The sequence below is a fragment of the Ranitomeya variabilis genome, chromosome 2 (genome assembly GCF_051348905.1).
Source record: "Ranitomeya variabilis isolate aRanVar5 chromosome 2, aRanVar5.hap1, whole genome shotgun sequence".
In the NCBI taxonomy this organism is placed as follows: domain Eukaryota; kingdom Metazoa; phylum Chordata; class Amphibia; order Anura; family Dendrobatidae; genus Ranitomeya; species Ranitomeya variabilis.
The window spans coordinates 54,568,753-54,712,931 of record NC_135233.1 but is presented as its reverse complement, the minus strand read 5'-3'; the positions used below and the strand labels follow the sequence as shown (position 1 = coordinate 54,712,931).

Genomic DNA, 144,179 nt, shown 5'->3' with positions numbered 1-144,179 from the left:
TAATGCCCTGTGTGTGCCCTTTTGATAGTCACAGTAACCTGAGTTCCCTTATAACAATAAGTGCCCACTTTACATTTACCAATACCAATGTCCTGAGTCTCCCCTGTACAGCTCCCCTATACACAGTATGATGCTCTCTTATACATAACATGATGCCTCATCACTGTAATGTACCCCCGCACAATATGCTGACCCCTTAGTAGCCCCCAAAACTGCTTTATGGCCCCAACACTGTGTGATGGCCCTTTCACTGTAATCCCCATACCGTATGACGGCCCCCTAGATAGCCTCCATATAGTATAATGTGCCAGATAGTCCACAATATAGTATAATACCCATAGGCCTGTATAGTATAATGCACTCCCCATAGGCCTGTATAGAATAATGCACTCCCCATAGGCCTGTATAGTATAATGCACTCCTTATAGTCCTGTATAATATAATCCACTCCCCACAGGCCTGTATAGTATAATGCACTCCCTATAGGCCAGTATAGTATAATGCACTCCCTATAGGCCTGTATAGTATAATACACTCCCCATAGGCCTGTATAGTATAATGCACTCCCCATAGGCCTGTATAGTATAATGCACTCCTTATAGGCCTGTATAATATAATCCACTCCCCACAGGCCTGTATAGTATAATGCACTCCCTATAGGCCAGTATAGTATAATGCACTCCCCATAGGCCTGTATAGTATAATGCACTCCCCATAGGCCTGTATAGTATAATGCACTCCCCATAGGCCTGTATAGTATAATGCACTCCCCATAGGCCTGTATAGTATAATGCACTCCCCATAGGCCTGTATAGTATAATGTACTCCCCATAGGCCTGTATAGTATAATGCACTACCTATAGGCCTGTATAGTATAATGCACTCCCCATAGGCCTGTATAGTATAATGCACTCCCCATAGGCCTGTATAGTATAATGCACTCCCCATAGGCCTGTATAGTATAATGCACTCCCCATAGGCCTGTATAGTATAATGCACTCCCCATAGGCCTGTATAGTATAATGCACTCCCCATAGGCCTGTATAGTATAATGCACTCCCCATAGGCCTGTATAGTATAATGCACTCCCCATAGGCCTGTATAGTATAATACACTACCTATAGGCCTGTATAATATAATCCACTCCCCACATGCCTGTATAGTATGATGCACTCCCCATAGGCCTGTATAGTATAATGCACTCCCCATAGGCCTGTATAGTATAATACACTACCTATAGGCCTGTATAATATAATCCACTCCCCACAGGCCTGTATAGTATAATGCACTCCCCACAGGCCTGTATAATGCTCTCCCCATAGGCCTGTATAGTATAATGCACACCCCATAGGCCTGTATAGTATAATGCACTCCCCACAGGCCTGTATAGTATAATGCACTCCCCATAGGCCTGTATAGTATAATGCACTCCCCATAGGCCTGTATGGTATAGTGCACTCCTCATAGGCCTGTATAGTATAATGCACTCCCCATAGGCCTGTATAGTATAATACACTACCTATAGGCCTGTATAATATAATCCACTCCCCACAGGCCTGTATAGTATGATGCACTCCCTATAGGCCTGTATAGTATAATGCACTCCCCACAGGCCTGTATAGTATAATGCACTCCCTATAGGCCTGTATAGTATAATGCAGTCCCCACACGCCTGTATAGTATAATGCACTCCCCATAGGCCTGTATAGTATAATGCACTCCCCATAGGCCTGTATAGTATAATGCACTCCCCATAGGTCTGTATAGTATAATGCACTCCCCATAGGCCTGTATAGTATAATGCTCTCCCCATAGGCCTGTATAGTATAATACACTACCTATAGGCCTGTGTTATGGTCCTGGTGGTAGGAACACATGAACTGACCTGATAGGTAAACCAAAACATAGGACAAGCTCTGGGGATGTGGGAACTTTACTGACCGCAATTCTGATCCTATCAAAACACACTATAGGCAGCCGTGGAGCGTTCCTAACTCAGCCTAGACGCCTCTGCACAGCCTGAGAAACTAGCTACCCCTAGAGAGAAACAAAGCCTCACTTGCCTCAGAGAAATTTTCCCTAAAGTGAGAGCAGCCCCCACAAATAATAACGGTGAGTTAAGAGGAAAACACAAACATAGAAATGAAAACAGGTTTTAGCAAATGAGGCCCGCTAAAAACTAAATAGTCAGAAGATAGCAAGGAATCTGTGCGGTCAGTATAAAATACTACAAAAAATTATCCACACAGAGAATACAAAAAGACCCCCACACCGACTCACGATGTGAGGGGCGCAACTCCGCACCCCAGAGCTTCCAGCTAGCAATCAAATAGCATATAAGCAAGCTGGACTGAACTCATCATATACTGAGAAACATTTTCAAATAGCAGTGAGAAAAAATAGACTAGCATGAACTTAGCTTCCCACGAGGAGACAGGTCACAAGGGAAGTCCCAGAGAGATCTGAACCAGTACTGAATACAACGACAGCAGGCAACAAGTAAAGGTCCAAGTGGAGTTAAATAGGCAGCAAGCCTAGCAGGAAACGAGGCAGCTGGAGTCCAGCTACAGACCAGCCGTAACACTCAAAGCCACCAGAGGGAGCCCAAGAACAGAACTCACAAAGTACCACTCATGACCACAGAAGGGAGCCCGAGAACGGAATTCACAACAGTATCCCCCCCTTGAGGAGGGGTCACCGAACCCTCACCAGAGCCCCCAGGCCGATCAGGACGAGCCAAATGAAAGGCACGAACCAAATCGGCAGCATGGACATCAGAGGCAACAACCCAGGAATTATCCTCCTGACCATAGCCCTTCCATTTAACCAAGTACTGAAGCTTCCGTCTCGAAATACGAGAATCCAAGATCTTCTCCACCACTTACTCCAATTCTCCCTCGACCAACACCGGAGCAGGAGGATCAACAGAAGGAACCACAGGCACCACATACCTCCGCAACAAAGACCTATAGAACACATTATGAATGGCAAAAGATGCTGGGAGGTCCAAACGGAATGACACAGGATTGAGGATTTCTGAAATCTTATAAGGACCGATGAAACGAGGTTTAAACTTAGGAGAGGAAACCTTCATAGGAACGTAACGAGATGACAACCATACAAAATCCCCCACACGAAGTCGGGGACCCACACAGCGACGGCGATTAGCAAAGCGCTGAGCCTTCTCCTGTGACAACGTCAAATTGTCCACTACGTGGTTCCAAATCTGCTGCAACCTATCCACCACAGAATCCACCCCAGGACAGTCAGAAGGCTCAACCTGACCCGAGGAAAAACGGGGATGAAAACCAGAATTACAAAAAAAAGGCGAAACCAAAGTAGCAGAACTAGCCCGATTATTGAGGGCGAACTCAGCCAATGGCAAAAAAGTCACCCAATCATCCTGATCAGCAGAAACAAAACATCTCAGATAAGCCTCCAAGGTCTGATTAGTTCGTTCGGTTTGGCCATTTGTCTGAGGATGGAAGGCCGAAGAAAAAGACAAATCAATGCCCATCTTAGCACAAAAGGACCGCCAAAATCTGGACACAAACTGGGATCCTCTGTCAGACACAATGTTCTCCGGAATACCATGCAAATGAACCACATTCTGAAAAAACAGCGGACACAAATCAGAGGAGGAGGGCAACTTAGGCAAGGGCACCAAATGGACCATTTTAGAAAAACGATCACAAACCACCCAGATGACAGACATCCTCTGAGAGACTGGAAGATCCGAAATAAAATCCATGGAAATATGCGTCCAAGGCCTCTTCGGGACAGGCAAAGGCAAAAGCAATCCACTGGCACGAGAACAGCAAGGCTTGGCCCGAGCACAAATCCCACAGGACTGCACAAAGGAACGCACATCCCGCGACAAGGAAGGCCACCAAAAGGACCTGGCCACCAGATCCCTGGTACCAAAAATCCCAGGATGACCCGCCAACACAGAAGAATGAACCTCGGAAATAACTCTACTGGTCCATCTATCCGGGACAAACAGTCTCTCCGGTGTACAACGGTCAGGTCTATCGGCCTGAAATTCCTGCAGCACCCGCCGCAAATCAGGGGAGATGGCAGACAAAATCACCCCCTCTCTGAGGATACCAGCCGGCTCAGAAACTCCCGGAGAGTCAGGCACAAAACTCCTAGAAAGGGCATCAGCCTTCACATTCTTTGAGCCCGGAAGGTACGAAACCACGAAATCAAAACGGGAGAAAAACAGCGACCAACGAGCTTGTCTAGGATTTAACCACTTGGCAGACTCGAGATAAATCAAATTCTTGTGATCCGTCAAGACCACCACGCGATGCTTGGCTCCCTCAAGCCAATGTCGCCACTCCTCGAATGCCCACTTCATTGCCAACAACTCCCAATTACCAACATCATAATTCCGCTCGGCAGGCGAAAACTTTCTAGAAAAGAAAGCACATGGTCTCATCACCGAGCCATCAGAGCTTCTCTGTGACAAGACAGCCCCTGCTCCAATCTCAGAAGCATCAACCTCGACCTGAAAGGGAAGAGAGACATCAGGCTGACGCAAGACAGGAGCCGAAGAAAACCGACGTTTCAGCTCCTGAAAGGCCTCAACGGCCGCAGAAGACCAATTTGTCACATCAGCACCCTTTCTAGTCAAATCCGTCAAAGGTTTAACCACACTAGAAAAATTAGTGATGAAACGACGGTAAAAATTAGCAAAGCCCAAGAACTTCTGAAGACTCTTCACCGATGTAGTCAAAGTCCAGTCATAGATGGCCTGGACTTTAACTGGATCCATCTCGATAGTAGAAGGGGAAAAAATAAAGACCAAAAAGAAAACCTTCTGGACTCCAAAGAGACATTTAGAGCCCTTCACAAACAAGGCATTGGCACGCAGGACCTGAAACACCATCCTGACCTGCTTCACATGAGACTCCCAATCATCAGAAAAGACCAAAATATCATCCAGGTACACAATCATAAATCTATCCAGATACTCTCGGAAGATGTCGTGCATGAAGGACTGAAACACGGAAGGGGCATTAGAAAGCCCAAAAGGCATCACCAAGTACTCAAAATGACCTTCGGGCGTATTAAATGCTGTTTTCCATTCATCACCCTGCTTTATACGCACAAGATTATAAGCTCATCGAAGATCTATCTTGGTGAACCAACTAGCCCCCCTAATCCGAGCAAACAGATCGGACAGCAGAGGCAAAGGGTACTGAAATTTGACCGTGATTTTATTTAGAAGGCGATAATCTATACAGGGTCTCAGAGAACCATCCTTCTTGGCCACAAAAAAGAACCCTGCACCCAAAGGTGACAGGACGGACGAATATGCCCTTTCTCCAAAGACTCCTTTATATAAGTCCGCATAGCGGTATGTTCTGGTACAGATAAATTAAAAAGTCGACCCTTAGGGAACTTACTACCAGGAATCAAATTTATAGCACAATCACAATCCCTATGAGGAGGTAGGGCACTGGATTTGGGCCCATCGAATACATCCTGGTAATCCGACAAAAATTCAGGGACTTCAGAAGGAGTAGAAGAAGCAATTGACACCAAAGGAACATCGCCATGTACCCTGTTATGGTTCTCAATGGCAAGAGAACATAGCCCAGCAAACATAAGAACTAGCTCTTGGAAGGATGGAAACTAAACTGACCATGAACTAAACCTGTCGCACAACTAACAGTAGCCGGGTAGCGTAGCCTGCGTTTATCCCTAGACGCCCAGCGCCGGCCGGAGGACTAACTAATCCTGGCAGAGGAAAATATAGTCCTGGCTCACCTCTAGAGAAATTTCCCCGAAAGGCAGACAGAGGCCCCCACAAATATTGGCGGTGATTTTAGATGAAATGACAAACGTAGTATGAAAATAGGTTTAGCAAAATTGAGGTCCGCTTACTAGATAGCAGGAAGACAGAAAGGGCACTTTCATGGTCAGCTGAAAACCCTATCAAAATACCATCCTGAAATTACTTTAAGACTCTAGTATTAACTCATAACATCAGAGTGGCAATTTCAGATCACAAGAGCTTTCCAGACACAGAAACGAAACTACAGCTGTGAACTGGAACAAAATGCAAAAACAAACAAGGACTAAGTCCAACTTAGCTGGGAGTTGTCTAGCAGCAGGAACATGCACAGAAAGGCTTCTGATTACAATGTTGACCGGCATGGAAGTGACAGAGGAGCAAGGCTAAATAGCGACTCCCACATCCTGATGGAAACAGGTGAACAGAGAGGATGATGCACACCAGTTCAATTCCACCAGTGGCCACCGGGGGAGCCCAAAATCCAATTTCACAACAGTACCCCTTGACAACCCCAACTTGACACAGACATTGCTTTCCAATCCAGGACTGGATTATGAACCTGCAGCCATGGCAGACCCAACACGACAACATCATGCAAATTATGCAACACTAGAAAGCGAATAACCTCCTGATGTGTAGGAGTCATGCACATAGTCACTTGAGTCCAGTACTGAGGCTTATTCTTGGCCAATGGCGTAGCATCAATTCCCCTTAGTGGAATAGGGAATTGCAATGGCTCCAAGATAAAACCACAGCGCCTGGCAAATGACAAATCCATCAAATTCAGGGCAGCGCCTGAATCCACAAAAGCCATAACAGAGTAGGATGACAGAGAGCAAATCAAAGTAACAGACAAAATAAATTTAGGCTGTACAGTACCAATGGTGACAGACTTAGCGAACCTTTTTGTGCGCTTAGAACAGTCAGAGATAACATGAGTGGAGTCACCACAGTAAAAGCACAACCCATTCTGACGTCTGTGATTTTGCCGTTCAATTCTGGTCAGAATCCTGTCACATTGCATAGACTCAGGCTTCTGTTCAGAAAACACCGCCAGATGGTGCACAGGTTTGCGCTCCCGCAAACGCCGATCAATCTGAATGGCCAAAGACATTGACTCATTCAGACCCACAGGCGTGGGGAACCCCACCATAACATCCTTAAGGGCTTCAGAAAGACCCTTTCTGAAAATCGCTGCCAGGGCACACTCATTCCATTGAGTGAGCACAGACCACTTCCTAAACTTCTGACAGTAAACCTCTGCTTCATCCTGACCCTGAGAGAGAGCCAGCAAAATCTTTTCTGCCTGGTCCACTAGATTAGGTTCCTCATAAAGCAATCCAAGCGCCAGAAAAAATGCATCCACATTTAGCAATGCAGGATCTCCTGGCGCCAGGGAGAATGCCCAATCTTGAGGGTCACCACGTAACAAAGAAATAATAATTTTAACTTGCTGAGCAGGGTCACCAGAGGAACGAGGTTTCAGAGAAAGAAACAATTTGCAATTATTTTTGAAATTCAAAAACCTAGACCTATCTCCAGAGAACAGCTCAGGAATTGGTATTTTAGGTTCTAACATAGGACTGTGAATTACATAATCCTGAATGCTTTGTATCCTTGTAGCGAGCTGATCCACACAAGAGGACAGACCTTGCATGTCCATATCTGCAGCTGAGTCCTGAACCACCCAGAGATTAAGGGGAGGAGAGAGGCTAAACACACTGCAGAGGAAAAAAAAAAAACCTCAGAGCTTCTCTTATCCCTCTTTTGCGATGCATTAACACTTTACTGGCCTGCTGTACTGTTATGGTCCTGGTGGTAGGAACACATGAACTGACCTGATAGGTAAACCAAAACATAGGACAAGCTCTGGGGATGTGGGAACTTTACTGACCGCAATTCTGATCCTATCAAAACACACTATAGGCAGCCATGGAGCTTTCCTAACTCGGCCTAGACGCCTCTGCACAGCCTGAGAAACTAGCTACCCCTAGAGAGAAACAAAGCCTCACTTGCCTCTGAGAAATTTTCCCCAAAGTGAGAGCAGCCCCCACAAATAATAACGGTGAGTTAAGAGGAAAACACAAACATAAAAATGAAAACAGGTTTTAGCAAATGAGGCCCGCTAAAAACTAAATAGTCAGAAGATAGCAAGGAATCTGTACGGTCAGTATAAAATACTACAAAAAATTATCCACACAGAGAATACAAAAAGACCCCCACACCGACTCACGATGTGAGGGGCGCAACTCCGCACCCCAGAGCTTCCAGCTAGCAATCAAATAGCATATAAGCAAGCTGGACTGAACTCATCATATACTGAGAAACATTTTCAAATGGCAATGAGAAAAAATAGACTAGCATGAACTTAGCTTCTCCACGAGGAGACAGGTCACAAGGGAAGTCCCAGAGAGATCTGAACCAGTACTGAATACAACGACAGCAGGCAACAAGTAAAGGTCCAAGTGGAGTTAAATAGGCAGCAAGCCTAGCAGGAAACGAGGCAGCTGGAGTCCAGCTACAGACCAGCCGTAACACTCAAAGCCACCAGAGGGAGCCCAAGAACAGAACTCACAAAGTACCACTCATGACCACAGGAGGGAGCCCGAGAACGGAATTCACAACAGGCCTGTATAATATAATGCACTCCCCACCGGCCTGTATAATGCTTTCCCCATAGGCCTGTATAGTATAATGCACTCCCCATAGGCCTGTATAGTATAATGCACTCCCCACAGGCCCGTATAGTATAATGCACTCCCCACAGGCCTGTATAGTATAATGCACTCCCTATAGGCCTGTATGGTATAATGCACTCACCCAGGCCTGTATAGTATAATGCACTCCCTATAGGCGCATGTCTCTCGCATCAACACCCAGCACTGACGCCGGCACTTGGGACTGGAGTGTGCAGCTGCATGAATTTCTATGCAGCTGAATGCTCCGGTCCCGGGTGTCGGCGGCACTTCCAGGTATTGATGCGAGAGATTTGCACAAGTTTCTCGCATTGCACTCACAAGTGTGACCCCGGCCTTAGGTATGAAAAATCGGATCGATTCTCTCGGCCGAGAGTCTCACAAATGTTCTCCGTATGGTTTGCAATGCGATGATGAGATTTCCTTGCATCTATGTATCCGTATGACATGCGTATGGTTTTACATTTCTCAATGAATTTAATGGCTCAATGGGCTGAAATGAGGAAAATATGTGCGTATGTCTCACAAGTCACACTGATGGTCCGTGAGGTGTCTGATTTTTTCTCGCACCCATAGACTTGCATTGGGGAGACTCGGGCGATATACATGTAAAATTGCAGCGTGCTGTGATTTCAAAAGTACGTAGAATAAAACCGAGAAAAAAACGGTGATGTGAGTTTCCCCATAGATTAACACTGGTCCGAGTGCTATGCGATGTTTTCTCGCATAGCACTCGTTTGTATTCTACGCTAGTGCGACTCCGTCCTAACAAGCATTTCAAGGGCCTGGAGTGGCGTAGCTTGAGAAACTAAATGTTGCCCAGCAACAGCACCAAAACCTGAAAAATCTGGAGAAGATCTGTATGGAGGAGTGGGCCACAATCCCTGCTGCAGTGTGTGCAAACTTGGTCAAGATCTACAGGAAACGTCTGACCTCTGTAACTGTAAACAAAGGTTTCTGTACCAAAAATTCAGTTCTATGTTTCTATTTTATCATATGCTTATTATTTCTTGCAATAAAATGCATATTAATTATGTAACAATGTGATTTTCTGGATTTTTTTTTAGATTCTGTCTCTCACATTTGAAGTGTACCTACGATAAAAATTACAGACCTCTCCATTCTTTGTAGGTGGTAAAACTTGCAAAATCATCAGTGTATCAAATACTTATTTTCCCCACTGTAAAAGGTATTTATCACAAAATTAGAAAAAAAATAAGAGACACCAGACCCAACAATGCAGACGAGCTGAAGGCTGCTATCAAAGCAACCTGGGCTTCCATAACCCCTCAGCAGTGCCACAGGCTGATCGCCTCCATGCCACGCCGCATTGATGCAGTAATTGATGCAAAAGGAGCCCGACCAAGTATTGAGTGCATTTACTGAACATACATTTCAGTAGGCCGACATTTCAAGTTTTAAAATCATTTTTCAAGCTGGTGTTATAAAGTATTCTAATTTACTGTGATAATGACTTTTGGGTTTTCATTGGCTGTAAGCCATAATCATCAACATTAACAGAAATAAACACTTGAAATAGATCACTCTGTTTTCATCCAATATCCAGATTAATATTGGACATGTCTCTGTGATTTGACGCTATAGACCATACTAGGTGTGAGTGCTATCTGTGAAGAACACGGAGAGAACTTGTATGCGAAAAATATGAGCCCTAACCAGAAGGGAAAGACAAAACTAAGGATCAAAACAAAAATTTGGTCCGACAGGAAAGGATTATTGTCAGTTTTTTCAATTAGTAGATCCCAAATAGCGTGCACTCGCCTCAATTATACAGGGGAGTTTCTACTTCTTATTTTATACTCTACTCCTGCATTAATTGATCACTAATAGGCCTCTATTTTTGGGACTGTAGGGATTGACACATATTTTAAACAGTTTGGAGGGGAACCAATCCCCATGTTTGCAGTTTGCATTGTGAAATCTGGTGACAGATTTGCTCTAAGGCGATGCACCTGAATAATTAAATCTATAACATGTGTTCACCTGCAATCAGGGTGTAGATAAAATTGTGGCTATTTTTTTTTTTTTTTTTTGCTGTTAGCGGTTTCTGAAATCCAGTCTACAGTTGTGGCCAAAAGTTTTGAAACTGACACAAACTTTTATTTTTGCAAAGTTTGCCGCTTCAGTGTTTTTGTACCCGAAAAGTTTGTGGTTACTGAAGTCCAGTTATCAGCATTTCATACGTTTTACAATAATAGTAAATATTGAGCTTCTGCATAAACTTGATGTATTTATGAATAAAAGTTTAAAAACGTATGAAATACTTATAATTGTACTTCAGAAACCATAGAAACATCTCACTAAATGAGCACTAACAGCAGCAAACTTTGTGAAAACGAAAACTTTGTGTCAGTCTCAAAGCTTTTGACCATGACTTTACGTCTCTTTTTTTGTAATGATAGGCCACCTGGTGGTGCATTGTAGATACTGCAGCTGGCTATTTGAAGGGAACTTTGTAGATACTGACCCAGCTGCTCTCTCCTCCCTCCTGCCAGGGACTTTTGCAGTGATGACTCAAGAAGGGAAAATAGACCTCCTGTTTCTACATAGAGCTTAGAAGGATTCAGCTAGTCAGCTTTTAATTATGTGATGTCATAGACCTAATGGAAAAGAGAAGAATTAACTGGGTAGAAAGGCAAAATGAGCAATTGTAAGTTCACAGTGCTGTATAATATGATGACTGCAATGTATTAAGAGGAACACTTTGATGGGAGGAGAATGAGTGCTTCTTTGAGTAATTAGTAGTGATCAGCAATACGAGACATAAAGAAACTCATGGATGGTTTCATTTAAAAGGTTTTCTCCTGATAGAAGTGCACTACAAGTACTAACAGACTGGTAATTTACTGTGCATTGAGAGGACATTTGTCTCACCCAGGTCCTGCTTTATCTTTATGACTTTTACGATAAGAGGAGGTGTGAACTATAAATTCCTTTCTATCAGAGGAAGAACTTTGCTCTTTCACACAACTACAGAATTTACCTAAAATTACTCCCAATTTAATTAATGTATGACCAATAATATGTGTACTAGTGATGAGCGAGTATGCTCGTTGCTCGGGTGGTCTCCGAGTATTTGCTAGTGTTCGGAGATTTAGCTTTCCTTGCTGCAGCTGAATGATTTACAGCTACTAGCCAGCCTGAGTACATGTGGGGGTTGCCTGGTTGCTAGGGAATCCCCACATGTAATCAGGCTGGCTAGTAGCTGTAAATCATTCAGCTGCAGCAAGGAAAACTTAATCTCCGAGCAGTCACAAATACTCGGAGACCACCCGAGCAACGAGCATACTCGCTCATCACTAATGTGTACCGATATTTAGCCATAATCCACAGGCATTTTTATTTTTTTTTCCATATTGCCACTCCCAAACTATGGCTACTTGCTGCAATATATAAAAAAACAAAAACCTAAAGAAATTAACTAGGGTACAAGTTGGTGTGCATGCAGAATGTAAGCGCATGTTTACACTGGCCACTAAACAGACAAAACCCAAGATAGAGACATAATAAGCAAATACCCTGCAGTAAATAAATAAACAAACAGCAATATTGCATGAAAATAATATAGGGTACTTAGTTAACATAATTGTAATTAAAAAAAATGCACAAGCCATCCCACCACGTCAAGGTGACCCTAATCGGGACAGTCCTAACCTCAAATCTTTAAACCTTACCGTTTGTCAAGTGACATGCATGTGGATTAGGGCTGAGAAGGACTGAGCACGGCTAGTAGACACACAGCCATGGGGAACCACAATAATATAATGTCCAGCTCAAAGAAAACGCAGGCCACATATGTGCACAGGGTGCAAACAAACTGAACAAAATGTAAAGAAATAAACTAGGCGGTCACTTGACAAACGATAAGGTTTTAATATTTGAGGTTAGGACTGTCCCGATTAGAGTCACCGTGACGTGGTTGGATAGCTTTTGTATTTTTTTTTAGATCAAAATTATGTTGACCAAGTACCCTATATTATTTTCATGTACTATTGCTGTTTATTTACTGAAAGGTATTTGCTCGTTATGTTTCTATCTTGGGTTTTGTTGCAGTATAAGATTTGATTAAATGCAGGACTGGTTATATGTTCTATATGTACAGTACTGTGCAAAAGGCAGGCAGTAGTGATGAGCGAGCATGCTCGGGTAAGTTGTTATCCGAGTATGCTCGTTTGCTAACCGCGTGGCTTTGGCGTGCTCGGATAATTTGTTGTTTTGTGTCTCTTGGTCCACCATGTCCCCACCACTGATTGGCAGTTTTCTTCCTATGCACAGTGTACACAAGAGGCAGCCAATCAGTGGTGTGGGCAGGGTTATACAGAGCTCAGCCTTCTGAGCACTGCTAGATTTGCTGCAGAGAATACAGGGACATTAACAAGTCTGCACCAAGCAACCCAGTACCCAGTAAGTGTTATATATATACATATATATGTATAGCTGGAATCATGGTCTCTGCCCCTACATCATGCTGCTCTCAGATTACATAGCAAAAGCCATCTAACAGACTTCCTTTGACTACACTCTTCCATTCATACAACAATGAAAAATAGTAAAAGCTCATACTAAGCTATATAAGTTATTGTTTTTTTCACTATAAAGTCCTATCAGCTATGTCCTAAGAGTGGTTATGGCATCGCCTTACCTTGGCATTACATATTGTCCTGACATCTGCCGAGTGCTGCTCCTTGGAAATGTCTATGTTCAGCCTCATCTGTAGCTCAGCAGTGACATCTGCTGGTAGTATTGCAGAATGAAGATATTTGAAGCTGTTGATCTGTTGCAAATAAGGAAAGCATAGATAGTTTATGGACTATGTATTTCCTTAAGGGAATAGCTCCAGTTAAGGAAAACAATTGTCAAAGAGTTGAGTCCCACTTTAAACCCTCTTTTATGAGCCATAAAGGAGAACTGCTACTTGAGCTGCCATTTATCAGCCATGTATGGCTGCATCGTGTGATAATCACTACTATATGTTAGGTAGCCATGGAGCCCCAACCTAATACAGAATGTAATGTTTCATATGACTCCTAATATAATGTTGGAGCGCCCCATAGGGCCGTGGGGTACTCGGTACCGGGTCTGACGCAGTTCTTAAATGGGAAGGTCACGGCAGCAGTGACCCGGTCCGTGGCCCTGGGCACCCATAAATAAATTGTTGTTTTGTGGTATAAAGGTTATGGGGAAAATGTTCGTGATGCCACCCGTGGTGTTCGGCTATAATAGCTGACGCTGCAGTCAGATCCTCTGGGGCAATTGTGGTGCAGCAAAGATGGTAGAGCTAGCCACAGGGCAGATGAAGAGTTAAGTGTTAAGATGACGGTTGTGGTTGATCCAGGCAGGTGACACAGCAAAAACTAGAAGGACACAGCAAGGTGCAGTTTCCAGTTTTACTCACAGTTCTCCAGTCCACAAACGCCAGCCGGATGCTGTGTTCTCCAGGTCAGCGGCCCAGCAAACCTCCAGATAAATTGGGATGCACTTTTCCAGGACTCCTTTCTTTTGTCTTTCTCTGGTCTTCTCACTACGCTGGCTTCCACTTCTCCTGCCCAGCGTCTCACCCACAGTGTCCCAAGCCAGCAGCCATGAACCTGGTCGGGTGACATCCTCTGAGTCCCCTGGATTCTATCCGGCTGCCTTTTTTGCGAATTATGGGGAGATGTGGCTGTGACACTTAGAGATGCCACAGCCTCCGGTTTCTTAGCTGAACCTTGAAGATTTCCACTAAGTTGGGGCTGGACCCCTGACTGCAACGTGGTCAGCCTGGATGCGGGTCCCATGGGTGGCTTCTGCACTTCCCATGCTCCTAGGACCCCTTCTGTCCTCCAGGGATCTTCCTTCTGTCTCTCTCTCACTTCTCTCCTCAGCCACATTCTTCACTCCGCTCCCTTTGGTCTCCTCAGACCAACTGCTCTTGCACACTGTTTTCCCGCCTTCTAAGCTCCTCCCCTTTTCTTACCTACCCCACCCAGTCCTATCCAGCCTAGGATGAGGCCATCCTCCCTAAAGGTACGCCTAGGTGCCCTGACTGAACTGGTGTGTGTTGGGTGTGAGTGATAGAGTTCTGGGTAGTGTCCCCTCCTTACCTGAGAGTGGGATACGACACCTCTGGATGAGGTGCAGTACCTCTGTGTGCGACTGAATCCTCAGGGGCGCCACAATGTCATTACAAGAAATGCTCCCTAAATCTGGGAAAAGGGTCTTTAGATTTATAGTGAGCTTAAAGCGCACCTGTCCTTTCCCTCTACATCAAGTTAAAGAGGACCTATCAAAAATGTTCAGTTTTTGCTCTTACTTTATTCCTGCAGCTCCCCTGAGTTTTCCATTCTTTGTTCCTTTTTTAAATCCGCCATACGGTTCCAGAGATGTGGGCCTTCTTATTTAGTTCTAGTGCTTATGTCTTTACCAAAGGAGGCATGGCTCACAGGATCCTCTGGGGCGTTACTTAAGGCTGCTCTGCATAATTACCATATGAAACACACCCTCTTGTGAAGACCATAAATATTAGGACGAAATAACATGACAGATTTAAGAGAAACAAAAACTGGAGTACTCAAGGGAGCAGTGGGAATAAAACAAGAGCACAAACTTGACATTTTTCACCTGGTCACAGGTGTTCTTTAACCCCTTAATCCCATATGACGTACTATCCCGTCAAGGTGACCTGGGACTTAATTCCCAGTGACGGGATAGTACGTCATATGCGATCGGCCAGCTGACTATCGCAGCTGACATCCAGCACTATGTGCCAAGAGTGGTCACGGACCGCTCCCGGCACATTAACCCCCGGCACACTGCGATCAAACATGATCGCAGTGTTCCGGCGGTATAGGGAAGCATCGCGCAGGGAGGGGGCTCCCTGCGTGCTTCCCTAAGACCCTCGGAGCGATGTTATCGCGTTGATCCGAGCGTCTCTTACCTCCTCTCCCTGCAGGCCCCGGATCCAAAATGGCCGCGGGGCTGCATCCGGGTCCTGCAGGGAGGTGGCTTACCAAGCGCCTGCTCAGAGCGAACGCTGGTAAGCCTGCAGCGCTGTAAGTCAGATCGCCGATCTGACACAGTGTTGTGCAAACTGTCAGATCAGTGATCTGTGATGTCCCCCCCTGGGACAAAGTTAAAAAGTTTTAAAAAAAAAATTTCACATGTGTAAAAAAAGAAAAAATCCAAAATAAATATTATTCCCATAAATACATTTCTTTATCTAAATAAAAAAAACAATAAAAGTACACATATTTAGCATCGCTGCGTCCATAATGACCCGACCTATAAAACTGTCCCACTAGTTAACCCCTTCAGTGAACACCGTAAAAAAAAAAAAAAACGAGGCAAAAAACAAGATTTATTATCATACTGCCGAACAAAAAGTGGAATAACACGCGATCAAAAAGACAGATATAAATAACCATGGTACCGCTGAAAACGTCATCTTGTCCCGCAAAAACGAACTGCCATACAGCATGATCAGCAAAAAAAAAAAAAAGTTATAGCTCTCAGAATAAAGCTATGCCAGAATAATTATTTTTTCTATAAAATAGTTTTTATCGTATAAAAGCGCCAAAACATAAAAAAATGATAAAAATGAGGTATCGCTGTAATCGTACTGACCCAAAGAATAAAACTGCTTTATCAATTTTACCAAACGTGGACCGGTATAAACGCCCCCCCAAAAGAAATTCATGAATAGCTGGTTTTTGGTCATTCTGCCTCACAAAAATCAGAATAAAAAGCGATCAAAACATGTCACGTGCTCGAAAATGTTACCAATAAAAAAGACAACTCGTCCCGCAAAAAACAAGACCTCACATGACTCTGTGGACCAAAATATGGAAAAATTATAGGTCTCAAAATGTGGAGACGCAAAAACGTTTTTGCTATAAAAAGTGTCTTTTAGTGTGTGACAGCAGCCAATCATAAAAATCCGCTATAAAAAAACGCTACAAAAGTAAATCAAACCCCCCTTCATCACCTCCTTAGTTAGGAAAAAATAATAAATTTAAAAAAATGTTTTTTTTCCATTTTCCCGTTAGGGTTAGGGCTAGGGTTAGGGCTAGGGTTAGGGCTAGGAATAGAGCTAGTGTTAGGGCTAGGGTTAGGGTTAGGGCTAGGGTTAGAGCTATGGTTAGGGCTAGGGTAGGGTTAGGGTTGGGGCTAAAGTTAGGGATAGGGTTGGGGCTAAAGTTAGGGTTGGGGCTAAAGTTAGGGTTAGGGTTGGGGCTAAAGTTAGGGTTAGGGTTGGAGCTAAAGATAGGGTTAGGGTTTGGATTACATTTATGGTTGGGATTAGGGTTGGGATTAGAGTTAGGGGTGTGTCAGGGTTAGGGGTGTGGTTAGGGTTACCGCTGGGATTAGGGTTAGGAGCGTGTTTGGATTAGGGTTTCAGTTAGAATTGGGGAGTTTCCACTGTTTAGGCACATCAGGGGCTCTCCAAACGCGACATGGCATCCGATCTCAATTCCAGCCAATTCTGCGTTGAAAAAGTAAAACAGTGCTCCTTCCCTTCCGAGCTCTCCCGTGCGCCCAAACAGGGGTTTACCCCAACATATGGGGTATCAGTGTACTCAGGACAAATTGGACAACAACTTTTGGGGTCCAAGTTCTCTTGTTACCCTTGGGAAAATAAAAATTTTTTGTGGGAAAAAAAAGACTTTTTATTTTCAACGCTCTGCGTTGTAAACTGTAGTGAAACACTTGGGGGTTCACAGTTCTCACAACACATCTAGATAAGTTCCTTGGGAGGTCTAGTTTCCAATATGGGATCACTTATGGGGGTTTCTACTGTTTGGGTACATCAGGGGCTCTGCAAATGCAACGTGACACCTGCAGACCAATCCATCTATGTCTGCATTCAAAATGGCGCTCCTTCCCTTCCAAGCTCTGCCATGCGCCCAAACGGTGGTTACCCCCAACATATGGGGTATCAGCGTACTCAGGACAAATTGGACAACAACTTTTGGGGTCCAATTTATCCTGTTACCCTTGTGAAAATACAAAACTAGGGACTAAAAATGGTTTTTGTGAAAAAAATATGATTTTTTATTTTTACGGCTCTGCATTATAAACTTCTGTGAAGCACTTGGTGGTTCAAAGTGCTCACCACACATCTAGATAAGTTCCTTAGGGGGCCTACTTTCCAAAATAGTGTCACTTGTGGGGGGTTTCAATGTTTAGGCATATCAGGGGTTCTCCAAACGCAACATTGCGTCCCATCTCAATTCCAGTCAATTTTGCATTGAAAAGTCAAATGGCGCTCCTTCCCTTCCGAGCTCTACCATGCGCCCAAACAGTGGTTTACCCCCACATATGGGGTATCAGCGTACTCAGGACAAATTGCACAACAACTTTTGGGGTCCAATTCCTTCTCTTACCCTTGGAAAAATAAAAAAATGGGGGCGAAAAGATCATTTTTGTGAAAAATATGATTTTTTATTTTTACGGCTCTGCATTATAAACTTCTGTGAAGCACTTGGTGGGTCAAAGTGCTCACCACACATCTAGATAAGTTCCTTAGGGAGTTTACTTTCCAAAATGGTGTCACTTGTGGGGGGTTTCAATGTTTAGGCACATCAGGGGCTCTCCAAACGCAAAATGGCGTCCCATCTCAATTCCAGTCAATTTTGCATTGAAAAGGCAAATGGCGCTCCTTCCCTTCCGAGCTCTGCCATGCGCCCAAACAGTGGTTTACCCCCACATATGGGGTATCAGCGTACTCAGGACAAATTGTACAACTTTTGGGGTCCATTTTCTCCTGTTTCCCTTGGTAAAATAAAAAATTGGGGGTGAAAAGATCATTTTTGTGAAAAAATATGATTTTTTATTTTTACGGCTCTGCATTATAAACTTCTGTGAAGCACTTGGTGGGTCAAAGTGCTCACCACACATCTAGATAAGTTTCTTAGGGGGTTTACTTTCCAAAATGGTGTCACTTGTGGGGGGGTTTCAATGTTTAGGCACATCAGGGGCTCTCCAAACGCAACATGGCGTCCCATCTCAATTCCAGTCAATTTTGCATTGAAAAGTCAAATGGCGCTCCTTCCCTTCCGAGCTCTGCCATGCGCCCAAACAGTGGTTTACCCCCACATATGGGGTATCAGCGTACTCAGGACAAATTGTACAACAACTTTTGGGGTCCATTTTCTCCTGTTACCCTTAGTAAAATAAAACAAATTGGAGCTGAAATTAATTTTGTGTGAAAAAAAGTGAAATGTCCATTTTTATTTAAACATTACAAAAATTCCTGCGAAACACCTGAAGTTTAGGTTAATAAACTTCTTGAATGTGGTTTTGAGCACCTTGAGGGGTGCAGTTTTTAGAATGGTGTCACACCTGGGTATTTTCTATCATATAGACCCCTCAAAATGACTTCAAATGAGATGTGGTCCCTAAAATAATGGTGTTGTAAAAATGAGAAATTGCTGGTCAACTTTTAACCCTTATAAGTCCCTAACAAAAAAAAATGTTGGTTCCAAAATTGTGCTGATGTAAAGTAGACATGTGGCAAATATTACTTATTAAGTATTTTGTGTGAGATATCTCTGTGATTTAAGGGCATAAAAATTCAAAGTTGGAAAATTGTGAAATTTTCTAAATTTTCGCCAATTTTCCATTTTTTTCACAAATAAACGCAAGTTATATCGAATAAATTTTACCACTATCATGAAGTACAATACGTCACGAGAAAACAATGTCAGAATCGCCAAGATCCGTAGAAGCTTTCCAGAGTTATAACCTCATAAAGGGACAGTGGTCAGAATTGTAAAAATTGGCCCGGTCATTAACGTGCAAACCGCCCTCGGAGCTTAAGGGGTTAAAGTTGCCTTTGTTGCTCATACAAGTCTTATATGTCCAGGATGAGTTTCAATTGTCATTCTCTGTACCTCACCATCTGCCCTATTTAAATGTGAAGAGTCCCCCTATGTTAGCATTCTACCAGTATTATAGGTGCTAAAACTTACTTTTCATCACTTACCAACATGTATTGCATCTGCCTTTAACCAATGGATTGCCTGCTTTAAACTAAAGTCCCACCTCTGTGTTATGCAGTTTGGGAGACAGGTGAGAATGTGCAAAGGGGAAAAGACCTGTGCTCACTTCATGCATTCAGTCTCAGTGTCATGTTCACACTTCTCAGCATGTGACCTGAAGTGTGCCTGCAAGGGTTAATGTATCTCTTCTCACTCATTCCAGCTCTCAACCCCTGTTTTACTCTATAAAGTGAGCATAAATCACACCCAGTACATTCAGCATACCCTGATTACTTAAAGCTGCCATTACTCATCAAACACACAGGTTGATGAGTCCCCATGTTACTGCAAGACAATCAAAAGGTCACACATTCTCGTAAAGGCTATTGGATTCTTTTAGAGCATTGAAGGTTTAACTTATTAAAGATGAGGGAATACTTAGCTAATTTAAATGAATTTAAATATCTTGGTCCAGATTAATTACATCCTAGGGTACTGAATGAGTTAGCAGAGGAAATTACAGAACGCCAGAATGTTTGAAAAATCCTGAAGGACAGGAGAAGTCCCTGAAGATTAGAGAAGAACAAATGTTGTCTCTATCTTCAAAAAAGGAAAGAAGCCAGAGCCAGGAAATTACAGGCCAGTGAGCCTTACTTCTATACCAGGAAAGATGTTTGAACAAATTATTAAGCAGCGTGTATGTAAGTACTTGGATAAGAATACAGTAACTATAGCCAGCTTGGGTTTTTAGTAAACAAGTCATGCCAGACTAATGTAATTTCGTTCTATGATGGAATCACTGACTGGGTGGATCAGGGAAATGCCGTAGATATAGTATATCTTGACTCCAGCAAAACTTTTGAATAAGTATCTCATGCTATCCTTATTGAAAAAAATGACTAAGTATGGGATTGTCAAGGCTACGGTTAGGTGGATTCATAAGTGGCTCAGTGATCACACTCAAAGAGTGGTAATAAATGGTTGCACATTCAATTGGAAGAGTGTTTCAAGTGGAGTACCACAAGACTTTGTACTGGCCCCAGTGTGATTCAACATTGTTATAAATGATATAGATAAGGGATTGAAAGTAAACTAATTATATTTGCAGACGATGAAAAGCTAGAAGGGATAGCTAACACCAGAAAAGACAGAGAAAGGATTCAGAAGGATCTAGATAATCTTGAACAATGGGTAGCAACTTATAGAATGGTATTTAACAGGGAGAAATGCAAAATTCTACTTCTGGGCAAGAAAAATAAAAATTGCAGAATGGGAGGAATAAAACTAAGCAACTGCATGTGTGAAAAAGGCTTGGGTATACTAATAGATCATAGACTGCACATGAGTCAACAGTGTGATGCAGCGCAAAAAAGGCAAACACAGTTCCAGGCTGTATTAAGAGAAGTATAGTCTAGATAATGTGAATTAAATATTCCCCTCTACTCCTCCTTGGTCAGGCCTCATCTAGAATACTGTGTCCAGTCCTGGGCACCACATTTGAAAAAATTCATTGAAAAACTGGAGGAAGTTCAGAGAAGAGCTACCAGGATGGTAAGCAGACTGCAAAGTATGTCCTACAGGGAACGATTAAAGGATCAGGGAATGTTTAGCTTGCAAAAAAAAAAGGCAAAGAGGAGACTTAATAGCTGTCTACAAATATCTGAAGGGATGTCACAGTGTAGAGGGATCATCCTTATTCTCATTTGCACATGGAAACATGAAAAGCAATGATGAAACTGAAAGGGACAAGATACAGGTTAGATATTAGAAAAAAAATTGACAGTGAGGGTCATGAATGAGTGGAACAGGCTGCCATGAGAGGTGGTGAGCAGTGATGAGCGAATATACTCATTACTTGAGATTTCTCGAGCATGCTCGGGTGTTCTCCAAGTATTTTTTAGTGCTCGGAGTTTTAGTTTTTCTTGCCGCAGCTGAATGATTTACATCTGTTAGCCAGCATAAGTACATGTGGGGATTCCCTAGCAACCAGGCAACCCCCACATGTACTTATGCTGGCTAACAGATGTAAATCATTCAGCTGCAGCAAGAAAAACTAAAACTCTGAGCACTAAAAAATAGTCGGAGGACACCCGAGCGTGCTCAGGAAATCTCGAGTAACGAGTATATTCGCTCATCACTAGTGGTGAGTTCTCCTTCAATGGAAGTCTTCATACAGAGGCTGGATGGTTTAGAGAATCCTTCATTGAGCAGGGGGTTGGACACGATGACCCTTGATGTCCCTTACAACTCTTACATTCTATGATTCTATGATTTTAAGCTTTAATATAAAAAATACAATGCTTACAATAAATATATAAAAAAGTAAAAATAAAACTATAAACAAATATTTAAAACAGTTATAAAATAAAAAGGAAGAAATGCCTAAACGTTTCCGTCTACAGTTATTGTCTGTTTCCTGAGGGAAGACGTGATTCATGGATCGCATTAGCCCTTAGGCAGCGTCCACATGTGAAAACTTCTCTTTGTGTCACTCAGCTTTTTGTAGTTCTGATCATATTTCCAGGATGACTTAGATTGTCTCCTTCAAAGTTTGATGTATTTGAATGAACAATGAGCCAAGATGTGGAATTTCAAATACCCTGTGTCTTCCCCCCTTCCCTCCTCTCTGTATACAGACAATAGGAAATATTCCTTCTAGTTACAACCATCTGCTAGCTCTGTGAAGTTGCCATTTTTGACACCTTTACTTGCTCCCAGGAGATTCCTCCCTGCTGCCCTACATGCTATGTGCACACGTTGCAGATTTTGATGCGTTTCCGCAGCATTTTTGGACTCACGGAATTGCATCAAATCAGCAGTGTAACATAGTAACATAGTTAGCAAGGCCGAAAAAAGACATTTGTCCATCCAGTTCAGCCTATATTCTGTCAGAATAAATCCCCAGATCTACGTCCTTCCAAAGAACCTAATAACTGTAAGATACAATATTGTTACGCTCCAGGAAGACATCCAGGCCTCTCTTGAACCCCTCGACTGAGTTCACCATCACCACCTCCTCAGGCAAGCAATTCCAGATTCTCACTGCCCTAACAGTAAAGAATCCTCTTCTGTGTTGGTGGAAAAACCTTCTCTCCTCCAGACGCAGAGAATGCCCCCTTGTGAAAGTCATCTTCCTTGGCATAAACAGATCCTCGGAGAGATATTTGCATTGTCCCCTTATATACTTATACATGGTTATTAGATCGCCCCTCAGTTGTCTTTTTTCTAGACTAAATAATCCTAATTTTGCTAATCTCTCTGGGTATTGTAGTTCCCCCATCCCCTTTATTAATTAATTCCATTATATCTTTCCTGAGTACCAGTGTCCAAAACTGTACACAGTAATCCATGTGCGGTCTAACCAGGGATTTGTACAGAGGCAGTATAATGCTCTCATCATGTGTATCCAGACCTCTTTTAATGCACCCCATGATCCTATTTGCCTTGGCAGCCGCTGCCTGGCACTGGCTGCTCCAGGTAAGTTATCATTAACTAGGATCCCTAAGTCCTTCTCCCTGTCAGATTTACCCAGTGGTTTCCCGTTCAGTGTGTAATGGTGATATTGATTCCTTCTTCCCATGTGTATAACCTTACATAACCTTACAATTATCATTGTTAAACCGCATCTGCCACCTCTCGGCCCAAGTTTCCAACTTATCTAGATCCATCTGTAGTGCAGTGCACAACCAATGTTAGTCAATGGGAAATTGAGAATTGGTGTGCCCATGGATTTGCAGCGTTTTCCACAGCATGTCAATTCCTTTTGCGGAACTGAAGCATTTCTGCACCCATTAACTTAATTGAGTCAGGCAAATCCACAGCAAAACCGCAGGTTTAAAAAGATCTGCGGTTTTGCGGTGTAGTTGCGCGCGAGATACGCTGCAGATCGGGAGGAGGAAGAGTGTGTGGGCAGAGACTATGTGTGTGCAGTGAATATGTGCTGGTGTCTGTGTGTATCTGTGTGTATGTGCGGGTGTCTGCAGGGGTCTGTGGGGCTGTGTGTGTGTGCGGGTCTGTATGCAGGCAGGCATCGTCCGATGGGACTACTAGTCCCATCCGGCTATGCCAGCTACAGTGACAGCTAGCCAATGATGGGACAGTAGTACCATCATCCGGCTACTGTTTTCAAGTGTAAAAAAAACCACTAACAGTACACATACTCACCATACAGCTAATCCCCGACGCCCTCGATTACCTGTAAAAAAAATAAAATAATAAACCAACAGTATACTCCCTGTTCCGACATAATCCATTTAATAATGAGTGTCCCATGACGATCTCCCGTGTGTCAGCTGATGTGACAGCTCTATAGGGGAGATCATCGTGGAACAGTCGTTATTAGGGCTCCTTTTCACTTGCGAGAAATACGTGCGAGTCTCGCAGGTTAAAACCAAGCTCTGGCGCTGGCACTTGGGAGCAGAGCATGCGGCTTCATGCATTGCTATGCAGCCGCACGCTCCACTCTGGAGTGCCGGCGCCAGAGCTTGGTTTTAACTTGCGAGACTCACACATATTTCTCGCAAGTGAGAAGGAGCCCTTAAATGGATTACGTCGGAACAGGGAGTATTTGCGTTGGTTTATTATTTTATTTTTATTACAGGAGATCGAGGGCGTCGCATTGATTAGCTGCATAATAAAGATGGCAAACTGTGTAATGTTTTATTTCATTAAAATACTTTATTCTGGCTGTGTTTATTTAACCGCTTAACAACTATATGATAAGTAATGGATAGGTATCTTATTGACGCCTCTCCATTACTAAGTCGGCTTGATGTCACCTTACAATACAAAGGTGACATCAACCCCACAAATATTACCCCATATGCCACCACTACAGGGCAGTGGGAAGAGAGAGGCTAAGTGCCAGTATTAACCAGTAAAGGCTAAATATACAGCTGCAGGTTGATATTCATAGCCTGGGAAGATCCATGGGTATTAACCCCTTTCTAGGCTATAAACATCAGCCCCCAGTCACTGGCTTTCCCTCTCTGGCACAGAAAATTGTGGAGGAGTCCACTCCATTTTTTTTTTCATTTTTTTTTAATTAAACAGATATTGCGTTTAAGGCCTGGTTCACAGTTGTGAGAAACCCGCACGAGTCTCGCACCTCAGTACCCGGCACTGCCGTCGGCACTCGGGACCAGAGTGTGCGGCTGCATGTATTTCTATGCAGCTGAACGCTCTGGTCCGCGTGCCGGCGGCAGTGCCGGGTACTGACGTGCGAGACTCGTGCGAGTTTCTTGCAAGTGTGACCCCGGCTTAACACAGATTTTGTGTGTGCGCGTATTTATTTAACTCTTTATGTACCATTTTATTACGTTTATTACTAAACATCGGGCTTGGTAGGTATTATCTATCTATAGCTATATCTGTCTATCTATAGACCCATTTATCTATCTATCTATAGATCTATCTATAACAAGCCTACCACATCAACGACTCAGTAAACTAACTTTGCCCTGTTCCTTCCTTCCAAATATTATTCTGAATCTGCACCCTACTATTTATCTGTCTCCACACCCTCCATGCACACGATAACGGCACTTGATACTTGACTATTGCACTTAAACACACGGGCTGATGACCGGATCATGCAGCTTTATATGAAAATCCCTATGTATTATAATTGCCAGACCTGAAATAACAAGCACTTTTCACCTATTGTGTCCCACCATTTCCTTGTAGATTGTAAGCTTGCGAGCAAAGACCTCACTCCTAATGTCACTGTTTAAATTGTCTTAACTTGTATTGAATTTATCTGTATATGTCCACGCTTAATTGTAAAGTGCTGCGGAATATGTTGGCGCTATATAAATAAAAAATTAGTATTATAAAAAATTATTATCTGTCTATAGATCTATCTATCTGTGTGTGTGTAAACATTATTTTTTAATGGAGTATGTAAAAGAAGAAATTGGACAAGGAAATTACATTACAATTCTTTCCTTTTTAATTGTTAAATAATATATCTTTATGTAGCTTACAAAAACCCATACAAATCAGCATGAAAAAAACACATGAAAATCCGCATAAAAAACTTGCGGATTTTTAACTGCGTTTTCTGCCAAGAGATGCAGAATCTGAGCAGAAAATTCCACAGGCGAATCTGCAACATGTGCACATACCCTAAGAGCAGACAGATGCTATTTCCTTTGTGTGAAGGCAATATTGTGGATGCATATTAACCAGTTCTATTGACATTATAGCTTACCTTACAATTTCATACTTCCTTCAAACTCAGCTTTATTGCCGCAAGAGATGGATTACAGATGGATCACGCCCCCTGAAGAAGCGGACGAAACGCGCGTCGGGGTAGAGGGACCGGGCACTCTGTTCACACATTGTAAGTATTGCAGTGGGTTTTATTCATCTCCAACCTTGGCATTAAGAGACAAGTCTATCCCAGAGATTTATGAGGGCAAAATGACAATAAATGATATCCGATGCTGCGGTATTTAGGAGATTATTTGCAACTGGCCCGTGCAATAGGTGTTACACCTGGTTTATGCATTGATTGTGGGCTGATATAACGTTGTTATTGAGATACAAAAACTTTATATTTATTGTGATTGGATTTACTGCTTTAATACTATGTGAGGTGAAATTAGTAGCCTGTCGGTCCCTCACATCTGAGGTACTTAGGGAAAGATTGTTACTGTTATAAGTGTATATTTTAAATTGTTTAATAAAATATTATTTTTATGATATGTGAGGATTTTGTGCTATTTCTGTTACACTGCTTTTTGAGAGCTATAAGTGTTACGGACGGACCCCTATGCTGTTGACAGCACATAAATTATGATGGATCAGTAGGCTGATTTAATAAAGAGATGGATTACACCTGACAACAGGCAGGGGACAGCAAGTTATACAGAAGGGAGACACCTAGAGGCTGGCACTTTGCAGTTTTATTTTTTGGGGTTGGTAAGTCAATTAAATAGGAAAAAAATATTTGCAGATTGTCAGTTTATTACATTATTACATTATCTACACAATAAGAGCAAGTCATCTGAAAGTCCAATGACAGTCATAACTACTCGTGGTTCTCCTAAAGATCCACAGAAGACTATGATTCCTAATCATTGTTGTGTAATGTCCTACGAAGCAGCTCCAAAAATGAACCTACACTTTTGCGCTCCCTCTCTTTCTCCCAATATGTGATGTTAAGCGCTCTCGCTTTACTGTGAGAACCAGAAAACAAAGATGATATTGGAGTCGCGATGTCCTTAGGGACCCGGCTAGAATAACAATTATACAATAGGCTGGATTCTCAGATTTAAGGACATTCAGTATCGTAAATGACAATGAAACCTCCCTAAAAAGGTCACAAGACGGAGTCCCTCTCCAGTCTGGGATGAGACATGAACCCATTACAGACCCTCTGTCCTCCGCTGCCAAAAACGTTTCTCGACACTACGCTCAACTAAAGGAGAATGGTGAGTGGATTGGACTTATGTGATGTCTATTATTACAGCACCAGGAGAGGGTTTTATCCACAAGGTTAAGTAAATTACAACAAACAAAGTTCCCCCCCAAAAAATCTTTGGTTTATAAAGTCAGTTAGTAAAATTATACATTTTTTCCATTATCTAATACTTATAGGAAAAGGCTTGCAATTTTCTGATTGATGGAGACAATAAAAAGCTTGCTGTACAGATCAGTACAATCTGGAATTGGTCCTGGTTAGACTATGTACAGGCTAACTTTTTTGAGGGTTTTTTTAGCTGATCTACAAAAAAAATCATCTTTGTGTATGTGCACACAATGTCTTTTTCAAGCAAAAGAGCTATAGGATTTTTTGGTAATTCTCTGAGCGCTTTTTCAACGTTTTTGACCACTGGCAGTTTTTTTTTCCGTTTTCTCCAGCATTTTTGGGGCAACTAATGTGCCAGCGTTTTTCAAACTTTTTTTTACTTCATTCAACAATGACAAATTGCTAGCTGTTCTTAAGGAAAAAAATGCTGACAAAATGTTCCGAAAGACACTTGGGAATCTTCGAGCCTTTCTATTGACTTGTAGTCGAAAAATAAATCGGTCATTCTTTTAACCACTTTGCATCTTTGGAAACCTGACGCAGTAAAAAGACGTTCCAAAGGGTTTTTTAAATCTTTTTTACATAGACTTGAATGCGTCCAATCTTTTAACCATTTTTTTGCATTTTGTGCTTTTTGTGCTTTTTCAGGCAGGTTTCTGACGGGACCCCATTTAAACCCACATGAAAAAAATGTTGTGTGAACTAACCTTAAAAACACTTGAAAGACTTTTACTATTCATTTCAATGTTACTCCTCTAAGGGTATGTTTACACTGAGGGGTTTTTTTTGTTGTTTTTTTTTTTTAGAGTGAATCCTCTCCATAATCTTTAAAAACTACTTTAAATAGAAAACTCTTTTAATAGGTTTCTATGGGAAATCCACTTAGATATTCATATGAGGAATTTTTTTTAGCATTTTTTTCAATTGTGGTTTTGAAAAATGCTCAAAAAGCCACAGATAATAAAACGAACATGTGTTTTTACAGCTTTTATAAATGCACTAAATGCACATGTAATCTACACATGGCTATAAAATAACAGGAATATTAGAAAGTATCCAAAACAAAGTAGTTTTATTTATTTAAAGCATGGCAAAAATAAAACAGCTGAAAAAATGAGATAGAACTGCTTGTAAAAAAAAATGCACTCAAAAATACACCAAATACTTAACGTGGGAACCTAGTCTAAAAGATGCCACAGACTCATACCAAAATTCATACCAAAACTCCCCTAAAAAGAAAGTCTCCTGAAGATGTTTCGGCTTGAAAAACTCATTATTCTGTATGTGCAGCCAACAATCGGCAGGGATAAAGGAGTCTAGAAAAGCCAAATTTTTAATGAAACATAGTTTCAAAAACTATTTTTTCATGAAAAACATTTGCCTTTAAATTAAAAAAAAAGTCCTCAAAGATGTCCTTAGCCTTTATTAAGTCACGTGATTGGCACTGAGCGAGCAGAGGTAGCGCCGCTCACTGGCAAATATAAAAAAAGAATTTATTTGAAAAAAAAAATACTTATTTCCGAGGTTTAAATCGTTGTGCACAATATAGATTGTAGTGGAGCACCTCTTTAATTTCTCTTCCATTTGAAAGTTTATTATAAAGTTGTATCCAGAGTAAAAGAAAAAAATCGTTTGTGAGCTAAGCACCCAGGACTGCAGAGCGCACGCGTACGGCCATATTACAAGTTTTTTCGTTAATGTATGAGATTTTTTTTTTATGTATCTGGAACAGTATCACAAACTTATATTATTATTACACTAGGTCATTTAGTCTTGTTTACAACTTGATTACAACTTGGGAAGGGATATAGATCCTTTTAAAAAATGCAGCATTTAAAAAAACAAAACAAATCACAGATAATTTTAAACAGGACAAAAAAATTTCATTTTTCCTCTTCTAAACCCCAGCATAGGAAAAGGAACCCATTTTCAACCAGTATAAAACTTAATACCATTAACCCCTTTCTGCCATTGGACGTACTATTCCGTCCATGTGGGGTGGGCCCTAATTCCCAAGGATGGAATAGTACGTCCAGCGCGATCGGCCGCGCTCACGGGGGGAGCGCGGCCGATCGCGGCCGGGTGTCAGCTGCCTATCGCAGCTGACATCCGGCACAATGTGCCAGGAGCGGTCACGGACCGCCCCCGGCACATTAACCCCCGTCACACCGCGATCAAGCATGATTGCGGTGTGCCGGCGGTACAGGGAAGCATCGCGCAGGGAGGGGGCTCCCTGCGTGCTTCCCTGAGACCCCCGGAGCAACGCGATGTGATCGCGTTGCTGCGAGGGTCTCTTACCTCCTATCCCTGCAGGCCCCGGATCCAAAATGGCCGCGGGGCTGCATCCGGGTCCTGCAGGGATTACTTCCGGGTGCAGACCAGGCTCTGGTAAGTACTGTGCAAACTGTCAGATCGGCGATCTGTGATGTCCCCCCTGGGGCAAAGTAAAAAAGTTTAAAAAAAAATTTCCACATGTGTAAAAAAAAAAAAAAGAAAAAAAAAATTCCTAAATAAAGAAAAAAAATATATATTATTCCCATAAATACATTTCTTTATCTAAATAAAAAAAATCAAACAATAAAAGTACACATATTTAGTATCGCCGCGTCCGTAACGACCCCACCTATAAAACTATATCACTAGTTAACCCCTTCAGTGAACACCGTAAGAAAAAACAAGGCAAAAAACAACGCTTTATTCTCATACCGCCAAACAAAAAGTGGAATAACACGCGATCAAAAAGACGGATATAAATAACCATGGTACCGCTGAAAACGTCATCTTGTCCCGCAAAAAACGAGCTGCCATACAGCATCATCAGCGAAAAAATAAAAAAGTTATAGTCCTCAGAATAAAGCGATGCCAAAATAATTATTTTTTCTATAAAATAGTTTATATTGTATAAAAAAATTATATAAATGAGATATCGCTGTAATCGTACTGACCCGAAGAAGAAAACTGCTTTATCAATTTTACCAAACGCGGAACGGTATAAACGCCTCCCCCAAAAGAAATTCATGAATAGCTGGTTTTTGGTCATTCTGCCTCACAAAAATCGGAATAAAAAGCGATCAAAAAATCTCCCGTGCCTGTTATGATCTGGTGGCCTAAGAGCAGCATGAGACGTACTCTGGAGAAGGTGGTACCTGTACTGACCGCAGACCCTGAACCTAACACCGCAACTAGAAGTAGCCGTGGAATGTACCTAGCGCTCCCTGGACATCTCGACACAGCCGGAGGACTAATTACCCCTAAAGATAGAAAAGGGAAAACTATCTTGCCTCAGAGAAAATTCCCAAAGGATAGGCAGCCCCCCACAAATATTGACTGTGAGAGGAGAGGGAAAAAAAACATACACAGACTGAAATCAGAATTTAGCAAAGGAGGCCACTTCTAGCTAAATAGAAAGGATTGGACAGAGTACTATGCGGTCAGTATTAAAACACTAGAAAATATCCACCACAGAAAATACAAAAACTCCACAGCTAACTAAAGATATGGAGGGTATATCTGCATCTCCAGAGATACCAGCTTGGCTAAACAAATCTTTATACAGACCAAGCTGGACAAGACAAAAAAAACATGGAAAAGAACTGAACAATAAGGCCACAGCATGTGGACAGCAAAAAATCAAGGCCAGAACTTATCTTTGTTGAAAAGAACTGCAAAGCAGGAGAGACCAGGCAGAGATGTGAATCCTCCAGGAACAATGGACAACTGGCACTGACTAAAGGGTGAAGCAAGACTAAATAGCCCAGTCAGATTTGCAAAAAGTGAACACACCTGACAAATGCTGCGACTCAGAGACAGCAGCGCTACCACTTACAGCCACCGGAGGGAGCCCAAGAGCAGAATTCACAACAGTAACCCCCCCCCCTTGAGGAGGGGTCACCGAACCCTCACCAGAGCCCCCAGGCCGATCCGGACGAGCCAAATGAAAGGCACGAACCAAATCATCAGCATGAACATCAGAGGCAACAACCCAAGAATTATCCTCCTGGCCATAACCCTTCCATTTGACAAGATACTGAAGCTTCCGCCTCGAAAAACGAGAATCCAAAATCTTCTCAACCACATACTCCAACTCCCCATCAATCAACACCGGGGCAGGAGGATCAACAGAGGGAACAACGGGCACCACATATTTCCGCAACAAAGATCTATGAAAAACATTATGGATGGAAAAAGAGGCTGGAAGGGCCAAACGAAAGGACACTGGATTGATAATCTCAGAAATCCTATAAGGGCCAATAAACCGAGGTTTAAACTTAGGGGAAGAAACCTTCATAGGGACATGACGGGAAGACAACCAGACCAAATCCCCAACCCGAAGCCGGGAACCAACACACCGACGACGGTTAGCAAAACGCTGAGCCCTCTCCTGAGACGACACCAAATTGTCAACAACATGAGCCCAAATTTGCTGCAACCTGTCAACCACAGAGTCCACCCCAGGACAATCAGAAGGCTCAACCTGCCCCGAAGAACAACGAGGATGAAAACCAGAGTTACAAAAGAAGGGTGAAACCAAGGTAGCAGAACTAGCCCGATTATTAAGGGCAAACTCGGCCAATGGCAAGAAAGCCACCCAATCATCCTGATCAGCAGACACAAAGCATCTCAAATAAGTTTCCAAAGTCTGATTAGTTCGCTCGGTTTGGCCATTTGTCTGAGGATGAAATGCGGAAGAAAAAGACAAATCAATGCCCAGCCTAGCACAAAAGGCCCGCCAAAACCTATAAACAAACTGGGAACCTCTATCGGACACAATATTCTCCGGAATGCCATGCAAACGAACCACATGCTGAAAAAACAACGGAACCAAATCAGAAGAGGAAGGCAACTTAGGCAAAGGTACCAAATGAACCATCTTAGAAAACCGGTCACAAACCACCCAGATAACTGACATCCTCTGGGAAACCAGAAGATCCGAAATAAAATCCATAGAAATATGCGTCCAAGGCCTCTCAGGGACCGGCAAAGGCAAAAGCAACCCACTAGCGCGGGAACAGCAAGGCTTGGCCCGCGCACAAGTCCCACAGGACTGCACAAAAGAACGCACATCCCGTGCCAAAGAAGGCCACCAAAAGGACCTACCAACCAAATCTCTGGTACCAAAAATCCCCGGATGACCAGCTAACACAGAACAATGAACCTCCGAAATCACTTTACTAGTCCATCTGTCAGGAACAAACAATTTCCCCACTGGACAGCGGTCAGGTTTATCAGCCTGAAATTCCTGAAGAACCCGTCGTAAATCAGGGGAGATGGCAGAAAGAATCACCCCTTCCTTCAGAATACCGACCGGCTCAAGGACCCCAGGAGAATCAGGCAAAAAGCTCCTAGAGAGGGCATCAGCCTTAACATTCTTAGAACCCGGAAGATACGAGACCACAAAATCAAAACGGGAGAAAAACAGTGACCATCGGGCCTGTCTAGGATTCAGCCGTTTGGCAGACTCGAGATAAATCAGATTCTTATGATCGGTCAAGACCACAATACGGTGCTTGGCCCCCTCAAGCCAATGTCGCCACTCCTCAAATGCCCACTTCATAGCCAACAACTCACGATTGCCGACATCATAATTGCGTTCCACAGGCGAAAACTTTCGAGAAAAGAAGGCACACGGTTTCATCAAGGAACCATCAGAATTCCTCTGAGACAAAACGGCCCCTGCCCCAATCTCAGAAGCATCAACCTCAACCTGAAAAGGAAGAGAAACATCCGGCTGACGCAACACAGGGGCAGAAGTAAATCGGCGTTTAAGCTCCTGAAAGGCAGAAACAGCCGCAGAGGACCAATTCGTCAAATCAGCGCCTTTCTTCCTCAAATGGGTCAGGGGTTTAACCACACTGGAGAAGTTGGCAATGAAACGGCGATAAAAATTAGCAAAGCCCAAAAATTTCTGAAGGCTCTTCACGGATGTGGGCTGGATCCAATCATGAACGGCCTGAACCTTAACCGGATCCATTTCTATAGATGAGGGAGAAAAAATGAAGCCCAAAAAAGAAATCTTCTGTACTCCAAAGAGGCACTTAGACCCCTTCACAAACAAGGCATTATCACGAAGGATCTGAAATACCATCCTGACTTGTTTCACATGAGACTCCCAATCATCTGAAAAAATCAAAATATCATCCAAATATACAATCATGAATTTATCAAGATAATTCCGAAATATATCATGCATGAAGGACTGAAACACAGATGGAGCATTAGAGAGTCCGAATGGCAATCACAAGGTATTCAAAATGGCCTTCGGGCGTATTAAACGCAGTTTTCCATTCGTCACCCTGCTTAATACGAACAAGATTATATGCCCCTCGAAGGTCAATCTTAGTAAACCAACTAGCCCCCTTAATCCTAGCAAACAGATCAGAAAGCAAAGGCAAAGGGTATTGGAATTTGACCGTGATCTTATTCAAGAGGCGAGAATCAATACAGGGTCTCAAGGAGCCATCTTTTTTGGCAACAAAAAAAAACCTGCTCCCAATGGTGAAGAAGATGGCCGAATATGCCCCTTCTCCAAGGATTCCTTAACATAGCTCCGCATGGCGGTATGTTCTGGCACAGACAGGTTGAAAAGTCAGCCCTTAGGGAACTTACAGCCTGGAATCAAGTCAATAGCACAATCACAGTCCCTATGCGGTGGAAGGGAACTGGACTTGGGCTCATCGAATACATCCTGGAAATCTGACAAAAACTCAGGAATTTCAGAAGAGGGGGAGGAGGCAATTGACATCAAAGGAACGTCACCATGAACCCCCTGACAACCCCAACTAGTCACAGACATAGATTTCCAATCTAATACCGGATTATGCACCTGTAACCATGGGAAACCCAGCACAATAGCATCATGCAAATTATGCAACACCAGAAAACGACAATCTTCCTGATGGGCTGGCGCCATGCACATGGTCAGCTGTGTCCAAAACTGAGGTTTACTTTTAGCCAACGGTGTAGCATCAATGCCCCTCAAAGGAATAGGACTCTGCAAAGGCTGCAAGGGGAAACCACAACGTCTGGCAAATTCTAAGTCCATTAAGTTTAGAGCGGCGCCTGAATCCACAAATGCCATGACAGAAAATGACGATAATGAGCAGATCAGGGTCACAGATAACAGAAATTTAGGTTGTACAGTACTGATGGTAACAGAACTAGCGATTCTCTTGGTACGCTTAGGGCAATCAGAAATAACATGAGCAGAATCGCCGCAGTAAAAACACAACCTATTCTGACGTCTGAATCCTTGTCGTTCAGCTCTAGACACAATCCTATCACACTGCATAGGCTCAGGACTCCGCTCGGAAGACAATGCCATAGTGTGCACAACTCTGCGCTCGCGCAAGCGCCGATCAATCTGAATGGCCAGAGACATAGAATCACTCAGACCAGCAGGCGTGGGGAACCCCACCTTAACATCTTTAACGGATTCAGAAAGACCCTTTCTGAAGATTGCCGCCAAGGCATCCTCATTCCATTTAGTCAGTACAGACCATTTTCTAAACTTCTGGCAATATGATTCTGCCGCTTCTTGACCCTGAGACAGGGCCAACAAGGTCTTCTCAGCATGATCCACTGAATTAGGCTCGTCATACAATAACCCAAGCGCCTGAAAAAAGGTGTCTACATTAAGCAACGCCGGATTCCCAGGTTCCAGGGCAAATGCCCAATCCTGGGGGTCACCACGCAGCAGAGATATAACAATTTTAACCTGCTGGATGGGATCACCAGAGGAACGGGGTTTCAGAGCAAAAAACAGTTTACAGTTATTTTTCAAGCTCAGAAATTTGGACCTATTCCCAAAAAACAAATCAGGAGTTGGAATTCTAGGCTCTAAAACCGGAGTCTGAACAATATAATCGGAAATACCCTGTACTCTAGCAGCAAGTTGATCCACACGAGAAGCCAATCCCTGAACATCTATACCAGCGCTGAACTCCTGAGCCACCCAGAGGTAACGAGGGAAGAAAAAAAAACACAACAGACTACAGAAAAAAAAATGGCTCAGCACTTTCCTTCCCTTCTTCTGAGATGCGGTTAACTCATTGTGGGCCAGTTGTACTGTTATGATCTGGTGGCCTAAGAGCAGCATGAGATGTACTCTGGAGAAGGTGGTACCTGTACTGACCGCAGACCCTGAACCTAACACCGCAACTAGAAGTAGCCGTGGAATGTACCTAGCGCTCCCTGGACATCTCGACACAGCCGGAGTACTAATTACCCCTAAAGATAGAAAAGGGAAAACTATCTTGCCTCAGAGAAAATTCCCAAAGGATAGGCAGCCCCCCACAAATATTGACTGTGAGAGGAGAGGGAAAAAACATACACAGACTGAAATCAGAATTTAGCAAAGGAGGCCACTTCTAGCTAAATAGAAAGGATAGGACAGAGTACTATGCGGTCAGTATTAAAACACTAGAAAATATCCACCACAGAAAATACAAAAACTCCACAGCTAACTAAAGATATGGAGGGTATATCTGCATCTCCAGAGATACCAGCTTGGCTAAACAAATCTTTATACAGACCAAGCTGGACAAGACAAAAAAACATGGAAAATAACTGAACAATAAGGCCACAGCATGTGGACAGCAAAAAATCAAGGCCAGAACTAATCTTTGTTGAAAAGAACTGCAAAGCAGGAGAGACCAGGCAGAGATGTGAATCCTCCAGGAACAATGGACAACTGGCACTGACTAAAGGGTGAAGCAAGACTAAATAGCCCAGTCAGATTTGCAAAAAGTGAATACACCTGACAAATGCTGCGACTCAGAGACAGCAGCGCTACCACTTACAACCACCAGAGGGAGCCCAAGAGCAGAATTCACAACACGTTCCCGAACATGTTACCAATAAAAATGTCAACTCGTCCCGCAAAAAACAAGACCTCACATGACTCTGTGGACTCAAATATGGAAAAATTATAGCTCTCAAAATGTGGTAATGCAAAAATTATTTTTTGCAATAAAAAGCGTCTTTAACTGTGTGACGGCTGCCAATCATAAAAATCTGCTAAAAAACCCGCTATAAAAGTAAATCAAACCCCCCTTCATCACCCGCTTAGTTAGGGAAAAATTAAAAAATTTAAAAAATGTATTTATTTCCATTTTCCCATTAGGGTTAGTGCTAGGGTTAGGGTTATAATTAGGGCTAGGGTTAGGGCTAGGGTTAGGGCTAGGGTTAGGGTTGGGGCTAGGGTTGGGGCTAGGGTTAGGGCTAGGGTTAGGGTTGGGGCTAGGGTTAGGGCTAGGGTTGGGGCTAGGGTTAAGGCTACAGTTAGGGTTGGGGCTAAAGTTAGGGTTAGTATTGGGGCTAAAGTTTGGGTTAGGGTTTGGATTACATTTACGGTTGGGAATAGGGTTGGGATTAGGGTTAGGGGTGTGTCTGGGTTAGAGGTGTGGTTAGGGTTACCATTGGGATTAGGGTTAGGGCTGTGTTTGGATTAGGGTTTCAGTTATAATTGGGGGGTTTCCACTGTTTAGGCACATCAGGGGCTCTCCAAACGCGACATGGCGTCCGATCTCAATTCCAGCCAATTCTGTGTTGAAAAAGTAAAACAGTGCTCCTTCCATTCCGAGCTCTCCCGTGCTCCCAAACAGGGGTTTACCCCAACATATGGGGTATCAGCGTACTCGGAACACATTGGAGAACAACTTTTGGGGTCCAATGTCTCCTTTTACCCTTGAGAAAATACAAAACTGGGGGCTAAAAAATAATTTTTGTGGAAAAAAAATATTTATTATTTGCACGGCTCTGCGTTATAAACTGTAGTGAAACACTTGGGGGTTCAAAGCTCTCACAACACATCTAGATGAGTTCCTTAGGGTGTCTACTTTCCAAAATGGTGTCACTTGTGGGGGGTTTCTACTGTTTAGGTACATTAGGGGCTCTGCAAACGCAATGTGACGCCTGCAGACCATTCCATCTAAGTCTGCATTCCAAATGGCGCTCCTTCCCTTCCAAGCCCTCCCATGCGCCCAAACGGTGGTTCCCCCCCACATATGGGGTATCAGCGTACTCAAGAGAAATTGGACAACAACTTTTGGGGTCCAATTTCTCCTGTTACCCTCGGGAAAATACAAAACTGGGGGCTAAAAAATAATTTTTGTGGGAAAAAATTTTTGTTTTATTTTTACGGCTCTGCGTTATAAACTTCTGTGAAGCACTTGGTGGGTCAAAGTGCTCACCACAGATCTAGATACGTTCCTTAGGTGGTCTACTTTCCAAAATGGTGTCACTTGTGGGGGGGTTTCAATGTTTAGGCACATCAATCATCAATTTTCGCCAAATTTCCATTTTTTTCACAAATAAACACAGGTAATATCAAAGAAATTTTACCACTATCATGAAGTACAATATGTCACAAGAAAACATTGTCAGAATCACCAGGATCCGTTGAAGCGTTCCAGAGTTATAACCTCATAAAGGGACAGTGGTCAGAATTGTAAAAATTGGCCTGGCCATTAACGTGCAAACCACCCTTGGGGGTGAAGGGGTTAATAACAGATTTATAGAAGTGAGATATAACTGTGTTGCACCGTATGTAAATACATTCCCCCGGTTTTCCTAGCCGCTAATTATAAGTTTACACCACTGTTGATAAATGTGGGTCAGAATCTTTTATTTCAGGACAGAACGTTTGTCATATTTGAGTTCTGTCTCCAAACGATGTCTCTTAGGCTTAATTTACACATTAATTTTTTTTGTATACATAAAAAACAAAACAAGCAAAAAAAAAAAAAAGATTTTTATCAGTGTGCTGGACCTGGCTTTCATCCATTTTTAGTCGGTGTGTCTGATCCATCAATCTTCTTTCCCATGGAAAAGGCAAAGATGAGACATGGAAGATGAAAATGCACATATAGAACAAAACGATTGAAATTCGGATCTGGGATACTGATTAAATTTGTTCCATTTTTTTTGTTTATGGGAAATAAAAACTAGTGAAAAATAGCAAACAGATGCAACATGGACGGCATCCATGTGCCTTCTATTTTAACATAGACCCATTCAATTTAAAGAGCAAGTTTAAAGGGAATGTGCCAGTAGGATCAACCCTTCTAGGCCGTCTATCTGTGCATGTAGGTCATTGGAAACTGAATAAAATGATACATAAGTTTTGTTCCAGATAAATCCAAGTTTATCTTAATATGTAAATGAGCTGTAAAGATCCTTAGGCTGGACCCAAATCTCCCCGAGAATCTGCCTCCAGAGCATATTTTAAAAGTAAGAGACATGTAATGACTCCAGATCTCACTGCAGAGCTGTGTCTGATAATAACCAACACAGTACAGCAGAGTTGAACTTTTTCCAGCTGCAGTTGTCCTCTTATGGTGCTTCAGATTCCATCTCACAGAAAGCCAGTGTAGAGGGTGGGCAGCACAGAAAGGCAGACAAAAATGTAAGAGGACAATGGCTGCTGGAAATGTGTGAAATGTGTTTGTAATGAGACGAAGCTCATCTCTGCTGTACTGTGTTAGTTGTAATAACACACAGCTCTGCAGTGAGATAAGGAGAGCAGTCAGTCATTACATGTCTTACTCTGGCAATGCCATCTTTCACTTATAATGAGAGCTGGAGGCAGATTCTCAGGGAGATCTATGTCCAGCCCTTAGATATTAACAGTACATTTACATATTAAGAAAAATATGGATTTCTCTGGAATAAGACATCGAATCACATATATCAAGGTATCATTTTGTTTAACTTTTTATGACCTACATTCCCATATAGATGGCTTAGGAGGGTTGATCCTACTGGCAGATTCCCTTTAATTTGCAAATTCAACAGAAATTGGACAGTGCCTGTGAAAGAGCCCATTGACTATAAAAACCATGTATGTGAAAACTGGACATGTGAGTGAGGCCTTATCAGACACTAACAAAAAAAAATGAGCTGTGAGTCGCATGCCTCAATGGCTTAATATGAAATATCCACTCTTAAATATCCATGAGGATCAGCTGTTAGAGAGCAAGGAGCCCGTATATCGCTCTTGTACAGGGGATCCCTGCTGTCCATGTCCATCCCTGTGCTCCATATACCATAAAGCTGGTATGGAGCAGTAACACTGTCTTGTATATGAGCCCAAATAATGCAGAACTCCTGTCTGGTGCATAAACAGAGAAGGAGGCTGGCTTTGGCCTTGAAATGAGCCGCCAGTCAGCCCCTATCGCTTATTCCATTGGTCGAGTGTTGTTCTGGGTCAAGCACAGAACTCAGACACAGCAGGATCAGGGCACCCCAGCTAATAGGAAAATACGAATAAGTTATCTTACCATTAATTTGCTATATTTTTATAGGCTGGAAACCCTTTTAAACACATATAAAAGTACACAATATACAGGATTGAAAATACAAAAAAAAATCTATTCTTTCTCTTTTCTTGATAAATTACAGGTTTAGGGAGGATATTTAGCGCTCGACCCCTGGATAAATATTTCTTGAAACTTCTATAAAATCAAAAGTCTCATCAAGTTTTTATTGAAGCCAGGAGATCTTCCTCTAACACAGAACTAAAGCTGCCAGTTATTATTCCTGTCAAGCATGATGTGTTGGTAAGTCTGCCCTGGTGAAATATCTCCATGTGTGCTTTTTTATTTGGAGCATCTGTCATGGGTATCCTCAAGATCATCTTTACTGTCCGTTGCTCGGGATGACAGATGTGTATAATATTGGAAGCTCTTCAAAAGTGAAGTTTATCATTCGCCTTTTATTACCTGCCGGTTCCTTGTAGTTACAGATGGACGTAGGCAGCAAAACTTCATAAAACCTCTCTATAGAGGATCAGGCCATATCCTTCATAGATAGGTTCCCTATGAACATAAGGAAAGTCTGTAGCATACCCTGCTATCCATACTATTTATTCTTACCATGTTTCCGCATGGTGCTACCGAAATTTACCATGTACACCGATCAGCCACAACCTGAAACCACCTACCTAATACAGTGTAGATTTATCTTGTGATAGTAAAACAAGTCTGTCCAGTCTAGGCATGGACTCAACAAGACCTTAGAAGTGACGTGGTATCTGTCACCAACATGTTAGTAGCCGATCCTTTCACTTTACGTTCAAGTAACTTTTCAGAATAAGCTATCCTGTGTGAACGAACAGGAATAATCACACTTGCCATGACTTGTACCCCACACTTTTGCCAGTCTTTTGTCAGGCTCTAGCTCTAAATTTGCAGTTTTCTCTGAGCTGGTGGACGAGACTAGCTGCTGTGATGTCTCCCTTATATATCACACTGAGACATGAGAGATTCCTGCTCTTTATTCCTTAGCAAGCGAACAGTCAGAAGCAACAGCAACATAGATGAGATTATATAGGTGTTCTGAGCAGGGTAGATGTGAATCCAGTTCTGGGGTGAGAGAAAAGACTTTTCAACAATAGTAGTTCTGTCAGATCAGACCAGATGGACTAGCCTTCACTCCCCACAAAGAGCCTTGGGCATCTTGACCCAGTCGTTGGATCATCACTTGTCCTTCCTAGGACCACTATCTACTACTTTGGAGACGCTCTCACCCAGTCAGGAAGCCACAACACATTTTCTTTCAGATCCTTACATTTACCCATTTTCCTTGGCAACATAACAAATGTAATTCACTTTACCTGTCTTTGATTTTCTGTTTATAGCTGATTGGTATCCCATTTACTTCCAGATAATAATTGATGTAATTTCTGCTTCCAAATCAGCACTTTAGTTGTACCTGTTTATTATCGGTTTACATTTACTATTTATTGCCAAGTTTTTAGCATCCATTGTCTTATAGTATGTGGTAAAAAGCATGACCTACAGTGGGGAAAATAAATATTTCACACACTGCCGATTTTGCAAGTTTTCCCACTTACAAAGAATCGAGAGGTCTGAATTATTTATTGTAGATACACTTCAACTGTGAGACAGAATCTAAAAATAAAAAGCAGAAAATCTCATTGTATGATTTTTACATAATTAAAATGCATTTTATTGCATGAAATAAGTATTTGATCACCTACCAACCAGGAAGAAATCTGGCTCTCACACACCTGTTAGTTTTTCTATAAGAAGCCTCCTACTCTGCACTCATTGCCTGTATTAATTGCACCTGTTTGAACTTGTTACCTGTATAAAAGACCTGTCCACACACTCAATCACACTCCAACCTCTCCACCATGGCCAAGACCAAAGAGCTGTCTAAGAACACCAGGGGCAAAATTGTAGACCTGCACAAGGCTGGGATGGCTACAGGACAATAGGCGGGTGAGAAAACTTGCTAAATCGGCAGTGTATCAAATACCTATTTTCCCCACTGTATATAGCATATGATAAACCATGGCTCACTTGTATTATTATACACTATACATCGTCGCAGACAGAGGTGGGAATTCTCAAGACTGGCGTTTTTGTGCACTGGTCTTGATACAGGGTATGATGGAGTCGGATGGATTAAATTAATTTAGAGGAGAATATTTTAGTTGTCCACGTGTCAGAGTCAGAAATGTACTCCGCTAATGGACCGGAGCACATTTCTGATATAATTTCCTCCACTTTTGTGCTGTAAGTTATAAGGAATCTGTCCCACCTCTTCCGACAAGCCTACAACCTGCAGTAACCACCGATCGACCAAACCGCTGCATGACCAGCTCTATCCTCACCTACTGTATTCTCACCCATCCCTTGTAGATTGTGAGCCTTCGCGGGCAGGGTCCTCTCTCCTACTGTACCAGTTATGACTTGTATTGTTCAAGATTATTGTACTTGTTATTATGTATACCCCTCCTCACTTGTAAAGCGCCATGGAATAAATGGCGCTATAACAATAAATAATAATAATAATAATAATAATAATCTCTCAAGCTGTGCCAGCCACGTCCCTTTCTGCTTTGTCCCTTTTCAAAAAGTTTGCATAAAAACACCAACAAATTTTGTACAATGTGCAAAAATTTGATTACTGACTTAAATATGTTGATGAATTGGCCCCAGAATATGACCAAAAAACCTTGCTAAAAAACATATGGTGTCACATGTACAAAACCCTCCATTGAATAACTCCCTCAATTACGGCTTAGTACATACGTGTGACACCTAGACAATCAAAGCCTTTAGTGTTAGAAATATATATATCATGTAGATCTCACTTGCATGTATACTCCTCTATAATCAAATATATACTTATATACTCTTATACTCACAGCTAATATATACATTATAATCAATGGTTTAAAATGGCTGACAAACTGATATAAGCCAGACAGACTGTATGGGGTTTTTCCATCTTAAAAACAGGAATTCGGGTCAGATGTCTGAAATAATGCCTAGAATATAGCTGAATCTTGCTGAAACGGCAGACCAACAGTGTCACATGTCTCAACTTTGTCCTAGACACAGAACTCAAGTTTAGTTGCTTAATCCGCAGTCATATGAGCATTAATCACCATATTCCATATATGTTTAGATAACCAATGACAGACGAGCTAGACAATATGGTAATTAACTAACCACCCCTGACAACCCCTAACCACTCCTTTCTATGTGAAAATATAAAACTATGTATGTACAATAAAGTTTCAGTATTGATGGAATGTTATTGACACAGCATGGTGTGCAGTCTCATTCCTTGATGAGCGCTCAAAATACTCAGTCTAATTGGGAGCGGCCACAGCACACAGAGGGATATATTTATCCAACCCTAATATTTCCATAACAAATGGCCCCCAACAGCGAGGCACGGATGAACGCACGGGATCCTTCTCACCGGAGATACGGAGGTTGTGGGCGTGGCCTTGGCACAGGGGCAGGAGACTGCGCAGCTCCATAAGTAAGGTAAGAAAATGTTATCATCTTACCTGAAAGTCCCCTGTGCCCGGTCCTTGTCTATGCCTCTTGCCGGTCAGGTGTGGTCACAAATTCCCAGGTAGTGTAAAAAATCCGTAGCCACGAATCCACCCTGGGAGGTGTCTGCTGTGGACCGTGTATGTGTTTGTGTAAAATCCGAGAGAGGAAGGAAAAAGTGACTTTTGTTTGTGGTTGCTGAGAAACAGACCGCAGGAGGCCAAATCGCTCGATAAGTTATTGCAGGATTCCCGTGCATAGGAGAGACAGGAGGTCTCGGGACAGGTGGCTCCAGGTTCCAGGCACAGGTAGTGATAACTTAAGAGGGCTACTGCAGATTCCCGTAGTGCCGGCGATCCAGTCAGGACGTCCGGACCGGGGTGGTAGATTTCCCGCTTGTTGTGGTTCTCACGCAGGCGGCCCGGACGCAGGTGCGTGCCAGTGCGATTGGCAGTAGTCTGTTCCCAGCGCAACCTGCATGTGTCACACAATTTAAAAGGGCATCTCTCGGATTGTCTATCTCTATCTGTCTGTTTGTGTCATGTACTATTGCCGCTTTAAGAAGCAGAAATAGTTCTCTTGTCCGAACTTCCTCTTTCTCCGTGCTGTTTAGCAGAGAGATATGCATTGTAAATCAAACTGTCACATTTTTTTTTCCGGACTGTTTTCAGCTGCAGTGCTGGGTATGTGTAGTTTTTTTTGTGAAGAAGTGAAATTTAAATTGTATCTATCATTTTTGATGTGACATAAGTGTTTTCAGAAACGTGATTTTAGTGACATTTGATATTATTGCAATAGCATACGGTATATAAAAAGAGGAAGTATGTCTCTGACTGCATTTGAGCGCAGAGATTTTTACTCTCTTAAAGGGTCTTTTTCTTTTTGCGGCATTTTAAAGTTTTTTTAATTAAGTTTTCCTCAATCTTCAATCTCTTTACCTTTTTATTTTTTATTTATTTATTTTTGAAAAAAGTTTTTTTTACTCTTGTATCAAAGTTTTGAGTTTTTGGTTGTGAACTGAGTTTTTGACGGTTTTTCTTATCGTTTTGGGTTTTACTTAGTGTTTTATATACTCATTTTTAGAAGGTTTTTTTTAGTACTGTTTTCTTTTCTCATTTTTGTGTGTTTTTCATTTTCATTTTTTGCTTTTGCCATGGGGAATAGAGTGGCCGAGCAACAGGAAAGTCAGTAGATAGTGGCAGAACACGAAGGTGTTAAGTATGTGAAGATTTTTGGAAGGTATAAAGTACGTGAAATTCATTAGAATGGCAGACTTCAAGCTGCAGAGTGGCATGACGTAGAAAGGAAAATAAGGGAAGTTACAGTAGCTGATGTTAGATTGCTGAATACTAATACATGGTATGAAGTGGCAGCAGAGCTTACATCATTTAGGTGGTACAGAAAGTTATGTGAGCAAACCAGGAAGTGATTTTTGTGGGTATGAGACGGGAGAATCTGCACAGTCTGCTTTTAGCAGAATCCATGGTATAGGTAGTTATTTTTGCACAGTATGTGGTGCGTCTCTCCCTACAGGGAGAAGGCGTAATTGCTCCACTCTATTGTTCTCATTCTGTTGTCAGTCTTTTCTCTCTGCATTCTTCTCTCTCGCTCTCTTTTCCTTTCCTCTTCCTCCACATATTTCTCTTCTCTCTCTCTCTCTTCCCCTCTCTATCTCTCTCCTCCATACCCTCCATCTTCTCCTCCCATCTTCTCCACCCTCCTTCTCCACTCCTCTCTTCTCCTCACCCTCTCTCTCTCCTCCCTCTTTTCCTCACCCTCTCACTCCCCTCCTTCTCCACTCCTCTCTTCTCCTCCCTCTCTCTCTCCACATTCTCTCTCCCCTCCTACTATTCCTTTGTCTCACTCCTCAACCCCTCCCTTTTCTTCTTCCTCTTTTTTCCTCCTTGTTGCCGGCTGGGCCAACGCCCAATTCAAACAATATGGTGCTTACAGCACAAGGTTCCCCTTCAAGGTCCCTGGCACAGTCCAGCCATTGCCATTTGTGATATCGGGGAAAGAAGGTGAAAGCCCCCCCTACAGTGGGCAGCCCCAGACATATCAGGCAGCAGACAGCTCAGCCCTGGGTGCAGAGGGGGGAGGAATGATATCAGAACGAGCTCACTGACAGATCCTCCGTTACCTCATTTCACAGTCAAACAATATTGTAACCCTTAAGGTTTTACATGAACTTTGATATCACCATGTATTGATAATGTACAACTTCAGCACCGGTCAGAGCTGCCTACATTCACACCAACATAGAACTATAAGCCTAATCCATCATAGCTTCAGCAAGGGGGGAGACATCCTCACATAAAAAAGCAACTTCTAAGTCCAATATCAGTCAGTGTACGACCCCAGTACAAGCTATCACAACTATTCCTCTGATGAAGATGAAGAGGGAACATCATACATGCTGTCCAGTACTAGAAAAGAAACCCACAGGCACCAAGAATGCAAGGGCAGACAGAGGCACCACCATTACACTATGTGCACTGCACTTCAAGTCAGGTGACAATCTTCCAGACCCAGGGATGCATCCCATGCCATTTTACCGAAGAATGTAGCAGAAGCAGCAAACATATGCAGCCAGCTGGAATGATCTCTGGGCCATGAATGAAAATAGAAGCAGGTGATGCACTCTGGCCAATCATGAAGGAACAATTCAGACCTCCAGCAGAATCAGACATACACGCTTGGGAGTCAGGGCCACAGCTAATTGAACAACTCAGAGAGTGGGCCAAAGGCAGATTGGCAGGACAAGCCATGACATGAGCCAAGATAAGACAGAGTCTGTAAAGAAGTTTCATTGCAGAGTAATGCAAGTATTCCAAGACTTGGGCTTCACCATTCAAGACCAGATACACAGGCAAATGTTGGCACAGGTCTTTGTGCATGGACTGAGACAGCCAGTCAGGAAACCACTGATAGTGGCTAGGCCTAGGAACAGGTCAATAGCAGTGGACTGACCCAGAAAAATGTTTTATGTGCACCTAGGAGACTATTTATTGCCGATTGTCACCAAAACTGCCGCCATTATAGCACCACAAAGAGCGCAAAGAAGGAAAAGGGTGCCGTGCTGCTGAGAATGCCAGAAGGGAAGCCAGAGGTGAAGATGCTGCAAAGTGCCGACCAACACACCAGAAGAACCGCTGCAGACTCCAGAGAGGAGACACCGACCTCAATAAGGTTAGCAAAGGGGAGAAGCTATGTCAGACCAGGGGTAAGAAGTGACGGCAGATGCAGCCGCAGCCCCTGTAATGCCCCAAGACCTTGGGTTGGATGCAGCCGCCGGTCTCATGGCACCCCCGAGCCTCGCCACGAATGCACCTGCAGGCCCCGTCTTACCACCACAGCTTCAATCAGCAGGCCGGATCCCGCTGCCGCTACAGTACCCATCATGCCGTTGTCCACAGAAGCCAAAGGGATGGAGTCCCAACCAGGGGTGCAGAAGACAGCCCCTCTCATGATGACCACTGACCTGAAAGCGCAACCACCCTACAAAGACAGAAAAAGTGTCAAGTGTTACATCTGTGGCAAGTTTGGCCATTACCAGAACCAGTGCAAAGCACCCACGCCCCCGAAGAGACTGGACCCATGCAACTCGAGAGTTGGTCCAGAGAAACAGGTCAAGGAGGAAGTGCAGAAAGCAGTGAAGTACCCCGTCCATAGGACAGAGGCAAGCAAGCCAGGTCCGCAAGACACTACGCTCCTGACATGTAAAACTTCATCTGCAAGACCACTACCTCAAATTACCCTTAAAATGGATGGCGTTGTCAGATCCAACGTGGTGCAGCCAGAAGTGTGATGACACCTGTGGAACTTGCTGATCCCACCTGCCTATCAGAATCCTCTGTGTCTCGCATGGGCATTGATGGTCAAGTCAGACATTCTCAGCTTACAAAGCCACTGAGCGTGTGCACTCAGCCAGGACACTCTATCCTGTCCCAGTTTGTGGTGTGAAGGGACTGCCACTCAACCTGCTGGGAGCGAACCTACTGCAGAAGCTGAAGGCAACCACAGTGTTCCACGAAGATGGGACAGTGACACTTTCTTCATCCCTGACCCAAGAAGAGTCATGCTGGCGGCCCTACAAGAACATTAAGCAACCAATGAGGCCTACTCAAGGAGGTACTGGACGCAGTACCAGAAAGTCTATGGTCTAAGGGTCCCCAGCACATGAGAAAACCTCAAGTTGCCCCAGTACGGGTGTCACTCAAGCCATGTACCCCGTACTCTCGTAAGGCCCAGGCCAGGCCTAGAGTCAAGCTGCCTCTGACCAACTGAAGGTCTACCTGGAAATAGGAATCATTGTTCCTCGCACATCGCCTTGCAATACCCCGCTCTTCCCCGTCAAGAAAAAGACTGTAAAAGGAGAGCCAGCCAAGTTCAGAATGGTATATGACCTAAGAGCTGTAAATGACGCTACAGTATTTGAAACTCCAATTGTGCCGAATCCGCACACACTGCTCTCAAATGTGCCTTCCACAGCAACTGTGTTCACGGTGATCAACCTGGCTAATGTTTTCTTCAGTGTTCCCCCTCATCCGGAAGACCAGTTCCTGTTTGCCTTAATGCACCAGGGGGGACACCACACATGGACAGTGATGCCACAGTGGGCCCAGAACAGCCCTTCACAGTTCACCAAAGCAATGTCCACAGTTCTCACCAACTGAGTCACAGAACAAGCAGAAGTAACCCTGCTACAATACATGGACAATCTACTCCTTTGTGCAGTTGACTTTGACACATGTAAAGCCCTTTCCTTGTATCTCCTACTCTACCTGGCGGAGCAGCACTGCAAGATCTCAAAGAACAAAGTCCAGTGGTGTCAGGAAGCGAGTTACGTTCCAGAGACACTGTATTGCTCACCAGGTGAAATACCTGACAGATGACCGGAAGACCACAGTAGAGAAGATGGTACCTCCGACAACTCCAAAGGTGCTACAGGCCTTCCTTGGTCTAGTTTCATATTGCAGAGCCTGGATCCCTGATGCTTCCGTCCTAATGCAGCCTCTGTGTGAATACGTCAGTGTGACCCCGTTCCTCCAGACAGATGTGGCCTTCAGTTCGTTCAAGAAGTTAAAAGGCTCTGTAGTCTCAGCGCCAGCACTAGGCCTATCTGACTACAAGAAGCCATTCCGTCTCTACTTGATGAGAAGAGAAGGTCTTGCTACTGGAGTCCTGACACAGCTTCAGGGGGGAAACCAGAGACTTTCGGACTACTTTTCAGCTTGCCTGGATCCAGTTGCAATGGACGCCTCTTCCTCCCGCATGAGAGCAGCAGTTGCAGCACACGCCCTCCTGGACAGGACTACTGACATCAGTGGAAAAACCATTGGAAATCCTGGCTCTGCATGACATCTCAGCAATCCTCAGCCAAACCCAGCCAAAACATCTCTCCACCGCCAGGCATCTTCGCCTCCAGTGCTCTCTACTCCTGCCCAACAATGTCACCATCTCCAGATGCACAGTCCTCAACCCGTCCACTCTACTCCCACTCCCAAGGGGGGATACAGATATGGACCCTCAGATAAAAAGTCTGCATGGGATCTGAATTTGCTCCGGACGGATGACCATGATTGCTTCAGCATAATGCAACAGGAAACAGCAGGACTACCCAAGGTGGCAGAAGAGCCACTGACCAACCCAGGGTTGATCCTCTCTGTGGATGGCTCCAGATTTGCAGATGATGAAGGAAGATTCCACACGGGATGTGCAGTGACCAGCGATCAAGAGATCCTGTGGTCCAGAAGTCTGCCGCCCAGTCTGTCAGCCCAGGAAGCAGAACTGATAGCGCTGATGAAGGCCTACCAGATGGCAGAAGACAAGACTGAGAAAATGTATACCGATTCAAGGTACTTGCATGGCATAGCACACGACTTCGGACCCATCTGGGCTGCAAGGGACTTCATCACAGCAAGCGGAACAACCGTGAAGCATCAATGGAGCCATTAAGGACCTGCTGAACACACTTCAACTTCCAAAAGTGGTGACAATGCTAAAAGTCAAAGCGCATGGAAAACTGAACACAGTAGGGGCACGAGGCAACAACATGACGGATATGGCAGCCAAAGAAACAGTCAAGGGAAGACAATATGGACAAGTGGAAGAGGTCGTAGAGCCGGACGGCTACTACAGGACGGCTGAAGACAGGAAATCTGACAAGATGACGTCCTGTGATCTGCTCAAAAAAGCTGCAAGAGCAAGCCCCAGAGGACAAGAAGGAATGCTGGATGCAGAAGAGAGCAGCACATGAAGAATGAAGGGTATACTCAATGGACTACAAACCCTGTTTACCCCAAAGCATGTACCCTATGGTGGTCCAGTGGGCACATGGGCCCACACACAGATTAACGACACAGATGAATGATCCGATTGGTGCTTACTGGTTCGCTCCAGAAATCTCCACCCTAATAGCCAAGTTCATAAACAGCTGTCTGACCTGTGGCAAATGCAACCCTGGAAGAATGAAGAAAGTTCCCACTCATCGTCTTGCCAGACCACTGTACCCCTTCCAGAGGATCCAGATAGACCACATCCAGATGCCGCCAAGAGGAGGTTTCAAATATGCCCTTGTGGTCGTGGACGTGTTCTCAGGATGGCAGCCAGAAGCTTTCCCAGTGAAGAACCAGTCAGCAAAGACTACTGCAAAGAAGCTACTCTCAGAGACGAGATATGCAGCCATGGGGTCCCAGAAGTGATAGAGAGTGACCAGGGACCCGCATTCACAGCAAATCTCACACGAGAGATCTAGTCAGCAGTAGGGTCAGACTTAGGCCTACACACTCCCAATCACACTACTCAGTGTTAGGCACACTCCCAGAGGCCCAGAAGAGCTGTTACCATATGAAGTTTTGTTTGGGTCTAGTCCCAGATTAGGGGTACCCTTCCCTCAGCAGCTGATTATGTAATATGATACTTTGTCTGCTTATGTAATTGAAATCACCAAGAAACTTGCTAACATCCATTCTCGAGTTTTTTTCTTCATTGCCAGATCCAGATTCAGTGTCCGGTATGCACTCCTAGAAGCCAGGAGACTGGGTGTTGGTGAAAAAGCTTGAAAGGAGAACACCACTCGATCCCAGATTTGATGGTCCTGCTCAAGTGCTGCTGATGACACCAAACTCTGTGAAACTGGAGGGAAGACCCACTTGGATCCACTCATCGCATTGCAAGAAAGCTCCCCTACCAGAAGATGACACCCAAGCCAGAATGATGTTGTGGATGCCCTGCCTGACCGAAAAGATGACCTACCTGATAAAGACTACACATCGCTCACTACACATGCTATTGACTAAGAGACTGATTGCAACGAACCCCCGTTAGGGACAGATCTCCTGACCGCCCATTTGCGAAAAGTCTGTATGGAGTGGGGCACAGGCGTTAGGCTTGTGTCAGTTCGCCGACAGCACAAAAGAGTTGCAGCGCTTTGGGACAGGAGGCTAGGATTAGGGCAAGTGATATCTAAGGGGGGCTTGTGATAGAAATATATATATCATGTAGATCTCACTTGCATGTATACTCCTCTATAATCAAATATATACTTATATACTCTTATACTCACAGCTAATATATACATTATAATCAATGGTTTAAAATGGCTGACAAACTGATATAAGCCAGACAGACTGTATGGGGTTTTTCCATCTTAAAACCAGGAATTCGGGTCAGATGTCTGAAATAATGCCTAGAATATAGCTGAATCTTGCTGAAACGGCAGACCAACAGTGTCACATGTCTCAACTTTGTCCTAGACACAGAACTCAAGTTTAGTTGCTTAATCCGCAGTCATATGAGCATTAATCACCATATTCCATATATGTTTAGATAACCAATGACAGACGAGCTAGACAATATGGTAATTAACTAACCACCCCTGACAACCCCTAACCACTCCTTTCTATGTGAAAATATAAAACTATGTATGTACAATAAAGTTTCAGTATTGATGGAATGTTATTGACACAGCATGGTGTGCAGTCTCATTCCTTGATGAGCGCTCAAAATACTCAGTCTAATTGGGAGCGGCCACAGCACACACAGGGATATATTTATCCAACCCTAATATTTCCATAACATACATATTGGTAGCAATCCAAAAATCCTAAAAATCTGTCCAGAACCTAAAATGGTTTCTCCAGGACTATAAAAATAACGACCTATTCTTAGAATAGGCAAAATTTGGGGTCATCGTGAATTGGACAAAGACTTTTGCAGGACTCAGGTATAATTTTGCATTATTTCTTCTCCACTTGAGCAGTCCGGCTCTCTGCATTAAAACTCATTCCCGACCCTGATGGGGGCTTGACTAACTTTTCATTCAACTCTGTCATCAGAAAACTTATATTCAGCTTTGATGTCCTCCATTTCCAACTGCGCAGGGACAAGATACATTGGAGTCTATGGAGATTTTTAGTGATCTACCGTAGTTGTTTTTGTTGTCTTATGCCCTTGGCTACCTGTATGTATGCCCACCTTGTAGATGCCATTCTTAATCGTTATTCTTTTCTTTTTTTATGAGGGTTTCATTGCTCCTGCTGACTTGGACGTCAATGACTGGACATTATGTCTTAGCCGGTAAGAACAATATTAATTGCATTAGTCGTCATTTAGATATGATACATAAAATATCAGTTATTATGTACAGGCCATTTTATTATCTGGATCAATGTTTGCCAACCTGTTGATCTCCATCTATTGCAAAACTAACCCTCCCAACATGTCATTCTAGGAATTGTTTTATTGCAACAGGTGGAGAGACCACCGACCTTGATGATGCATGGGTCATTTCTAGGACTTTGGATAATGTAATATAATTGATTTGTATAAATACAGAACATGAAGTCCTTATACATTTACAGTGAACTGGTATTAACCATTATACCACAGACTACATGGGGAAGGTTTTTTTTATTTTCTTAGGAATGTAAAATGCAGCAATTATTGGATTTCATTCATTGTTTTAATATTTTTCATTGAATCCAGAACAGAATATTCAGACCAGTTGTACTAACTTTATGAGTGGGACAAAGGGTTGACAAAGTAGCAAACCAAGGGAAAGGACAAAATTAGTCACCATATTTCACAATACATTATTGAATAGTTCTCTTAACACCCAATGAGGCTGGTGTACTTACTTTGAAAATCGATATTAGAATGGTTGTATAATTCTTTTGCAATATTTAACTTAATCTTTAACCATCTAACCTGATTGACAGCTCCTCAGTGTCCTTCCTTCTTGCAGCTGTTCAATCTCTGCCCATCTAGCCTCATTGACAGTTCCTGAGTGTTCCTGATGCTGCTCAGATCTCACACTGCTCAGTACAAGCTGCAGCTATCAGTCAGGCTGGGTGGGCAGAAACTAAATACACCTTGACTCATGAGCTCTCTCCTTCTATAGCAGGACTAGATGTTCTATGAGATCCTTTTACTAACAGATGCAATGCGCAATCTGGTGACAGATCCTCTTAAAAAACAACTTAGATTGGTGAAAGATGGAGGGAGTCAGGAAAAAAGCAGCAAAAATGCAGCAGATCCCACTACAGATACATTACAGACTGGTCAGGTGGATCTGGATTGGGAACTGAACGTATGTGGATGGGATAGGAGTGGAGGGAATTCTGGGCTTTGTTTTAATTAGTTATTTAAGTATGTAATTAAGCAAATGACTCGGTATCCATCAAAAAGAAACCTTGAAGGTCATTTTGAAACCCAATCATTGGGCACCAAGAGAACTTGACCAAACCATGACCTTCTGTCTCTTCACCAATGTACTTTTCTCAGGAAACCATTGGTGGTCCAAGTTTATGAAATCCAACAATATGATCTATCACATATCAGAAGATCATTTTGACTGGATTTTAGAGATGAGCAAAATGATTGGAATTTGGATTGAGTCACAGAAATGAACACAGCCCTGATCCGGTTAACACGTAGAACCAGACTAGGACATGTGCCGGACGAGGGTAGTTCCACTCTTATTGTTCATCTCTACTGGATCTCCCCTTTGCTAAGTTATATAGACTTGCATGTATGATGATGACGACCCCTCTGTACATGATCTTATTTACTTCTCGCCTAAAGCAATTATTTTGCATTCTCTTCCAGCAAACGACCTGTGTTCGTCAAAGGGTCTTCAGTGTCACAAATATGCGGACTGCATGAGCACCATTAGTGGGGACTACTTTTGCGTTTGCAAAGATGGATATTCCGGTAATGGAGAAGCATGTACTGACATTAATGAATGCTCCACCTCACTTCACCAGTGCCACCTACAAGCCACGTGTACAAACACACTTGGAAGCTACTCGTGCCAATGCAAACCTGGCTATAATGGAAATGGTTTAAATTGCACAGACATTAATGAATGTGCCAGTGGTAATGGTGGGTGCCACCCTGATGCACTTTGTACTAACATACCTGGAGACAAGACTTGTCAATGCCGGACGGGATACACAGGGAATGGACTCAATTGTTCAGATATTGATGAGTGCAAGAAAGCCAATTTATGCCACTGGAATGCCACTTGTATCAACAGTCCAGGGTCATTCCTCTGCACTTGCAATTCTGGGTTCAAAGGCAATGGTAACTATCTGTGTTTGGATATAGATGAATGCACCGATACCCCTGGAGTTTGCGCTCGTGCTTTTGGATTCAGTGGGTGCAAAAACCTTCCTGGATCATACCAATGCACATGTTCAACTGGATATCAGAATACGGACAACAGGTGTGTGGACATCGACGAATGTGCCAACCGCATATGCAGTCCGTTCTCCACCTGTACCAATTCCCCGGGGTCTTATAGTTGCATTTGCCAGGAAGGTTTTAATGGAAATGGCTTGACTTGTGTAGACATTAATGAATGTGTGACGGGCAACAGATGCCACGCACAGGCCATCTGCAGCAATTTTCTGGGTAGCTATAACTGTACGTGCAGACAAGGCTTCTTTGGAAATGGAATTGCTTGCTCTGATATCAATGAATGTCTACAAGATAACACATGTCCTAGTGAATCCACCTGTCGCAACACAGAGGGATCGTTCCAGTGCGAATGTGCTTCAGGCTACATGATAAATCAGAGCCGGTGTGTTGATATAGACGAATGTAATATTGGGATCTGCAGTCCTGATGCTTCATGCCAAAATTTCCCAGGGAGCTTTAGATGTTCCTGCAAAAATGGTTTTACAGGAGACGGAAGAAGCTGTACAGATATAAATGAATGTGGGCAAAACAATGGAGGGTGCCATGCCAGTGCCAAGTGCACCAACCTCCCCGGATCTCTATCTTGCGCGTGCTTAAGTGGATTTTCTGGTGATGGCGTCAAACAATGCTTGGATATCGATGAATGTGCGTCGAACAATGGCAACTGCCTGTATGGAGCCGCATGCCTGAACTCACCCGGTTCGTACCGGTGTCTTTGTGCCACCGGTTTCCAAGCTGTTAACAATACGTCATGCCAAGACGTGGATGAATGCGGCACGGTGGCTGGGGCCTGCCAACTCAATGCACAGTGCTTTAACACCTTTGGGTCTTTCTACTGCGAATGCCGATCCGGATTTAGTAATAACAATGGACTTAGCTGCAATGACATCGATGAGTGTCTGAGCGGCCCCTGCCACGGACAGGCCACGTGTACCAACACGTTTGGTTCATATGACTGCAGATGCAATAATGGGTTTGAAGGAAATGGCTTAAACTGTTCGGATATTGATGAATGCAGGAACCAGTTGACCTGTCATGAAAACGCGTTGTGTTCCAACTTCCCGGGAAGTTATAGATGTCAGTGTTTACTGGGGTTCACTGGTGACGGATTTCTATGTAAAGACATCAATGAATGTTCATTAAGCAATCGTACCTGTATGGAAGGCGCCATATGCATCAACTCGGCGGGATCCTATGTTTGCTCGTGTCTGAATGGCACTCTGGTCCTTAATGGCAGCTGTTCTCAGCCGTCTACTGCCTGCAAGCCGCCTTGCCACCCTAAGGCTCTTTGTCATGGCACGGCCATTGGATACAAGTGCGTATGTGATGTAGGATTTCAAGGCAATGGTGTAGACTGTATAGACACCGATGAATGCCTAGAAGATGTGTGCAGAGATAACACAACCGTCTGCGTGAACACCGTGGGGTCATATATGTGCATCTGCAAGTCGGGCTTCAGGCTTAACGGCTCTCAGTGTTCAGGTAAGACTTAGTGACTTCCGGAGGAACAATTAAAGGCGGTTTCCACTATACAGATAGATAAACCTGTATAGATAAGTCTTCTATCTGCCATTTATTGTGATTTTTTTTCTAGTCGTTCTTAAAGGATCAGTCTCTTAAAGATACCCTCTGCTCCTATGTTCTATCAGGACTTATGTGTGGAGGGGTCTCTGCCTAGAATCATTTTTTATGATACTGAAGGGAGAGCACCTCTTATTCTTGTGCACCCAGATAATCCGTGCACTACATGGATGACTACACAGCAGCTTAGTTGATAGAAGGAGAAGCCAGTTGTGACAGCTCCTTAATTATACTGCACATATTAAAGTTGGGTTGTTTTACCACTATATTACACGTGGGCTTATGACTAGGGCTATCACTATAAGTTTTCAATTTGGCCACGAAATTCGACTTGCACTGAATCGATATCTACAAATAGCCTCCAATTGCCATAAAATACATGTATGTATGATGAATCACACTGATCAGACAAGGAATCACTACCAGCTATGTATCCCCCCATGATCCTCACAGACTCTCCTATCTTTCCCTATCAGTATCATTTTATCCTCTTTTCCTCCCATACTAATCTTCTTCACTGCTATACTGTCACCCTTTGGAGCCAATTATTAAAGGAGGATTCCTATCTCCAAGATCCTATTCAATATTAAGTAGGTGTAATAATATTGGTAAATACATCCAATTAGAAATGTAGTATAGTTTTTCTGATTCAATATGTCTTTCATCATGCGCAGGCATTGCAGGACTTTAGGTATCCATGGTTACGACCATTAGGAACTAGCTAACTGTCACTATATCAGTGTTCGTAACCATGGATACCTAAGGTCCTGCAATGTCTGTGCATGATGAAAGACATATTGACTCAGAAAAACTATACTACATTTCTAATTGGAGGTATTTGCTAATATTATTATTATTATTACACCCACTACATATTGAGATAGAATCTTGGAGATGGGAATACCCCTTTAAGACTCCAATAGCGCACGCTTGTGCTACTCCACTCTTGCTGCAGAACACAGTGCTAAATTCATTAAGAGGTGCATGCCATTTAATTAATTCTGTGCATCTTCTGATTGGCGTGCGCCTCAGTGCGCTGAGCTAGAAATGCTGCTGCTAATGCTGATGCGTTTCGGCCTTTTGGTACATAGGTTGCCATTGATTTTTCCAGTATGGATTGTGAACATGTGAAGGTAAAAGTAGACCTAACATGTATGGATTCTGTGCATTTCATATGTAAATATCACGTAACAGCCTGTTTTTCACTCTAATCTCACAGACATTGATGAATGCACCGCTAACCGCCACGACTGTCACACCATGGCCAACTGTTACAATACAATTGGTGGTTATGAATGCAAGTGTAAGATTGGATATCAAGGAAATGGAGTGAATTGTACAGGTGAGTTAATATACGAAGTCCTGAGTGTGTTGTATAAAATCAGTAATTAATGTTCATGTATATATTTTATAAGGGATTATACGTTTTGCCTAGACTTCATTATGATAAACTGTAAACCTAATTTTGGACCCCAAATGCCTATAAGGGATCCCATGGGCACTAGTAGCTAGTCAGTGAACTTTTACATTTACATACTTGACTTTTAATACATGTATATCATTTTATGGACTTTGTTTTGGAATTCTGGATCATTAAAAGTATGAAACAGGCTCCTTATGTTCAGTGGCAGGATTACAATGACAAGTAACAAAAATTTAGGAGATTTCACACCTGACCCTGCTTCCCCTTCTTTCACATTGACTTTTGCACACACTTGTTAGATGCTTCAATAGAAAAAGTCAGAGTCTGTTCATTGCTGCTAATGTACATGTGCATTTCCTGAAACAATAGGAAATTAGAGTCTAAAAAATCCCTAGTGGCCAATGTGAATATTGCAAGACTTCTCATTTTTATTTGAACAAAGATTGCTATATGTGGAAAAAATTATTGCCAAAATTTTTAAAAATTTTTAATTTAAAACAAGAAAACCTTACTTGATGTTAGGGTATACTATATATGCAGGGTATGTAAAAGAAGTTATATATCTGTATATATAACCTATATATCTGTACATATCTATATCCATCTATCTATCAATATACATATATATATACTGTATATATATATATATATATATGTATATTTCCTATGGTCTCTGGATCTACCTAGTGATGACAGTTTATCACTACCATAGACAATACTTGACTATATGTGAGCAAGGTGGGAAACAGTGCTCCACAATATATAATGTCACATTCATAGTGTAAATACAAAGCTAAAACAGATAAGTTATTGAGCAGTCTCTCAGTTGACTAATCAATTTCGTAAAGTATACAGTTGTGTGAAAAAGTGTTTGCCCCCTTCTTGATTTCCTATTCTTTTGCATGTTTGTCACACTTAAATGTTTCAGATTACCAAACAAATTTAAATATTAGCCAAAGATAACACAAGTAATCACAAAATGCATTTTTTATAGAAGGTCTTTATTATTAAGGGAAAAAGAAATCCAAACCTACAGGCCCCTGTATGAAAAAGTGATTGCCCCCTCCAAATAGTAAACCCATAAATGAACTGTGGTTCATCACATCTTTGGAAAGCGGAGTTTAAATTCCCTAGCCACACCCAGGCCTGTTACTGCCACACCTGTTCTCAATCAAGAAATCACTTAAATAGGTCCAACATGACAAAGTGAAGTAGACCAAAATATCCTCAAAAGCTAGACATCATGCTGCGATCCAAAAAAAATCTGAGACAAATGAGAAACAAAGTAATTGAGATCTATCAATCTGGAAAAAGTTATAAAACCATTTCTCAAGCTTTGCAATGCCAGCGAACCACAGTGACAGCCTTTATCCACAAATGGCGAAAACAGGGAACAGTGGTGAGCCTTCCCAGGAGTGGCCGGCCGACCAAATTTACCCTAAGAGTACAGTGACTACTTATCCAAGAGGTCACAAAAGACCCCACAACAACATCCAAAGAACTGCAGGCCTCACTTCTATCAGTTAAGTTCAGTGTACATGACTCCTTCATAGGAAACAGACTGAGCAAAAATGCATGGCAGAGCTCCAAGATGAAAACCATTTCTGAGCAATATGAACATAATCTTCTAAGTTTTGCCAGAAAACACCTTGATGATCCCCAAGACTTTTAGGAGAATACTCTATGGACTGACGAGACAAAAGTTTAATTTTTTGGAGGGTGTATGTCCCATTACATCTGGTGTAGAAGTAACACAGCATTTCAGAAAAGTAACATCATACCAAAAGTAAAATATAGTGGTGGTAGTGTGATGGTCTGGTGCTGAATTGCTGCTTCAGGACCTGGAAGACTTACTGTGGTAAATGTAATCATGAATTCTGCTGTCTACCAAAAAATCCTGAAGGCCAATATCCGGCCATCTGTGCGTGACCTCAAGCTGAAGCTCACTAGGGTTACGAAGCATGACAATGACCCAAAACACTCCAGCAAGTCCACCTCTTAATGGCTTAAGAAAAACAAAATTAAGACTTTGGAGTGGCCTAGTCAGAGTCCTAACCTTAATCCAATTGACATGCTATGGCAAGTCGTTAGAAAGGTGGTTCATGCCCGGAAATGCTCCAATGTGGCTGAATAACAACCATACTGCAAAGATGAGTGGGACAAAATTTCTCCAGAGCGTTGTAAAAAACTAATTGCCAGTTGTTGCAAACACTTGATTGCAGTTGTTGCTGCTAAGGAAGGCCTAACCAGTTATTAGGTTTATCATGCAATCACTTTTTCCCACAGGGCCCTGTAGGTTTGGATTTCTTTTTCTCTTAATAATAAAGACCTTCATTTAAAAATTGCATTTTATTTTTACTTGTGTTATCTTTGTCTAATATTTAAATTTATTTGGTGGTTTGAAACATTTAAATGTGACAAACATGCAAAAGAATAGGAAATCAGGAAGGGGGCAAACAATTTTTCACACAACTGCACAACTGCAGTCCAGGAGCAGCAAAAATGCAAAGTATATAGTTCACCCTCCTCACACAATGTTGCACTATACTTACAATAAGATGTCAGGAACCACTAAGATCCACTATCCAGTTGATCTGTCATATCCATCATGCATAATGCTAGTGAGAACAGGACCAAACATATTCTCCATATTTTGCTAAATGGGATCTATTTTGATGTGTTCTCCTATGGGTCATCTAAACACTGGAGTTTTACAAGAACCTTTCTATATGCTTTATTCATTCACTCCCATGATTATATATTGGATCTGTTATAATGATTTCCTGGTTTGGAATATCCTTAGAGGCATACTAAATATATGCTCTTATTAATGACATCGTATTATTGCTACATCTGATATTTCACTGTTATTGCCTAATGAATAAGAGACTGCCAGTACAGTGCTTAATGCTATAATATGATTAGGGTACTATACCGTGCCCATTGCAGTACCTAATGGTTTGAACATCACACAGAGCTATTCCAGTTACTAATATGTCCTAAAATCTACCTAATAACATAAGTTAGTCATTTGCATTGTCTTTTCTGTGTTAGTTTCTTCCAATTCATCACTTAATTAATGATCAGTATATATTCATAAGGAGAATGTCACCATGTCCTGACACTTATTTTGATAACAAATTATAGACATTGATGAATGCCAGACACATAATGGAGGATGTCACCAGAAAGCTACCTGCACAAATACGCCTGGAGGCTACAACTGCTCATGTCTAAAAGGTTTCATGGGCGATGGCAAGGAATGCTGGGACATTGATGAATGCCAGGACTATAGGAACGTCTGCAGTAATTATTCACGCTGTGCCAACACCGCAGGTTCTTACCACTGTGCCTGTATGCAAGGATTTCAGGGGGATGGCCTCACCTGCACTGATATAAATGAATGTTTAAATGGACATGTTTGTGGTAACAACTCGGACTGCGAGAACACCTTTGGATCTTATATATGCAGTTGTCAAGAAGGATTTGCACCTGCAAGTGGCATCTGTGTAGATGTGGACGAGTGCCTCAACCAGACTGTCTGCCATGAAAATGCCAGTTGCATTAATATCCATGGTTCATTTCTATGCAGGTGCAGATCAGGTTTTATGGGAGATGGTGCAACCTGTGACGATATCAATGAGTGTGTCTTAGAACCCTCTTTCTGTCCACAGACATCGACTTGCTTTAACAGTGCTGGCTCCTATCATTGTGCATGCTGGGAAGGCTATGAAATCAATGGAAGTGCCTGCAATGATATCGATGAATGCTTAAACGCTACCAGTTGCCCACCTTATAGTCTGTGTATCAATATTCCTGGCTCATATTCCTGTCTTTGCATTGATGGCTACACTGGAAATGGCTCATATTGCGAAGATGTAGACGAGTGCATGCAGGAGAATCTAACGGGCATATGTCACAATAGTTCTCAGTGCATTAACACAATAGGCTCATACATATGTCAATGCGATGTAGGTTTTCACTATAGTGATGATATCTGTATAGACATTGACGAATGTGCTCTGGGTATATCGAGTTGCAGTATACATTTCATTTGCGTTAATACTGTTGGGTCTTACATTTGCCAGTGTGAAGAAGGCTTCATCAATGATGGTGAAAGTTGTATAGACATTGATGAATGTCTGTCCAACCATACTGTATGTCATAACTTGGCCTCCTGTACCAACACACTGGGATCATATAGTTGTGCGTGTCATCCCGGATTCTTTGGGAATGGTGAGATATGTGATGACATTGACGAATGTTTTAATAGCTCAGCTTGTCGCCATCATATGGTCTGCCGTAACTCACCAGGTTCGTTCTATTGTCTTTGTGACAAAGGATACACATCCCAAGGCGATTCCTGTGTGGATATCAATGAATGCCTAAACAAAACGGCCTATTGTGACTCTTCAGCCATTTGTGTAAATGTTCCCGGATCATATTATTGTACCTGTCCCCCAGGGTACATTCAAAAGGCCAACACATGCCATGACCTAGATGAGTGTACCACGGCATCAAGCATTTGTCCCAGGCAAGCTCTCTGCGTGAACACCCCAGGATCCTACTTCTGTAGATGTGCCGAAGGTTTTGCATCCATTGGAAGCATCTGCACAGATATTAACGAATGCATGTTGGCCAACGGTGGTTGCCATCTAAACGCTGTTTGCAAAAACACTGTTGGAAATTTTACTTGTAAATGCAAACCTGGATTTCGTGGTAAAGGACAGACTTGTGAAGATATTAATGAATGTGGTGTTTCTGATGTTTGCGGGGAAAAGTCGTCATGTATCAACCTTCCGGGATCATATGAGTGCAGATGTCAAAGCAGCAGCTGTCTGAACAGTATAAACAACGGTGTGTGCTTCAGATTTAACCTATGTAATGGGACCCTGTGATGTGGCCCGTGGCGTCCGACCTGCAGGCAGGACGAGCTGAGCTAAATTAAATATAGTTTGGGGGAAAAGAATCAAAATAACTCACAACTTTGGCTTATGGAATGCAGTGGGTAGTCCTCATCAGGGACTGATAGATATTGCTGTATGCACAGTGAGTGAGACCACCCACAGGACTTCTAACCATAGAAAAAGAATGGATTTAAAGGGAACCAGCCATCAGTTATTTCAGGGAGGGACCAATGGCAATAATGTATAAGATTTAATATTGTCTCACTATATTGCTTCATTGCAGAAAAATTCATACTTTTAGTAATATGTAAATTAGATTGCAAGTGTATGGTATGTTGAAAGTGCACTTGCAGTCCAACCCTCCCCTCCTGGTGCTGATTGATTGGCAGTGGAGACAGAGGCTGCTGTGTATGACAATGTCTACAGACAACAGTCTCTGTCTCTACTATCAAACAAGCATCATAAGGCAGAGAGAAATGAAGGGGAAGCTGTGGACTGCAAGTGCACTTGCAACACTCAGTGAACTTGCAGTCTAAATTCACCTATACATTAAAAGACAGATTTATTTTCAATGAAGCAACAGATCGTAACAATCTAGCTATTATTTTAATTGTTAAACACTGACCTATACTTTACCACCCTTTGTTGCCACCCTAAAAGCTGCTGACAGGTTCTCTTTAAATGAATAAAAGAAAAAAATGTAACTGAAAATTTCTCAGCTCATCGTGCTTTATAATATAGTGAATATAAATTGTATAGCGTGTTTGCACTTTGAATCCATTGTAAGAAAAACGCAATATAATATGACAAGTTTGCTTTAAAAAATTGGGATTAAGGTCTTAGGTATTCACAATTTCACAAAATATCTGTAGCTAAATATTCTTTACTGGAAAAAACCTTATTCCCACAAATTCTAAATCATTGACCTTTTTAAAGAATTCTGCATTAATAACTGTGGTCCCCTATTCAGGACTCTCATAGAGAGTAGGTAAGGAGTGCTTCTATCTCTGGAGGACTCAGCATATATATGCATTACACATGCAGCACAATGGATACATGAGCTCAGTGTAATACTTCTGTTCTCCTGTTGGAGTGCTGCAGGGAAGTTAAATATTTCCTGGCAAATTGCTGGGAGTTCCAACTGCACAAAAAAACCCAGTGAACAACTTATCTTAAGGAGACCATTGTAAGCAAAAGGATTATGTTCATTTGAGGGATAAGAAGTGGTTTGTATGGGGGGAAGGTAGCAAAAAAGTACAAATGTGAGGACGTTAGTAGATAACAATGATGGCCTAATAACTAGAGATGAGAAAACACATTCGTAGGACCCTGATCCAATAGTCAGGTCAATATTTCATGGTGGCCCGATGGGAAACATGCAGTTCTCAAGACTCCCATCCTGCCGACACGGAGTACTGACCTGGCTGGTAGACCGAGTCCCGCAAAAAAAGAATAGCTCATCTCTACTAACAAAAAATCAGTTCTGTTATAAAATGCCTTAAATATTTTGTACAATGTGTTCTTGAGAGATTTTTATAAAGAATATTAGGGACTGGCCAAGAATATTTCAAAGGAGCATTTCAAATCAGTAACGTTTAGAGAAGCTCTCCATCTATTTTCACATATTCTATGAGATATTTAGCAAAAGGGGTTGTCAAGTAAGAAAATGTTTACAAAAAAAGTAGAAGGAGTGTAATACCTTGCAAATCTCCTGCCACTGTCATGCCGATGCTTCCCTGGTCCTCCATTGGGCTTCAGAGATGATGTTGTGTGTTACTGTGAACGCATACCCAACGTAACCAGTCATTGGTTGTATCTGTAGCTTGATAGTGCCTTGTTCCAGCAGTCCGATATTGTGCTTTCATTCCATCACTAGAGTCAGGCAACACAAGACTGTGGGGGACAAGGAAAGTGGTGGTACTGGAGCAGTAGATGTGTGACTTTAGTACTTCCTGACCCCTAGATAAGGTTCCAGCTGATAGACTGATTGGTTACTATGGACGTGCTGCCTGTCAACCATGTAAGAGGTTGTAGTTCTTAGGAAGTGTAGATTTAGAAACCAGACTTCTCAAATTCAAAAAGTAATATTTAGAAACCTTATAAAAGCCAGATGACACAGGTTCTATGGGTTTAGTGACAGTGGGTGTGCTTTCAGGAGGAGCTTGTTACTTCTGACCCACAACATCAGTCCACACATACACTCGGGACAGTTTTGATTTCTCTCAAGAGTATTTATTTTCCAGATAATGAAAAAGTAGCTTAGCAAAGTTTTGAGTTAAGAAGCTTCATCAGGCATCAGCTACATGCAGTTACGTAAAAGACGTACATTACAATAAGAATCAGAGGTGGTTTCCCGTCAAGACCCTCAACTACGCGAAGTGATGCATGTGGCCCTCATTGCACCTGACCCTACTGTGCTTTGACCTTTACTTTTTTATATGAATGCATTTAGCTAAAGCCTGATGAAGGGTCTAAACCTGAAACGTTGCTAAGCTACTATACAAGGACATGTGATGATTTTGGAAGTGAAAAAAAATTCACTTGAAATGGAACCTATCATGATTTAGCATGTCAAAATAAAGTTATGGCTATAGTGGCGCTGTTATACTGATTTAATAGATATCTGTAGGGAAGAAATCCACATCCTGGTTCTTGTTTAAATCACGTAAGAAGTTTTGGTGCGATACCCTTTTCATGCTTTAGGACGCAACAGTAGAGTGGGACCATGGGTAGAGTTGACGGCTCTGCAGTGGCCTCTCTGCATTTATACGAACCTCTTTTTTTTAAGTTTTTGCTTGCACACCTTCATTTCCCAGCGGTATTCAGCAAAATAATGCCGATGGTCGCGCATGCGCAGATTCAGACATCGGCTTAATTATGAGCCAAGACCTCAATTTGCATTGCAATTTTGCTGAAGTCCTCTCCCCTCTGTACCAGTCTGTCACTGTAAACCTGTTTACTGTAAACAATATCTATAACCCTGTATGTAACCCCTTCTCATGTACAGCACCATGGAATTAATGGTGCTATATAAATAAATAATAATAATAATAAAAGACCATCGGATGTCAATCTGCGCATGCGCTGCCACTGGCGCCATTTTGGTGAAGACCGCGTAGAGATGAATGTGCGCAAGCACCATCTGCAGCAAGGGCGGCACTGGCATGAATTTTAAAAAAGGAGGCTCATACAAATGCAGAGCGGCCATGGCAGAGCCGAAAACCCTACTTACAGTGCCACCTCAATGCACTAAAAGGATATTGCACCAAAACTTCTAATGTGAATTACACAAGAACAATTTAACAGATTTCTTCCCTACAGGTTTCTATTAAATCAGTATAACCGTGCCATTATGGCCATACCTTTAAACCATATTGTGATGACTGGTTGCTTTTATACCAGGAATGTCGGAGTGTTGATTATTGTGTTCTGGTCAGATGTGGCACAGTGCTGAAAGGAGGTAAAAGCAACACAGAAGCAATCAAGCCACATAACTTTCCATTTTGGCTCTTGTGACTGAAGGGGTGGCCTAAACAAAATTAACCCTTTTAACATCAGAACATCAGGTCTTCCTCCTAGATACATCTAAATTATTCAGCTGTACTACTAGATTTATTAGTAAAATCTTCAAAACAGGTTCTCTTTAAAGGACTCCCCTTGGATTTTTATCCACAAAGATCAACAATTTGGTCCACAGGCCATGCCAAGTACTGCAGTCTTCACTTAAAGGGAATCTGTCACCTCATTTTTTGCATATAAGCTGCGGCCACCGCCATTAGGGGTTTATCTACAGCATTCTGTAATGCTGTAGATATACCACCCCCTGATGTAACCTGAAAGATAAGAAAAACAAGTTAGATTATACTCACCCAGGGGCGGTCCGGTCCGGGTCCGATGGGCGTCACAGGTCCGGGTCCGGCGCCTCCCATCTTTATGGAATGACGTCCATGGAATGCTGTAGATAAGCCCCTAATGGCGGTGGCCTTAGCTTATAGGCCAAAAATGAGGTGACAGATTCCCTTTAAATGGGACTGAGCTGCAACACAAATCACAACCTACGAGCAAGAGTTGAAAAACACTCATCTCAGACCGATTGAGCCCTTTATAAGCCATGTTTTACGTTTTATCTTTTTTTATTTTCATTTTTTTTTCAACAGAAATGTTACTATATCCATTTGGAAGTGAAGTGGGTGACAAAAAGGTTGTTGCAATCGGCAAAGATGTGAATTCTCCATACATCACCCCATCTATGGGATTCCCCTTTCTTGGACAGACATATAACAAAATCTATGTAAGTATCATGAATATATACTGGTATAGAATGCTATAAATGCTCTCACTACAAGGCCACGTTCACACGTTCTGTATTTTACACCAGTATTTCTAAGTCAAAATCAGGAGAGGAAAAGTATCATAGAAACCTATGCACCACTTCTGTATTTATCACCCACTCCTGGTTTTGGCTTACAAATACTGATGTGAAATACTGACCAAATACTGAACGTGTGAACATGGGCTAAGTTTTTAAATTGTAAAGCTGTGAAATGGAAAAATTACTAAAAATGTTCTCGAATTTGTAATTATTTCCTTATCATTTCCGATTTCTTACCTAAGTAATGGTGCCTCCACGTGCTTTGACAAGTCGTACAATTCTTCTAATTTTGGTAGTCAATTTATAATTGTCTTAAAGAGAATGTCAAACTGTTTAATTAAGGTTTTTATATTACATTTTTGTTTTTTTGGATATATTCTTTATTTAGAAAATGTAAATGATATACAGGAAAGGAAAAAAGGGTAAATAAGGGTAAATATTTAGGTATTATTTATTTTAATTTTTCATATCTGTATTAAAACATATGGAAATATTGCAATTTTCACATTGACAATTGAGACTATTCTTGACCTGTTCTTTCTGCAAATCCACATGTATATTAGCAATTATTAGAAATATATCTTGTAATCTAATGAGCATGAACAAAAGTAATTGTGAAAAGAGCAGGAGCAGGGGGAGCTGTGATATCAACTATTGTGACTGATGTATCTTGTGTTATTAGCTATGTACAGAAATATTGCCTGTCGTAATCCTGCCTGTGATGATAATGAGACTTCTGAAAAGTCTTTTGTGAAGAACAAAAAATGTGAGTCTTAAATAAAAAGCCTCAGTGGAAAATGTGAAGATTGCAAGATTTTAATTTTATTTCAAGATATCGTTACAGGAAAAAAATAAATTGCCAATTTTGCAAAAATAAAGAATGAAAAATAGATACAAAAATTGGCAATGTATGCAGTGAGCTCCCCCTAGTGGCAGCTGCAGATAAATAGAATTTTATTGTGAAGAGAAGCAGCAGGACCGACTCAGTGTTCGTCAAGGACCCTACGATGCAGCGGTCTATAATTTTCGGATCTACCACTGTTCTTCACTTTATAAAAGCTGTAGGGTTTGCTAGATATGAATATACCATGGGAACAAAAATTTGCCCTTTACGCTGCATATTTATGATCTTAAAATTAACTGTAATATGAGAAAAAGGGAACGTAAGTAAGAAAATAATACAAAGTAATTCAACACTCATATAATACATATAAAAAAGCGACTGTTCCCTTAAGCCCTATATAACTAGTTGTACCACTTTTAGGAATTCCAGCCATAGACAGTCCCTGAGGCTCCGAGACCTAAGATACTACTATGAATTTAGTGGACAGAGGAGCTCTTATAAATCAACAATGAACAAAGAAGTATTCTCAAATTTGGAAGTTACCGACTGCTGGGGGGCTGACCTCTGAGTCCCCCCATCGATCCCAATAACCAAGGCTCCAAAAAGACCCCTGTGAATGGAGCTGCGGCCGATCATGCACACTGCACACATCGCACCATTCACAAAGGGACTCTAAAAGCCCCATGTTCTATGGATCGGTGGCGGTCCTAGTAGTCGGACCCCCAGCAATTGGGTAGTATGAAGCAGTGAAAATGGGGATGCTTATGTTTATCAAAGTATGCAGGACCAGTAGTCAGCTGATCAATGAATCAATCTGCATTACCCAAGAATGGCCACTACACAGTGTGCGGCACTGTACTTTCTACAGCCATGGGAGCTGATCAATGGGGGTGATCGGTGCTGGACCCCACAAAGCTGATCCTTATCAATATCTTATTCCTAAAAAAAGCCTTTAAGACGTAAGTCCCGGTCCCTTTAAGTGAATTAACATGGCAAAAAGTTCATGTTTGATAATAATTTGCCAGTCTAATTGGATTTTACCTCTTAATTCCATTACTGCTGTTTTCTAGTTCCATTTACTTCTTGGTTCTGTGCAATTAGCCTAATGGGGAAAAGATCTGCTCTTATGAATGCAGCTATTATGTATTAAACTATTTAAATTATACAAAAACGCCAAATTGGAGAAGATGAAATCTCTGGAAAGAGTTTTCATCATAGGAAAAATATCAATACCAGATGATTAGAGGCGATTTAGTGAAGGTTGCAATTTTTCTCAGAGTTAAGTAGCGTGTATTAGTGACTATGACATTATTGCCATACTGCTAATGCGCTCTGTAATGGATGGAAATATGTTGAGAACTGCCGGCATTTCTTTCAGTATGTATTATGGCTCAGTAATGGACGGGATGGTGCACGTGCTGTATTCTTCCTATCTGATAAGATTAAGTGCAGAGCAACCTAAGAAAACTGCTGTCTACATGAGTGGAAATGTGCTGTATTGTGCAAATGGCTAATTGTCAAAGATGAGCTAATCGATTCGATGCAAATCGAATTTGTGTCAAATTTACTATTCTATTTCCAATCACCTGAAATGGTCACCACCATTTTGCATCAGTCAAAAAAGGCTATGACCTGGAACAGAAGCGTCAGAAACACTCGCTCCTGTGATAAAACAGGCAGGTATTTCTGTTCCCTGAGAAAGAAGCTGCTGTGATCGCTGTATACTCACTAAGGCCACATTCAAATGACATTTTTGTAAGTCACAACTAAGAGAGGAACAATCAGAGGAAAAGTATAATAGAAACACGTCACTACTTGTAACAACTCTGCTGGCATCACGGCATGGCCTCTCATCTCTCACACACCATATTACCCACTGCTCCAGGTCATGTTGAGGTCTCTGTCTGCTGCCGACTCCATGCTCTGTGTCTCTTGCTTTCTGCCTGTTTCCTGCATGCTTCCTGGCTGTGTGCATAGGGGGGCAGCACCAGAACTCTCTGGTTCTTATAGAATCAGGGCGCACCTGTCTAATGTGTTCCTGACCAATATCCAAGAGGCCTCCAGTATTTAGGGCAGCTCCACCCTGTGGACTGGGCCTGTGCAATGTCTAAACTTAGTTAGTGTCTAGCTTTTGAGCTGCCAGTTCCTCCTTCTCTGGAGGTTCTACTCCTAGCTTTGCCTTGATCTTGTCTGTCTGCCCTACAGGAGGCTGTATATCCTGGTCTCAGTGTTTCTCTTCTAGCCTTGCCTTGATCTTGTTGTCCCCCTCCAGGAGGCAGAATTTCCTGGTCCCTGTGTCTTTGTTCTTCTACCTTGTCTTGTTCCATTACCTTGTCTGAACTTTGCCCTACCTCTGTCCCTGTGTCTCTGGCGTTTCTGCCAGCCCTGTGTCTCTGCCGTTCCTGCCAGCCCTGTGTCTCTGCCGTACCTGCCAGCCCTGTGTCTCTGCCCTACCTGCCAGCCCCGTGTCTCTGCCGTACTTGCCAGCCCTGTGTCTCTGCCGTACCTGCCAGCTATGTCTCTGCCGCACCTGTCGGCCGTGTCTCTGCCGCACCTGCCAGCCCTGTGTCTCTGCCGCTCCTGCCAGCCCGTGTCTCTGCCGCACTTGCCAGCCCTGTGTCTCTGCCGCACCTGCCAGCCCTGTGTCTCTGCCGCACCTGCCAGCCCTGTGTCTCTGCTGCACCTGCCAGCCCTGTGTCTCTGCCGCACCTGCCAGCCCTGTGTCTCTGCCGTACCTGCCAGCCCTGTGTCTCTGCCACACCTGCCAGCCCTGTGTCTCTGCCGCACCTGCCTACTCGTCTGAGTTTCAGCCGTGCTCTTCTGCCAGTCCTGCCTGATGCCCGCACCTGTCCTAGTGTTCCTTTTCTCCAAGTGGGATCAGCAGCCACAGCCAGACACCACCCTGGAGTAGCACCTGGCAGCTGCCTGCCGCACAAGTCTGACCTCACCATCAGAGGTTCCAGAGAAGACCAAGGCAGCTGTCATAGTCACGGCCCTTCCAGGGTAGTTTGGTTCGTGGCACAGTGGGGCCACAAACCCCCTGGCTCACGCCCTCCAGTCAGGGCATGAGCGTGACACCACTTTTGCACTTTTTACCCACTCCTGGTTTTGGCTTAAAAATTCTGATGTAAAATACTGACCAAATACTGAATGTGTGAAAGTGGCTTTATTGTAAGTAACTTTTGCTTCTTTCCCCAATGGCCAGGAGATGTGGTATGTGCTGACCAAGAACTGGAGCAGCTCTGCATGGTTGGACACCGCAAGTAACACAGTACACAGCAGGGAACATTTATAAGATTATTCAGCACAGGAATATTTTTTTTCGAACACATCCAATTGTGGAACTTACTATTATTGCAAAATCTGTTAATTAAAATGTACTTTCTTTGTGGGGAAAACTCTTTAAGGAGATCAAAACCATAGTATCCCGTCTCCCATACGTGTTTTGTCTTTCCTTGGTTTTGTCGATGTTGATGCTTTTACGCTGAGCATTTGGACATTATGTGAGAAAAGATAAACACTGTTACATAGGTTGAAAAAATACACAGGTCCATCAAGTTCAACTTTTCACCACCAATTATACATTCTCTATTGATAGATTATAGCGCACAATGCCATTTGTTGTGAGAAAAGCATCCAGCTCTTTTTTTAAAAGCCGTTATAGTGTCTGCCATTATCACTTCTTGTGGTCGGGCATTCCACAGTCTGACTGCTCTTACTGTAAAGAACCCTTTCCTATTTAGCCAAAAATTAGAGTGGCAGAAGGAAAAACACTGCATATAATATGGGCATTTTTATTACGTTTTATTTGCATTCTCATGTGCGTTTTTGCAGCGTTTTACTTGTGTATTCATTTGAAAAGGGCTGAAAAATTGCATCTTGGTAAAAATGCAGTAGGGTTCATAATACACCTGGAAAAAAATGCAGAGCGTGCATGAGAATTCAGAAATCTAATTGATTGTGCTAGTGCTGTAAAATGCTGCATGTTTTATGCCCCAAATTCGCTATGAAAATATACACCAAAAATGCTGCCAAAATACCACGTCTATCCTTAGGCTATGTTCACACGCTGTGGTTTTTGCTGCGGATCCGCAGCGGATTTGCAGCTGTGGATCCGCAGACGTTTTCCATGCAGGGTACAGTACAATGTTACCCTATGGAAAACCAAATCCGCTGTTCCCACGTTCCTTTTTTCCGCTGGAAAATCCGCGCTGATTTTCTGCGGAAAAAAAGAAGTAGCATGTCACTTCTTTCTGCGGATTCCGCAACTGTTTTCCACCTGCACCAATAGGAAAGTGCAGTTGGAAAACCGCAGTGGAATCTGCAGGAGAAACCGCACAAAAAACCGCAGGGAAATCCACCGCGGTTTAGCACTGCGGGATTTCCAAATCAGGACCAGAAAAATCCGCAGAAAAAAAAGGATGGTGTGAACAAGCCCTTAAAGTTCCCTTTCCTTACCCTGAAGGACATTAGTAGGCTATATACTCGGCTTACAGCAGCATGTATTCTGTGAATGAAGTTTTTGGGTCACTGGCACTTTTGGGTAAATTAACCCTTAAAAATTCCATTGCTATCATTCTGTTATTTAGTAGAGTGGTAGAAGAAAAAAACTATCATCAATAATTATTTTCATATAAATCAATAAAGTCAGAGAAAAGAAACTACTAAATAATTGTGAACCTGTTTTTCTCCAGTTTTCAGACAATGGATGGGTCCAGTTTCAGCCTGGGAACATCAATGAGAAATATTTGTTCCCCAATCCCTTTGAAAAGAGATTTCGAGGAGATGAGAAGGTGGCCATGCTCGCTATCTTTTGGGATGATGCTGACCTCACACTGGGAAACGGGGCCCTGTGGTACCAGGTTTGCTACAACTTTTGTCTTTAAGCTTAGCTTACCCTGTTAAACTGTGGCTACATGGCAACTTTCGGCTCAACCAAATATCACCAGAGGCTGCTGCTGAGACATCACAGCATACTGCAAAAGAACAGGGCAGCAATGCGACCCACAAGGTACTGCGACAATTTTCTCATAGAAAAATGTATTCACACAGGCACAGTGCTATCCAAATCCAGGGCTGTGGAGTCGGTATGACAAACCAATGACTCCGACTCTGACTTCTCATTGTCTCCGTCTCCACAACTTCGACCCCACAGCACTGGTCACTCCTGATCATGTACATAAAGTGCAGCACAGATTAATCTCATCTACCACCCCACAGCACTGGTCACTACTGAGCATGTACATAAAGTGCAGCACAGATTCATCTCATCTACAGCCCCACAGCACTGGTCACTACTGAGCATGTACATAAAGTGCAGCACAGATTCATCTCATCTACAACCCCACAGCACTGGTCACTACTGAGCATGTACATAAAGTGCAGCACAGATTCATCTCATCTACAACCCCACAGCACTGGTCACTACTGAGCCTGTAATTCATCTCATCTACAACCCCACAGCACTGGTCACTACTGAGCGTGTACATAAAGTGCAGCACAGATTCATCTCATCTACAGCCCCACAGCACTGGTCACTACTGAGCATGTACATAAAGTGCAGCACAGATTCATCTCATCTACAACCCCACAGCACTGGTCACTACTGAGCATGTACATAAAGTGCAGCACAGATTCATCTCATCTACAACCCCACAGCACTGGTCACTACTGAGCCTATACATAAAGTGCAGCACAGATTCATCTCATCTACAACCCCACAGCACTGGTCACTACTGAGCCTGTACGTAAAGTGCAGCACAGATTCATCTCATCTACACTGCACAGCACTGGTCACTACTGAGCATGTGCATAAAGTGCAGCACAGATTCATCTCATCTACAACCCCACAGCACTGGTCACTACTGAGCCTGTACATAAAGTGCAGCACAGATTCATCTCATCTACAACCCCACAGCACTGGTCACTACTGAGCCTGTAATTCATCTCATCTACAATCCCACAGCACTGGTCACTACTGAGCGTGTACATAAAGTGCAGCACAGATTCATCTCATCTACAGCCCCACAGCACTGGTCACTACTGAGCATGTACATAAAGTGCAGCACATATTCATCTCATCTACAACCCCACAGCACTGGTCACTACTGAGCATGTACATAAAGTGCAGCACAGATTCATCTCATCTACAGGCCCACAGCACTGGTCACTACTGAGCATGTACATAAAGTGCAGCACAGATTCATCTCATCTACAACCCCACAGCACTGGTCACTACTGAGCATGTACATAAAGTGAAGCACAGATTCATCTCATCTACAACCCCACAGCACTGGTCACTACTGAGCCTGTAATTCATCTCATCTACAACCCCACAGCACTGGTCACTACTGAGCGTGTACATAAAGTGCAGCACAGATTCATCTCATCTACAGCCCCACAGCACTGGTCACTACTGAGCATGTACATAAAGTGCAGCACATATTCATCTCATCTACAACCCCACAGCACTGGTCACTACTGAGCATGTACATAAAGTGCAGCACAGATTCATCTCATCTACAACCCCACAGCACTGGTCACTACTGAGCCTGTACGTAAAGTGCAGCACAGATTAATCTCATCTACAACCGCACAGCACTGGTCACTACTGAGCATGTGCATAAAGTACAGCACAGATTTATCTCATCTACAACCCCACAGCACTGGTCACTACTGAGCCTGTACATAAAGTGCAGCACAGATTCATCTAATCTACAACCCCACAGCACTGGTCACTACTGAGCCTGTAATTCATCTCATCTACAACCCCACAGCACTGGTCACTACTGAGCATGTACATAAAGTGCAGCACAGATTCATCTCTTCTACAGCCCCACAGCACTGGTCACTACTGAGCATGTACATAAAGTGCAGCACATACTCATCTCATCTACAACCCCACAGCACTGGTCACTACTGAGCATGTACATAAAGTGCAGCACAGATTCATCTCATCTACAACCCCACAGCACTGGTCACTACTGAGCCTGTACATAAAGTGCAGCACAGATTCATCTCATCTACAACCCCACAGCACTGGTCACTACTGAGCCTGTACGTAAAGTGCAGCACAGATTAATCTCATCTACAACCGCACAGCACTGGTCACTACTGAGCATGTGCATAAAGTGCAGCACAGATTAATCTCATCTACAACCCCACAGCACTGGTCACTACTGAGCCTGTACATAAAGTGCAGCACAGATTCATCTCATCTACAACCCCACAGCACTGGTCACTACTGAGCTTGTAATTCATCTCATCTACAACCCCACAGCACTGGTCACTACTTAGCGTGTACATAAAGTGCAGCACAGATTCATCTCATCTACAGCCCCACAGCACTGGTCACTACTGAGCCTGTACATAAAGTGCAGCACAGATTCATCTCATCTACAACCCCACAGCACTGGTCACTACTTAGCGTGTACATAAAGTGCAGCACAGATTCATCTCATCTACAGCCCCACAGCACTGGTCACTACTGAGCATGTACATAAAGTGCAGCACAGATTCATCTCATCTACAACCCCACAGCACTGGTCACTACTGAGCCTGTACATAAAGTGCAGCACAGATTCATCTCATCTACAACCCCACAGCACTGGTCACTACTGAGCCTGTACGTAAAGTGCAGCACAGATTAATCTCATCTACAACCGCACAGCACTGGTCACTACTGAGCATGTGCATAAAGTGCAGCACAGATTCATCTCATCTACAACCCCACAGCACTGGTCACTACTGAGCCTGTACATAAAGTGCAGCACAGATTCATCTCATCTACAACCCCACAGCACTGGTCACTACTGAGCTTGTAATTCATCTCATCTATAACCCCACAGCACTGGTCACTACTTAGCGTGTACATAAAGTGCAGCACAGATTCATCTCATCTACAGCCCCACAGCACTGGTCACTACTGAGCATGTACATAAAGTGCAGCACATATTCATCTCATCTACAACCCCATAGCACTGGTCACTACTGAGCATGTACATAAAGTGAAGCACAGATTCATCTCATCTCCTACTCCATAGCACTGGTCACTACTGAGCATGTACATAAAGTGAAGCACAGATTCATCTCATCTCCTACTCCATAGCACTGGTCACTACTGAGCATGTACATAAAGTGCAGCACAGATTAATCTCAACTAAAAGCCCAGATCCTTAGATGAGGAACAGAACAGACATTTATAGGATATTTCATACCTTTCCCAAATTATTATGAAACTTATGAAAACATTTACAGCACATCCTGCATTGTACTACTATACCCAATGTATCATATATTTTAGGAGTCGGAGTCGGTTCATTTTATACCGACTCCAACTCCGACGCCACCAAAAATGGACACCATCTCTGACTCTATGACTCCGACTCCACAGCCCTGTCTCAATCAAGGCAGTTCTTTATTCTTATCTTGCAGCAAGTGGACAAGGCATTGGTCATAAGCGTTGTCTGACCTTTCATACATCGTCAGACCTTTTATATTCTTAGAATACAATCGAGTCACTCAGATATACTCATCCATTTCTTATTGGTCAACATCTACTTGCAGAATTAACTTGTTGGAATGTTAGTCATCATATACAAGATACTTGAAGAGACGACGCTGTCTTGAATGTCTCCCCAAGTAGGCCTGGTTGTCTGGGGGGGGCATGTATGTCTTTATAGGATTTAGAACTTTATGAGTACCTATACATCTGACCAGCTTGCAGGTTTGCTCCAGGGCTTATCATTCTTCAGTTATGCCACTGCAGTTCACCTTAACATCTTAAATGTCCCATCCATCAGTGTGAAGAAAAAAGAGAAGATGCTCATATCTACATGTTGTTATTTGGATAGGAGAGTGCTTAAATTATGCCATCAACAGCCCATTATATCACATTTAATTTCTTTTATATAAAGGTTAATTCTGAGGATAATCAGAAAGATTTCTACTCACAAATCGTATTTAACCGAACCAACGATGAAGTGAACAATTATTACAGGAAAAATCTTACTGCCAACTTTACATCAAAATGGATCCTGAAGATAACGTGGGATCAAGTGTTGCCAGTGTCGTTCCAAAACATCAACTTTAACGAGGTAACGGTTTATAATTAGTTCGATGCACCTAAAATAATACAAATGTAGCAACTCTGCAAATAGCCGTGATTAAAAATAGTTGTAGAATTCTGTGTATGCAGCTCCTGTGCAGACCTATGTATCATGGCTACAATCTGCAAATACCCAGGCACTCTCGCTGCTGACGGATTTGTAACATTTTTGCAAATCACTCATCTAGATAAAGGACGCAGAACTCATTCGGATCAGACGTCCGATGTTCTCGTACGAGTACTATCCGTTGTTTTCGCCGATAGCACTTGTGCCTGTGTTAATTTATTAAGCCATTGACATGTCCGTGATTTTCCGTGGACCGAGCAGTCTGTGGAAAATTGCGGAGACATGCCGATTTTGATGCGAGTTTGTACCAAAATCGGCAATACAAGTCTCTAGGTCCGTGAAAAAAATCAATCCGCACTCGGATGACATCTGACTGCTGTCCGATTTTATAGAGAGGAGATGGTAGAGAAACTTTTTTTTTTCTCAATTTACGAGTAAAACTGATGACACTTGGACCATACTCTGATCAAAGTCTGATAAAAATAATTGGTCAGTTTTTCTCGTAAGAGAACAATATCTGTATGATATCTATCCTTTACAGACACTCTGCTACATCAACATTTTTAAAAGGCAAATGAACAGCAAAAAAAAAATGTTGTGCAAAGGTGTGAGCAGCCTCTACTTCATTCATTGTCTATGGGACTGTTGGAGAAATCCTGGTACAGTCCCATAGACAATGATTCGAGCACAGTTTGATCATGCGCCTATCCATTCCATAACCTCATATTTGGCTTGCTGAGAGTGCCAGTGGTCAGAACTCCAACAATCTGCAATTCATTCCCTCTGCATTTTTGGAGGAACAACCCTTTAAAAAAGTTTTCCATTAAGGTAAGCCCTGTCCATATGCTCAATCACCAAGGTTTTCAGCTGCCTGTCTGACAGCAATTAGCTGACCGACAGTGGGTCCTAATTTACAAAAGGGGTTGTCCATATCTCTGAGATTTTCATGTTACTGATAAATTTGCAATTTAAAAAAAATAGTGTTGCAAGTATATCCATATTTCTACTGTATTCTTGCTAATATTGCTAATTTGTGTCTTTTCTTAAACATATTGTCCTTGTAGACTAATACGTTCCAGTGCGTGCTGACCACTGATGGGACATTGTCTTTCGCATTGATAAAATATTACAACATGTCCTGGGGTCCGGCACAAAGAGTGTATCACAGGGCATTGATCGGATACACCAATGGAGAAGGCATCTACTTCAATGATCCCCAGGCACTGAAGAACAATACTTACAAGTCAGGAGGGATATATCGTCCTCACAACGTTCTAGGAAACACAAATAAAACTGGTGTTTGGGCTTATTGGTTGGATACCCCGGCCAATGTCAGCACAACCAACTACCACAGCAAGTGCTGGAGTTGGTATTATTCAGAAGCGGACAGTTCTTCCTGGGATGCTGGGATACCATCGTGTCCGTGCCTTAAATCCCAAGCTGCTAAAGATTGCACATTTATTCCTGAGGTCCTTCCATCCAGCAGCAGTGACCTAGTCGTCACATTACGGAGATTGCAGAGTAATGGTACAGGATTTCAATCTACCCTACCCAATCAGTACGCCGCTGGCCGGAGGTGCGTGTACAATGCAGATGGCTACCTGATAAGGGGCTTCACGGATCGTTACTTCATACATAACTCCTATGCTAATGGCATCCAAGAACACATAAGTAAGTTTGTGGTATATGAGCTCTTCAATTGATGTTATAGTATGTTAGATAGATAGATAGATAGATAGATAGATAGATAGATAGATAGATAGATAGATAGATAGATAGATAGATAGATAGAGTAAAAAAGCAGGTGATAAGTATTGGATGGGAGGCAGGTACGGACTGGGGCTGAAATTCAGCCCTGGCATGTGAAATCACACAGGCCCATGTTATCCCCATCCCCTTGAATCAGATGGGATATATTACTAATATTACGCTGGATGGAGGAAAGTAAGATTTTCTACAAGACCAATATTTCTAATGATACCCGTGGGCTACTGGGGTAAGTGATGGAGTCATCAACTTTGTGCTCCATCACAACTCTTAACAGTATGGGTGTCTTGAGAACGCTGATTCTGTTATCAACGTAATAGACAAGGCAGCCCATTACCAGACAGGCCCTTCTGGCATTTGCCAGAGTTGCCAGATGGCCAGTCCGGCCCTGATGGGAGGTACGTGTCCCTGAGATGACTAGACTTGGTCATGTAAGTCCTGAAGATGAGGTTCCAGCAACAGTAGGTTGCTTAGAAGTTTTTAATTGGACTGGATTTTGGGTCCGGGTTTCAGGAATGACCAGAAGAGCCTGGGTGGGAATGGTCGCTCCCATATCTCCAGTCCTGGCTTTACAGGTGCTTTATAAGGCAGCTGAGCAGACTCAGCTGTTTGTGTGTGGGAGGAGAAAAGGACCTTGTTGTGTTAGTCAGTTTCTACCAATGGGGGAGAGAGTGGACTTTATTCTTAACGGATGAGCCCGTATCTATATGTGAACTGTTTTGTTTATTTTGTCACACCTTTCTACAGAGAAAAGGCTTTTTTAATTTGTAAGCTGTGATCGTTTATGGACTTTTAATAAACCGCTCACTCTTTGGACACAAGAACTGGATCCCTGTGTGTACACTACCGGCTGCCAAAGAGCGTGAATCTCTGAATCTCTACAATAGATAGGTAGATAGGTAGGTAGACAGATAGATAGATAGATAATACTGTAGACAGAGTAGATACAGTAGATAGATAGATTCCTGAGTATAGTGGATAGCTAGACAGATATTGCCCCATGTGTTTCTGTATTTTGTGCATCTTTGGTGTCTGATAAATGTCTTCCTGTCATTACAGATAGAGATCTGCGGCCTTTCTTGTGGTGTTGCAGTAAATCTCCTCTGTGCCATCTGTATTATAAGAGACGGCCTCTGGATACCTGCGCCGGGTATTCTTCTCCAGGACTGGGTGAGGCATTCCTCCTCTGACATGAAAGATAATCATCAGATTAACATGAGAGCTTTTGGTGGCACCAAACCAGAATTCTGGGGTATTAGATTGTAGTCTCCTGGTCATGATCCTCATCTCTTGGAAAGAATGAAGGGCAGGTTATAATGAGGATTCATCTTGTCTTGATTTACACACACAATTCTGACATGGGTTTTCAAAGGATGTACACCAGCTTCAACAGGTCCATAGGTTAATAATGTACACAGTTTGAATTCTGACATTTGGGCCCAGATCCAATTTTGAGTGTCCAAAAGCTTCGCCAGTAATCGTAGCGGCCAGTGCAGCGGAGACGGTGCAGGCACTTGTTTTTAGTATACAGAAGGGAGACAATTACTTCAGCATGAATCTGGTATGGGGACAATTGTCCGTCTACAACTTTCTTGGCTCTGCATTTGGCCATAAAATGGCTCTTTGTTCTACTTTCTGGATCACTTAATTTTCCATTTGTCACGTGTTTAATGTTCTTCATCCCACAACAGGCCTGGTGTATGGAACATTACATTTCTCCATGTTTGATGGACAAGAATATACATTTAAAGGTCTGGGAGAGTTCGTCATCGTCAGGCTGTCATCAATCATGGGAGCCAATGTTTTCACTCTTCAGGGTCAGACTGAGAGACTGCAAACAGAAAATGGAGCTGCTAATGGCACTGCCCTTGTCCGAGTTGCGGCATTCCACCAGGGCACCTTAAAGGTATACAGCAGACAGAAAAGATTGCATAAAGTTACTCGTGCCAGTAAAGGGGGGTCCACTACCGTTTATTCATTTAAAAATGAATGGTGGTCCTAACATGAAATAGAAAAAAAAGACAGAAATAGCCAGCTCACCGATGAATGAAAGAGGCACGGAACTCCGTCCTGATGAGGCGTGATAGGGATCCAAGAAAAAAGTAGAATGTTCCAGCTTCTTAATAAAATATAAACTTTAATCCAACATATTAAAATGGAAAAGACTCTTGGGCAACACCAAAGCACATGTGAAGCGAGCGACGCGTTTCGACACAACGGTCTTTATCACAGCCCTAACATGAAATAGACCCAAACTAACTTACTGGACGCCACTGCTCCTCTCTACTGCTGCCAGCGTCCATCGCCAGTCTCCAAGATTCCTTTTCCAGCAGTGGATTCAGGTGACCACTGCAGCCAATTAGTAGCCGCTGATTAGTTGCAATGGTCATGTTCTGCCTAAGCTGGAAGAACAGCCTCCAAGTTCTTTCTTTTGGCTCAAACGGAACGTGACCACGGCAGCTGTCAACAGGTAAGCAGATGTAACAGCACAGAAAATTAATTCTCAAAGTTTTGTGTTAACTAATGTAGCAAACGATATTTATACTAATACCTTAGTCCATGGTATGTCAAAGTCCGTGTGGTAGTCATCACCGTCGTCACCTAAACATTAAGTCTGTCGTGGTAGTCACTGTAACAAGCCTCAACGGGAGTCAGCTCCATTTCTCCATTAGGCCACAAGTCTATTGCCATAGTGTACTTATGAGTGATGTCACCAACATGTCGTGTCGACTGCCTCCTTCTCCTAGAGTGCAGCCCAGGTCCTCTCTGTATTGTCACCTGGGTCTCCGGGCTTCAGCTCACCGGGTCACCTGACTCTTCAACCGCTCACTGGATTGTCCATATCGCTTTAAGAAGGCTTCCTGCACTTTGTGCTCGCACAGCCGTCCCTTTAAAAAGGCTTCTGGCACTTCCCACTAACACAACCATCCTTTTACGAAGGCTTCCTGAAGTTCACGCTCACACGACGTACCTATAAGAAGACCTCCTGCCGGTCACAAGATCGTCCGTTCCTTTAAGTAGGCTTTCTGCCTTTACCCGGGCTATCACTGCACGTCTGACCTGACACAGGTCCAGGCGATGACCCCTCCTCTGCCCTGGCTTCAGAGACTTTTATATTTTCTAACTGCAACACAGCTTGTTACATGACCTTGTCCCCCCTTGCTTCTTCGTCCTACCAGCAACACATATTCACTTCCCAGTTCCTGTTGCTTGCTTTTCATTTCTCTTCTTATAGTTTCTGGCCACTACATGATTGTGTTCCTTTACTTTAGGTTCACTTAGTTACAAAAGTCTCCTATTTCCGTACACAGCCAATCAGTGGCCGCTGATGGGCTCTAGAAGTCACCTGTTGTCTCCCTCTGGTAGAGAAAGCCAGAAGATCAGTGAAGGACATTACCAGCAGTATAAAGGAAAGGCAGTAATCCTGTAGATGAGTGTCTTTGTTTATTTTTTTGTAAATGGTAAAATGAATACATTTATCCCACCAACTTGCTGATTTCTGGTTTGACAATGAAGAACCCTAGCGATCCCAAGTTCATGGCTCTAGAACCTCGAGAATGAGGTTCTGTAGCCCCATCCTGCAGAGCACAGCTGCGCATGCCTGACCTCCATTCATTGTCTACAAGACAGCCAATCACCATAAACCGCTATCTTCAGCCCGATTGACAATGAATGGAGCAAAGCCAAGCACTCCTCTCCATTCCATTCATGGCTTCAAAGCCTCGTTCTCAGTAATCCAGAACCCCAATATTGGGATCATTGGGGATGCCAGTCATCAGACTCCCAGAAATCAGCAAATTATAATTTTTTTTTGGGGAGAATAACCCTTCAATTCTTCTGTTCCATCTCCTTGTAGGTACAATGGACAATATCGGACAATAGGAAAGATATAAATGTCCTTGTGGATGAAAAACTGGTTGAATTCCAGAAAGGTAAAATACAGAATTGTGAAAAGTAAGAATATTCATGAGGTTATGACCTATAATCAGAAGTCAATTGCTGAGATTGCGACTCCCACACTGCGGCCACCCAACTTCTGCTTGAGCAGGAAATCTGAACAATGGATGTGTTCACCCTTAGCTTTTCTTCAATTTGGTTAAGCATTTCAATTTATCACAGTACAAATATAGTCACATTATAGAAAAACCCCAGCAAATCTCACGATAGGCTGCAATTCACACCACAAGCACTGCATGACTCCAAATAGATATACAGGGCTTACTCATCGCAGCTTTTTCACCCAGCTCTGACAAAGTGGATGAAGCTGGGGTGGGATGGGGGCGCGGTGGCTGTCGCTCAGCAAATTCTTGCCCGGCAGCATTCGCTATCCCCAAATCTTACGCAGGTATATGCCTCTTCATGAGTCTGGAGGGTCTAACTCCATTACGCCCCTCATCAAGATCGGCACGATCAACGCCAGTCTAGATGAAATGGGCCCATACAGCGCATAGCTAAATCATATTTATTTTTTCAAAGTTGGTCATCTCGTGCCACCTATCTTGGGTTATGTTCAGTAACAGGGATTGCATCATCTTTCTTGCCGTTTTCCCAGGAGGGTTACACTCCTGAAGATTGACAGTGTAGACTGGCGGCATGATGATAGCAGAGGCAGCGCTTCTCTTGCAGCATTGGATGAGCACAGGGCCAGAGAAGCTGAAGGATGACGTCATCTGGCCAGCTTTAGAGCAGCGCTTACAAGCTTTATTGGATAGAACTTGTAAGCGCTGCGCTCCTCGTGTCATTGAGAACACCGAGGATTTTTCATAAGAGGCAAATTACAAAATGATTGTTTTTTTACAAGCACTTTGCAATGTGTGTGAATCCACCAGCAGACCGGTGAGTCCGCACACACGGAGGGAAGAAATCCAGCCCATATAATCTTGTTTGGCACATATGCCATGTATTATATTGATACAATGCGGTAAATAATATATCTCGCGTGTTTTGCAGACATAATGTACTTCAGCCAAAATAACTTTGCTGTACTGAAGCTGGAAGACAGGCGGATCTCCGCCGTGTACAGCTGTGGTCTGCAGGTGTCCGTGGCCTTGGGTGAAGGTGCCATATTACAAGTCCTGGTCAATGTACCGCAGACATTCCTGTACAAGACTCTGGGCCTTCTGGGACTATGGAGCACCAAGAAATCAGATGACTTTCCACAATCAAATGGCTATGCCTTGTATTACCAGGAGGGCAGCGAGCCAGCGGAAGAAATCCTGTACAATTTTGGCTTGTCTTGTAAGTTTTTGTGAACGATTTCTGGGTAACCAGGCTGCAGGGGGGCATTAGAGTAACTGTCAGCTGGTGGAATTCATCGCCAATTATTGTGTAAAAATAAAATTAGTAGATAGGTGGGAAGATGCACCTAATTGTTTGGCCACTACAAGACAGCACGAAGTGCTTGTGCAAGGTTTGAACAGTCATTTTCTGCCGTGAGGGTATGTGCACACAGACAGCGGCGTACCGGCATCGTTTTATAAGCAGAAGACGGATCAGGAAATGCTGGCGGTGTTTCTTTAAGTCTGGGGTCATACTTGCGAGTGCAATGCGAGAGACTCGCAGGAGTCTCTATACCCGACACTGCCGCCTGCATGTATTTCTATGCAGCTGAACGCTCCGGCCCCGAGTGCCGGCGGCAGTGCCAGGTATTGCACTCTCAAGTGTGACCCCGGCCTAAAGTGTCCTTTCTGACATCTGGTTGAACATCTTTTGCAGTGATTTTGCTGCCAGCGGTTTTTTTTTAAATTTTCCATATATAACATCGTGGCAGCTTGGAAGCAGAACACTCCAGAAGAATGGACCGGACACTTCTTTTATTCTTTTGATGGCTTTCAAAGTCTGAAAAAGTTGAAAAAAAACAGCGATAAAAGACAGAACATGTGCACAGCAATGCCTTTTTGACATTGCTGTGCACATGTATATTCATTTTGGTAGGCTTTTTTTGTGCTTTTTCAAGCATGTTCCAGGCGGAATCTGTCTGAAAAAGGTGTGTGCACAAACCATAACTCCCTTTAATCAATTGGGCATGTGTCTGCACATTCTAGGAGTACGATCCTTCTGTCGATGAAGAGTGAGGGGGTTTAGGAGGAAAACTGCTGTTTACCTGCAAAAATTTGCAGCTGTCACATATTGATGTGAAAATCTGGCTAAACAGCGTGGTAGTGGCGCGATGCTTGGGTGCATCATAGACCTATGTGAGGCCATGCCATAAAGCGTTCTGCTCACACTGCAGCTCTCCGAGGCCAATAAATGCAGTAGACGATTTTAAAGGTAAGATCGTCATTTTCCTTCACAATTGCGCACCCAGAAGTTACACGGGTGAGCCTATTTTCAGACATAAACTGCATTGTGAAATCTCGGCCTCGAGGTTCTTGGGGTACTGGACTCAGCAAACTATGGACAGATCTTGGCGCAAGTGACGGATGGAATATGTGGTGTTAGTCTAATATCTCCACAGACACAACGCGTTTCGGGGCTTAGAGGCTCCTTTACCAAGTGGCAGAGACAGATCTATAAAGCAGTTAGTTAGGATCGGTAGACTCGAAGTCAGGCTAAGATATGCAGCCAGAATTTAGATGATAAAATGCACCAACATTATGGCCGCCTGAATAAGGATTATGGTGGACCCAAGGTGGGCGAGAATTACAGTGGCCAGGAGTCGGCCATTAAACAATATTTTGATTTCACATGTTGATCATCTGTTCAATAAAACTGTAGGGCTGACGGCCCAGTACCTGACCATCGGTCTTAATTGCCTTGTGCTGGTTGTGACTCATAGGGGGTGCGACCGAATTCTGCAGGAAATTGTATCCTCTCTGTCCTGCAGAGATTTGCCTCCCCAGCCTCTCAGCTGCCAGCTGGTGATATATCAGGCGACGCCAGCCCCCATTCCTCGCCTGAACGTTGGTGCTTAGTCTGCTAATACCTGGTTCATTCGTACCCTTGTATTCTGTTTTCCGTTATCGACCCGGCCAGTTCACCCGCTTTGTTTGACATTTCCATTCCTGACTCCGGCTTTGTATAGTGCACCCGTGCTGCCTGTCCCAACCTCAGACCGCCTGACCACGCTTCATTCTCGCCCTCCTGTACCTCATACTCACATTTCTGACCCTCCAATCAGCTGCTATAGTCCCAGGGACTGCCCTGGAGTGGTACCTGGTGTCTCCGGCAGCCCAGGCCATCCTTACCATCAGAGGCACTTGCGAAGACGCGGTAGACACTTAGTCACGCCACTCCCAGATTTTTACTACCCCATCTGAAAGAAACTTGATGTAAGGTAGATACTGTGTTTTCAGCAATGTGCCACTTACTGGGCTCCATGATTTAATAAAATCTCAGTTTTATCTGCTGCAGATCTGTCAGTTCTCTGAATGTAGAGCTCAGTATCACCCCGCCCACAACCCCGATTGGCTGCTTTCTGTAAATGCTATTCACTGGCAGAAAGCAGCCAACCAGTGGTGAGGGTGTGGTTGGACTACCTAGCAGCAACTTTACTAGTCCACTAGTGATAATCTCCTGCTGATAAGATTATAGCAAACAGCCCAGTAAGTGACACATCGCTGAAATCAGGGTCTCTGTCTCTACATTTTGCTGCTCTCAGATTAGGTGGCACAAACCTAGTGATAGATTCCCTTAAACAATTTGAAAACCATGTTAATTTTCAGTAAAACCACATGATGATCCCATGGCTGTATCATTGTCAGTTTATTTTGTCTGCAGTCTGAAAGTTGTAAAATATTTGCATTTTTCTCGCTCTATTTGCAGGGATTGTACCGTCTCCAGAAAGTCTTTTTGGATCCAGACAAAGTGTGGATACTTGGAAGGCATTTATACCGACCTTCACTTCAGCCTTAATGACCTCGGTGTCACAAACAATTCTACTTGCAGCGAACGAGACCTGTGCGGGGTTACTGCAGTGTGTGCACGACTACCTCCTGTCCAATAGCAGCGCTGTGGGACGCCAGACCAGAAAAGACTATAATGACTTTAAACAGTTAGTCACCCTGTATGGTAAGACATGTCACAGTTCACCTCCTCCCCCTCCTGTACAATAACCGGTTAACACTTCTATATACAGAGATAACACAGGATACAGGATTCACAATAGTTGATGTCACAGCTCACCTCCTTCCCCCTCCTGTTCAATGACACTGCTATATACAGTAGATAACACCAGATCCAAATGATAAAATAGGTAATGTCACAGATCACCCGATGACTGATAAAACATCTTTATAAATTAGATAACACTGGATCCACCTTTCACAATGAACAATTTCACAGCTCACCTCCTCTTCCTTCTGTAAAATGACTGATGCAACATCTATATACAGTAGATAACACAGGGTACGTCATAGGTGATGTCACACTATGGCTCGCCTCCTCTTCCTGTACAATGACTTATAACATATCTATATACAGTAGAGAACACAGGCTCCACCATTCACAATAGGCAATGTCACAGCTCACCTCCTCTTCCCCTTTTCTTCACAATGACATTTGCTCGGATCAGAGCATGCTCAGAAAATCCTTCTATACGAGTCAATAGGGTCAGAGACAGACTATTACTGCTTATGTCCATGTGGCTGCTCACAAGAACAGGACATTTGAGTGTATTAGAAGGAATAAGACTAGTGGTCAGTGAGAAAATTGCAAGATTTCAATTTTTTTATTTGGCATTGAAGGGGTTGTTCACTAAGGCTCCCAATCAGCTCTGGCATCACTGTCCGTGCCTTCAAACATATAGAATATCAACAGGAAGACAGAGGATGATGAAGTCCCTAATCCTACTTTTGCCTAAAAATCCGTGCTTTTTTGCTCTCACAGCTTTCCAAATGTGAGTGGAAAAGTGATCATGGTCAACTTTGCAAATAGGTCTAAGCAAGATGCATGAATTGTGAACTTTTAAAAAGTTGGAAAAAAAAGGTGCAATTCTCTCTCCAATGGAGGAGCTCTAAAATAACATGTTTAAAGTTACACCAAATTTATCAAACATTGTGCAATACTTTGATAAATTCGGGGCAAATATAATCATAACAGCCTCAAGAAAAACTGAAGAAGATCTCTTACCAAATAAAAAGTTGCCAGTTTTGCTCTCATTTTATTCCCTCTGCTCCTCCGAGTGCTCCAGGTTTTTTTTTTTTTTTTTAAATCCACCATATAGTTCCAGATATATGGACCTTTTTATTTAGTTCTAATTTCCATGGTCTTTACCAATGGGGGCGTGGCTCACAAGGTAATTATGCAGAGCAGCCTAAAGACACGCCCCCAAGGAATCCTTTGAGCCACACCTCCTTGATAAAGACTATAACATTTAATACTAACAAATAAAAACACCCATATCTCTGAAATTGTATGGCGGATTTAAAAAAAAAAAGAAAAACAGCATGGTCAGGGAAGCAGAGGGAATGAAATAAGATTAAAAACATACCATTTTTCACTTAGCGATAGTTAAAAAAATTCCCTTCGTGATAAATCACTCCCCAACTCCAATATTTTTCTCTTGAACAGAACAATCTCTTTAGATATTTGTTTTTCTTTTTTTTTTTTCATGCAGGAAATGGCGCCCCACGATTGCTGGGACCGGTGGTTCTACAACTGAAAGTAAACACAACCTTCAAGGCTACATTTGAGGCAACTGATCCGAATAATGACACCATTTCTTTTTCCCTTGTGAAGCCGATTCCAGCAGGAGCCTTCATTACACTAAGTAAGTCGTCGATATACCGAGCGCTGTCTATAAGGAGAAAGGAAGGTGCTGATTGAAATGTAAAGAAGTTAATGTAGAGAAGCTATAAAAAATGTGAAAAATGTCATAATTCCATCACTCTGAATTGATCATAGACTTCTGCTGCATACAGAAAGCAGCAAGATATTAATATCCCATTCTGATATTCATTTCTACATTTTTTTCATATGTCAGAACATAGAGGTTGAACTGTCTGACAATAAAATCTCATCACTGGGATCACCCTGATCTGGAGATCGGGGCTCTGAAATGCCCTTTGGAGTGGAGCGTTGGCCATACTTACTGGTCACCACCCTTTATGGGCCTGTTGGAGACAGCAGGGTAGAGCGCTCGGCTAGCTTTTGCCATAGAAAATAAATGAAATGATGGCTCACATACATGGCCAAAGCTTTATATCGACATGACATTTCAGAGCCACATTCTCGGGATCAGTCGATGATCTTGTGGTTGGACCACCACCAATTCAAAAGATATTATCTAACCAGTGGTGAGAGTATAATATTTATTGATGGGAATAACCCTTTAGGCTACATTCCCTCAAAGTATTTGGTGAGCTTTTGATGATGCAAATGTTGCAAATTTTCTGCACCTAATTTACCGACATCTCCTTGGGGGCTGCAAAGTACTCACCGGCCCACACAACAGCTGCCCGACAGTCCATGGGCACAGTCCAATCTCTTCAACCCAGTTTGGACATTGGATAGTCTATTTTTTCTCATGGATCCGCATGACCTTAGTCCCACTGATTTGGGCAACAACAAGGAGTATCCAAGTACTTTTAACTAGAAGCCCAAGGGTTTCCTTGGCCTCGTGCACTACTGTCCACGATCTTGGGTCTGTCTGCGGTCTCCATCTTCATTTTCACAAGTATCTTCCCCGCATTTGTGAAGTCTCCCTGATGCATGATTTGATCCTGCCAACTACGCCAAACGTAAAGTGACCGAGGGTGGTAACCGTGGATGAGCTGCTGCTCCATAACACCTTGGCATGTTACAGGAAAATTGTGTCCCAGTCCCAATGTGCTGTCTAGTGTGGTGTCCATCACACTAACTTATAGGCCGCAGGCCTCCATCCTCTTGAGCCGCTGCACAGAACTCAGGGGACAACCAGTTCATTGTCACAAGCAAACGTTTACTGGACAGTTCAAGTTGATCAGATTGTGACAAGCAGTATTGGGCACAACACTTCTTATTCCATGTTTTCTTAGTCCAGTATGTTTCCAGCATTGCTATCTGCTCCTCCTGGGCTATCCCCGTGTTTATTGGTTCTTTCACTCCCAGGGATTTCCTGTCCAGTCCTGCAGTGCACTCTGGATCCCTTACGATCTCTTAACGTGATTCCACTTCCAACTTCCTCTGTACGCCAGAGGATAAGGCACTCTCTGTAGTCCACAAGAGATTCTAGAAAGGCTTCCCACTGCATTGAATGATAGCTGCTCGCCCACTGCAACTTGAACTTGTCCTTGGTTACTGTACTTCCACATCTGACTATCAGGAAGTAGTGCTCTTTTACTACTAATGTTGCCTCCCACAATGGGCTAGTCCCAAACACGAACTGTATCTTACCCCACTGTCATACTTTACGCAGTCCTAATTGTATCGTGGTCCTAAGCACTATACTAAGTCTAACCCTGTGCTTACCATATATCCTACTCACATTAATTCTTTACAATATGCATTACCCTAACACAATACTTGGCAATTCACATCATATCACAAACTACACATGCCACCACATATCCATATATAAAAACACAGTTCACATTAGTGATTGTTGTCTTCAGGACCAAGAACACGACAGTACAGTCCACACCCTTACACATTAAAAACAAGTTTTCTACTATACTCTATATAGATAACTTGCTGATTGGTGGGAGTCGGTCAGATGAAACCCAGACAAATCTGCAGAGCAAGGTATCTTAATCCCTGATGGGGCACTTTTACCTCCGTTACAAAATGAAGTGGCAGGTTGGATGACTTATCGCTGCTCCATTCATTCTCTTTGGGGCTGCTGGAAAAAGTTGAGAACAGCGCTTGGCATCCCCATATAGAATGAATGGAGCGGCAGTCGATCATGCGCTCCTGCACTCTATTCTACCTGAGATAAAGATACCCTGTCCTGACAATCAGTGCAGATTCCAGCAGATGGACCCCAATCTTTTCCTTTTAACTTCTCCAGGTTATGGTTCTTTGCATTGTTCCAGTGAAGCATGGAGTAAAGGACATTAGGTAATACTGTAATGTTCTATCAACAGATGGTCAGTTTACATGGACTGTCCAGGATGGTGGTCCTATGCCGCTGATACTACAAGTGAATGATCAGCTCTCTGGCTCCATATTTATCCCAATGCTGCAAGTCTGCAAATGTGCAAATGGTGGAACATGTGATAACAGCGTCATCATTGAAAGCTATTCTGAAAGCAAATATCAGGTACAAATATCATCACTGGAATAAGACTGCCTATAGTGAGCTGGTCATATGCTATTCAGGAGAAATGCCACTACATATAATATATATAGTGGCCTGATAGCATAAAGTACACATTATATAATATACCACAACTACTGGTAATAATATTGAAGGTAGGTAGAAAAATATTCCTATTCCTATCAAAGAATTAGTGAAGCACCTACAATATCTCACCAAAGTTGGAGTAGAAATAACTAACTGAGCTTCATATAAATATTTGTAATTGATATGCCATTGCGTTATTTCTTCTGGAACTTGCAGTGGGCGGCAGTTTCTCTGCTGCCAGTGACATGCATGCTGCTGCACAGTGACAGTGCACAGCTCTGTTGCGTTTCTCCAAGGTCTTCCTTTCTCCAATATCCTGCTCACAATTTATAATGACCTATGTGACCATAGCTTCTGATGTGGTTCTTCTCTGGTAGGTGGAATGATTTCTTATGACTACTAGAACTTTATAGCGAAAATAGAAAATCTCAAACATGCACTAATTAAACATAGTTAATTCTCTTACAGAAAAGCTAAAATATATTCTCCGTTCAGGTCGTTGGTTGTATATGTCCGGACGGCTTCTCAGGACCATTTTGCTTGAATCGGTCAAAACCATGTCAAGGACAACCGTGCTTCCCGAATGTGGCTTGCCTAAATCAAAACACAGGACCCCAATATGTGTGTAGTGCGTGCCCAGCTGCAACCGTCGCCAATGGTATAGATGGAGAGAAGTGCTTCCTATATGGTACATGTTTTATGCATCTATCTATCTATTAATCTATCTATTATCTATCTATCATCTATCTATTATCTATCTATCATCTATCTATTATCTATCATCTATCTATTATCTATTTATCTATTATATATTATCTATTATCTATCATCTATCTATTATCTATCTATCTATTATCTATCTATTATCTATCTATCTATCTATCTATCTATTATATATCTATTATCTATCTATTATCTATTTATCTATCTATCTATCTATCATCTAGCTATCTACCTATCTATCATCTATCTACCTATCTATTATATATTATCTATTATCTGTCTATCTATTATATATTATCCATTATCTATCTATTATCTATTATCTATCTATCTATCTCATAGATTAACTATATTCCTAACCATCCATTATTACTCATAGGGTGCATGCATTTACAAGCATTGATCGGTCTTTTGTTGCTTGCAGATCTTTGTTTGCCTCCTTATCCTTTCCCTTGTCATGAAAGTGCTGACTGCGTCAGATCCAACAATTCATACTCGTGCCGTTGCAAGCTAGGATTTTCTGGAGATGGCAAAAATTGCTCAGGTACACGAAATGATCAACCACATATGCAATATTAGTGAAGCACAAATGTGAAAACCAGATCAAAATAGTATCGCCATTTTAACACCACTGTTCTGGTGATCCCAGGAGGGATTGTCACTCTTTGGTGAGTCCATAAAAGCTGTTTGCATTTGGGAGACCTAAAGGATCAAAAGAACGTCAGCCCAATAGATAACAGAAGGGATCGAAACAGCTGACTCCAGTTTATTACCTACCTTTACACTAAAAAGGATTGTCAAGAGACAGCCACTCGCTTTATATGTATGTTAACTATGAATTCTCTTAAAGCGGATGGATCTGTCACCAGATTTCACAGCACAAGCTGCATACACTATTACATAGATCTCTTAGACGTAATAAGACTGGTGGACTTACTTTGAAAATCCATGTTAGGATGTCTGTATAATTCTGAAATTAAAGGTCCAGTTTTAGTCTACTCTATGTGACTGCGGACTTGGATTCTCTGAAGCAGTTGGTATGTAATTGCAAGTTTGCGACTTGCATACATGCGCTCATATGCCAACTAGACTTGCTCAATGCAAGCGTATTGAGCAACACCAGACAAGTCTAGTCGGAATGTGGCTGAATGCATGCAGCCAGCGCTGTCATTGGAGAATCCTCACAGCATGCAGTGTGAAGATTCACAGAGTGACTGCAGACTTAGTAGCCTGAGAACCTTTTAACCCCTTCCGACATGTGCTGTATATGTGCAGCACTGCTGGAGCTGCTTTCACGCAAACCGGCGTACATATACTTTTTCATGATCGAGCGGGCTAACGTTGAGCAGTACTGCGATCAAATGTGGGTGTCAGCTCTATATGACCGCTGACACCCTGCAACACCGCCCATGATCGGTGCTGCTCAGAGCAGGAGCTGACATGCCTCCTCCCAGTCTGTGAGACCCAGAGCTAATGCCCTGCAATGCAAAAGCATTGCGGAGTATGACATCAGCGATCAGGGCAGGGAAAGCCTGCCTCATCCTGGGACAATGTAAAAAAGTTTTTAAAAAAGTTATTAAAAAAATTGTAAAAATATTTTACAAAATCACAAAATAAAGAACAAAAAAAATTAATGTTAATCCAATAAATACATTTATTTATGTAAAAACAAACATACACAAAAAAAGTACACATATTTGATATTGCTACATCCAGAACGACCCAACATATAAAACTGTCCTGCTAGTTAACCCCTTAAGTGAACGCAGCAAAAAAATAATAATAAAAAACTAGGCAAAAAGCAATGCTTTATCATCATACTGCCCAACAAAAAGTGGAATAAATTGCGATAAAAAAAGACAAATATAAATGAAAATGGTATCTCTGAAAATGTCATCATGTTCTGCAAAAAACAAGCTGCCATACAGCTCCGTCAGCGAAAAAAAAGAAAAGTTATAGCTTTCAAAATAAAGCGATGCAAAAATATATATTTTTTCCATAAAATAGTTTTTATTGTGCAAAAGCGCCGAAACATAAAAAACTATATAAGTGTGGTATCACTGTAATCATACTTACCCAAGGAGTAAAGCTGCCTTATCAATTTTTACCATATATGGAATGGCTTAAAAAAACAACCCAAAAACTATTGCTGAATTGCTGGTTTTTGTTAGTTCTTCCTCCCAATAATCGGAATAGAAAGAGATCAAAAATGTAATTTGCCCAAAAATGGTAACAATGAAAACAGGTCAACTCGTCCTGCAAAAAACAAGCCTTCACATGACTCTGTACGCCAAAGTATGGAAAAATTATAGCCATCTAAGTATGTGGATGCAAAAACTTGTTTTTGCAATAAACTACTGTACATCTTTTAGTGTGTGACAGCAGCCAATCATAAAAAAGCAATATAAATCTGGTATTGTTGTAATCGCACCGACCCGAAGAATAAGGTAGTCTAATCACTTATACTGCATGAGGGACGGCATAAAAAAATAAATAAAACCAATTCTTCACTTGCTGTTGATTTTTTCATTCTGCCTTCCAAAGATCGCAGTAAGGTTTGGCTCACATTTATCTTGCGCTCTACGCTGAGCGCTTACACCGTGGTTTCCGTGTAAATCTCTGAAATACGTGATTCAAACAGACCTTCTGGCAGAAGATTCCCTATAATGAGGCAAATGGAGGCAATGTGGATGATGTCTGACCTGTGATCCAGCAGTGTCTTTCTTTTTAGGCGTGCATAAAAGTGCGATGAAAAGAAGTATAATGTAGAACAGTGGCCTAACGGAGTCCAGATTAACTCTGATTCTAATGAGTGGCTCCCTCTTTGGTTTCATCTGAATCACGTCACTTGGAGATTTATATTGAAATCCTTATATAAGTGCTCATCAATAAAATCTGCAACGCAATGCTCAAAAAAATCAAGTCTCCACTCAGGTCCATAATTTTTTAACCGAAATATAGGGGGCTTCCACTTTACTGGCAGTACAATTGCTCTAGAAAAGCTCTATAGCTCCTTGTTCCCCAAAAGAAATTCAGCAAATTTTGCACTCCCAAATACAAATGCCCATCTCCCTTCTGAGCCTCAGTGTGCCTAAACCACATTAAAGGTACCATCACACTAAACGATATCGCTAGCGATCCGTGACGTTGCAGCGTCCTGGATAGCGATATCGTTGTGTTTGACACGCAGCAGCGATCAGGATCCTGCTGTGATATCGTTCAAAGTTCAAAGTTCAGAACTTTGTTTGGTCGTCAGATCGGCGTGTATCGTTGTGTTTGACATCAAAAGCAACGATACCAGCGATGTTTTACAATGGTAACCAGGGTAAATATCGGGTTACTAAGCGCAGGGCCGTGCTTAGTAACCCGATGTTTACCCTGGTTACCAGTGTAAAATGTAAAAAAACAAACAGTACATACTCACCTTCGTGTCCCCCGCCGTCCGCTTCCTGCACTGACTGAGCGCCGGCCGTAAAGTGAAAGCACAGCACAGCGGTGACGTCACCGCTCTGCTGTTAGGGCCGGCACTCAGTCAGTGCAGGAAGCGGACGCCGGGGGACGCGAAGGTGAGTATGTACTGTTTGTTTTTTTACATTTTACACTGGTAACCAGAGTAAACATCGGGTTACTAAGCGCGGCCCTGCGCTTAGCAACCCGATGTTTACCCTGGTTACCCAGGGACCTCGGCATCGTTGGTCGCTGGAGAGTGGTCTGTGTGACAGCTCTCCAGCGACCAAACAGCGACGCTGCAGCGATCGGCATCGTTGTCTGTATCGCTGCAGCGTCGTTTAGTGTGAAGGTACCTTTAGTGTCCACATATTTTGCATTTCTATAGCAATGACGGCTCACCTAATTTGCAGGTGCATGTCTTCAGAAGCACAAGCGGGTCACTACAATGTACTGTTCACTAAAATGTACTGGTCACTACAACAGCAGTTTGAAACTTTCACTCAGCAACACCCACTACTGATTGTTTCTGGAAAACACCTATGGAGTCAAAATTGTCACAACACCTGTAGATAAATTCCCAAAGGGTTATAATTTCCAAAATGGGGTCATTTGAGGGGCTCTGTATATGGAGTCCACAAACCATTCTAGAAAATCTGCGCTCCAGGAGGCAAATAGGTCAGCATTTTAATTCATATGGAAATGTAGTGTTAAGTGCTTTGGGTGTGACAGAGAACTTCCCTAACCTCTGCCTCACAAGGTTGTTTCCCGGTCCAGCAGCAGCCTCTCTAGCTTAATTCAGCTGCAGCTTCATGAAATGACATAACCTGAAATGGTGGATGCTTAATGAATGTGGTGAGAAAACCCCATGTGAACTGTAAGGCAGCAGTGAAATGGTAGTGACTCAAACAAGTTAAAACCAAAAAGAGTTTAATGTGCAAAAACTCACACAGTGCACAGCATGCTGTATCCTCTGGATCGCAGTCGGGAAAACAAAAGACAGTCCGAGACGCAGGGTGTCAGCCCCTTTGTGTTATGACCTGGTGGGTACGGAGCGGTACTGAGATGACCTGGTGGGCAAAACCAATCATGGACTCACTACGGAGCAACACTGAAATGACCTGGTGGGTAAAACAAAAATAGGACTAGCTCTGAGGAGGTGGTAACTTTACTGACCGCAATCCCTACTCCTAACACCAACACTAGAAATAGCCGTGGAGCGTACCTAACTCTGCCTAGACGCCTCTGCACAGCCTAAGAACTAGCTACCCCTAAAGATGGAAACGGAAAGCTATCTCGCCTCAGAGAAACCCCCAAAGGAAGATAGCCCCCCACAAATATTGACGGTGAGTGGAGAGGGAAATGACAAACTCAGAAATGAAACTAGATTTTTTAGCAAAGGAGGCCAATACTATCTAAATAGACAGAGATAGGATAGGTTGCTGTGCGGTCAGTATAAAAACTAAAAGTCCACGCAGAGTTTACAAAAATAACCACCACACCGACTCACGGTGTGGAGGGGCAAATCTGTGACCCCAGAGCTTCCAACTAGCCGGAATATTTCATAATGACAAGCTGGACAAACGAGACATAAATTGAACTGAACAGAAGGTCATAAGCAGGGAAACACCCAAAAAGTAGCAGACTTATCTTAAGCTGAAAATGGACTGGCCAACAGAGAACTTCAGGGAAAGGACTGAATCCACAGGAAATACATTGACAGCTGGCATCCACTAAAGCCAAAAGCCCAGTTAAATAACAAGGCCAGGAAACCGATTAGTGAACGCAGCTGCTACGTTCCACTTGAAACCACCAGAGGGAGCCCAAGAGCAGAACTCCCAAAAATACCATTCGCAACCACAGGATGGAGCCCAAGAACGGAATTCACAACAGTACCCCCCCCTTGAGGAGGGGTCACCGAACCCTCACCAGAGCCCCCAGGCCGATCGGGACGAGCCAAATGAAAAGCACGTACCAAATCGGCAGCATGGACATCGGAGGCAAAAACCCAAGAGTTATCCTCCTGGCCATAACCCTTCCACTTGACCAAATACTGAAGTTTCCACCTTGAAAGACGAGAATCCAAAATCTTCTCCACCACATATTCCAGCTCCCCCTCAACCAACACCGGAGCAGGAGGGTCAACGGAGGGAACCATGGGCACCACATATCTCCGCAACAAAGATCTATGGAACACATTATGAATGGAAAACGAAGCTGGAAGGGCCAAACGAAAAGACACCGGATTGACAATTTCCGAAATCCTATAAGGACCAATAAAACGAGGTTTGAACTTAGGGGAAGAGACCTTCATAGGAATATGACGAGAAGACAACCAGACCAAATCCCCAACCCGAAGCCGGGGACCAACGCACCGACGGCGGTTAGCAAAACGTTGAGCCTTTTCCTGAGACAATGTTAAATTGTCCACCACATGAGTCCAAATCCGCTGCAACCTGTCCACCACAGAATCCACCCCAGGACAGTCCGAAGACTCAACCTGCCCTGAAGAAAAACGAGGATGAAAACCGAAATTGCAAAAAAAAGGCGAAACCAAAGTAGCCGAACTAGCCCGATTATTAAGGGCAAACTCGGCCAACGGCAAGAAGGTAACCCAATCATCCTGATCAGCAGACACAAAGCATCTCAAGTAGGTTTGCAAGGTCTGATTGGTTCGATCCGTCTGTCCATTTGTCTGAGGGTGAAATGCCGAAGAAAAAGACAAATTAATGCCCATTCTACCACAAAAGGACCGCCAAAACCTAGAAGCAAACTGGGTACCTCTGTCAGACACAATATTCTCCGGAATACCATGCAAACGAACCACATGCTGGAAAAACAAAGGAACCAAATCAGAGGAGGAAGGCAACTTAGGCAAAGGTACCAAATGGACCATTTTAGAAAACCGGTCACAAACCACCCAGATGACAGACATCTTCTGAGACACAGGAAGATCGGAAATAAAATCCATGGAAATATGCGTCCAGGGCCTCTCAGGGATAGGCAAGGGCAAAAGCAACCCACTAGCACGAGAACAGCAGGGCTTAGCCCGAGCACAAATTCCACAGGACTGCACGAAGGAACGCACATCCCGTGACAAAGAAGGCCACCAAAAGGACCTGGCAACCAAATCTCTGGTTCCAAAGATCCCAGGATGACCAGCCAACACCGATAAATGGATCTCAGAAATCACCTTATTAGTCCATCTATCAGGAACAAACAATTTCCCCACAGGACAGCGGTCGGGTCTATCAGCCTGAAACTCCTGAAGCACCCGCCGCAAATTAGGGGAGATAGCAGAAAGAATCACCCCCTCTTTGAGAATACCAGCCGGCTCACGGACTCCAGGAGAATCAGGCAAAAAACTCCTAGACAAGGCATCAGCTTTCACATTCTTAGATCCTGGAAGATACGAGACCACAAAATCAAAACGGGAGAAAAACAAAGACCACCGAGCCTGTCTAGGATTCAAGCGCTTGGCCGACTCAAGGTAAATCAGATTCTTATGGTTGGTCAAGACCACAACACGATGCTTGGCTCCCTCAAGCCAATGTCGCCACTCCTCGAATGCCCACTTCATAGCCAACAACTCCCGATTGCCGACATCATAATTACGCTCAGCAGGCAAAACTTTCTGGAGAAAAAAGCACACGGCTTCAACACAGAGCCATCAGAGCTTCTTTGAGACAGAAAAGCTCCTGCCCCTATCTCAGAAGCGTCAACCTCAACCTGAAAAGGGAGAGAAACATCTGGCTGACGCAAACAGGGGCAGAAGTAAAACGACGCTTAAGCTCCTGAAAGGCCTCCACAGCCGCAGAGGACCAATTCACCACATCTGCACCTTTCTTGGTCAAATCGGTCAGAGGTTTAACCACAGTAGAAAAATTAGCAATGAAGCGGCAATAAAAATTAGCAAAGCCCAAAAATTTCTGAAGGCTCTTCACAGATGTGGGCTGAGTCCAATCATAAATAGCCTGGACCTTAACAGGGTCCATTTCAATAGCCGAGGGAGAAAAAATGAACCCCAGAAAATAAACCTTCTGAACTCCAAAAAGGCACTTAGACCCCTTCACAAACAGTGTATTAGCACGAAGAATCTGAAATACCATCCTGACCTGCTTCACATGAGTCTCCCAATCATCGGAAAAAAACAAAATATCATCCAAATATACAATCATAAATTTATCCAAATACTCCCGGAAAATATCATGCATAAAGGACTGAAACACAGATGGAGCATTAGAGAGCCCGAAAGGCATCACAAGATATTCAAAATGGCCTTCGGGAGTATTAAATGCTGTTTTCCATTCATCACCCTGTTTGATGCGAACCAGATTATACGCCCCTCGAAGGTCAATCTTGGTAAACCAGCTAGCCCCTTTGATCCGAGCAAACAAATCAGAAAGCAAAGGCAAACGGTACTGGAATTTGACCGTGATCTTATTGAGAAGGCGATAATCTATAAAGGGCCTCAAGGAGCCATTCTTCTTGGCAACAAAAAAGAACCCCGCTCTCAACGGTGACGAAGACGGGCGAATATGCCCCTTCTCCAAGGACTCTTTTACATAAGTCCGCATAGCGGTATGCTCTAGCACAGACAGATTGAAAAGTCGACCCTTAGGGAACTTACAGCCAGGAATCAAATTAATAGCGCAATCACAGTCCCTATGAGGAGGCAGAGGACTGGATTTAGGCTCCTCAAATATATCCTGGAAATCTGACAAAAACTCAGGAACCTCAGAAGAAGGGGACGAGGAAATTGACATCAGAGGAATGTCACTATGTATCCCCTGACAACCCCAACTAGTCACAGACATGGATTTCCAATCCAGCACTGGATTATGTACCTGTAACCATGGAAACCCCAGCACAACCACATCATGCAAATTATGCAACACCAAAAAGCGGATATTTTCCTGATGTGCTGGAGCCATGTGTAACTGTGTCCAGTACTGAGGTTTATTCTTGGCCAATGGCGTAGCATCAATCCCCCTCAAGGGAATAGGACTCTGCAACGGCTCCAAGGAAAAACCACAGCGCTTGGCAAATTCCAGGTCCATTAAGTTCAGGGCAGCGCCAGAATCCACAAATGCCATTACAGAAAAGGACGACAATGAGCAAATCAGGGTAACAGACAAGAGAAATTTAGGCTGTAAAGTACTGATGGTAACCGACCTAGCAACCCTCTTAGTTAGCTTCGGGCAGTCAGAGATAGCATGAGTAGCGTCACCACAGTAAAAACACAGCCCATTCTGACGTCTGAACTCCTGCCGTTCTGCTCTCGTCAAAACTCTATCGCATTGCATAGGCTCAGAACTCTTCCCAGAGGACACCGCCATATGGTGCACGTCCTTACGTTCACGTAAGCGCCGATCAATCTGAATGGCCAGAGACATTGATTCGTTCAAACCAGCAGGCGTGGGAAACCCCACCATAACATCTTTAAGAGCTTCAGAAAGACCCTTTCTGAAAATAGCCGCCAGGGCATCCTCATTCCATTTTGTAAGCACAGACCACTTTCTAAATTTCTGACAATATATCTCTACTGCTTCCTGACCCTGACACAGAGCCAGCAAAATTTTTTCTGCCTGATCCACAGAATTGGGTTCGTCATAAAGCAGTCCAAGTGCTTGAAAAAACGAATCTATATTGAGCAATGCAGGATTCCCTGGCTCAAGGGAGAATGCCCAGTCCTGCGGGTCGCCACGCAACAGAGAAATAACAATCTTCACCTGCTGAATGGGGTCACCAGAGGAACGGGGTCTCAGAGCAAAAAATAATCTGCAATTATTTTTAAAATTCAAAAACCTAGATCTATCCCCAGAAAACAAATCAGGAATAGGAATTCTAGGCTCAGAAACAGGAGTTTGAACAACATAGTCTTGGATACTCTGTACCCTTGCAGCGAGATGATCAACACGCGCAGACAGACCCTGAACCTCCATATCAGCACCAAGCTCCTGCACCATCCAAAAATCAAGGGGAAAAAAAAAGGACAAAACAAGCAACACAAAAAAAAAAATAACTCAGAACTTTCTCTTCCCTCTTTTGAGATGCATTTAACACATTGTGGGCCAGCTGTACTGTTATGACCTGGTGGGTACGGAGCGGTACTGAGATGACCTGGTGGGCAAAACCAATCATGGACTCACTACGGAGCAACACTGAAATGACCTGGTGGGTAAAACAAAAATAGGACTAGCTCTGAGGAGGTGGTAACTTTACTGACCGCAATCCCTACTCCTAACACCAACACTAGAAATAGCCATGGAGCGTACCTAACTCTGCCTAGACGCCTCTGCACAGCCTAAGAACTAGCTACCCCTAAAGATGGAAACGGAAAGCTATCTCGCCTCAGAGAAACCCCCAAAGGAAGATAGCCCCCCACAAATATTGACGGTGAGTGGAGAGGGAAATGACAAACTCAGAAATGAAACTAGATTTTTTAGCAAAGGAGGCCAATACTATCTAAATAGACAGAGATAGGATAGGTTGCTGTGCGGTCAGTATAAAAACTAAAAGTCCACCCAGAGTTTACAAAAATAACCACCACACCGACTCACGGTGTGGAGGGGCAAATCTGTGACCCCAGAGCTTCCAACTAGCCGGAATATTTCATAATGACAAGCTGGACAAACGAGACATAAATTGAACTGAACAGAAGGTCATAAGTAGGGAAACACCCAAAAAGTAGCAGACTGATCTTAAGCTGAAAATGGACTGGCCAACAGAGAACTTCAGGGAAAGGACTGAATCCACAGGAAATATATTGACAGCTGGCATCCACTAAAGCCAAAAGCCCAGTTAAATAACAAGGCCAGGAAACCGATTAGTGAACACAGCTGCTAAGTTCCACTTGAAACCACCAGAGGGAGCCCAAGAGCAGAACTCCCAAAAATACCATTTGCAACCACAGGATGGAGCCCAAGAACGGAATTCACAACACCTTTGGCTCCACATGCCCCTGTGTTGCCTCACACAGGGAGTGCTCTGCAGACAATTGCTCTGTCTGCTTCCAAGACCAACACTGACACACCCCTCCCTATACTACAGGGCTTTTAATCAGTCACTGCTTCACCATTTGTAATCACAGCTACACCTATGACTGCAATACCCCCTCATGGCCTCACTACGCCTCCGTGCGCATTCTGGAGAGAACAAACAGCGTCCCCTAGCTGTAACAGGGATTACTGCCTCACAGAACATTTTAGGGATTGTCTAAGCAGTGTCATAACTAGAGTTCCATGGGCCCCACTGAAAAATTTGGACCTTGTTCCCATCTTAATGTTGGTCAAATGTCAGGGCCTTTATAGTGTTTTTGATCCTATAGCAATTTAAGTGTAATAGTGTCCATGGCACCTTCCTGTAATAATATCCTTTCCTCTTTCTGAAATAATGTCAACAGTCCTGGCTTCTTTCTGTAATAATGTCCCCCACCCTGTTATAATGTCTCTTATCCTAGTTCCTGTCCTGTTATAATATCTCCTTTCCTGGGCCTCTTCCTGTTTTAATGTTAACCATACTAAGCCGCTTCCTGGTATAATGTCCCCCATCCTGGGCCCCTTACTATAGTAATGTCCTCCTTTCAGGCTCTTGCCTGTAACAATGTCCCCGTTCCTGGCATAATGTCTGGTATAATGTCTCCCATCCTAAAATAATGTCCCTCCTTCCTGGTATAATGACATGCACCAGCATGATGTCACTGCCATGCGGTGCTTATGACTGGCACGCCAACGTCAGTTGCTGGCCTCCAAGGACACACGTCCAGCTGAAGAAGCTGCTGGCATTGGCAGGTCCCCCCTCCACATGGGCCTGGTCACACTCTATGATCAATATGCCCCTGGGTCTGGGAAAGGGTAACACCGAGCTCAGCTCTGTCCCCAACATCCCTTGGCTATAATTTTGTATATCTAATAGGAATTGTAATAACATGCATATTTATATATAGTTTTTCACTTTCTTGTATGTTTGTTTAACTCTTAATTCTAGATATTAATGAGTGCCAGAGTTTGCACGCATGTCCAAATGCCAAATTTGAATGCATCAATGCTCTCGGCTCGTACAGATGCTCATGCCTCTACAAAGGTGTTGAAGACTCACAATGTGGTAAGTTATGATGAGGGTTAAAAAACATCTATGCGGAGAATCCCAGCATGGTCATCTAAACCAGCCTATACAAAGTGGATGGAAATAGAAAAACTCTGGCTTGCACCTGCACATCCTAACTCTCTTACATGGAATGTACCTTATGACCCCCCATCAAATGAACTACTAGGCCCAATGAACCTCACCATCTTGAGGACTTGCTCTAAAAAATTAAAATTGTCATCTACAAGTTTTCCATCTTACATCCTTCTTATTTCATCCAAACTTTCCTGATAACTTGACTTCATCTTTAACAAGCATATGGGCCCTTACTGGTCTATTTAATTTTGTAGACATAACTAATCGAGTAACAAGGAATCTGCTCACATATGATGGGATGAAATCTAAACTATTTGTACACAAACTCTCATTATTTCAATACATAAAGATTAGGCATTTGGGGTCATCCTTGTTTCACACCTTATAGGTTTCCAGTCCAACCCCCTTTGAACGTCGGTATAGTATTGGCCCCTCAATGAAGGGTCTAATCTCTGGTTTATGTGGTATTTTACCTACGGTACGATGATATTCTGTTGATAAGGCATACATACAAGCCTAAATGCGAAAATTACTTGGGTAGAATTTTTAGTGATGTTGATTGGAGACTTTTCTGGTCAAGAGAAGCTATTATGGCATCATGTATAAGTAAGAAAGAAAATCAATACAAAATCCTGCATTTCATACACCAGAACTCCTATATAAACTAGACTCATCTATTTCTCTCTTGTGTTGGAGCTGTGCTTTCACGAGGAGATCTGCCTTCCACCTATTTTGGGATTGTTGCCTTATAATTCCCTTTTGGACTAATGTTCAAATTTTTGGTTTCGCCCTGTCACTAGACCCTCAGATCGTCTTCCTTAATATTTTTCCACAGAATAAATCCAGGAGGATTATTAGACTCCTATTGCATATATTTACAGCAGAAAGATGTTTAAAAACATCCCATTGGAAGCAAATCTCTCCCCCCCGTCTGTACTAGACCTATACACTAGGATCAAAGACATTACAAATTATTAATATGGAACTGCTATGAACGAAAATAGGGTTGGAAAATTTAATCTCATCTGGTCCCCTTGGGATATTTTCTGGATATCCCTGAATATTTGAAAATTACCTCTACCTACTTACTCGTCCCCCTAACCCTCACCCTTACATCCCAGTACCTACATTTTTCTGTCCCCTTTCTGTCTATTATAAGTCTTATATGTATTCCCCTTTTCTCAGATTGTTAAAAATCTAAATTTCTGAATAGTGTCATAATCCAATGCATTTATACTACAGGGTGGGCCATTTATATGGATACACCTGGGTGGGCCAGGTATAAGGATACACCTCAATAAAATGGGAATGGTTGGTGATATCAACTTCCTGTTTGTGGCACATTAGTACAGTATATGGGAGGGGGAAAACTTTTCAAGATGGGTGGTGACCATGGTGGCCATTTTGAAGTCGGCCATTGTGGATCCAACTTTATAAATGGCCCACCCAGGTGTATCCATATAAATGGCCCACTCAGGTGTATCCATATAAATGGCCCACCCAGGTGTATCCATATAAATGGCCCACTCAGGTGTATCCATATAAATGGCCCACCCAGGTGTATCCATATAAATGGCTGATCCTGTGTACAACTGGTTTTATCTGTTTTCATTGAAATCTGTCATGTTCATATACTTGCCTTTTTATTTTTCTTAAAATGTATATTTTGTGAAGCATGAAAATTTACAATTGAAAAAAAAAAAAATTCTAAATGTCACAACTAGACTACAAAGTAGTCACCATTTTATGATCAAAGTCCCAAGGAACAGAAGTAAATTGTCCATCCCTGTTAGGGTATGCTCACACTGTGCAGATTCCTGGAAGAGTTGGAAAAAATTATGGATTTCTCAGAAATCTCAGGGAAACTCCAATAGTATAGCACTCCCTGATGGATTCCTGAGCATGACTCCTGGATGCTTCATTTCAAAGACCAGGGGCAAAGATGGGTCGGGGGTGGGAAGAGGTGTAGGTGGAAAGGATGTGTCTTGTACAAAGAGGGGTAGTTATGTAAAATAAATGACTATGTAAAACACTCTGCTATTGCTCCTAAGACCATTTTAAAAGATTATATAGTGTGCACAATCATCCTGAGAATCTATAGGAAGAATCTTGGACTATTGCTTTCCACAACACCTAGGTCCAGAATTCTTACTGGGCCAATTGTCTGTGGTTTGCCAGGTCCTGTAAGTAAAGGTACTTTCTGGCTTCCTGATTATGTTGTCTTCTTTTCTACACTCCTTTCACCTTTTTTTATTGACCCTTGGAGATTCAACTAACCATAGCTAGGCCATCTCAGCATGTGCTAGCCATCTCTCCAGTTAGCTTGTAGCCAAAAATTAAAATTATTAATTGCTATAACGCAGAATAAACCCACTAATAAGTCTGAAACCCTCCATTGCCACTCTCCATGACCATCCATTATGACCCACCAGCCATTCCATTACCACCCATCATCCTCCTCTATCACTATCCATCATTTTCCATCACCAACTATCACTCTCCATTACCCACCCTACCTCCACCATTCTCAATCACCCTCCATCACCACCCATCATCCTTAGACACTATTCACCCTTCATCATCACCTTCAAATCCTCCATCACCACCTACTATCCTCCATCTCCACCATTCACTCTCCATCACCACTCACTATTGTCAATTGCCACCGTTCATCCTCTATCACTCTCTATCACCACCGTCCGCTCTCCATCTCCATTGATTAACCTTTAATCACCAACCATCACCCTTCAACACCAATGACCCTCCATCTCCACTGATCAATCTTTAATTACCAGCTATCAACCTCCATCATCACCAATCACTCTCCATCTCCACGGATCAACCTTCAATTACCACCCATCACCCTCCATCACCATCGACCACCCTCCATCTCCACTGATTAACCTTCAATAACCACGCATCATCCTCCATCACCACCGATCATCCTTCATCACCAGCCGTCATTCTCTAGCACCTTGGCTGTTAGTGCTTCTTTTCCATCTTTGCAGTACACTATTTTGCTGCAGGACTTAGAAACACATAAGTAATGATCTCGGTGCTGATTGAGCTCCCAATTGTCATTTACTCTTCACATTAAGGTCTATTTAACAAGCAAAGCGACAGGTAATGTATTCGGAGCTCGGGGCTGGGTGTACTACGCAAGGCTCATTAAATATTGCTAAATTGTTCCAACGTGTCACTCACAGAGATCGTTCCCGCAATATGTGGCTTATGCTTGCTGTCATTACTGGTTTTAATTCATGCCGTGAGGGTTCCTGTATAGAGTGCCATATAGAAAGAGATTTTTCGGACGCATTGCCTTTATCACAGTGTGAATACACCAGCACTGAAAGTCGCTGTTCTGCTATTTAAAGCACAGTAATGGCAGTCTTTAGTGACATTTATGTAACTTTCTGTTTACATACTGAGTAGATGGAACCAGCTAAGGGTTAGGATGGGTACGACTCACAGACACGTGGGTTCTGCATGGAACGCGTCTAAAGGGATCATATACAATCTGTATCTGAAGAGTTTACTGGTCATAGTCTATTCTTCTTCTTTTCTTTGAAAACACAAACAGGCCCAGTGTTCATGTCAATGGGGGAAAACGGACATTTGGCGGACAGATCTCCGTGTATGGCCAGGAACAGTCTCTCAGATGAGTTTTCTTCCCCTTCCAATGAATGAGCCTCTTCACCACTTCTGCTCATGTATTGAGTTACTTGCACAACTAATATATATATATATATATATATATATATATATATATATATTTATATATATATATATATATATATATATATATATATATATATATATATATATATATATACTATATATATATATATATATATATATATATATATATATATATATATATATATATATATATATACACACATATATATATATATATATATATAACTCCAGTATATGCATATACATATATGGAATTCCTCAAGAAATATATGGAATTTCTCAATGACAAGCGCCCACCAGTGGGTTACCCAAGTCTAGTACAACCCTCCACTTCGCCACCTCATAGGTCTCATAGTTACTTTGAACTCATATATTAATCTTAATATCTGGATATAATCCTAACATTGACGTCTTTTTCTTTTTTTCTAGGTAACTCAGGGAATCCACCAGGTATGAATGGAAATTATTTTGATTTTTCAAACTGGTTTTACATATATGTTGGCATGAGATTTAGCAATGAGAATGAGAGAAGAACAATCACTAAGGGCATGCTTAGATGTTGCGTATTTGCTGTGAGTTTAGGTTCTGAAAGTTCTTTAGCTGTCCCATTTATCCGAGAAAAAAAATCAGATGAATGGAGACTATTTTCAGCCTCAGAAATTTCTGCAACAACTTCCACAGCAAAGACGCAATGTGTGAACACATCATAAAATATCGAAATGAGACAGATATGAGAAATAAAGAAAAAGGGAAGAATGAAAAGGTATATATGATAGATAATAGATAGATGATAGATAGATAGATAGATAGATAGATAGATAGATAGATAGAGCAAGGAGTGGATGGATAGATGTGAGGTTATCTAGGTCTCAAGGCCATGGATATTAGATTGGTGGAGGTCCAGCTCTCGGCACCCCCGCCCCGCTGATCAGCTATTTGACGGGACCACGATGCTACGACTAGGGTTGAGTGAAACGGATCGGACAATTTCAAAAGTCGCCAACTTTTGGCAAAGTCGGGTTTTGTGAAACCCGACCCGATGCCACTGTGAGATCGGCCATGCGGTCGGCGATCTTCGCGCCAAAGTCGCGTTTCGTATGACGCTTTAACCGCCATTTTTTCAGCCAATGAAGGAGTGTGAGCAGCGTGATGACATAGGTCTTGTCTTGCTTTCTGCGGCGTCACAGGGGGTGGGGGTAGAAACGCCATCTTACCGTTTTGGATGTAGCGATTTACACAGTCCGAGGAATGTACTGATTTACACTCTGTCTGAGGAGAGAGAGAGAGGGAGGGGGAGAGAGAGGGAGGGAGAGAGAGAGAGAGAGAGAGAGAGAAAAGGAAGAGAAAAAAAAAATTCCCCATTGACTTGCATTGGGTTTCGTGTTTCGGTCGGCCACCCGACTTTTCACAATAATCGGCCGATTTCACACGATCCGACTTTCGAGAAAGTCGGGTTTCACGAAACCCGACTCGATCCTAAAAAAGCAAAAGTTGCTCAACCCTAGCTACGACTTCTTCATTGTTTCAACCTTCCATACTGCACAATCCCATATTTATCATATTGCTTGTGCTGATTGCAGATTTGCGCCATTCATGTAAACCTTTATTTGCTGGACGTGATAGTCCGTACAGTATATAATTGTTGGGGAATTTTGTTTTAATAGGCTGGAATATATTTAATTGCACTGTGAATTGGCGAAACACAATTTCATTGCAAGAATTTTCCAAACAGCAAGAAAAAATGGTAAGTGTTTTTTTATTATTGTAGCGCCCCCACTGCCGCAGGGCCGAGGGGTACCCGGTACCGGGCCTCTGAGTCTCTGTTCTGGGGTTGTCACGGTGGCTAGACCCGGTCCGTGACCCTGCTGGGGGGGGCGTACAATGAAGGTGGAGGTATGGTGATGATGTTATGATGTGGGCCGCAGTAAATAACGAGGACACCAGGTTGCAGTCTCTTTACCTCTTTACTGAAGGCTTCAGGATCCTCTGTCCGGAATACGGTTAACCGGGCTGCGCAAGTCCGGCCGGTCCGATGGCACCTCCAGAGTTCCCTTTGCAGGTGGAAATCTGTGCCTACCTTCTAGCGCTTGTGTGTTGTGGTCCTCCCCTGCTGTGCTTACGGGATAGTCCCCACAACTGTTGTGTCTGTTTCTGAAGTTCCCTCACAACTCGATTATGATGTTCTGCTTCGTCCCCCAGATCATATGGCTAGGACGCACCCGTATGACGGGTAGGCTCGAAGCTCTTCCGGGACCCTAGTGTCGCCCCTCTCTAAATGTTGCCCCCTATGTCTTCTTAGGTGATTTGAGTGAGACAGCCCGCCTATAACTGACTGTCCTGCCGTAGGTTTGAAGTTAGGCCTGGAGCTCTATACTTCCTCGGCGTTCCGGCCACCGGCTGCGTGCCTCAGTAGGATGTTGCCTCGGTCTTACAGCACGACTCCTACTGGCGTTTCTCCTTGTTGCGTTGATCTCGTTTCTCACTCAGCACAATAAACCTCGCTTCTTGTCCTTTCTTAGGGTACCGCCGCGATCAGGTGCAGGCACGGTCCCGTAACGTTCTCTCTGGTTCGCTAGGTCTCTGCCAGGATCCCACTCCTGACAAGGACCCCCCTGAGTCTCTCCCCGCAACACCCTCTGCCACAGGATGTTGCCTGTTCGATCCCCAGTCAGCTTTCTGTCTAACTTCCTGTCTAACCCCCAGTTTTACCAGATTGTGAGGAGTGGCCTAATACATAGCACCCTTAGCTCCCCCTGGAGGCCAGACTGTGAAGTGTATTGGTGTCTGTGATACCTGGTCAGGTGAACTCCTTCAGTGCCATCACACATACCATAGCCCCCCTTAGCGGCAGAGCATCAGTACTGCAACGACCAGGACTCTGGGGTGCTGCATTATTATGGTTTACTTTTATCTTTTTTAAGCAGCTCAAACTTTTAAGAACACAAGAAAGAGTATGATCCACCTCACCCAAGTATAAAAAAAACATTCCTGCTCGGTGGTAGCAAACAAAATAGAATATAGAGAGTATCCAGCTTTTTTGGGAGGGCTAAAAAATGCGCCAAAAAATTATTGTAAATTCAGATTAAACAGGACATTCCCCCCAGGACTAGAAGAAAAATATGTGAGCTTTTCCTACGCGCTTTGGACTAAAACATGCACACATCTGTGCAGCAGGTAATATAGATGACCTGGGTTCATTGCACGGAGAATCCATTGGGCCAATTCGAGATTTCACATAGTTTCTGGATCAAAATACAAAATCTATAAGAGTCGTCCACATACTACCTGTCATGTCTAATTGTGTCCCATTATATGAAGAGAAACCTTTGTTCCCCACAGGGATGTGACTGCTACCTCCACACCCTATAGTTACTGACATCATGAGGGTGGTCATAAGGCACTAAGATTTGGTGCAGAATCTTAGCTGATATTTGTGTCCAATCTGTAGTGTATGAGAAGACGCTAAAGATGGCTATGATAACGCTGATACGTTAAAGTTGGCATAGTAGAAAAAATCCATCTAGTACAACCTACCAGTGCTCTTCTTGGTGAGGTCTAGAACCCAACCAAAAATTAGTTCTCCTGGACAGAACAGTTATGGCTCGGGTGGGTTACGTAACTCTCCAGATTCTGTTAATGAATACTATCGTCAATGTAATTTCCAGCAAGTAAATTCAAAATTTCATCAATATCTTTGAAGCAATCAGCTGCCCACGAGCCACCGAGTTGATATTTCCAGATAAAGAGATCAATTGCTTTCAAATTGGCAATAGCACAAGCTAATACTGAGCACGATGTGGAGGATTACTTGAACGCAAGAAGGGGATGTTTAGGAATTTTAAACTCTTGTGCAGGAAATGTCAATGAAGGGCATTCCCGGACAAATACTGAGCTAAGCTCCAGATATTTCACTGTATTACTTTATGTACAAGTTCAAGTTTGCAATAAACCATAATATGGAGGCCATAGAAATGTATATACCTCCCAAATTTGAAAAAACGGAAAGATGGACATACTGTATATTGTTAGCAAAAAGTTTTACGCTAAGCCTAACCACTAATTTTTATGTACAAACACAGAAATAGTGCCCCTACTGAAGCCCTTTAGTGTTCCCACATAATTCAATAAGCCTTTCATGGCACGCACACAATATGCTGCCTCCCCACGGTGTGATAGCTCCAAAAATGCCCCCTACAACACACAGTGCCCCTACATAACTACACTGACAGTAGGATGCACCTGTAGAGCAACCCACAGATTCATGCCCTCACTGTGCCCCTTACGCAGTAAGATGCTTTTACAGTACATTCCTGCATAATTATTCCCCCATGTACAGTATGATGCCCTAAGAGCCCCTAACACAATATGATGTCCTCACAGTATGATGCCCTCACAATGTCTTGCCAAATACACAGTATGATGCCCCATCGACCACTCACACACAGTAAGATGCTCAAAAACTTCCCAACCCCCTTCGATATGGTGCCTCACCTAGCCAGTGTTGCTGCGCGCAGAAGGCACCATATAATGATGTAATTGCACCCATTGGGCTGAGCATTAAAAAGTGCATAAGCTAAATGGTGGAGCAAGGAGCTGAAGGCTCCCTACTCCATCATCGTATTCCATTGTATTTGCGTCCCCCTGGGCCAACAGTGCAGCTCCTTAATTGCATCTCTAACTGTTGGGAAGTATGTGTATGAGGAAATTCGGTTCCATAATATTAAAATTATCAAAGAAATATTCCAAGACCATCCCTACTTTTCTTTGTTTTCTTCCTGTATATGTCTCTCCATTCCTTTGATGTTTCATTCATTTCATTTATTGTCTCCCTGTATATCATGTACACATTGAGAAAAAGATGAGATTCAATTGCGTGAAAATGATATTCGATGACTCACACAATTCTTTTCTGATCTCTTCCTTAAAAAGCTGAAGGACCTTTTGTCGCTCGGGTTTGAGAACAAGTTCTACAATTTACAGTTCAAGAATTTAACGAAAGGAGGTTTATATGAATACAGGATCAATGTCTCCAGCGACACACCACATTGGTTTCTAAAGGATTACTTAACTCGGGTGCAGACCTACTACCAGTTCAATTTGTCATCAGTAGAAGGTAAATTCTTATGATGTTTTGCTGATATTTGTGTGATAATATGTTTATATTATAGACATCCAGTATTTGAAAGCTGCATTAAAAAGTCATCTTGGTGATTATCTGATGCCCTGTTATTACTATATTTTTTATGCCTTAAAGGGAATCTGTCACCTACTTTTTCGTAATAAGTTGCGGCCACCTCCATCCGGGGCTTATCTACAGCATTCTGTAATGCTGCAGATAAGCCCCCAATGTAACCTGAAAGATAAGAAAAACAGTCGGTCCTGGTGCGGTCCAGTCCGACGGGCATCTCGGTCTGGGTCTGGCGCCTCCCATCTTCATGCGACGAGGTCCTCTTCCTTGCTTCCTGTCGCAGCTCCTGCGCAGGCGTACTGATCTGCCCTGTTGAGGGTAGAGCACAGTACTGCAGTGCGCAGGCACTGGGAAAGGTCAGAGAGGCCCAGCGCCTGTGCACTGCAGTACTTTGCGCAGGAGCTAAGGTGATTGGTTAGAAGGCAACAACTGTTGGCACAAATATTAGAAAATGGAAGAAACACAAGATGACCTTCAATCTTCCTCTGTCTGGGGCTCCATGCAAGATCTCTCATGCTGTAAAGATGATTTAAAGAAAGGTCAGGAATCAGCCCAGAACTACGTGGGACGACCTGATCAATGACCTGAAGAGAGCTAAGACCACAGTGTCAAACATTACCTTTAATAACACACTATACCATCATGGACTAAAATCCTGCAGGGCACACAAGGTTCCCCTGCTCACAACAGCACATGTCCAGGCCTGTATTAAAGGGAACCTGTCACCCCGTTTTTTCGGTATGAGATAAAAATACTGTTAAATAGGGCCTGAGCTGTGCATTACAATAGTGTAGTTTGTGGACCCCGATTCCCCACCTATGCTGCCGAAATACGTTACCAAAGTAGTCGTTTTCGCCTGTCAATCAGGCTGGTCAGGTCGGATGGGCGTGGTGTCTTCCCCCAGATCTTGCGTAGTTTTCCGTTGGTGGCGTAGTGGTGTGCGCATGTCCAAGGTCCCGAATCCTGCACAGGGGTGTGAAAATAGCAGCGATGTCCGTTATTCCATTGGTGGTCGGTGGGCGCGGCCATCTTGCTTTGGCCGCGCGTGCGCAGAAGCGGCGCTCTGCTGGCCGCGGCTTCAGGAAAATGGCCGCGGGCATCCGCGCGTGCGCAGATGGCTATCGCGGCGGCCATTTTCGTGAAGCAGAGTTCGCATCTCGGCTTCACGAAAATGGCCGCCGCGATAGCCATCTGCGCACGCGCGGATGCCCGCGGCCATTTTCCTGAAGCCGCGGCCAGCAGAGCGCCGCTTCTGCGCACGCGCGGCCAAAGCAAGATGGCCGCGCCCACCGATCACCAATGGAATAACGGACATCGCTGCTATTTTCACACCCCTGTACAGCTGGGGCAACTAAGGAGTGGCTCGGTAAGAAGCATTTCAAGGTCCTGGAGTCTCCAGACCTGAACCCAATAGAAAATCTTTGGAGGGAGCTGAAATTCAATGTTGCCCAGCGACAGCCCCGAAACCTGAAAGGTCTGGAGAATATCTGTATGGGGGAGTGGGCCGAAATCCCTGCTGCAGTGTGTGCAAACTTGGTCAAGAACTAAAAGAAATTTATGAACTCTGTAATTGAAAACTAAGGTTTCTGTACCAAATATTAAGTTCTGTTTTTCTATTGTATCAAGTTCTTATTGCATGCAATAAAATGCAAATGAATTATGTAAAAATATTTAGATATAACCCTTTTGTGTAAAGCTGTTTTTTGCCACTGTTTTTCAACTTTTATTAAAAAAGTCTACATTTTTAGAACTATTTGCTGAGGTAACAACTCTCAATTTGCCACCTACATTTCAAAGGTGGAAAGAGCGGTGTAAAATTGCTAAAATCTGTATATTTGAGCGTAAAACAGGAGACAAAAATGTATGAAAAACTCTTGATAAATTCACAATGATTACAAAAATTTGATGAAGTTACTCTCTTGTTATTTTTTTGCATACAAGATACAATATGTCATAATAATATACCAATATTCATACTTTTCTATGCACTTTACATTTAGATGTGGATGAATGTGCAGCCAATGAGCATCGATGCAGCAACACCTCAATGTGCGAAAATACATACGGAGGACACAAATGTTTCTGTAATTCCAGCATGGAGCTGGAGGGGAACGACTGTGCATCTGGTAAGAGCTTCTATTGCAAAAAAATCATCTGTTTTTCTGTTTTGTGGTTTTTTTTCTGTATTCTCTATTTTGTGAAGATGACAAAATTGATCGCATTAACCTCTACCCAACTCCTGTGTTTTATCTGCGTGGTGATTGTGATGTGAGAGGATGATGATGCTAAAGACTCATCTAGAGATTGTGGTCAGGAGCAGAACCATTACCGTAGTCTGCTCTCCGATGGGTGTACCATCCTCATTTTGCCAAATCACAAGGCTGACGAAGAGTCAGAGACTTGCGGCATTTTATCTAAGCAACACATGGAACACTCTGAGAACCATTGGCACAACTTGGCTTTATTTCCCCATAAATTGGGGCTATGTTAACAAGGCATGCCACTAATTAGCACGTATGTCTGATATTGGCTATGGTTTGGCACAATATAGCACTTGTTTGTACTATTTGGCACCATCGGATCACTATGAGGATATGGTGCAGCATTGTATGGGTTTGTTTGGATATTTATACTATAGATGGGCAAATCATTACGTTTGGCGCAAAACGGGGTATTTATCAGAACATTTCTGGTGTTAAAAAGTGATATTTTTGAAATCAATACTTGTGCAAATATGTAACGACTTTTCGCCTCCTTCTTCATACTTAGCGGAGAAGGTAGTGTCGATTTTGATGGATTTACTAAAAGTAAATAAAAAATATAATTGTATCCCAGCTCATAGCCAGTATAGATTTCAGTTTTGTAGCACTCTCCTCTATAGGGATTATTATTATTATTATTATTTATTTATATAGCACCATTGATTCCATGGTGCTGTACATGAGAAGGGGTTACATACAAGTTACAGATATCACTTACAGTAAACAAACTAACAATGACAGACTGATACAGAGGGGAGATGACCCTGCCCTTGCGGGATTACATTCTACAGGATTATGGGGAAGGAGACAATAGGTTGAGGGTTACAGGAGCTCCGGTGTTGGTGAGGCGGTAGCTCCGGTAGTGGTGAGGAGGCAGCGGGGTCAGTGCAGGCTGTAGGGTTTTCCTGAAGAGATGGGTTTTCAGGTTCCGTCTGAAGGATCCAAATGTGGTTGATAGTCGGACGTGTTAGGGCAGAGAATTCCAGAGGATGGGGGATATTCTGGAGTCTTGGAGGCGGTTGGATGAGGAGCGAATAAGTGTGGAGGAGAGAAGGAGGTCTTGGGAGGACCTGAGATTACGTGAGGGAAGATATCGGGAGATTAGTCCAGAGATATATGGAGGAGACAGGTTATGGATGGCTTTGTAGGTCAGTATTAGTAATTTGAACTGGATACACTGAGGGAATGGGAGCCAGTGAAGAGATTTGCAGAGGGGGGAAGCAGAGGAGTAGCGAGGAGAGAGATGAATTAGTTGGGCAGCAGAGTTATGGATGTACTGGAGAGGTGCAAGGGTGTTAGCAGGGAGGCCACAGAAAAGGATGTTGCAGTAGTCAAGGCGGGAGATGATGAGGGCATGCACAAGCATTTTAGTAGATTGACGGTTGAGGAAAGGACGGATTCTGGAGATATTTTTGAGCTAGAGGTGACAGGAGGTAGACAAAGCTTGGATGTGCGGTTTGAAGGACAGGGCAGAGTCAAAGGTTACTCCGAGGCAGCGGACTTCCGGTACAGGGGAAAGCATGATGTCGTTGATTGCGATAGATAGGTCAGGTAAGGAAGATCTATGGGATGGAGGAAAGATGATGAGTTCAGATTTGTCCACATTGAGTTTGAGGATAACGGAGATCGCTGAGTAACAGCACTCGGCTACCTTATTCTCATAGATTTGGAACAGTTCAGTGATAGAGCAATGATCCAGCACATATCGCCTGTCCTCTTTCCACCAATCTACTCTTTGTTGCTCATTTTCATGGAGCGATGACATGTCGTATATACAGGGTGGGCCATTTATATGGATACACCTAAATAAAATGGGAATGGTTGGTGATATCAACTTCCTGTTTGTGGCACATTAGTATATGGGAGGGGAAACTTTTCAAGATGGGTGGTGACCATGGCGGCCATTTTGAAGTCGGCCATTTTGGATCCAACTTTATATTTTTCAATGGGAAAAGGGTCATGTGACACTTATTGAGAATTTCACAAGAACAACAATGGTGTGCTTGGTTTTAACGTAACTTTTCTCTTTAATAAGTTATTTACAAGTTTCTCTTTGTTTACAGTCATTGACATGTCGCAGAGGTTAACATAGAGGAGTGGATAGAAATTGTGTTGATGTCTGGTGAACGCAGTACCCGGGTCCTTGCAGCAGATTTCCATGCAAGACTCCCTATGCAAGAAAACTGTCACCATGCCCCAGAGGTGTATCTAGCCTTTCCTGCACCCGGGGCAAAGGATGAGTTTGGCGCCCCCCCCCCAAACCTCACTCCCAAAACCTCCCCCATTTGAACCTAACTATTGAAACTGTATGTCCAAACCAAGGTACATTCCTAAATCCCCATAATGTTAAAATAGATACCAATAAAAGTAAAATTAATCGACATCAGTAGGTTAAGTGTTTTTGAATATCCATATTGAATCAGGAGCCCCATATAATGCATAAAGGTTAATAATGGCCCCATAAGATGCTCCATAGACACATTTGCCCCATATAGTGCTGCAGAAACGTTGATTATGGCCCCATAAGATACTCCATAGAGACATTTGCCCTGTATAGTGCTGCAGAAACGTTGATTATAGCCCCAAAAGATGTTCCATAAAGATATTTGCCCCATATAGTGCTGCACAAACATTAATTATGGCCCCATAAGATGCTCCATATAAACACTTGCCCCATATAGTGCTGCACAAACGTTGATTATGGCCCCATACAGACACTTGCCCCATATAGTGCTGCACAAACGTTATGGCCCCATAAGATGCTCTATACAGACACTTGCCACATATAGTGCTGCACAAACGTTATGGCCCCATAAGATGCTCTATACAGACACTTGCCACATATAGTGCTGCACAAACGTTATGGCCCCATAAGATGCTCTATACAGACATTTGCCCCATTATAGTGCTGCACAAATGTTATGGCCCCATACAGACACTTGCCCCATATAGTGCTGCACAAATGTTGATTATGGCCCCATACAGACACTTGCCCCATATAGTGCTGCACAAATGTTATGGCCCCATAAGATGCTCCATACAGACACTTGCCCCATTTGCTGTTGCTGCGATAAAAAAATAAAACATCACATACTCACCTCTCCGTCGCTCAGTATTCACCTGCTCCTCGTTCCAGCCGCCGCTCCATCTTTAGCACTGATGTTCAGGCAGAGGGCGCGCACTAACTACGTCACCGCGCCCTCTGACCTCAGCGTCACTGCTGAAGACGGAGCGGCGCCGGAACGAGGAGCAGGTGAATATCGCGCTGCGCTCCCCGTTATACTCACCTGCTCCTGGCGCGGTGCAGTCCCTGCTTCACAGGCCCCGGCAGCTTCTTCCTGTACTGAGCGGTCACCGTTACCGCTCATTACAGTAATGAATATGCAGCTCCACCCCTATGGGAGGTGGAGCCGCATATTCATTACTGTAATGAGCGGTACCATGTGACCGCTCAGTACAGGACGAGGAGCCTCCTTGGACCGCCGCATCATCAGGCGGCCCGCTGGCGCCCCCCTGTCAGCTGCGCCTGGGGCACATGCCCCGGCTGCCCCCCCCTGGATATGCCACTGCCATGCCCATTTTATTTAGGTGTATCCATATAAATGGCCCACCCAAAAAAAATTGCCTCATCACTGAACATAATGTTCTGTGTAAACTGAGGGTCATGTTCCAATTTTTGTTTTGCCCATTCTGCAAATTCAGTGCGCTGATGTGGGTCACCAACCATTCCCATTTCATTTAGGTGTATCCATATAAATGGCCCACCCTGTATATGTGACCGCTAAAACCTAACATAGAAACAAAATGAACATATACCCCACTGTAAGGAAATAAGTAAAAGCAATAGTGCATATAAATAACATAGGAGACTTAGTAAACACAGGTTTTTATATAAAAAGGCATAAAAGTCATCCCTCCAGTGTCATGCTGTACCCAATCAGGATAGTCCTAACCTCTAGTATTAAAAAAGGGCCGAGCAGGACCTGGTCCAGTATATGGACACGAAGCTGTGGAAAGCTATATAAAAGTAATGTCCAGCTCAAAAAAAAGGAGGCCACATCTTTACCTGCACTAAGTGCAGAAATCTGAAACTTAATGGAAAAATAAGAACTGGAGTATAAGTTAGTACGCATGCAAGGTATATGAGCATGATCGCACACAAAAAAAGTGTAAAAGCCACCTCATCAACGTCAAAGTGTACCCAAATCAGGACCGCTGCAGACAATCACTAGTCTCAGTGATGACACTGGCAGGCTCAAAATGTGACCACGATAATGAGATTAGCTAGAGCGGACTCGAGCATGAATGGCATATCATCGATCTAGGAAAGTAAGCAAAGACTAATGGAGTCAACTCTGCTAAATCCATATGAGTATTTTGAATTGTTGCTAAAGCAAACTTTTTGCCTTTAACAAATGGGTCAGTGTTCAGTTTTAACCCGTATATATATATATATATATATATATATATATATATATATATATATATATATATATATATATATATATATATAACAATAATAATGTAATACATTTTTGCTTTTACCTTGAAAAGTTTCCCGGATGGAAGAAGCATGGATTGACATAACAAATTCCAATGAAAGAAAAAACCTAATCTTGGGTTTAGTGCTGGGCTTCGGGATACCCCTTCTCCTGCTCTTACTACTTTTTATCTATTACCTCTGTTTCAAGAAGAAAACCGGAGAAGCCATGTACGTATTTTACATCTCTCTAACAAGTATGGCACAGATATTATATGGAAATGCTCTGTTAGGCCTCCTTCACACGTACGTGTCTCCGGTATGTGTGGTGACAGTTTCTATCCGGAGCACGGGCCGCAAAACATCCCGCACAAGTGCACACTGATAACACACGGATGACATCCATGTGTCATAAGTGTGACACGTACCGGTGCCTAGGAAAAAGTGGTACAGTTGGCGCTGTTCCAAGGTGCCGGGTGCTGAAGGCAGCTCTCATAATTGTTGCCTGATCTCCCTGAGATTAGCATGACCAGGCAGGGTTATGTGAGTTCAGCACCCATTGTGTACACTGTGTGCAAATTGAATAAATGAAAAAATACTGGTGTGGGCTCCGTCGTAATTTTCATAACCAGCATGAGGGCTCATATTGTATGTAGAAGGCCATGAGGGGCTCATACTGTATACAGAGAGGCCATAGTAAATGAGGAGGAAAAGGGAAGTTCATGGTTGAAAAAGTTATAATTTTATTCATTACATATGGAGCGCCCCAATGGGGCCGTGGGGTACTCGGTACCTGGTCCTGCGGTTCACAGGGGGATGTCACGGTGGCTGACCCGGTCCGTGGCCCTGGGACATCCGTGTAAAAGGAAAAGGTCCTTAAAGGGATAAAGTTTGTGTTCGTGACACCACCTGTGGTATTCGGTCAGGGTGACCGACGCTGCTTTAAGGGGTCCGCTGGGGTGATGTTATGGCAGCTAAGTTGGTATACCTTCCCACAGGTGAAGTGTATCCCCAGGGCTTCCCAGTGTGTAGATGGTGGATGGTGAGAGGCGCAGAGAAGAACGAGGACACAAGGCTGCAGTCTCTTTACCTTTACTGAAGACTTCAGCATCCATAGTCCAGGGTACCAGATCACAGGGCAGGCAGAGTCCGGCCGGTTTGGAGGCAAGTCCAGAGTCCCCTTGTCCAGGTAGAAATCAATAGCCTTCCCTTGCGCTGTAGTGGTGTAGTCCCTTACTGCCTAAGGCTTCACATAAGGGTCTCACAGATGTTGTGTCTCTCTCTCTGTCCCCCGTATAGGATAGGACAATACCCGTATGACTGGTGGCATGAGGCTGTTTATAGGGACTCTAGCATGCCCCAGCCTCTGATGTGTGCCACCGTGCCTCCTGGGTGTAGGTGCGGACAGGTAACCTGCAATTAGCTGTCCTGCCGGTCTCTGAAGTAAAGCATAAAGGTCCTTACTCCCTCGGTGTGCCGGCTACCAGGATTCTGCGCCTCAGAAGGAGGCAGCCTGTGCAGGGCTGGTCCCCTTCTGGTATCCTCTCCTTTGCTCTGACTTCCTTGCACGCTCACTGCACTACAGTTCTGCCTTCTGAATGTCTCTTCCCAGGAGCTGCAGCACTTTAGGCTCCTCTGCTTCCTTTCCCTCTGTCTCCTTGACAGGAACTGAACCCTTTCCCTCCAGATCAGGATGTTCTTATAGGGGAGTTCACCTTAAACAGGCTTAGAGCTCCCCCTTCTGGTCTGGAGTGTGAACATGTTGCATGTATTGTGTTCCCTGACAAAGAGTTCTCCTTCATTGCCTCCAAACTTAACATCACTCTCCCCGTGGGGAAAGCAACATTACTGTGACGACCAGGACCCTGGGGCGCCACGCTTATAATATAAATAATACAGAAATACAAAAGAATGACAATAAATAGGTTTACCCAACCACTAACCATGAGTGAGTAAAAAGTTTTGGTGTTATCATTCATAGTCTCTGAAAAAAGGCCAAGAAAGCAAAAATTCTGCCGGGGTATGTAAACTTTTGAGCACAACTATATATGGTCATCAATATACAGACATTGGATATCTGGAATCCTTGTCCTATCAGAAGGATGTAGCAGCTTTTGCACCTATTGGATCACATTAGCCCCTTTATTGGACATCCAGACACAATGATTGGTCCATATGTGTGACTGTTCCTCGAACTGTCACTCAGAACCCCACCAATCACACATTAGTAGCCTTTAGATTAAGAATTATTGGAAATGTATCAACATATTGATATGTATGAAGAAGTAGATAAGAGGTGTAGACACATAAACAGCACCATGTCTTTTGTTTTACAGCATTGCTTCAGCGCCAGATGAAAGCATAATCCCAAACCAGAACATTTGCTCCTCTCAGATTATCTGCTCAGAGCCCATGTATTTCTACAAGGTGCACTTCTTACCTCCAGGGTCTCCACCGATGCATGAAAAATAAAGACCAAGCTAATGAAAAGTTCTGAGCAGTTCTGCAGGTGACAGTAAAATATCTGTGCTCTAATACACGTCTCCAGCAGTTTCTCTATCACCTGTGGGGAAAGAGGAATCATTTTATGGGTTGACCATATTATTTAATAAAATCATACATGGTACTGTAAAGATACAAATTACCAGTTGAATGGGATATTTGTTCAAATTCTGTAATTAAGCTGCACACAAAAGTGATAGAATATTTTTGTTACATGCAATAATTCAGTCCTTAGAGGCGTTTATCCATGAGATACATTTATCACTAACCCGATGGCTTAATACAATCAAGATATCGGTGGAGAAGACCCTGGTGGACCTATCTAGGCTTGCACAAGATTCCTGCAGAGTGTTCATCCATCAGTCATCATGGCTCGAGATTGAGCTGAAGGCCGTTAATAATAATACATAATAGAAGTTATGTAAGAAATGTATGATTTCTGGGGGTCCAACCGCTAGAAAAAGAGAGAAAAAGGGTTTCAAAGTCCCCTGTGTGAATAGTGAATGAAAATACATGCATGACCACCGCTCTATTGATTTGTATGGAATTTTTGGAGATTAGTCTCATAGAAGTGAATCGAGCAATGGTCCAGCATATGCATGGTCGTGTATGGCAGATTCGGTCCAGTCTGTCACAACATATTATAAACTTCCTCGACTCGGCCCCCTCCCAACTGAAACAAAAACACAGAAGACTTAATTTTTTGGATTAAATTGGCCACATATTAACAAATCTAATAATAAAATGAACTATTTAAAATACAGAAATGGGAAGGTCCTTGATGCTACCAAATCTGGCTCTTTTTTTAAATTGAGTCGTAAGCCTCAGCTCGATGGCGCCACACCACCACTGTATGTGGTAGATTAAGCACAGTACCAGCCCCAAAGGTCATACACTGTCCAGAGCCCCAAACTCAGTGACAGATCAGCGATTACCTAATTAATTTACCTGGAAGGGAACCATCCATATAATTTCCTCTACAATCAATTTAGCACCAACTACATGGACTCCCCATTGCCTTCACCACCATGACCCCAAATAAACTACAATATAGAGCCTTCAGAATATCCTCCATTCCTATTCTGTAAACCAATGTTATACCAATTTATTTGTGTGGGCAAATGGGACTCTTTACTGGTTGTCCCCACATGTATTAATGGGACACCTAAGGCTACGTTCCCACCATGAGCTTTTGGTGAGTTTTTGATGTTGCAGATTTTCTGCACCCATTAAGGAAAATAGGTTTCTTGCATTTTTTGAAAAAATACGCAGCGTAAAAAAAGCTCACAAAAAACTAATTCTGGGAACATAGCCAAAAATGGCCACTTTTCTTTACATATCCTAAACCTCCACCCCTCCTTTCATCCCCCTACACACCACCTATGCTCCCAATTCTCAATATTCACCCCTCCAGCCAATCCCTGCATTGTGGGCCCATGCCTGATTGCATTCAACTGTTCTCCCCTTCCTTCTTTTACTGCTCCATACGCACTGGGGACTTTACGACCACATTCTCGAGAACAGAAGTACCATTGCACATGCACCCCCACAACACTCAATTTTCTGTAACGTGCCCAGGTATGGAGGATGGGGCCCCTCTCCCACGACTACCACCGTGGGCATTGTTACATACGCATTGTTTTTGTATAGCGTTAATTGGCCCAAGGATTTGGATTCCCCAGTGATTGTACATTTATCTTACATGCTATAGTTAGTATAAAAAAAAAAAACATTTTAAAGGATTTTCCATTTTAAGCAAATTATTTGGTGTAAGATGAAAAATTATGCAATTTTCTAATATACATCATGTGTCAATTATTCATGGTTGTCAAGAGCTCTATTTGCTGTCATTGAACATGAATGGACATTTTTAAAAAAAACATGGGTACATCCTAATCTTCGCACTGGAATAAGCCGTGCAACACATCAGTCATGTTACCGGAGTTCAGCCCTTGGGGGTCAGAAGCACGTCAGCTTTTATTTTTGGAGGAGTGAAAGATGAAGGTATGAACAAAAATGAATTTGATAAGATAGCAATTCCCTAATCTCTACTATAGGCTTTTACCAGAATTTCTTATTTTATGAGCAGCAGTCACCAAACCATCACAATGGGGGTTTTACAACAGGAAGGTATACGTGGTGGTTTTTTTTTTTCTTATGGTTTAACAAGCCCCCTCTGACGCCAACATGTTCCTGCTACTGAAGAAAATATTGATCAACAACAAAACAAATATAAAAGAAAAATAGAAACAAAAAAGACTAAATACCGAACATAAAACACTTCTACATGCGGATGTTTTGTAAGTAAAATGCAGCATTTCATGTCCATTTCTCAATCTGCACAAAGCACTAGGTGTAGAGCTTCTTTCACAATATTTTTAAAGGGGTTTTACCACAAACAAAATGAATTTTAAAGTTGATTTTAATCACTAGATCTTGGAATAATAATAATTTCCACAATTGGATGTGTTTAAATAAAATGTTCCTGTGCTGAGATAATCTTATAAATATGCCCCTGCTGTGTACTGTGTAATGTCTGTGTCTGACCGTACAGGAACATGGTCTGATCATACCACAGCTCCTGATTTCCCTGCACGTTTTAAAAAAATGTTTTACCTTATAGAACTAATTATTTGTGATCCCATGCTGTAATATCTGTATATTTTTTTTTGCGTCCTCACCCTGCTCAGTACACGTGGTATGATCAGATCATGTTCCTGTACAGTTAGACATGGCCATTACTCAGCAGAGGCACATTTATAAGGCTATGTGCATACGTTGAGTAAATGGATGCAGAAATTTCTGTACCATTTCTGCATCCCTTTGCAGGAAAAAGATAGCTCATTTTTTACGCGTTTTGCCGCGTTTTTGACCGATTTGCGTGAATTGAATGTTGAAAAATGCAGGGCAAAAACGCACAGAGAATTGACATGCTGCAGATTATTTTCTGCACCAAATCTGCACGTGAAAAATAAGCAACATATGCATGACACTTCAGGTTTCTCATTCGCTTTGCTGGCATCAGGTTTGCTTCAGGTTTTGCTAGCAAATCTGCATGACAAAAACACATCAAATCTGCAATGTGTGCACACAACCTAAGATTATGTCAGCACTAGTGTTGAGCATTCCGATACCGCAAGTATCGGGTATCGGCCGATATTTGCTGTATCGGAATTCCAATACCGAGTTCCGATATTTTTGTGATATCGGAAATCGGAATCGGAAGTTCCCAGTGTATGGTTCCCAGGGTCTGGAGTAGAGGAGACTCTCCTTCAGTCCCTGGGATCCATATTCATGTAAAAAATAAAGAATAAAAATAAAATATATGGATATACTCACCCCTCCGGCGGACCCTGGACCTTAGCGATGTAACCGGCAGCCTCCGTTCCTAAGAATGCAGTGAGTGTAGGACCTGCGATGACGTCACGGCTTGTGATTGGTCGCGTGAGCGGTCACATGAGCGGTCACGCGACCAATCACAAGCCGCGACGTCATCGAAGGTCCTTCACTCTGCATTCTTAGGAACGGAGGCAGACGCTTGGACCGGTGAGAGCCAGGGGCCGTCCGAGGGGTGAGTATATCAATATTTTTTTTTTTTATTCTTTATTTTATACATGAATATGGATCCCAGGGCCTGAAGGAGAGTTTCCTCTCCTTCAGACCCTGGGAACCATTCCGATATTTTGTGTCCCATTGATATGCATTGGTATCGGGTATCGGTATCGGCGATATCCGATATTTTTTGGGTATCGGCCGATCCAATCCGATACCGATACCTTTGCATATCGGAAGGTATCGCTCAACACTAGTCAGCACAGAAAAATTTATTTTAAACACATCCAATTGTGAAAATTATTATTATTCCAAGATCTATTGATTAAAATGAACCTTGTTAATGGGACAACCCCTTTAATACACAAATTGAGGTTATGTTTAATTATTATGTGTGAGGGGGTAGTCGAGTTGTCAAACCCCTTTCCCAAAGACATCATTGAGTTAATGCTGAAATATGTTTTATTATGTGCTAAGTTATTCTAAAATGTGTTTATCTCTTATGGCCGTAGTCTGGGTCAGGTTTCTGCAGGGTTAACTGCAAGGCTGGCCCATGGACAGACATGGATTCCTAGTGGGAAGAGTGGGGAGTTTTTAGAGGTATAGGAAGTAAGTGAATTAGTGCTGAGGAGTAGATGAAAGTGAGGGAACAGGTTAACGATTTGTGAAGTATACTCTGCTCAGGATGAAGATGGATTAGTTACAGGGGCGGCACGACAGCATAGGCAATTGGGGACCCCTGCATGGAAAAGCTTGTAAGTCCAGAAATTGTGCTGTTCAGCGGAAAGGTGACCTTTAGGGAAAAAGTAGCACCCTGCTGTGGACACTCGTACAGGGTTCTTTACAGTTAGAGCAGACTGTGGAATGCCCGACCACAGGAGGTAGTAATGGCAGACACTATAACTGCTTTAAAAAAGGGCTGGATGATTTCCTCAGTTCATAACATTATGGGTTAATGGGTTATAGATAATTTAGTGAGATAATGGTGCTATATAAATAAATAATAATAATATTGTATAATTTGTGGAGAAAGGTTGAACTTGATGGAGCTAGGTCTGTTTTCGGCCTATGTAACTATATAAAGGCAAGGGCTTTTCCATCTCTTGCTGGATCCACTTCTAGCTCATAAACTGCCTATGTGATTCCAATCAAAGTGTTTGTTCATACAGTTTTTTTCCTTCACATGGATCTTGGCTCAGAAAATTAACTTCCATTCCAAACTGTTTGTGAAAAACTGATCTAATGCTTTCCATGTAAAAATGCCTTCAGACAAACCCGTGTTTTCCAGTGGCGTGACACTTTTGTAAGCTTTTTTCAGATAGATTCCCCCAAAAATGTGGAAAGTATCGGCACCCAGAATAGCCCCACTGAAGGTGGGTTTACAGTTTAAAGAGGTCTTGTCACCAGGTCAAAGGCTTCCAGTTTTGGCTCATATGTTATTCCAGCTGCTCCCCCGAGTTTTCCATTTTTTTTGCTTTTCTTTAAAGGGGTTTTCCCACAAACAAAAGTTGATTTTTGATCTCCTGGCCAGGGGGCGAAGCAAAGGAGTATACAGACATTACAGCAAGGGATCACAGCTGATTCATTTTGTGAGGTAAAACATGTCACTACCTCTTTTTAAACAATGTTTTACTTCAAACAAAGAATCATTTGCGATCCCATACTGTAATGCTTGCCCTGCACATAAGATGTGGTGTGATCAGACCATGTCCCTGCACAATATCACTGACAGAATAAACAGCCATACTGGCAATACCAGGTCCAGACACAAATACATAAGCAGGATGTAGCGGGTCCCCCAAGATAAAATCAGGGGCAGCACAGGTGCAAAATACTGAAAACAAGCCACTCATTAATCCACCAAACATCCGTGGGGCGGCTGCCTAGTATTCCAATTGCACACGTCTGCATAGGGTGTCATTCACACTATTACGTGAGGTATTGTTAATTTTCTTTTCCTCTTTCAGTGAATTTTTTTAATTTAGTGTAGGACTCACAAGATAAAGAGGACCCTTGACGCGGGTTGCGAGCTTGTGTATTGTGGCCAAAATAGTGACAAATACAACATTTATTATTTACATCCTTTTTGCACATTTTTTGCCCAGTCTTTCCAGTGGTGGCTGGGTAATGTGAGGTGTCTAGCCTGTGGGTGCACACATGGTATTGGCAGTCCGCCTGATGTGATTGGAGTGGCGTCGGTAATGGGCTGCTATACGGATAGAGGGGCATCTCACGTAATAGTGTGAACGACACCCTATGCAGACGTGTGTTTTCAGTATTTTGCACCTGTGCTGCCCCTGCTTTTATCATGGGGGACCCACTGCATCTTGTTTGTGTATTTGTGTCTGGACATGGTATTGCAAGTATGGCTGTTTTTTCTCTCTCAGTGATACTGTTAATATCTTTTCCTCTTTCAGTGAATTTCATGTTCCTGGACGGTCAGACACAGCCATTACACAGTACACAGCAGGGGCACATTTATACGATTATCTCAGCACATAAATATTTTATTTTTTAACACATCAAACTGTGGAAATTATTATTATTCCATGATCTATTGATTAAAATCAACTTTCGTTTGTGGTAAAATCCCTTTAACACCTTTCTGACATGTGGAATAATAGTACGCCGATGCCGGACTCCCTTTGTTTGGTGCGGGTTCCGGCACTGAACCCGCGCCTTTCCAGGCACATGACAGCTGATCTATGCAGCTGACATGTCCCTGCAACAGCCGTAGATGGAATCATGATCCACCCACAGCTGTTAACTAGCTAAATGCCACTGTCAATCTCTGACAGTAGCATTTAACTTGCGCTTACAGGAACCGCATCACTAATCCCACCCACCGATGACCCTGTCACATGATCGCAGGTCACCGATGGGTTGGCATGACAACCTATGGATGTTATTGCCAGATTGCTATGAGTGCCACCCGGTGGTTGGCGCTCAAAGCAAGTGAGCATACACACATCGCTTATGTGTAGCACAAGCGACCAAAGTACTGCAGCTGCTAGTCTACCATGGAGACTACTGAAGCATGCAAAAATATAAAAAAATAAAAATATATAAAAGTTCAAATCACCCCCCTTTCGCCCCATTCAAAATAAAACAATAAAAAAAAATCAAACATACACATATTTGTTATCGCCGCGTTCGGAATCGCCCAATCTGTCATTATAAAAAAAGAATTCACCCATTCACTAAGAAGTGTAACAAGAAAAAAATTCAAAACACCATATATACTCGAGTATAAGCCGAGAATTTCAGCCCATTTTTTTAGGCTGAATTTGCTCCTCTCGGCTTATACTCGAGTCATTCCCAGCGGTCGGCAGGGGAGGGGGAGTGGCAGCTGTCTAATCATACTCACCTGCTCCTGGCACGGTCCCTGCACATCCCTGGTTCTCCGGGCGCTGACAGGTTCTTCCTGTATTGAGCGGTCACATGGTACCGCTCATTGCAGTAATGAATATGGACCCGACTCCACTCCCATAGGGATGGAGCCGTATATTCATTACTGTAATGAGCGATACCATGTGACCGCTCAACACAGGAAGAAGCTGCCGGCACCCGGAGAACCAGGGACTGCAGGGACCGCGCCAGGAGGAGGTGAGTATGGGGGAATTGCGAGATATTCACCTGTCCACGTTCCACCGCTGGGCACCTCTCTGTCGTCCTCTGCAGTGACGCTCAGGTCAGAGGGCGTGATGACGTGATTAGTGTGCGCTCCGCCCTCTGCCTGAATGTCAGTGCAGAGGAAGACGGAGCGGCACCCAGCGGTGGACTATAGCAAGTGCCAGGGGTCTGAGTGACGAGAGGTGAGTATGTGATTTTTTTTTTTTTTATCGCAATAGCATATGGGGCAAATGTGTCTATGGAGCATCTTATGGTGCCATAATCAGCATTTGTGCAGCATTGTATGGGGCAAATGTCTGTATGGAACATCTTATGGGGCCATAATCAGCATTTGTGCAGCATTATATGGGGCATATTTTGTATGGAGCATCTTATGGGGCCCATCATGAACTGTATGGAGCATTATATGGGGCTCCTGATTCAATATGGATATTCAAAAACACTTAACCTACTGATGTCTCAATCAATTTTACTTTTATTGGTATCTATTTTTATTTTTGACATTTACCGGTAGCCGCTGCATTTCTCACCCTAGGCTTATACTCGAGTCATTAAGTTTTCCTAGTTTTTTTGTGGCAAAATTAGGGGTCTCGGCTTATACTCGGGTCGGCTTATACTCGAGTATATATGGTACGTTTTTTTGGTTGCTGCTACATTGCAATAAAATGCCATAATGGGCCATCAAAAGGTCGTATCTGCACCAAAATGATATCAATAAAAAAGCCAACTTGGGGCGCAAATATTAAGCCCTTACCCAGCCCAAGATCACGAAAAATGGAGACACTACAGGTCTTGGAAAATGGCGCCATTTTTTTAAAACAAATTTTGGATTTCTTTTTCACCACTTAAATAAAATAGAACCTAGGCATGTTTGGTGTCTGTAAACTTGAAATGACTTGGAGAATCATAATGGCAGGTCAGTTTTAGCATTTAGTGAACATGGTAAAAAAAAAAAAAACAATTGTGGCGTTGCACTTTTTTTCCAAGTTCACTGTGTTTGTAATATTTTTCCCGTTTTACAGTACACGATATGTTAAATACATGGTGTCATTTAAACTTACATTTTATGCTGCAAAAAACAAGCCATCACATGGACATATTGACCAAAAAATAAAAAAATTATGGCTCTGGGAAGAAGAAGAGCAAAAAAAGAAAATTCAAAAACTGAAATCCTTCACAGCTAGGGTTCCTGTGATCTACGGATGGGGGAGCCAGGATCCAGCAGCCTGTGAGTAGACTGTCGGGCCTAGGCTGGACAGAAGAAAAGAGGAGGTGAGCCAGGACCAGGGCTGGAGACATGCTAGCAAGCCCTCAAGCTACAAGGTACTGAGAGCTAACGTCCCGGGGAGGGTCTTTATGTATGACCGGCAGCAGAAATGGGGGTCTGTAGAGGAGTTTGGGACCAGTCATCACATCTTGTTCAACCAGCGGGCAGTACAGATGGAACACTTGCCTTGAAGGCTGCAGAAACTGACAGGGTCACGTTTCTCAAAATGGAGGGGCAAAATTGCTGGTATGTGGTGGGTGTAATCAGAGAAGGCAAGGAGCAGGATGAACTCTTCCTGCAAAATGAATGGGCCTGGGAGAGGTGCCTGAGAGAAACTCCTCAAAGTGGCTCAAGCCTGGACTACCATCCACCAGAGATCGGACTATCCTTGGGGTTCCCACCTCCTATGTGGGAGCAGGTGATAGTGCAGGTGACACAGGGGTCTGTCGCCCATTTCTACATATCAGGGGTTCCGGCTCTACCCGTAGCCAAGCCACTTGCAGCCCAGGCACCTGGCAATTTGTCTCCCTTGAGGAAGAAGGGGAAGATAATGTGGATGCCTGAATCCAAATGGTGGCCATAAGTAAAGTGTGGCCTGAAGGCTTAGTTGTGCCCGTTGCTCGGGAAGGAGCTTATGCTAAATGCATCTCAGTAACAACCTGAGAGCATTTATCATAGTGTGTGCTGCCCCTTTAAGAACAAGGAAGCACTGGCACACACATACTGTGCATGCTGCTGGACTGCAGCCAGCACACACAGTTCAGGAAGCAGGAGAATCAGTGTCAGCCAGTGAAGTAGGGAAGAGAGTTTAAGATCAGGTGGGGTGGGTTGCTAGAGGCAGCATGGGCCAAACATTCAGGGTAGTGGGTGGTCCATTGGAGATCCCTCATGAACATTCCAACAGTGTCTGGAGCCTAGGGCTAGGTCAGGTACCATTGAGTACTCTTGGCCTTCCGACATCATGAGGGGTTACATGAGGGGCAAGTGGCCAGTCCTGGGTGCACTGCTGGCGTGGACAATGAATCTCTGAGGCTGATGGAGTCAGCGGGCTAAGGGGGAGTCCAGAATGAACGTGTGGCAGAACAGAAGAAGAATTGTACTAAGCAGGAAGGAAATGTGAATTGCTGTGCCCTATTCCACCTGTATCCAACTGATGAACTTGGACTGTTTAGTAAAAGTTTGACTGTTACAAAGAACCTGGTGGCCCATGCATTGTGTTCGGCGGCTCGTGAGAACAGAAGCCTGGAGGCAGCGAAGGCCTGCGGCCTACAAGTGAGTGTGATGCACCCCACACCCTTACCGCACACTGGGACTCGGATACTCCTTGTCTGTAAAGTGCCAGAGCGAAACCAGACAACAGCTCGCTCGCAACTACAGCTCTTGGACACTTTACAAAAGGTCCCTTTTAAGTGGAAGAGAGCTACAAATAATCCAGACTGATATGGCCCTCATTAAATTTTAGTCTTAATTGCCCTGTTTTATCCAAACAGTGTCAACTTTGTGATGCAGATGAGACATATTATGTGAAAATTATGCTCCAGATTACTACATGCAAACCAGCACTCTATCAGAGCACATTATCACGTTTCCTCTATTAATCAGATACAGTGACCATGCCTTTCCAACCATACGAGCCAAATCATTCACTGCATTGCGTCCCTCCCACTCCCATCCTGTTTTCACATTTTCTTATGGAAAGTGATACAATGATAAGTGTTTCCTCACTAACATCAGGGTTTGAGTGATACAAGTTCTGTAATAACATCTATTAAAATGCACCATTAATGCAGAAATAATGAGGGTAGTCATATGAGCAATTTTCCTAGTGCTGCATGTCCAACTTCGCAGCCCCTAAAATGAAAAACAAAGCAACTTTGCAAATGGTCTCAATTAAAAGTCTTTTACCATATCTAGAGTACAGTGCCTATGAAAGTCTCTGTGTCTCCATGGCAACAGACTACTGACAAACTTGTAGTCTGATCCTGCAGTCATATTGTTAACTACTTGCTTACATAGTAAATATATAAATAATGGTTGTGAAAGTAGATCTTCCCATTAAAGAGCCTAAGGGAAATGAAGTTTAAATCATATATATTTGTGCTATAAAATATTCCTCTGAATGTGAGCATAAATACCCCTGGCAGGGCTCACCTCCGTGCAGGCATGTCATGATGTCACATGAGGCCTCATCACTACAATTGCCAGCGCAGAAGTGAACACTGCCATGGTCCGACTGCCACTGAGGACCAAAGTGGATGCTGGACTTCCACCAGTGGTCACTCTCAGGCTGAGTATGTATGTGTATGGGGGAATCAGTACGGATAGCTTTCAGCCAAGCAACCAACAGCTATCTGAAATGTATGTCCAGCTTAAAGGGGTTGCCCAGTGATAACTTGCTGGTTGCTGATTGTCCCACCACAGGAACCAGCATCAATTGGCAGAACGACAAATTTTTATTCCCAAACTTTTATCTACACAATGGAACAGTAGGTCGGACCCCCTGGCCGCCATTCCTTTTATTCTGTATGGGACTGCTAGAAAAGGCCGAGTGCAGCCCCGGAGGGAATGAGTGGAGCAGTGGCTGAGCATGTGAGTTGCCCGCCAGGGCAGTGGGGATACTCGGTACCGGGTCTTGTCGCAATTAAAGGGGTAGTCATGGTGGCAGCGACCCGGTCCATGGCCCTGGGCGCCCAAGTGAAAGGGACGGTTTTTAAAGGGGTTGTGGAAATAATGAAAGTTTGTGACGCCACCTGTGGTTTTCAGTCAGAGGTGACCGACGCTGCTTAAAGGGGTCCTCTGGGGCGATGGACCTGCAGCAAAGATGGTGTCGCTTCCCACAGGTGAAGCGGGGTCCCCAGGGCTCCCGGTGTGTTTGGCAGGGATGGTGAATGCCGGCAAATAAATGGAGGACACAGGGTTGCAGTCTTTACCTGGTTTACTGGTGTTAAGCAGCCTCAGTCCAGGGTACCGGCAACAGGTGTAGATGGAGTCCAGGCAGCCTGAAGACAAGAGGAAATCCCTTTGACATGCCCTTCGATCAGCTGCTCCCCATGTCGGCGGTAGCTGGAACTGCTCGATTGTGGAGCTGCACAGCACAGCTCTGTCAACAGAATAGTGGCCGCGGACGGGCATTGCCCATCCTCCCCCTATTGATTTTATTAGGTGGTGGATATGCCGTACACAGAGTCAACGGAGCTGTCAACGGCTGACACTGGGAACAGTTGATCAGCGGGGGTGCGTAGAAAAAGGTGCACAAGCAGCTGGGATAACCGCAGCCTCGAAAGGATTGTTAAGAAAAGGCCATTCAAAAATTTGAGAGAGATTCACAAGGAGTGGACTGCTGCTGGGGTCATTGCTTTAAGAGCCACCACACACAGACGTATCCAGGACATGGGCTACAAGTGTCGCATTCCTTGATTCCTTGTGTCAATCCACTCATGACCAATAGACAATGCCAGAAGCATCTTACCTGGGCCAAGGAGAAGAACTGGACTGTTGCTCAGTGGTCCAAGGTGTTGTTTTCAGATGAAAGAAAATTTTGCATTTCATTTGGAAATCAAGGTCCCAGAGTCTGGAGGAAGAGTGGAGAGGCCACAATCCAAGCTGCTTGAGGTCTAGTGTGAAGTTTCCATAATCAGTAATGGTTTGGGGAGCCATGTCATCTGCTGGTGTAGGTCCACTGTGTTTTATCCAGACCAAAGGCAGCGCAGCCATCTACCAGGAAATTTTAGAGCACTTTATGCTACTCTCAAGCTTTTTGGAGATGGAAATTTAATTCCCCAGCAGGACTTGGCACCTGTCCAAACTTCCAAAAGTACCAATACCTGGTTTAAAAACAACAGTATCACTGTGCTTGATTGGCCAGCAAACTCGCCTGACCTTAACCCCATAGAGAATCTATGGGTTAATGTCAAGAGGAAGATGAGAGACACCAGACCCAACAATGCAGATGAGCTGATGGCTGCTATCAAAGCAACCTGGGCTTCCATAACCCCTCAGCAGTGCCACAGGCTGATTGCCTCCATGCCACGCCACATTGATGAAGTAATTAATGTAAAAGGAGCCCCGGTGACCAAGTATTGAGAGCATTTACTGAACATACATTTCAGTAGGCCAACATTTTGTATTTTAAAATAATTTTTCAAGCTGGTGTTATAAAGTATTCTAAATTACTGAAATAATGTCTTTTCGGTTTTCATTGGCTGTAAGCCATAATCATCAACATTAACAGAAATAAACACTTTAAATAGATCGCTCTTTGTAATGACTCTATATATGAGTTTCACTTTTTGTATTGAAGAACTGAAATAAATTAACTTTTTGATGATATTCTAATTTTGTGAGAAGCACTTGTATCTATCTATCTATGTAATATATATTACATATACAGCTCTGGCAAAAATTAAGGGACCACTGCAAAATGTTCAGTTTGCATGATTTTTCTCTTTATAGGTATACTGTTGAGTAAAATGTAAATTGTTATTTTAGTCAATATACTTCTGATAACATGTCTCTGAATGTCCAAGCAATAAATTTTGTATTTGTTTTCCGAAAAGGAGAAATTGTCAAAATTAAAAAACAACAACAGTGCTTTCAGACCTCAAATAGTGCAAATAAAGCAAGTTCATAATAATTTACAAACAACAATACTAATGTTTTAACTCAGGAAGAATTCAGAAATCAATATTTTGTGGAATAACCATGATTTTTAATCACAGCTTTCATGCGTCTTGGCATGCTTTCTGCCAGTCTTTCACACTGCTTCTGGCGCAAAAATGTAAGCAGTTCTTCTTTGTTTCATGGCTTGTGACTATCCACCATCCTCTTGATTACATTCCAGAGGTTTTCAATGGGGTTCAGGTCTGGAGATGGGGCTGCCCATGACAGAGTTTTGATGTGGTGGTCTCTTAATTTTTGCCAGAGCTGTATATATGTGTGTGTCACTGATATCTATATATCTATGTATTCTATGTGTATATATCTATTCTAGCTACTCTATTCTAACCTGTCACGCTGTGATATTACTGTTCGCGGCACATGAATTGTCGGCTTTTATTCTATCTATCTATGTATTTATCTGAATAGTGTGTTTTGACGAATATTTCCTTTGAAAACAATGTGTAAATGACATAGAGAATTGCTCTATGTAAAAGCTCATGTTAGAATCGCATTGCAGTCAGATGTAAATCGGATGCTAGGTGTGAAAAATTCGGATTGTACTCGCATGACACTCGTGCGACTCTCGGCAGGGAGACTCGGACAGAGTTTTCATATGTTTAGTGTGACTCCGGCCTAACACTGACACTGAATGCAGCCTCCTCCCGGCTGTGTCCTGGTCAGGTGGTCGGTGACGGGGTCATTGTTTTCTGAACCGTCCAAACGTTCCACTGTGGAGAAGACTCACAGATTGTAATTTCCCTTTTATGGAAAGTAAAATATTAATTTTGGATTTAATAGCTGTTTCATATCCTGCATCTAACAGTAAATAGTGATTGAAACTCGCCCTTCAATCATTAGAGAACACTGTGCACATTAATATTATAGACCAGTGGGAGATATCAAGATGATTTAGGGTCAGGTTTCTACCACATGATCAGAGTACAGCTAAGGCTGTATTCACACTGTATTCTGCCACCGATGGACGAAGTCTCCGAGGGATGTGAGCGACCACGTATAGTACAAGCAATGGAGGATAATAAACTCAACACCTTCACTTCTCCAGTGAGACCAGTTCAATGTGAACAATCCAGTGTGATAGATGCAATGGAGGAGCTTTTAGGTCATTTATGGGTTACACCTTGAAAAAAATGTCATAATTAAAGTCAAAGGAAAATCCGATGCATGTCTGACAAGGAATCTGACAGATTGCCAAGAACCCCCAAACCGCCACCATGTATTTATCTCTATCTGAATACCCTAACAAGCCCCTTTTTATTTTCTTAAGGTTTACTGCACATTGCCAACATTTTTGTTTATAACTTTAATAATAATAATAATAATAATAATAATAATCTTTATTTTTATATAGCGCTAACATATTCCGCAGCGCTTTACAGTTTGCACACATTATCATTGCTGTCCCCGTTGGGGCTCACAATCTAAATTCCCCATCAGTAGGTCTTTGGAATGTGGGAGGAAACCGGAGAACCCGGAGGAAACCCACACAAACATGGGGAGAACATACAAACTCTTTGCAGATGTTGTCCTTGGTGGAGATTTAACCCAGGGCTCCAGCGCTGCAAGGCTGCAATGCTAACCACTGCGCCTAACTTTAGTGGAGATATGCTAATTTGTGGGGGATTAGCTTGTGGGGGTGTTGTTTTCTCCATCCCCCTAATCATGGTATGGCACCCCTGTGGGGCTGAAGAACATGATTTGCAAGAGAAGCGTCACCTACGGCTTTTTGCAAATCTCTGCCTCCCTGACCATGCGCAGTAAGATGGTGGGCGCTCCCTGGCTTCATTGACGCTCTACACATGTCCAGGGAGGCAGTGGTGATGTAGGACTCGGCCAGCCATTACATCCAGTGACTTACTGATGACATCTGCTCAATGAAAGACATCTTCTTTTATTGCCACTGTTCAGACCTTCATGACGACTTCTTCCAAACACAACTTCTCAGTACAGAAGTCTGATGCTCCTCACTTTTCAGCAGATCTCTGCACCCATGAAAAGAATAAGGTCATGTTCATAAGTCCTATGAATAAAAAATATCATATGTTGCCCCCTGGAGACACCATGCCTCCTTTCCCCATTTATTACCCACTGTGCCTCCTTCCCCATAGTGATTGACTACCATGCCTCCTTCCCAATATTCATAGACCACCATGCCTCCTTCCTTCATTCATTATCCAATGTGTTTCCTTCCCCATATTCATTAACCACCATGCCTCCTTCCCCTATTCATTACCCACTGTGCCTCCTTCCCCATATTCATTGACCACCATGCCACCTTCCCCATATTCATTGACCACCATGCCACCTTCCCCATATTCATTGACCACCATGCCACCTTCCCCATATTCATTGACCACCATGCCTCCTTCTCCATATTCATTGACCACCATGCCTCCTACTCCCATTCATTACCCACTGTGCCTCCTTCCCCCATTCATTGACCACCCTGCCTCCTTCCTCCATTCATTATCCACTGTGCCTCCTTCCTTTTGTTCATTGACCACCATGCCTCCTTCTCCATATTCATTGACCACCATGCCTCCTACTCCCATTCATTACCCACTGTGCCTCCTTCCTCCATTCATTATCCACTGTGCCTACTTCCCCCTATTCATCGACCACCCTGCCTCCTTTCTCCATTCATTACCCACTGTGTTTTCTTCCCCATATTCATTAACCACCATGCCTCTGCAGCGCCCCCACTGTCGCAGGGCCGAGGAGTACCCGGTACCAGGCCTCTGAGTCTCTGCTCTGGGGTTGTCACGGTGGCTAGGCCCGGTCCGTGACCCTGCTGAGGGGCGCCCAAATAATAGGGTGTAGATGATGGTGGTAGTGCGGTGCAGGTTGCAGTAAATAACGAGGACACCAGGTTGCAGTCTCTTTACCTCTTTACTGAAGGCTTCAGGATCCTCAATCCGGAATACGGTTAACCGGGCTGCGCAAGCCTGGTCGGTCCGATGGCACATCCAGAGTTCCCTTTGCAGGTGGAAATCTGTGCCTACCTGCTAGCGCTTGTGTGTTGTAGTCCTTCCCTGCTGAGCACCACGGGATAGTCCTCACAACTGTTGTGTCTGTTTCTCGTGTTCCCTCACAACTCGTTTCTGATGTTCTTCCACGTCCCCCAGATCTTATGGTTAGGACGCACCCGTATGACGGGGAGGCTCGGAGCTCTTCCGGGACTCTAGCGTCGCCCCACTCCTGTTGTTACCCCCCTGTGTCTTCCTAGGTCAATTGGGTGAGACAGCCCGCCTGTAGCTGACTGTCCTGCCGTAGGTTTGAAGTTTGGCTTGGAGCTCTATACTTCCTCGGCGTTCCGGCCACCGGTTATGCGCCTTAATAGGATGTTGCCTCGTCTTACAGCACGACTCCTACTGGTATTCCCCTTGTTGCGTTGATCTCGTTTCTCACTCAGCACAATAAACCTCGCTTCTTGTCCTTTCTTGGGGTACTGCCGCTATATCGTGCAGGCGCGGTCCCGTAACGTTCTCTCTGGTTGCTAGGCCTCTGTCAGGATCCCACCCCTGACAGGGACCCCTCTGAATCTTCCCCTACAACACCCTCTGCCACAAGGTGTTGCCTGGTTCCAACCCAGTCAGTTTTCCTCTCTAACTTCCTGCCTAACCCCCAGTTTTACCAGATTGTGAGGAGTGGCCTAATAAATAGAACCCTTAGCTCCCCCTGGAGGCCAGACTGTGAAATGTATTGGTGTCTGTGATACCTGGTCAGATGAACTCCTTCAGTGCCATCAGACGTACCATAGCCCCCCTTAGCGGCGGAGCTACAGTACTGCAACGACCAGGACTCTGGGGCGCTGCACTCCCCCCCGGTTAAATCCAGTACTCCTGGACTGGGAAGAAAACAACAATACATGTCAGCAAAAAGACATACAATTTTTAAATTGCAAGTACAAGTAAACTTTTTAACAGGGCTTCCCTTTATGGGAGGTGAGGACACTTGAACGTTACAAACATGGTTAACTATTTTAAATAACTTTTCTTACCCAACCGGGTATTCTACTAAGTGCAAAATCTTTGAACAATAATTCAACATTGCCTTTAAGGACGTACTCGCTGGATCCACTAAAGACCTTCTTATAAAACATTATAAGGCTAATCAACTTTTATGCATTCTCCTTCTTTACATTGACAGGACCGCCTCTTTCCGCCCGGGCCTACTGTCTTTCTACTACTATACACAGTATAGAACATATCATCCATCTTTCAGTTCGGATTACTGAGCCATCTCTGTATGGCTCTTAAGAGGACTCACCACTAACCCCTACGGGTTCACTTCCTCTCGATCAACACGGACCTGTAGTGGCTCCCCAATCTCCTGGATAACTCCCCTTCCCTTCCGGGAGTTAAAGGACACCACAACACCCCAGTGTAACGGTGGAGTCTCCGCGACGCTTGTCAGGTCGACCTGGACCGCAGGTTGGGATCTGTTCCGCCAAGCCATCATCAAGCGTCGCAGGTGTTCCGCCTCCGGTAGGATCCTCAAGCCCTGTGCCTGTAGCTCACACTCCGCCATGGTCGGGATGAAAGAAGCGGGGGACACCGGAGACAGGCGGACCTCCGTAGGTTGGCCCAGCCGAGCGATCACACGGGCGTCGGCCTCCAGGCGGTAGGCTATCTGCCGGGCCTCGGCTGCAGCCACACACTCCTCGGACAGCGGCCACGGGGGTCGACCCATCGGTAGCTCCGTAAGGGTCAGTTCCCGCAACAATGGCGTGTCCGGGGCTGTTCGGGTTGTGCAGCCTCTCGCTGAGTTGGGTCATTCCCACGCGGTGCTCCCGGCGTCGCCATCTTCGCTTCCTCTCCAGTGTCCTCTTCCCACGGTCTCTTTCGTGGGCGGCTGTTGTGAATTAGACTTTTTGGCTCCCTCTTGTGGTTACTAGTGATATGACTCTGGGATTGTCTTTCCTCAGTTTGGCACCCACCTGGGTCGTTAGTCCAGGGGTGTTGCTATATAAACTTCCTGGATCCTTAGTCCAGTGCCTGGCATCGTTGTAATCAGATCCTTTCTGTTTGCCCCTGTCTGCTGCTCCTTGTTCGTGCAAAATTAAGCTAAGTCCTGCTTCTTTGTTTTTTGGTTATTTGCTTTGCTCTTATTTTTGTCCAGCTTGTACTAAATGTGATTCCTGACTTTGCTGGAAGCTCTAGGGGGCTGGTGTTCTCCCCCCGGGCCGTTAGACGGTTCGGGGGTTCTTGAATATCCAGCGTGGATATTTTGATAGGGTTTTTGCTGACCATATAAGTCATCTTACTATATTCTGCTATTAGCTAGTGGGCCTCTCTTTGCTAAATACCTAGCTCATTCTTACGTTTGTCTTTTCCTCTTACCTCACCGTTATTATTTGTTGGGGGCTTGTATCCGACTTTTGGGGTCTTTCCTCTGGAGGCAAGAAAGGTCTTTCTTTTCCCTTCTAGGGTTAGTTAGTTCTCCGGCTGGCGCGAGACGTCTAGAACCAACGTAGGCACGTTCCCCGGCTGCTGCTTTTTGTGGTGCTAGGATTAGATATATGGTCAGCTCAGTTACCACTGCCCTATGAGCTGGTTTTTTGTGTTTGCAGACTTAGTAATTATTTCTGAGACCCTCTGCCATTGGGGTCATAACAGGCGGCCCCGTCTCCATGGTCTCCATCCTCCAAAGAGAATAAGGAGGCGGACCTCGGCTGCTGACGGGCACGTCCTCAGGACGCAGAAATATTTAGACTGGGCGGCCATTGTCTTTCGCGCTCTCCAGCTTGTCTACGCCCACTCCACGCCCCTCTTCTTCTCCTGCGCTCTCCTTAGCGCTGTAATGGCGGCGGTTTTTGGCGGCAAATGGCACTGCACAGTCTTTGCAATAAGTCACAGTCCAAGTATAATAAATCACAGTTCCAAGGCACACATGACCTGATTCTTCAGGCTTAAGTAGATCCTGTTCGTGACGCCAAGTTTGCAGTGCCCCCACTGTCGCAGGGCCGAGGAGTACCCGGTACCAGGCCTCTGAGTCTCTGCTCTGGGGTTGTCACGGTGGCTAGGCCCGGTCCGTGACCCTGCTGAGGGGCGCCCAAATAATAGGGTGTAGATGATGGTGGTAGTGCGGTGCAGGTTGCAGTAAATAACGAGGACACCAGGTTGCAGTCTCTACCTCTTTACTGAAGGCTTCAGGATCCTCAATCCGGAATACGGTTAACCGGGCTGCGCAAGCCTGGTCGGTCCGATGGCACATCCAGAGTTCCCTTTGCAGGTGGAAATCTGTGCCTACCTGCTAGCGCTTGTGTGTTGTAGTCCTTCCCTGCTGAGCACCACGGGATAGTCCTCACAACTGTTGTGTCTGTTTCTCGTGTTCCTTCACAACTCGATTCTGATGTTCTTCCACGTCCCCCAGATCTTATGGTTAGGACGCACCCGTATGACGGGGAGGCTCGGAGCTCTTCCGGGACTCTAGCGTCGCCCCACTCCTGTTGTTACCCCCCTGTGTCTTCCTAGGTCAATTGGGTGAGACAGCCCGCCTGTAGCTGACTGTCCTGCCGTAGGTTTGAAGTTTGGCTTGGAGCTCTATACTTCCTCGGCGTTCCGGCCACCGGTTATGTGCCTTAATAGGATGTTGCCTCGTCTTACAGCACGACTCCTACTGGTATTCCCCTTGTTGCGTTGATCTCGTTTCTCACTCAGCACAATAAACCTCGCTTCTTGTCCTTTCTTGGGGTACCGCCGCTATATCGTGCAGGCGCGGTCCCGTAACGTTCTCTCTGGTTGCTAGGCCTCTGTCAGGATCCCACCCCTGACAGGGACCCCTCTGAATCTTCCCCTACAACACCCTCTGCCACAAGGTGTTGCCTGGTTCCAACCCAGTCAGCTTTCCTCTCTAACTTCCTGCCTAACCCCCAGTTTTACCAGATTGTGAGGAGTGGCCTAATAAATAGAACCCTTAGCTCCCCCTGGAGGCCAGACTGTGAAATGTATTGGTGTCTGTGATACCTGGTCAGATGAACTCCTTCAGTGCCATCAGACGTACCATAGCCCCCCTTAGCGGCGGAGCTACAGTACTGCAACGACCAGGACTCTGGGGCGCTGCACCTCCTTCCCTCATTCATTACCCACTGTGCCTTTTTCCCCTTATTCATTGACTGCCATCCCTCCTTGCCCCATTCATTACCCACTGTGTCTCCTTCCATCTATTCATTGACCACCATGCCTCCTTTCCCCATTCATTGCCCAAAACGCCTCCTTCCTCATGTTCATTGACCACCATCCCTCCTTCCCCCATTCATTACCCACTGTGTCTCTTTCCCCATATTAATTGACCACCATGCCTCCTTTCCCCATTCATTGCCCACCACGCCTCCTTCCTCATGTTCATTGACCACCATCCCTCCTTCCCCCATTCATTGCCCACCATGCCTCCTTCTCCATATTCATTGACCACCATCCGTCCTTCCCCATTCATTACCCACTGTGCATCTCACTGCTGCAATATTCAATTATATCTGCATCCAAACTATAGGGATATACAGTAATTGTATGAGGCAGGCAGTGGAGCTGCAGGAAGTCATTCCTGGAGCCTGTGGTGGCACTTTGGATTATAATGGGTGTCCACAGGTAAGTAAATAAAATACATGCGGCCACGTGACAATGCCGGGGAATCTTGACAGCTCACGCACTGCATGCTTTTGCAATTCAGAAGTCTGCAGTCACATAGAGCGACTGCAGTCTTTTGTGTCAGTCCTGGACATCCCCTTTAATAATGTATCACTCATGGAGGCTTATATAATGTGATATAAGATTATGTGGCCACTAGAGGGCAGCAATGACAGCGAGAAAGCAATAGGTGAAAATGTATTTTTTTTTTTTTGGCACCAAAATGAATTAAAAATCACAGTGAAAATGGGAACCAGATGGGAAAAGAAAACAAAAATCCTCTTCTGAAATGACACATGACTATCACCCTACCAAAAATGACAATACAGAACTAAACCATAAGATGGCAGTAGACTTTGTAGCATTGTAAGGTTCAGTTTTCCTTCTATATCTCATGATAGGAAAACTGTTATATTCTTTTGACCACAGCAATGGCCATGCCACCTTCATTATCTGCCCATTGAGAGTTATTATATATTCTCCTTATTCCAAAAGTACCGGGGTCATAACGTACATACTGAGGCCATTTACTAATGTGCAGCTCCACCTGAGCGCATTACTAATTGGTCAATGGTTAATCCTCTGAACAAAAAAGTGATGAAAACACTAATTAATAGTTAACCCTTGTAAATCATAGTCCCACACACCTTTTCTTGCATAATAAACCATATTTTCAGAATATTTGAAATTTAAAAAAAAAAAATCATAAAACTCTTGTGCAGCAGCCAAATCAGTATTCTATGGCCACTGACCGGAGCCCTGTAAACTGCCCCCTACCTGCTGGCATCCCGACTCCACATTTGATTAGCCGGTCTGGCGTAACGTTAACATTGCGCCAGGACAGCTAATCAATAGAAGAGCAGTGGATGCCGGCAGGTAGGAGGAGGTACGCGGGACGCCTGTCCGGTGGCCGTGGAATCAGTACTGATCTGGATCCTGAGAATCGATTTGCTCATTTCTACGGAATATAAGACACCCTTTTTAAAAATAAAAGATATTATTAAAAAGTATGGGCATCTGAAAGACTTCAGTAAGTAGTAACTGATTACGTAACGATGCGGCAGAGTGCTCAGAAAGTGTTCTGCCTTATTTTTGCGCTTGTGTCCTTCCAAGAAGCCTAATCATTTATTTTGTGCCTAATTGTAAGGGTGGTGGACTGTTCTGTCCTACCCCTGAAGACAACAATCACGCTATGTGTACAGTGTCGTGTGGTTTTACCTGTCATGTGAAGAGTGATGTGCATCCTTTATATTGTGTGATGGTAATGTACAGCGTATAAGTAATGTAAAGCGTTAGTGTACAATGTGAGTAGCGCAATATGCAAGGTAAGCACAGGAGTAGACTTGGGATAGTATAAGTACTGTTCATGTAGTTAAGAGACTTAGCAAAGGCATTGGACATGATAAGACAGTAAGGACAATATGTTTAGTCTATCGGATAGGATATAGTTAATGAATGGGCCCAGTGGATGGGGACTAGTGTAACAGTGTTAGCAGAAAGCAGACACTTCCTGGTAGCGACTCAGAAAGGAAAGTATCTGACAAGGTCACTTTCAAGAATAGTGGGCTGCTAGGGCCAGCATGCGCCAGTCGTTCAAAGCAGTGGGAAGATGTACTGGAATCCTGTATGGACGCTCCTGCCACATCTGGAGCCCAAGGCCTGGCATAGGTGCTGCCGGGCACATCGTGTCCTCTGTCGTACAGTGGAAGATGGACAGGGACCTGTGTAGGCAGAAGGTGGTGGATCCCGGCTGCACTGCAGAGCTGTATGTACAGGAAATCCTTGAGACTGACAGTGTCAGGAGGCTTAGGAATAACTCCAGAGCGATCGAGTAGTAGGGCTGAAGAGGTGTTGTACTAAGGAAGTAAGAAATATGAAGTGCTGTGCCTTATCCCGCATGTTACATCCTGATGAACTGGAACTGATCAGTAAACGTTTGTTGCAATGAACTTGGTATCCCATGCATTGTGTATGGCGGCTCTTGAGGTCGGAAGCCTGGAGGCAGTGGAGGCCTGCGGCCTATAAGTGAGTGTTATGTCCCTCACACCTGACAGCACACTGGGACTGGAACACTGCTTTTCTGTAAAGTGCCAGAGAGGAACCAGACACCAACTCGGTCATGACTACGGCACTTGGCAACTTCATATAAATATTAAGCTTGTGCCTTCCCAGAAAAAGCTCTGCCAGATCATTGAGCTTGTGTCCTCCTGGGAAACTTTCTGCCTCATCACTGAGCTTGTGCCCTCCAAACAAGTGCTCTGCCTGGTTATTGTGCTTGCATCTTTCCTGGAAAACTACTGCTTGTCCATTGACTTCTGCACTTCCAGGGAACTTTCTGCCTGATCATTGCGCTCATTCTCTCCCAAGATTGGGCATTGGGAACCATGATCTTCTAGGCATTGCTGGCAGTCCCTGCTTAGCTTTTTGTTGGCAGGAGCCCCCTTGTCATCCAAGTCTTCTACTTAGTAGTTAACCTTTCCTCTTGTTGCACAAGTTACATCACCGGTGCTGACTGCGCCTTCTTCAGGTCTGCTCTCCAGGCTTTGTCCTACTCCATCCCACAAGCCCTGAGCCTTATAATAAGAGTCTATTCCCTCCTAAAGCCTGAAGCGAGGAAATCCCCAAGGCGCATGGACCAGAAAACTGGGGAGGAAAGAGGACATTAAGATAACAGCAGCAACAGAGAAAGGGAGCGATGGAAGCCTAACAGTATGTTGTTGTACTGAGGAAAGGAGGAAAAACGGCTACCCTACTCCTTCAGTACAGTACTAAACATGACTACTACAATTCATCACTTTGCAGAGTCCTGGCATATATAGCGCTGGCAAAAATTAAGAGACCACTGCAAAATTTTTAGTTTGTCTGATTTTTCTCTTTATAGGTATATTTTTGAGTAAAATGTAAATTGTTCTTTTATTCTATAAACTACTGACAACAGAACTGAAGTTCCAAGCAATAAATTTTGTATTTATTTTCATTTATTTTCTAAAAATGAGAAATGATCAAAATAACAAAAAATGCATTGCTTGCAGACCTCAAATAATGCAAAAAAAACCAAGTTCATAATCATTTAGAAAC

At 43.4% G+C, this 144,179-nt stretch overlaps 1 protein-coding gene across 2 annotated transcripts; it reads left to right on the top strand.

The window, feature by feature from the left end:
- Positions 1–25,482: 25,482 nt before the first annotated feature.
- LOC143804386 (mucin-like protein) lies at positions 25,483–122,039 on the top strand. 2 transcript variants are annotated; one of them, XM_077282431.1, is made up of 25 exons: positions 25,483–25,821; positions 39,412–39,569; positions 51,352–51,407; positions 52,938–55,013; positions 56,332–56,454; positions 65,600–65,733; positions 71,353–71,520; positions 75,574–75,753; positions 76,896–77,502; positions 78,658–78,768; positions 79,290–79,504; positions 81,455–81,530; positions 82,549–82,836; positions 85,363–85,608; positions 87,155–87,307; positions 89,601–89,776; positions 90,356–90,548; positions 91,008–91,127; positions 102,020–102,136; positions 106,343–106,363; positions 107,578–107,657; positions 110,843–111,026; positions 113,102–113,227; positions 117,917–118,073; positions 120,179–122,039. In XM_077282431.1, exons 2-25 carry the CDS (start codon positions 39,559–39,561, stop codon positions 120,312–120,314), a joined length of 5,754 nt encoding a protein of 1,917 aa, XP_077138546.1. In that variant the 5' UTR covers positions 25,483–25,821; positions 39,412–39,558; the 3' UTR covers positions 120,315–122,039. The 2 variants fall into 2 exon arrangements, with proteins under 2 accessions (XP_077138546.1, XP_077138548.1); XM_077282433.1 differs by lacking the exons at positions 25,483–25,821; positions 39,412–39,569; positions 51,352–51,407; positions 52,938–55,013 and adding an exon at positions 55,886–55,946.
- Positions 122,040–144,179: the final 22,140 nt, after the last annotated feature.

What these genes read in the sequence shown, in the direction of transcription:
- LOC143804386 (XM_077282431.1), top strand. An exon ending in ATTCTGAAAGCAAATATCAG is followed by an intron (nt 89,777 to 90,355) that starts GTACAAATATCA and finishes TTCTCCGTTCAG; the next exon opens with GTCGTTGGTTGTATATGTCC. An exon ending in TAACTCAGGGAATCCACCAG is followed by an intron (nt 106,364 to 107,577) that starts GTATGAATGGAA and finishes TTGTTTTAATAG; the next exon opens with GCTGGAATATATTTAATTGC.